The 144,179-nt window shown below is 38.6% G+C and overlaps 1 protein-coding gene and 1 long non-coding RNA gene across 3 annotated transcripts; one reads left to right on the top strand and one right to left on the bottom strand.

Annotated features, from left to right (window-relative positions):
• The first annotated feature begins 42,994 nt into the window (after positions 1 to 42,994).
• Positions 42,995 to 126,020, top strand: FBXL4 (F-box and leucine rich repeat protein 4). Of its 2 annotated transcripts, XM_040474226.1 has the most exons (10): positions 42,995 to 43,138; positions 49,253 to 49,344; positions 60,394 to 60,511; positions 61,166 to 61,748; positions 71,089 to 71,434; positions 79,267 to 79,511; positions 87,106 to 87,319; positions 108,236 to 108,307; positions 112,336 to 112,648; positions 125,470 to 126,020. In XM_040474226.1, the coding sequence occupies exons 4-10, from the start codon at positions 61,237 to 61,239 to the stop codon at positions 125,631 to 125,633; spliced, it is 1,866 nt and encodes a 621-aa protein (XP_040330160.1). In that variant the 5' UTR covers positions 42,995 to 43,138; positions 49,253 to 49,344; positions 60,394 to 60,511; positions 61,166 to 61,236; the 3' UTR covers positions 125,634 to 126,020. The 2 variants fall into 2 exon arrangements, with proteins under 2 accessions (XP_040330160.1, XP_040330159.1); XM_040474225.1 differs by lacking the exon at positions 49,253 to 49,344.
• On the bottom strand, positions 115,421 to 116,626 carry LOC121029815 (uncharacterized). Its single transcript, XR_005789921.1, has 2 exons — positions 116,165 to 116,626; positions 115,421 to 116,128 (listed from the first exon to the last, which is right to left on the bottom strand). It is a non-coding gene; the product is annotated as an uncharacterized LOC121029815 (long non-coding RNA).
• Positions 126,021 to 144,179: the final 18,159 nt, after the last annotated feature.

The raw sequence follows: 144,179 nt of genomic DNA, 5'->3' as shown, positions 1-144,179 counted from the left end.
GTGTCTCCTGTCGCTTTGCTCCCACAGCCCTTAGCTCTGCCTCCATTAGAGCATTTCCACACATGAGGGCAGTGACGAGGTCATTCCTCTTTGTAACTCTCTTCCCCTCACAGACACACACACCACCAACTGCACCACCACCGCCCATGCCACGGCTTCCAACACTACCATCTTGGTGCCTTGTACAAAGTAGGGATTCAACAGAAGTGGCTTCAGTTGCATTGTTTATCCATTAGCAATTAACCTTTTACAATGCCAGTGCAGTCTTTTAACAACTCTGGTCGGCAATATAAGGGTTCCTCCACTCCCAAGCTGGCAACAGGGACAATTCATCACAGATGATTCTACAGGAAGTGACTGACCCTTGCTGCCCAGCTGTCCATTAGCTGTGGCTATTGTAAGAATAACCAGAGGTCTTCGAATTCCATGTCCTCTCATGATCCATGAACTCCCAGAAAGATAGTTACATAAAGGAGAGGTCTGTTTCCCAAAGCTCTGCAGTGTTAGCCAGCCTTTAAAACCTTATTTATTGTGTTCATAATACGTCAATTTAGGACCCATGTTTGGTCAACTCTGCTGAAAAATGTTAGAATTGCGATCTGAGCTTTCTTTGTTGGTTTGAATTTTCCATAAAAGAATTTCTCCTATAATGAAAATAACCAAAAGGGCTTTCATTCATGAAAATATTTGAGGCATCCGAAAGCCTAGTACATGTAGGAGTACTTTTGTACTGGTCTTTTTGAAGAAAATTGCTTTTAACTCTTTTCAAACTGAATCAAAAATGTGATGACAAATCTCTCAGCAATTGCCTCTTCACAGACGACTGTAAAATAGACACTAATTTTTACAAAAGATATTTTCACTGGGAGTGGACAAAAGTGGAGGGTACATCAAGGTTAGTCTCAGTAAAAGAAAATAAAGATCAAAAAGCCTCCTGGGGTAATGGGCTGAAAAAAAAATAAACAATGAATTTTCCAAGGTCAACTTAGGGCAAATTTTCTATGGCGATTTATGATTAAACCAAAGAATAAATAGGGAAATTTACATGTCATTTTTTTCTCCATGTGACTTAGAGAAATTGTGAATCATGCTTTCCCTAATTTTATCCCGTGTTATTCTGAAATTCAGCAGAAGGCGTGGTCATGGAGTTAGAGCATTAGAAGCACATTTCCTTGACTCTTTAGCCACTCAGTAGTTTCTAGAAAGATGGTCTTTCAGGAGATCGTGGCAAGAAAAGAAGTAGAATTTATCATAACAGAGAAGAATGTAAAGGAGGATTGCATTGGGGATAGAAATAGGTTGATTATAATCATTAATTTAAAATGGTTTTGAATAGGTATCATTTGTTTCGGTTTAAAATGAGAACACAGTAGATGATTCCTCCATTATTCCATTCAATCATCTAGCAGATATTTATTTTGCATCTGCTATGTGCCATAATGAAGATTAAGAATGGATAATTAAGGCGTATAGAAAAAAATATCCAGGTAGTAAAATTAAAATGAACTATTTTGAAAATTCTATTGCCATATTACCAGCATATCATTTATGTTGAAGCATCCCATAATCTTCTGTATTAAGGATTCCTAGAAGTTTTTCTAAGGCTAATTCAGACTTAAATTCCAGCTTCCTTAAAACCTATAAAAATTCCATGTTTCTGGGGTCTTCTAAGAATCATGAAAAATAAAGCAGTGAAATTGTGTTAGAAGCTGCAGGATTGGTGAATACATCAAGTGTTCTCTGCACGTGGTAAAGTGTATGTCATAAAACAAATGTCATATTGAAAAATTAAGATTTTAGTAATAAAGTGTTAATAATTATATGTTAAGAAGGATATTCTTTCTTTTCTATCCTTAAAGAATAAACCCAAAAATAAACAGAATTCATTAATTTAGGAATTAAGAATACAAATTAAAATAGCAATGAGATACCTCTTTGCCTTCAGATCAACAAATACCATTTTATTTTTTTAAATATTTTTTATAGTTTATTTTTTTTTCTGAGAAAGAGAGAGAGAGAGAGAGAGCGTGCGCGCGTGAGTGGGGAGGGGCATAGAGAGAGGCAGAGAGAGAATTCCAAGCAGGTTCCACGCTGTCAGGATGGAGCCTGATGTGGGGCTCGAACTCATGAACCATGAGATCACGACCTGAGCCGAAGTCAGACACTTAAGTGACTGAGCCACCCAGGGGCCCCAACAAGTACCATTTTACAATGATAGTGCCTACTGTTGGTGGGAGTTCTTGATAATAGGCAACCTCAGATAACTGTCAGTAGAAGTATAAATTGATACAGTCTTTCTGGAGGACATTTTAATGCATACATCAAAAACTTTTAAAATATTCATTCTTTTTGATCCAGCAGTTCTACTTTGAGGAATGAGAGCTATGTAAAAAGATAAATATCCAAGGGTATTCATTACAACATTATTTATAATAACCAAAAATTGAAGATCGTCAAAATGTCCAATAGGGATTATTAAAAATTTAGGTTGCACCCACGTTTTATCATATTTTAAAGCCATTAAAAATCACACTGTAGAATAGTAACGCACAGAGAAATGTTCATCATCTACTGCTAAATGAAAAACACAAATGATATAGCAGTGTGTAATACACATGTTTTAGTCTGCTCAGGCTATTGTAACACAACACCATAGATGGGGGTTTCAACAGAAACTTATTTCCCACAGTTCTGGAGGCTGGAAGGCCAATTTGGTACCTGGTGAAAACCATTGCTTTCTTACTCTGTCCTCACATGGTTGATGGGGGAGGGAGGAGAGAGATTCTCTGGTGCGGCTTTTTATAAGGATACTCATCCTGTTGGATTGGGGACCCACCTTTATGACACCATTTAAGTTTTATTACTTCCTAGAGGCCCTATTGCCAAATACAGTCGCATTGGGAGTCAGGCTTCAACATAAGAGTGTAGAGAGGGGGAAAGTAACAAATATCTTCTCCATAACAACACGTATATTTCCAAATATACAACATGTATTATGTATACGTGGAAAGAGGCCTGAAGGCTGTATATGATATGTATCAAAACATTAACAATGCTTATATTTAGATAGTAAGATTGAAAGTAATTTATATTTTTTCTGTCAATTCAAAATGTTCTATTAAGAATGTGTAAATATCAGAATGCCTGAGTAACTCAGTTTGTTAAGCGTTTGACTGGATTAGGGGTCAGGTCCTTCTCTCACTTCCCTGGGATCAAGCCCTATGTCAGGGTGGAGCCTGCTTGGGATTCTCTCTTTCCATCTCTCCCTCCCTGCCTCTTCCCTATGCAAGCTCTTTCCCAAAATAAATAAATCAATAAACTTAAAAAACAAAAAAGGGTATGTAAAAATCTTCTATTCAGGAGCTTGTCTTTCTGTTTTGTTGATGGTTTCTTTTGCTGTGCAAGAGCTTTTTATCTGGGGGCACCTGAGTGGCTCAGTTAACCATCTGACTTCAGTTCCCGTCATGATCTCGTGGTTCTTGGGTTTGAGCCCCGCATCTGGCTCTGTGCTGACAGCTTAGAGCCTGGAGCCTGCTTTGGGTTCTGTGTCTCCCTTTCTCTCTGCCCCTCCCCCACTTGTGCTCTATCTGTCTTTCTCTCAAAAAATAAACATTAAAGAAAAATTTTTAAAGCTTTTTATTTTGATGTAGTCCCAATAGTTTATTTTTGCTTTTGTGTCCCTTGCCTTAGGAGACTTATCTAGAAAAACACTGCTACAGGTGCTGTCAGAGAAATTACTGCCTATATTCTGTCGTAGGATTTTTATGGCTTTAGGCCCCACATTTAGGTCTTTAATCCATTTCGAGGTTTTTTTTCTGTGTGTATGGTATTAGAAGGTGGATCAGTTTCATTCTTTTGCATGTCGCTGTCCAGTTTTCAGAACACCATTTGTTGAAGAGACTGTCTTTTCCCCATTGCATATTCTTGCCTTGTAGATTAATTGGCCGTATAAGTGTGTGCTTATTTCTGGGCTCTCTATTCTCTTCCATTTATCTATGTGTCTATTTTTGTGCCAGTACCATACTGTTTTGATCACTACAACTTTGTGGTATATTTTGAAATCTGGGATGGTGCCATCTCCAGTTTTGTTCTTCTTTCTCAAGACTGGTGCTACTTGCCCAAGCACATTTCTTGCAGAACCCCTGGGATATGTTAAAGTTGCAGAAAAATAAATCAGTGGTAGAACTCCCAGTGCTATCTCAAAAGTAAATTGACCTTGTATTCTTGATCCTGTTGCGGGACTGAGGACCGAACCCCCTCTGAGCCTTCCAAGACAGGACTAACTGGAGAGAGAGAACTGTTGGTAATAACCCTTGTTGGCCCTCCAGAGACTTCAATCAATTAGGACCTGAACTCTGCCAACTTAGGATGACTTTTGCCCCAATCCTATACTGAACGGTCCTTTGCCAAGCCCCGTCATGAATGTGTGCATCCTTCACTTAAGGCTTCCCCAATTTTGTTGTTCGAGGGGACATTGCCTTAGGCAAGTATCCCTAAATATCTGGTATCCTTAAATATTTTCCTTGCTGTTGCAAGTGAAACGCTTCCTCCCCCCCCCCCACGCCCACAATTACTTTTGTAATGGGAAAAACACAATAAATAGCGTATGTATTTTTCATGCCATCAGCACGACGCCAATCCTCACCAGCTGACCGTGCGCATGCGCGGAGCAGGGTGCCCATTGTGGAATCGCTTTGGGCAATGTATGCACAGCTCAGTAGGGAACAGCCAGACTTGCTGAACTTCCAAAGGAACCCGTAAGAGATAATACAAAGACAAAGCTTTCATGGGATTTCAAGAAACAGCTACTTCTCCAGGAGGGCCTTATTATAAATGGGGTTTCCGAAGAATATGAAAGCCAAATAAGAATAGCTAACGCTTGAGTGGCACTTTTAACTTTTCCAAAGCACTCTCCCATTTATTAATTCATTTGATCCTCATAACAACGATGCAGGCAGGGCAGCTATTAGTATTCCTATTTTAACAATGAAGACATAAAGGTAGAGAGCGATTAAGAGACAGACCCAAAGCACACAATTAGCAGAGAAGGCTTGCGCTTGGGACACAGGTCTCTGGCTTTCCCTCCAGAACCGGTGCACCCTCACTCACAGGGTTTTTTCCACCACAGAGCCTGGTGGAAACCCTAGGATCTTTTCAGCTCTTATTAAAAGAAAGAAGTTCCTTTAGCTTTCTCTTGAAAAAAATGAAGCCAAGTAGGGCTGTAAAAAATAATATAATTCAAAAGGCAAAATACAGCCTGCTTTCACCAAGACTGAAGGCTCTGTACCTCTGGTGTAGTACATGGTTGTTCTGGGCTTAAGAAGGTGTCACCTTCCGTGGATTATACACTGTTGCTCATTTGCCCTGAGACCTAGAGGGGTAACAGCTCTTTCAAAGTTAAGTGTAGCAAATACTACCACGGTGAAGTGCTTAGGGACCATGCTTATTTAATCCTGGGTTGAGCGACTAGATGTGTAATATAAAATTACATGGGCCTAACCTCCATCTTAATTAAGAAAGGATTTCCTAACTAAGGACATTATTTTGTATACTAGACAACTTCACAGTTCTACCCAAATGCAGTGTAAGAATATGATTTAATCATTTTGTTTTAAACACTCATATATGGCAGTTTGAGAGATAGTTTACAACTCTATTTTTAATGAACTGATTTAACTATAGATATTATAACTGCAAATAAAACACATTTACAAAAAGCTGTTGTCTTTAGAATTGTAAATCTGGCAAGGTTTTTAGCAGTAGAGACTCAGATAAATAAAAAGTTGCATCTTTTTAAGCGGCGGGTGTTAATTGGGCTTTTCTTATCATCAAGAGGAGTAAAAGCAGATGTTGATCTGAAACAACCACTTATCATGTGTAGTGGTCCTAAGAGATGCCATTTTCTTTGATGCCCTTATTTGTTCTGATTTATTGTCAGCCAGATTTACCTGCTGGTCACATACTTACTCTGACTTGGAAATACCGTCCCACGATAAGTAATTCAGGAGATAGCTATTACTAGAAAGGAAGTATCCAACAAGAATGTCACAAACGTGTTTTGTCAGTGGACTGTAGCTGTGTCAAGGTGAGATAAACTAATCGTTTCACCTTGACGTGCTAAATTAAGTAGTGTGAAGAAATCAGAAGACAATGGCGAATAAAATGAGCTGAGTGAATAACTTGCTATTTCCTTGCATAAATAAATTTTTTTTGTGATGATTAAAGCTTAGTGAATAAGTTCAGGGGTGGGGGTGGGAAAGGCAATTATTCCACGTAACAGGAGAAAGCATCTATAATTATTTCATAACTATTTAGAGTCAAATGGGAAAAGTTACTGGAACGGTTGTGGTGGTACATTTATCTAGTAAGTTAGGAAGGACAGAATCTGTCATTCCAACTCTGAAAACTTGGATTCATCCCTTTCTAAATGAAAAAAAAAATATATATATATATATTCAACATGGTCATTTAAGAGAGGTTCAAGTCAAAGAGAGTGAATAAATGCAAACACTGGAGGCTTTTGGGTTTGAGGGAAGTAGTTGGGGAAGGAGCCAGAGTAAGAAAGCTTACTCTCACTCTTGATTTTACTCTTTCTTTCTCTCTCACTCAGTTCATTCCACTTCAAGAACAATATTTATTGGGGACCTTGAGCTCCATGTCCTGTGCCCATGGGCACTGAGGGTGCCATGGAGACAGTCCCTGCTCTCAGGGAGCGTCAGGGTAGGGAGCTAGTTGCAGTAGGTGAATTTCTTGATTTAGTTAAGTGCCACCCAATCAGAAGACTTTCCACATCAGATCAGATATGAAAAGCTGTCTCAAAGCAGCTAACAAATGTTGAACAGGAAACATACACCTTATTCGGTACAGTGTTAATGAGTGACAGCGCCCTTCTGGGACTGTCCAGTTTACTTCTGCCTTAAATGCATGGGCGCGTGTATGTGTGCAGGTGTGTGGGTGGGAGCATGTGAGTGTGCATATGTGTGTATGTAGTAGACCAGCAGTCAGCACGGTGTGGCATTTTGCAAGTCTGAGGGCCTAAGTCCAGGACTTTAACAATCCCACTTTTACACCACTATTTATTCTAATTCTCAAGTTGGTAATTTTCCATTGCATATGCGTTCTAACAACAGAACTTCCCCACATTTCTCTCTAACTTATATTGTTCCCACTTACGGGATGACAGATGTCTTGCTTTACAAAACCCTTTGGTTGCAACTTTTCTTGCCCACCCTAACTCTTTTTGCTTTATACTTTTTTGACCAGTCTTAAGGAAATGTTTCACCAAAGCTGGTAGAGGGCACATGTACCTGGAACTTTCTTGCTTTCCTTACAGAGATGCAAGTCAACCATGCCACTAAGATTTGTAACATAATGCACTTTTTCATTAAAATTGAGCAAGGGAAGGTCCTTGGCTGTTACTTACAAGAGTTAACTCAGGTTTACTGCTTAGGGCCAGGTGACAAGTGTTGGGATAGCTACTGAGCCCAAAGGAGGAGCACTGGACCAGGGCAGCACAGTGAAGGAAGTCTTCCTGGAGGAGGTGTTGCCTAAGCCAAGGACTGAAGGATGAGTAAGGGTTTGGCAGGCAGAAGATGGGGAGGAAATTCGGCTCAGGTGGAGTGCTCCATAAGGGCTATTTTAGAGATAAGAGAAAGTTCTACAAAGAGCTGGTGTTCATTTGTTAGAGCTGCCATACCAAAATATCAAAGACCGGGTGGCTTAAACAACAGAAGCCTATCTTCTCACAGTTCTGGAGGCTGGTAGTCTAAGATCAAGGTGCTGGCAGGGCTGGTTCCCTCTGAAGCCTCTCTGTTTGACTTGCAGATGGCTGTTGCTCCCTCTACGAGTGGTCTTTTCTCTGTGTGAGTGCACCTCTGGTCTATTTTCATGTCCAAATTTCCTCTTCTTATAAAGACACCCGTCAAATTAGATTAGGGTCCATCCTAACCACCTCATTTTAACTTAATCACCTCTTTAAAGACCCTATGTCCAAATACGATCATATTCTGAGATACTGGGTATTAGCTTCAATGTATGCATTTTGTGGGGGACACAATTCAGCCTGTAACAGAGCTTAGAGGAAAAGTTAATATTATCAGTGCATTGATGAAGGAGAGAACACTTGCATAAATTCTACAACCAAACCACAATGTCAAGTACATCAGTAATTTGGGACAATCCAAGAGACTGCATTAATTGTTTCAAAAGGAATCATGGGGACTTCTCTTCTCCCCTCCAAACGGGGCTGAAAACAGTACTCTTCCCATGTGAGTTGAAGATCTGGGCTCAAATATCTCAAAGACATGATAGCAGCAGCCCCTGGAATATTTTCTTAAACAAACAAACAAGCAAACAAAAATCCCTGCCTTTAAAAAGAACAGACATAGTCCCTTACTCTAATGGCACAATACCAGACAACTTTCTTTCAGATCTTGTCCCCGCGACTAGAGCAACATCATTACGAAAAGACACCTTGACCAAGAGTAGCACTATGTGGAATCGTTTTTATTAAGATGAAAGAAACCTCATGTAGGTATCAGGCATGTGACTGTGTCAGCTTGTAATGAGAGAGGTCCTCACAAGTAAGGTTTGAGCCTCAGGGGCTTATCACTATGGCCTAACTCCCAGAATGACCTCCGCCTTCGCTGTCAAGAGACCTGGATTCAAGTACAAGTTCTGCAGTTTACTGTGATCTTGATGTCGCTCCTGGCGCTAACGTTCTGTGAGTCTATATCCCTCGTATATCAAGTCATGCCTCATATATCATGTCATGTCACAGCTAAAGAGTTAACGCTGCACTTCTTTGTTGCCCACATCTCCAATCACAAACAATGAGTCGATGTCAGAGAGCTGTCCTCACATGCCCTCAGCCCTAAGATCACGAGGATGGCACTATTAATGGTAGGATGCCCGCTTTTCTTTTCTGGGCCTCTGGGCACCAGGCAGTTGAAACCATGTAAAACTTGGAAGGCTCTTGCCTGCATGATTTATGGCTATAGCCGGTTCTTTATTCCCTCACTTTCATAAGCACCAAATTCCGTTAGAAAACTTAGGGGAAAATCTGCCAATCCTGGGCTATTTTGGGGTTTCTTCATCATCTCTTGACCTTTGATTTGACAAGCCAAATAACAAAATGAAAAATGGGCCCCGTGGTCTTGACCGTGATTACCAACTAGGGCAGGCAGCAAGAGGAATGGGAAACAAAAAAGCCACGCCATTCCGCGTCGAAGGTTCTGAGCTAGCGGCAAAGGAGAAACTTGAGGATTTGGACACAAAGTCCCGATAAAGTAAAGTAAATTATTTTAAGTATGACAAATTATGTTTCTAGTTTGCATCTATCTTTGTGGGATAGAAATGGAAGCTTAAGGAATTGTATGCCATTTTAAGTGGCCGCCTATATCAAGCACATCTTCAGGGGTAATTTTGATATCTTTGACTTCTAGGAGATAGTGGCTTATAGAGTCTATAAAATCTACTTGGTATTATTAATATCCTTAAGCTAGTCCTCAAAGTTAACACTTAAAAATTTTGCGTACCAATGATCACGATCTTCTTGCATCGTGTTGTAATTTTGTAGGAACATCAAGGTATTTCAGTATTGTTGACGGTTTTCCATTCTTGCTATATATAACATGTCTAAATTTGAAAGTGAAAGCAAAGTAATGAGGAAATTTGCAAAGCACAGAAATATATTCCATTCGTTCCCTCCCTGCATTTTTTCCTTGCAGGTAAGGAAGAAGGTGCAATGTGCAAGTTAATCTATTTAAATGAAACCATAGCTTTTTAAGCTTTGAGGGAAAATATTTTTCAGACATTTACATGCATAAACAATTGCACTATGAAAGCTAAACTTAGTCATACAATCTACCTAGATCTTTAGAACATGCGCATACATTAAACCAGCTCAAAATTAATAAAACTCTCTAAATTATGCATGGCGCAGAGGGTGAAAAAAGTTGATAACAGGAACTGTTGCCTGGCCTGGTGCTATGAATTTGGTAATGCAACCCTATGGCTATGCACTAGAGAAGATCGTAATAAGGTATAATTGTTGCTTGCTCATTTGTTTGAACTCCAAAACTATATCAAATAACACTTAATTATACACATAGAATACCATTACAGCGAAGAACTCGCACTTGAATAGCTTAGTATAAGTGAGGACATTTAATATTATTTGGCTCCAATAGGTGCAAAAAGATACAGAGTAGCAGCTGCTAATTAATCTGGAGTTCTAGGTTTGCAACCTCAAAAGAAAATCTAAAGAATATTTCCTGGAGTTTGAATATGTAAAGTTTTAACAGCTCCATCTGGTACATGCCCTCTGATTACCCAGAATGTTGGCTGGCAGTTTGAGGGACGCATTTGATAGCTCGCCAAGTTTAAAGGTCTATTGGAGGTAAAACAATGCCCACCCTTTAACAAGAGAGCCATTGTTCCTTAACAATGAAGCTCTCTGGCTTATTTGAATGTCAACAATTCAGAAAAGTTGATGTTTGGAGCCATCAAATAAAATGTTTTTGTGAAACAGTTTATTATTTCAGTGGTAATTATTTGAATCATTCATGGTAAAGGATGTTTGCTAATGAGAGCTTGGCTGCTGTAAATTCCAGAGAGACTGAATGCTCTTTGTGCTGACAAAAAGACCCAAATCACTGGAGAGCGACTGACTGGACAAATCATTCATCTATGCAAATGCCAGCCGAAATGGTCAGATGCATTTATTACCCTCCTCATTATAGTAAACAAGGCAGGAATCGTGACTGGCAGTTATCAACTTGCCCCGAAGTCTGATTTGGTCTCCTACCACTATTTAAATGAGAGGAAAAAAGGCATGCCGCTAGGGACTTTGTTGGTTTATAAAAGAGTAAATGTCACATAGCCCGGTGCTTAAAGACTCTTGATTGACAAATGTTTTATTTGACATATCAAACAATGATGGTTTTCATATCAAATAGTCCCTATTTGTTAGCAAAAATCTTAACCCCTTGAAGTTTGGCCAATGCTTTTAGCTCACTTCTGCCAATGCTGAGAAACTAGAACACAGATGGCAAGTTACATTAAAGGCAATACCAAATATCTCTACACATAATGTGCAAAGACCTAAAAATACTCTGCATTGGGTGACAGAAATGACACAGTGTTTTATCACAACACATATAGTGTAAAATGTTCTTCTGAACTGATAATGCAAATTAAAGTGATGTTGACCTACTTGCACTTACTAAGTATTCTTCTGCTGTTTAGTGCAAGATAAGCTAAACATTAAAGAATTTATACAGCATATGTCACAGTGAAATCTAAATTGTCTGGTGTAACTCTTCTTAAATGTCACAACAGTGTCACAACACGCTCAGGGTTTCAGGGCTCACAGTTAAAGCCACAGTACCCTCATATAACCTCTTGTTCTCATGTGCTCAAAACTTTTCCAGTCTTACTTCCTGGAGCTTAAGTTTTGTAGACTTCATTTCTGCCAGATTGCCATCTACAAGTGTACCTCCAAATACAGAAGTGTGCCAGGCAGATACGTGAGCTTAGGGAATTTGTAATCAAGGTATGACTTGCTAAATGCCACACAACTTGCCTTGGAGACGCTTAGGATGATGGGTTCCCACCCGTGCTTTCCTTTCCCGTATTTTGGGCTGTCGGCACTGCTGCACTTTCAAGCCTCTTCTTTCTTAGGACCAAGGTGGAACTGTTCGTTGGGAAAAACTGGAAAAGTAATCACTGGAAAAGGTTCTAAACAAACCCAAAGCTGTGGTATGTTTTCCCAGCACGGAATACAAGGTGGAATTTTCATAACCCTCAACTAAGGGCTATCAGTCAATTGTGTTTCGTTCAGTTCAGCTGTCATACTTTTAGGCATGTGTACTGTTACCCTCAACATAAAAATAAATGTTGTCAGGGCTGCTGGGTGGCTCAGTCGGTTAAGCAGCTGACTCTTGGTCGGGGCTCAGGTCATGAGCTCACGGTTCATGAGATCGAGCCCTTCATCGGGCTCTGCACTGACAGCACGGAGCCTGCTTGGGATTCTCTCTCTCTCCTTCTCTCTGCTCCTTCCCCTCTCATGCTCTCAAAATAGATAAATACACTTAAAAAAATAAATGTAGTCATTTTTTTTTATAGAATTTGAGCATCTGGAAGAGTGTTTTTATCAGAAGAAATAGTAGTATTCCTCCTTTAAGTGCATGATTGTGAAAGTGGTGGTTCTCAAGTAAAATCATATCATCTTGGATCTCAGCTTTCTCCACAGAAACATTTTCATTTTCACAAGCTGCAGTCACTGGAGAGAATGTGAGATTAGAGAACACTGATGCCAGTACTGCTGTTTCATTCTATGTGGAGGGTCATCCGTTAGGGAGCTCTTAGCCTCTGTCACTCAGTGGCTTCTTTGGCTGGTGCACTTGAAAAAAGGCTGAGCCCTTTCCTCTTCCTGTCACTTAGAGATGTGTCTTCCTGACTGCCTGGAGTAAGTGTGGGCTCAGATCTGTCCCTGGAGTGGGAAGGTTAGATCTCCAGCCCCCCCCCCACCCCCCCGCCCCAAGACTGAATGAGTAAATCTGCCTAACTCTGGGTACAGCATTAGAGAGCCCGTTGTTGTTACACACGAATGTCATAGTATGATAGGAGAAGATAGGATTCAGTAAGCAGAGAGGGAAAGATTAGGGCCTGAGATCTCCTGGGTGGGGAAAACACCTCATTTTGCATCCACCTATTCATCCTTCAAAGCGGCAAGCACATGAATCCTGGATATTGCGGTAAAAAATCCTGCAATGATAGTCTTCATAGTTTTTTCAGAAGTTTGATCACTTTCCTCTTGACTCCTTTATTTGTCAGTTGGTTCAAAACTTGGGTGAGCAGGAGAAGTATATTAATATTAACATACAGTGAAATTTGTTTCATTGATAAGATTTTGGGAATACATTTCTTCTGAACAAAATAGCACAAACACGTTAAGAAAGCCTGGACTCTGACCTCAGCCGCAGCAATTTCTTACTTGACACATCCCCAAAGGCAAGGGAATTAAAAGCAAAAATGAACTATTGGGACCTCATGAAGATAAAAAGCTTCTGCCCAGCAAAGGAAACAGTCAACAAAACTAAAAGGCAACCGATGGAATGGGAAAAGATATTTGCAAATGACATATCGGACAAAGGACTAGTATCCAAAATCTATAAAGAACTCACCAAACTCCACACCCGTAAAACAAATAATCCGGTGAAGAAATGGGCAGAAAACACTTCTGTCTCTAAAGAAGACATCCAGATGGCCAACAGGCACATGAAAAGATACTCAACGTCGCTCCTTATCAGGGAAATACAAATCAAAACCACACTCAGATATCACCTCACGCCAGTCAGAGTGGCCAAAATGAACAAATAAGGAGACTATAGATGCTGGTGAGGATGTGGAGAAACGGGAACCCTCTTGCACTGTTGGTGGGAATGCAAATTGGTGCAGCCACTCTGGAAAACAGTGTGGAGGTTCCTCAAAAAATTAAAAATAGACCTACCCTATGACCCAGCAATAGCACTGCTAGGAATTCACCCAAGGGATACAGGAGTGCTGATGCATAGGGGCACTTGTACCCCAATGTTCATAGCAGCACTCTCAACAATAGCCAAATTATGGAAAGAGCCTAAATGTCCATCAACTGATGAATGGATAAAGAAACTGTGGTTTATATACACAATGGAGTACTATGTGGCAATGAGAAAGAATGAAATATGGCCCTTTGTAGCAACATGGATGGAACTGGAGAGTGTAATGCTAAGTGAAATAAACCATACAGAGAAAGACAGATACCATATGTTTTCACTCTTATGTGGATCCTGAGAAACTTAACGGAAGACCATGGGGGAGGGGAAGGGGAAAGAAAAAGTTACAGAGAGGGAAGGAAGCAAACCATAAAAGACTCTTAAAAACTGAGAATAAACTAAGGGTTGATCGGGGGTGGGAGGGAGGGGAAAGTGGGTGATGGGCATTGAGGAGGACACCTGTTGGGAGGAGCACTGGGTGTTGTATGGAAACCAAGTTGACAATAAATTTCATATTAAAAGAAAAAAAAAAGAAAAAGGAAAGCCTGGACTCGGGGAAAAAAAAGCAAAATGTAAAGAGGTGCCTGGGTCGTGCAGTTGGTCAAGTGCAGCGCCCGACTTTGGCTCAGGTCATGATCTCACTGTTAGTGGGTTCAAGCCACATGTCAAGGTCTGTGCTGACAGCTCGGAGCTTGGAGCCTGCTTCGGATTCTGTGTCTCCCTCTCTCCCCGCCCCTCCCCTGCTCACGCTCTGTCTGTCTCTCAAAAATAAATAAATGTTAAAAAAATAAAAATAAAAATAAAGAAAGCCTGGACTGAGCTGGTCCTGGTGAGTACAGAGATGCCAAGGTTTAACAAAGCAGAGACAGGACCACAGTAACATACAACAAGCTTTACTGGGGAGTGCTTGGATAAGGGCTGCGGGATGGGGTAAGCCCTTCCCAGCAACAGACCTTCCAGAAACAGCAGCAGGAGGCCACCACCCAGGAGGGGAATAGGGCAGATGAAATCCTAGAGAAATAGGGGGAAATCAGAGTGAGGGCGATGTGCTTAGGTGACGTGGCTCAGCAGTAAGGTGGGGAGTTTCTGGGTCAGAGAGCTCTGAAGGGCAACAGGGGTTTGGCTTTATAGCTACAGGCTTTGTCTTATCTATGGTGAGCAGATATTGGGTGGCTTTCATGGGGTATGTAAAGTAGTTAGGCTCCAAATAGGCTAAAAATATGTTTATTTGGAGTCTATTTAAAGCAATTGGATGTGTGAAAATTTGAGTTTGGTGCTGACAGGCTTTGGGCTAAAGGTCTTAGCCTGCTGTGAAGAAGTAAATAGCATGGGGGCCATTTTAGGCTACCAGGGGCTGTCTCTGGCTCATTTACATAACTCTAGCTCTGTTGAATTTTGTTTCTTTTAGATGTAAAAAATGTTTCTTTAGGACTAATGTACCAAGGTTTGTTCTCTTCCAGCACAGAAAAGTCTCTGGGAGTAGAAGTTTTGCCTTGAGGAGTATGGCCTATAAAAGGCCTGCAGTGAAGGCACTTTTCTGATCAAATGAAGAGTTCATTCTGAAATCACTCTAAGCACATGGCTGCTCATTTCACTTCCCACAGGGGCTCTAAAGCCCCTTTTTTGATGGAAAGCTTCCTGAGGGCAGAGAAGCCTTAGGGACATCTGGAACGGGTCTTTCCCCTTCAAAGCAATGACTTTTGCCTCAGCTTCAGCTTGTGGCATGGCAGTTTTTCTTTGGCGCTGAGATTATATGTGTGAATTTGTCTAGTCAAACCTGGGGTGGGCCAGCCGTGTTTCTAACGCTGTCTGTGGCCAAACCCTGCCTGTTGGTCTGCGGTCATAGCTGCTCCTTGCAAGAAATAACCGTCTTTGTCCCGGGGCTTTTGCTGAAAAAATTGTTCCTTCTTGCATGACAATTGCAGTCTACTACTGACAATAAATATATGTTGCTGTTGCAGGATTTTTTTACCTCAATACCCAGGGTTCGTTGTCTCGCTGCTTCGAAGAATGAAGAGGTGAACACAAAATGAGCAGCAGGCAAAAGTTTATTAAGGTATAAGATGGGAAAGGAAGAATAGTATGAAAGCTCTCTTTACAGAGAGGGGACATTAGAAAGTGAATGCCCTCATTATAGGCAAAGGGCTTTGTTTTATAAGGTTCTGGTCAGCATGCTCTTCCCTTCTCCCCGAGTTCCTTCTTGGGTCCTACCCTTAAAGGCTTGATAGCTCTAGGTGCTGGGTGGTCCATTCCTGATTGGCTTGCTTCCATTGTATGAGGGGTAGCCTATGGCCATGTCATTCCTTGTGAGTCATACCTTTTATGATCCAATACTTATCTTTAGTCAGTCTTTTGTCAAATTCCTGAGGGAAACCTGAGGGGGAGTGGGTGGTGTCTGTTACATTCTTAAGAGGAACCTTACACCTGAGGGGCTTTGCTGTGGTCAGACACTGCCAGCATTGTTCCAAAATATGTGCCACCCAGGTCATGAGATCAAGACCTGAGCCTAAGTCAGACACTTAAAGGACTGAGCCACCCAGGCACCCTTAGGGTTACTTACTTCTTTAGCTTGTTTATGTTATCTTTTTGCTCTCCTTGTTTATTTTAAAATTAGGAAAAGATTATAAAGTTATAATTAGGAAAATAGATTCAAACAGTATCATCAGTTGCTCTCTGGTTTCTCTCTCTTTACTGCTTTGGGGTAATAGAAATAGATACATTGGTCTCTGCTTCTGGTTCCTGACACAGAGCCCTTAAAACTCTTATAAATTCCTAAGTGGTAAGATCACTAAGAACATCTTTTCTCCTAGTGAGATCACTGTGGGTGGGCTCCTGGATGAGGACAGGTTACTGGAAAGACAAAACCTTGATTAGAAGTTGGGAAAAGTAGTGATTTTCATCCTTGCTCCTCATTCCCTAGAGAGAAGAGAGAGTCAATGATTGATCATACCTACATGAGAAGCTTCCACCAATCCCAGTGGTAGTGGGTTCGAGAACTTCCAGGCTGGCAAACACACTCATATCAGAGAAGGTGATTCACCCCCATCTCCACAGGGATAGAAGCTCCTGTACTCAGGAGCCTCCCAGACCTGACCTCACTCCATGTATATCTCCATCTGGCTGTTTACTTGTATCCTCTATCATTATCTTTCAATAAACTGGTAGATGTAAGTAAGTGCTTCGCTGAGATTTGTGAACTGCTCTAGCAAATTAATTGCCCCCAAGGAGAGGGTTGTTGGAATCTGCAATCTGTTACCAGTTGGTCAGAAGCACAGGTGACATATGGACTTGCAATCAGTGTGTGAAGTTGGGGCAGGGAGGGAAGAGACTACAGTGTTGTGGGACTAAACTTTAACCTGTGGGATCTGGGATCTGATACTATCTCCAGGTAGATAGTGTTAGCACCGAGTAAAATTGTAGGATACCTGCTGGTGTCACGGAGGGTTCCTTGCTGTTGTGGGGAAAAACCTCTACACCTTTGATGACCAGAAGTGTCAGACGTGTTCTGAGTAGAAAAGGAGACTCACTAGGGAAGAAACTAGTAGTAGGGAGGAAGTAGATTTTTCCCCTACTTGAGGAGATGGAAACTGAGTTTTTCCTGTGCACTGCTGGACTGTGCTTTTTAACTCTGTTGATCTTATTCTTAGACTTGAACTCTTCTTGTGGTTGCGAGATGGCTGCCATTTGTCCTTGGGAAATAGCCTTCGTGGCTTATGCCCACTAGGGAAGCATGAGAATATTTTTTTCCAGTATTCTCATGAAAAGTCCTGACATTTAGTCTGATTGGACCAGGTGAAGTCATGAGCCCATCTTGGAACCAATCACTACAGTCATGAAATTTAACATATTGATTAGTGTAGGTCTGGGTTTACCTCCTTGGGCTAGCAGAGGTCTCATCTGACCTCTGATAATGAGAACTACTAGTGGAGGAGAGATGCATCACTAATCAAAATTATCCAAGCAGTGTACAAATGTCTACTCTTTCTGGCTATCTTCATTTGAAATGACCAAGAGAATATACACCAAAGCCACAATGTTGATAGTCTTATGACTCTTGCAACGTATGCCTGAATTACCTTTCCTGTGTTGGCCACGATTTTTGCCATGGAGAGTTTAAAATGTGATTTTATTTTCTAGAAATTTCATATTGCTTAGTGTGCAGCATCTCGAGTCCCAGTTGTGGTGTTTTTTTCTTAATTTTTTCCCCTAAAAGCCTGTGAAGAGTATGAATATGTGTATGGTCAATCTAACTTTTTTTTTGGAGGGCTAATTAACAATGGTAATCAATGATGATAATAAACTCTTTACAATACAACTATTTACTTTTCTATCCTACATATATCTTCTAATAAATCATGATGGGAATTTAGTCACATCTAGAATATTTAGATAAAAATTTTGACAAAAGATGAAAATGACCAAATTATTAATATATCAAATTTAATGAGGTTAATGCTTAGGAAAGTTAGCTCATGTCCTTTAGATGCTTGTAAAACTGCGTTTTAAAAAACAGCAACTCAAGATACCTAGGTGACTCAGTCAGTTAAGCATCTGACTCTTGGTTTCAATTCAGGTCATGATCTCATGGTTCATGAGATGGAGCTCTGTGTCAGGCTCTGCACTGACAGCACAGAGCCTTCTTGGGATTCTCTCTCTCCTTCTCTCTCTGTTCCTCCACTGCTCTCACGCATGCTCTCTCTCTCTCTCTAAGTACACATTAAAAAATATAAACAATATAAACAATAAAATATATATATAAATATATATATAAAATATAAACAATAAAAATATAAACAATAAAAACAATATAAACAATAAAAAACAGCAATTCATTAAAGTACGCATAGAGTCCTGTAAAACAGGTCTGCTAACTCAACTTTCGATAGATCTACAGTGAGGGACTGAATGTGCAAACAGACAATGGCCAAGCCATAGATAAAAATAGAACTCTGATATGAATGCTAGAACGCTAGAAAATAGAACGCTAGAACTGGATATGCTCATAACTTTATATCTCCACTCACGTATAAGCTTTATGAGTGAAACATCTTAGTCTTATTCACTGATGTATCCCAAATACCTGTGTATGTAGCAACCAGCCCAGGAAACAATACATTACCTACAGTAACTAGCCTAGGAAACCAAACTGCTATAAGTCAGACTTGTGGAAAGTCCGATCACTATCTCTAGCAACTAATCCCGGAAGCCAAACAATAACATCTGTAACAAAATGGTCAGGACTTGATTGATAACTGACAGCTTCCCTAATTCTTGTCTCTGCTCCCAACTAAGGACCAACCAGAGAAAATCAAATACACACCCTTAACCCCTCACTTAGGATGCCCCACTTCTTGCTAGTCTGTTGACAGCTTCCCCATGCCAACAACCTCCAATCAGAGCACCCCTAAAAGGTCTCCTTTTTCTACTATAAAATTTTCCCACTCCTCTGCTTGCCTTTGGTCTCTGCTACGATGCAAGTGATGGTGGCTGACTCCCTTGCTACAGCAAGTTCTGAATAAATAGCCTCTGTTTGTTCTCATTTAGACGGTCTGCATTTTTTCCCACAACAGTTACTTGAGAAGTCACCTAATTGTCTAGTGCATGTATTCTCTGATGTTTTCTATGCATGTGATGAAAACTGCAATTTTGTTCACTTAGCTGGTATTTTCAGTTGCGTAATATCAGTTGTTCTTAAAATATTAATTAACTCTGCCAGGGTCCTCATGTTGGTATCTCCATTTTATAAATGGAGCGACCTGAACCCACTAAATTGAATAACCTGTAATAAATGAAAGGCAGGGTTAGAATTCAAACTTGACATTTTCGTTTCACAACTGATCTTTAAACAAACATATAATAGGAACTGTAAGAGAAAAATACAGCTAGAACTGGATTTCATGTTTTCTTTAAATCAAAGTCTGAGGAGAGACAAGATTGAAGTTTATAAAATAAAGAGAAGTATGTTTACCATGGGCATCCTCTGATATTTGAAAGGCAACATAAGGGCAAATGAAAGAAATCGCTATTTTATTTGACTGATTTAAAACATATTTCTTAGTTGCTGTGTTCTTTGGACTGGTAAACGATAATAGGCAAGTGGAAAAATTGTGTAGTTAAATGAAAATCAAAGGCCTAAATCCTGCCCCAGGACTGATCAGATCTACCTGAGTAACCATGGTCAAGAAGCTCCACCTCTCTGGAGCTCAGTTTCCTCATCTTCTAAAGTGAAGTTTATAACCTCTATCTGCCGGACTCTTGTAGGAATTAAGCGAGATAACGTGTAGCATCTAATACATATTGGTTCTTCTTTTCTTTCTGTTTAGAGTGCTGTCATTCTCAGAATCCTAGCTGTGTATCCATCCTGGAGTATCACTGTTATTGATTTGCCAGTCATTTTCTCTCCAGGTTGAACTCCTCCAGGATAGGGAGAGAGTCTTATTTATCTCTGTATAACCAGTTATATTTAACTGTGAAGGCTAGTTAAATATAGATGAAGCAATTTCGGACTTTAGGAAGCATAAACTCTATAAGAAAAGAATTACATGTGTGATGTAATAAAGGAATGATACAAGACAGCAAATATTTGAGGGATAAAATGTGTGGCACTGAGTGAACGAAAAAAAAAATGGGTCAATACTTTTAAGGAAAACATCACCAAGGATGGATGAACCATGAGGCAGACCTTAGCAAAGGAGAAGATTTTGCTACCAAGATAAAGGTACAAAATATGGTGCCATGAGGAATGTACGAAGGCATACAGGTAGAAGTAGACGTGAATGGCTTGGAAGGGTGGTGAATACATGAGCTTAACAAGCAGAAAATTTGTTTGGGGAATGGAAGAGTGAAGAAAAGGTTGCATAGTTATGGACAGATAAAAAGCCAGTTATGGCCTTGAGGTTGTCAACAGGCATGTCAGAGCACCTGTCCATGCTTATGCTTATGTCTATGCCATGCCTATGTCCTCTGCGACCCCCCCCTCCACCCCCCGCCAAACCTCCCTACTTGCTGCTTCTGGAACATTCTATCTTTCTACTTCTATCTCACCTCCTCCACAAGGTCTACCTTGATCTCTATGTTTAATATAGCAGTTTCTCCACCCCACCTCCTCTCCTAATTCCTCCCTAGCCTACTCTACAGTTTTCCTGTTCTCAGAGAACTAATCACCTCCTCATATGCCACAGATAAACTTATTTATTATGCTCATAACTTTATATCTCCACTCAGGTATAAGCTTTATGGGTGAAACATCTTAGTTTTATTCACTGATGTATCCCAAATACCTGGTACACAGTATGCCTAAAAAGGAGTTATTGAATGAATAAATGGAGAAGAGGAAAATATTTGAAAACGAGACTGAGGTCTCAAATTTAAGTAAACCCTCTGCCAGCCGGTATTAGGATTATTGACATTTAAGACTCTGACCATTTTGGCAATACCTGCTAAAACCTAAACACAATCTGGACTTGTATTTATTCACCTGAAAGTCAGTTGAACTTTATAGAGGTCAGAGGAAAAAAGAGAAAGTAATGGATAAAGAGCGACAGATTTCACACTGACATTGGGTGAGGCTGAGGAGACAAATGGAGAACAGAAAGCTCTCAATCAATGAGTTTAGTTTCAAATGTGTATTAAGAAAGCCTGAAGTCTTAATTCCTCTTCTCAGAAATGTAGAAAGGTCAGGAACCTTTGTGACAGAATTGTGTTTGATCTCCCAGCTGAAGTTTCCAAATGTTTTGCAGGTATTTAAATGTGGATAAAAGGTCAAACATCTCCAACCAGAAGTTACAATCAGGCTTTAAAATTTGGTGCATTAAATGGTTACACAAACTAAATCTCCATTCATCAGGGAGCAAGAGTAACTTAGAAACAAAAGCAAATGGCACTTAAACATCATCAGCACAAACAGGAATTTGGCAATCAGCTTAATTCTGGGCAAGAAAACTTCTTTCCCAATGGGGATAATGGTTGTAAATATAATGAGACTTTTGTGCCAAATGGAAAGAAATAATTTAGCCAGACAGTCAAATTCAGATTGAAGTTTCTTATTAGAATGAATAATATTTATCCATGGGACTCCAGTCATGTGACTTTGGTACTTAGCCAGGAATTAAAAGTTTGAAGTTTGACTCATTTTTCCCCTTTCATACATTGTATTCTATTAATCGTCAGAATCTACGGACTTTCCTTTTGAAAGTTCACGAGTGTTTAGGCCTTTCCTATTCTGTCACATCCTACTTAGAGTACGTTGGGTTTTGGTTTCCCCTCTATCCAGGGCCTGTGACTTATTGCTTCCAGAATAATTTTCCTAAAATTCCTCCTCCAACATTCAACTTAATAAAGATTTATTAACCCCTCCTATGTGTAGTCTACCATGCACGTGTTAGGTCTTCCTATGCATTCCCTACTGGAAACCCGGGACTGATGCATTCTCTGCCTTTCTCTCATCTAACCCAGAATGTGGCCATCATGCCAGATCTTTTCCAGCATGTCAGTTTCACTCTCTGAATATCTTTTATCCAAATTCCTCTCCACTCCTACGGTTACTGTCTTTGTTCAGTAGTTAGTTTTTGCCTTAATTAATGCAGCAACCTCCCAAATTGGCATCCATTCTTGTTTCCCTCAGTCCTCATTGTGTTCAGAGCAATATTTTAAAAATATAAACCTTAGTCTGCAGTGGCCCATGTAAATTCCTTCAATAACTTCTCATTAACTCCAGGATAAATCCAACTTCTTTAAAATGGCATGCACTATTTTTCTTGGTCTGGCCTTGCCTAACCTGAAATGTTGAGAGTGGGCCTTTTGGTGTCATTAAGATTGGCATCATTTTCATCTCCACCCTTCGTGTCCCCAGACCAAAAATTCTGGTTATGAGGGAGATAGGGCATTGTCAATCCAGAGTACATGCTTTGTTTTGTAGGGTCAAAGCCCAGGCTTGCAAAAGATTGTGTCTAAAGTAGTCTAGTTAAAGGGGCACCTGGGTGGCTCAGTCTGTCCAGTGTCTGAGTCTTTTTTTTTTTTTTAATTTTTTTTAACGTTTATTTATTTTTGAGACAGGGAGAGACAGCATGAACGGGGGAGGGTCAGAGAGAGAGGGAGACACAGAATCTGAAACAGGCTCCAGGCTCTGAGCTGTCAGCACAGAGCCCGACGCGGGTCTCGAACTCACAGACCACGAGATCATGACCTGAGCCGAAGTCGGATGCTTAAGCGACTGAGCCACCCAGGTGCCCCCCAGTGTCTGAGTCTTGATCTCAGCTCAGGACATGATCTCGAGGGTCGTGGGATGAAGCCCTGTGTTGGGCTCTGTGCTGCCAGCTCAACGGGATTCTCTCTCTCCCTCTCTGCTCCTTCCCTTTGCACTCTTTCTCTCTCTCTCTTTCACTCTATCTCTCAAAATAAATTAATAAACTAAAAAATACTACCGTAGTCTAGTTAAAGATTAATTTCTGCTTAGTGCCAAAGAAGAAGTTGAAAGCAGTTTCTTTTTTTAACCAAATGGATCTTTTCACGAGAAATCCAACTCGCCAATTCCAAACCAAACCCAGGCAAGCTTCTTTCTAGCTTCCCCAGACCCTGTGAATGAGGAGGAGGGGCTGCGTTTCTAGCCCGGAGCACAGTAGAGGGCTTCACTTCTTATCTTTTTAGGCAGGCTACTTTGCGAGCTAGAAGTAATGGTGACAAGCGGGAGTCAGAGTGGCATCACCCCAGGAATGATGAAAATACCTAATCTGAGCAGAGAAGGGTCAGCCACTGGGTGTTTCCTGTTACTTCAGACTTCCTGGGAGAAAGTCATGGTGCTCTTCCTCTTCTCATACTAAGTGGGTGTAGACCAGGTACTTACTGATTGCAGCTGGGTTCTCAAGACTTGGGCTATAGGGGCAGAAAAGGGTTAACTCAGCAGACCGCCATAGCTCCAACTCAGTACATTCCAAAGACTTGTCTTCAGCCTGGCCCTTAGCTAACTGCTAGGAGAGAACTTCTGAAGCCTTGGAATATTCTGCCTAATCAGTGTTTTTGTGTGCCTCAGGCCTCTGGCCATGCCACACCTGTTTGACCAAGTAAGCTTGCTCTAAAGGTGTGATTTATAGGTGGAGGTACAGGAACTCTCATTCATTGCTGGTGGGAATACAAAATAAAACAGCCATTTTGGAAGACAGGCAGTTTCTTATAAAACTAAACATATTCTTATTGTGTTCTTACCAGCAACTGGGCTCCTTGGCATTTACGCAAAGGAGTGAAACACATTTCCACAGAAAAACCTATATGTGGCTGTTTATAATTGCTTTATTCATTGTTGACAAAACTTTGATAGTTTTTTTAATGTTTATTTATTTGGGGGTGGAGAGGGGCAGAGAGAGGGAGAGAGAGAATCCGAAGCAGGCTCTGTGCTGTCAGTGCAGGGCCCAATGTGGGGCTTGAACTCATAAACCGTGAGATCATGACCTAAGCTGAAACCAAGAGTCGGATGCTTAACTGACTGAGCCACCCTGGTGCCCCTATTGACAAAACTTTAAATTCACCAAGGTGTCCTTCCGTAAGTGAATGGATAAAATACTGTGGTAATCCAGACAATGGAATACTATTCAGTGCTAAAAGAGAAATGAACAAGCCATGAAAAGGTATAAAGGAAAGTTAAATGCCTATTACCAAGTGAAAGAAACCTATCTGGAAAGGATACATCCAAATGATTCTAACTATATGACATTCCGAAAAAGGCAGAACTATGGAGATGGTATAAAGATCAATGATTTCCAGGGGTTAGAGAGACAAAGGGATGAATAGGCTGGGCACAGAAAGTATTTAAGGCAATGAAATTATTCTGTATGATGCTATAATGGTGAACACTTGTTATTACAAATTTGTTCAAACCCATAGAATGTACAACACCAAGAATGCACCCTGATGTAAACTATGGACTTCTGGTGATAATGATGTGTCGACGTAGATTCATCAGTTGTAACAAATGTACCACTCTGGTAGGGGATACTGTGAATGTGTGGGGCAGGAAGTAGATGGGAAATATTTGTACCTTCTATTCAGTATTTCTGTGATTCTAAAATAGCTCAAAAAAAAAAGCCTATTTAAAAAAAATGTGATTTGGAATACCTGATTTTAGTCTGGGCAGGTAGTGGATACTGAGTAGCTGTGATCGTGCAGCCGTGCACGTCTACATGACTGACCTCCAGTAAAAATCCCTGGACACCAAAACTCGGTTGAGCTGTTTGTTTGGGAACACTTTATATGTGCTGTCAAATATTGGTGCTGGGAGGAGCGCCTGGGTGGCTCAGTCCGTTAAGCATCCGACTTCGGCTTATGTTGTGAGCTCACAGTTTGTGGGCTTGAGCCCCGTGTTGGGCTCTGTGCTGACAGCTCAGAGCCTGGAGCCTGCTTCAGGTTCTGTGTCTCCCTCTCTCTCCCTGCCCCTCCCCTGATTGTGCTGTCTCTCTCTCTCTCTCTCTCTCAAAAATAAATAATAAACACTTAAAAAGTTAAAGAAAACAAAACAAAACATTGTTGCTGAGAGTATGAAGTGCGTCCCTGTGCAGTCCCACTGGAAGGGGAGACTGGAAGCTTGTGCCTGGTATTTCTTGAACTTCACCCTGCATACCTTTACCCGTTGCTAATCTTCATCTGTATCTTCTCACTACAATAAATCACTACAATAAGTCCTGTGGGTCCTTTCAACAAATCATTCAGCTTGACAGTGGTCTTGGGACTCTTGAAACAGCTGTCTGTACACGTAAACCACCTAAGTATATTTTTATGCTTAGATTTCAAACGTCATGTTTTCACTTAAATTTAAATTTTTTAAAGTTTATTTATTTATTTTGAGGTGGGGGAGGGGCAGAGAGAGGCAAGAGAATCCCAAGCAGGCTCCGCACTGCCAGCGCAGAGCCCGATTCGGGGCTCGAACCTACGAATTGTGAGATCATGACCTGAGCCCAAATCCAGAGTCAGCCTCTTAACTGACGGAGCCACTTAGGCGCCCCTTAAGTGTAAATTTATCGCATCATAAACAATTGTCATCATCTACTATTAGTTTAATGCCTACAGGCTCCACTATAAGGCTGCCGTCGCTTCACATACCAATCTCTTCCCCAGTCAGGAGTGGCTAGAGCGGCCCGTGGTTTTCACCTGAAGCTGGGGACACATCTCATCCCAGCTTTTGAAGAAAGAAAAAACAAAACCAAAGAAAGCAGTTCAGGAGACTCCCCTTAGAAAGTGGCGGGCCCTTAGGTCTTCATGGTGTTGTGCCACAAGATCAGTACCTCGCTCTCTCTCTACCTTACACCTTGTATGATGAACTTAATTATAAATAAATATCAAAAACTATAGCACATACCCAGGATGGTTCCAGGTGTAGCTAAGGTAATGGTTTTTGTCCTGCCCTTGTTTGGATGCTTTTCTTGTATTGAGCTGGATCACTGGGTTTTTTCCGTTGCCCACTGTTTGGGTCCTCTATCACCTAAGTTAAAGCATCACCAGAGCTGTAGGGTCAGTTCCAGACAACGAACAGCGTTTGCAACGGCATTCGTTCCGTTAGTGGTATTTCTGCCTGACAACATGCTCATTACAATGCCTGCCATGGCTTTCTGCTTTCCTAGGCATGGGTTTTTTTATCCGTGGGCCACGTTCTCTGCTCCCTGCATTGTCTCCCTGACTCTATCTATGCCCACTCTGCCCCAGGGCAGTGATATGGGTGGTGCTTTGCATTTCAGTCTCCATTTCTGGGAGGAGGGAGAGATAGAATTGGGCTGAAGCAGGCTGGTCCACTTTCAGAGTATCTGGAGTTTATGATACCTTGTGACATCTTGGGGTGTACTGTCTAACTATTTCATACCCATTTTAAGAGCAAGTTATAGTTATGCCAACCATGGAGTGTTTGTGCATCTTCCTAGTTCAAGTTTATAAAAATAAAGGCCTTTGGGGGCACCTGGGTGGCTCAGTCAGTTAAGCATCCAACTTTGGCTCAGGTCATGGTCTCAGGGTTCATGGGTTTGAGCCCCATGTCTGTCCTGACAGCCCAGAGTTTGGAGCCTGCTTCTGATTCTATGTCTTTCTCTCTCTCTCCCCCTCTCCTGCTTGCACTTGGTTTCTCTCTCTCTCTCAAAAATAAATAAACATTAAAAAATTAAAAAAAAAAATGAAGGCCCTTTTTTTTCTTTGCAGGACAGGATAATAATATAACTTCCCTTTTTATCTCTTAATACGTTTTACACTATTGAACTATCCTTGCATTTTTGAAATTACCTTTGCTGGGTCATTCTTTAACATTTAAAAGTATTCAAAGTAAATGGGTTGATCTTTTCCTTGGGAGTTTTGTGTCAGTTCTTTCAAGGGTGATTGGTCTGAAGTTTGCACTCTTCTTGTTAAATGGATGCTAACTTCGTATAAGGAAGAGAAACAGTTTCTTTCTTTATCTGTGTTCTGGACCAGTTTATATAACATAGAAACAATTTGTTCCTGGAAAGTTTGAAATAATTCATCTGTAAAACCATCTGGGTCCTGCACATTTTTAAGTAGTAGTTCTGTGACAACTTTATTTTTTCCATGAAAATTGATTTATTTAGATTTACTACCTCTTCAAGGGCCAATTTTGGAAATTTATATTTTCTTAGACTACTGTTCATTTCTTTAGATTTTATTATTATAGAGCTGTGCAAAGTATTTTCTTGGTGTTCTTTTAATATCCTCTTTGTTCTCTTTTTCATTTCTAACTTTGTGTATAGGGCACTTCTGACAGCATAATTGGTTCTTAAAGGATTGTTAGAAGTCGAGTCATTCTTAGACAAATTCTTTTCATCTTATAGATATAGTGTTATAAATCAGAGTTCTGGTCCTATTCATACTATAAAAATAGTAATGTTAATCATTGAAGTAAATGCCAGGAAAATACAAAATATTGTTGTTAACTAGAAGCAAATATTTATAAATTTATGAAACAAATATTTAGAATAAAATATAGATTGCAAACACCTTTTTTGAGGATCCCCCCCGCCCCCCCCTGGGAATGATACTAGATAAGCTTTTTTAAAAAGAATTCAGAAAGTTTTGATTGGGATAGTCTTTTTCTATTCCTTGAAGCCTATAGAAATGGTCTTCGTTGATCACTTAAAATCTTCTGCCTTAAAAATTCCATTGTGCCAAGTTTTCGAATGGAACGTTCTGCAAGGTGGGATTATTTTTCATGATAAATCCATATGGCTGATCAGAGGGTCCAAGGGGTAGAGATGAATCTGGAGAAAGAAGTAGAGAGGAGATTACAATATGTCTCATATGCTATGTACCATCTGTAGAATTTGGGGCTAGGTCCTACAGACCATGAAGAGCCACTGAAGATACTTAACTATTCGTGCGGTAAATATAACTCTGGTAGCAATGGGTCAGAAGGGAGAAAGCATGAAGGCAGAGATACCAGTTATAAAGGCAGGGAAATGAGTTAGGAGGCAGGAGGACTGATTAAAATAATATTTACAGGGTAAAAATTCCTAGAAACCAATTAAATGTAAGGGGTAAGGTAAGGGGAGACATTTAGATTGCTTTCCAGATTACCCATGGCCTGAATGATTGGGTACATGATGATATCATTAGTTAAGGCAATTTGGAAAAGGAACAGGTGACAGTGGGAAGATGACAAATTGCTTGGCACACATTGAGTGTTCAATGAACGTTCTGTGGAACATTCAAGCTGTATCTGGGATCCAGCTGTGTGTCCTGAAGTTCAGCAGAGAGGTTTGAGCTGGATTATGAATTTCGGCACGATTAGAAAATGCTAACCTAAGCCATGAGATGAGTTTACACAGAGAGAGTGTTTGAGGGAAGAAATGTAGAGGCCCCAGGACCAAATCCTGGTAAGTACCAACATTTCAAAACAATTATATTTAAATAAAGCATTTTAATTATTCCCTTCCCAAATTGAATACTTTCTTCTGACTTTTTTTTTTCAAGTACTCAGGCTCAAAGTTGGGAGTTGGAGTCCTTGCTCTCCTTTTGTGTGCAATTTTCAGGTACCACGGAGTCTCCTTCTATCATGTCTCCCACTGCCCCTTACTTTCCATTCCCCCTGCCTCGCCATAGAACCCTAGCATCACCCACCTGGCAAGAGCCCTCCAGACAGTGAAGAAGCTCTTGTCTCTGATCATTGGGACCAATGGCTTGTCAGTGTTGTTTACAAGTATGTTTCAGCAAGGGATTATAAAAACAATACCTTGTGAACATATGAATGTTTCTTCACGCCCTTACGTTTTAGTGTAGCCATAGCTTCTTCCCTTTATTGGTGTTCTGCATTGTCCTTCTTTTAGAAGCCATATCTACAGTGCATAATAATGATTAATAATAATAATAGTAATAATAGCCTTCTTTAATACTGTCTAGCAGGTACTTTTTTATGCACTTTATTAATTTTAACTCTCTTAATCCTCACACAAACTGTGAGGTAGGCACTATTAGTAACTTTTTTATAAATAAGGAAACTGAGGCACATAAAGGTTAAGTAAATTACCCCAAGTCACATAGATAGAAAATGGTAGAATTGGAACTAGTTTCATTAAATTTAGCTCTATGGGTTCTTAACCACTGTGCAACACCATAATGTCTATTCTGAAAGTGCAAAACAAAAATCTTTCCAGATTTTCATTCCCCCGCCCCACTCCAATCTTTTACTTTTGCTCCACTCACCCTTAATCCTCCAGCAATTATTAAACCCCTTTTCAGTCTTTCCCAAGACAGTTTGATTTTCACAGAAACAACAACCCTCTTTCCTTTTACATCATCATTACTTTTGTCTTGAAATATTTAATTAAATTATGTAGTTGCCACTATGGCTCATAAACAGATTTGGGAACAAACATCCTGACTCTCCGTGAGCAAGCAACTTGTCTGGAAGGAATAGGAGTACAAGGGAGTATTAGGGTGCACCTCACTGGTCTCAACATCCAGGGTGTCCGGCACATCAGTCCATGAATTTTGGAGACAACATTGACAGCTGGGATTAATGAGGCATTTCTGTTCAAAGAATTTCTAGTGTAGTCCCCACAGTTTAATTTTGCTTTTGTTTCCCTTGCCAGAGGAGATATATCCAGAAAAGCGTTTCTATGGCCAATGTCAAACAAATAATTGCTTATGGTTTCTTCTAGGAATTTCATGGTTTCAGGCCTCACATTTAGGTCTTTAGTCCATTTTGAGGTATGTTTTGTGTATGGTGTGAGAAAGTGGTCCAATTTCATTCTTCTGCATGTAGCTGTCCAATTTTTCTAATGAAGACATACAGATACCCAAAGACACGTGAAAAGCTGCTCAATATCACTCATCATCAGGGAAATGCAAATCAAAACTGCAATGAAATATCACTTCACATCTCTCAGAATGGCTCAAATCAAATGCACAAGAAACAACAGGTGTTGGCAAAGGAGAAAAAGGAACCCTCACACACTGTTGGTAACAATGCAAACTGGTGCAGCCACTGTGGAACAGTATGGACTTTCCTCAAAAAATTAAAAATAGGATTACCATATGTTCTAGTAATTCTACTGCTGGGTATTTATCCAAAGGAAATGAAACACTAATTTGAAAAGATCTATGCACCCCACCCACCCTGTGTTTACCACAACATTATTTACAATAGTCAAGATATGGAAGCAAACCAATGTCCATCCATAGATGAAGGGATAAAAAAGATTTGGTGTGTGTAAAATGGAATATTGTCCAGCCACGAAAAAGAATGGAATCTTATCATTTGCAACAACGTGGATGGATCTAGAGAGCATAATACTAAGGGAAATAAGACAGAGAAAGACAACACAGAAAGATTTCATTCATATGTGGAATTTGAGAAATAAAATAAACAAAGAAAAAAAGAGACAAACAAAACACCAGACAAGTATAAAGAACAAACTACTGTTTGTCAGAGGGGAGGTGGGTGGAGGGATGAGTGAAATTGGTGAAGGGGATTAAGAGTACACTTATCATGATGAACACTGAGTAATGTATAGAATTGTTGAATCACTACGTTGTACACCTGAAAATGAATATAGCATTAATTATATTAACACATTAGTACATTAATTATACTTGAATTAAAAAGGAGAGAACTTCTGTTTTCTCTCAGTTACCAATTTCTTGCCATCTGGCCCAGGGCTTTATGGAACGTGTCATTTTCTGGGGTGCCTCCATGGCTCAGTTGGTTGAACATCCAACTCTGGTTCAGGCCATGATCTCACCATTCATGAGTTCGAGTCCTGCATCAGGCTCACTGCTGTCAGCATCGAGCTCCACTTTGGATCCTCTGTCTTCCTCTCTCTCTGCTCCTCCCCTGCTTCTGCTCTCTCTCTCTCTCAATAATAAATAAAACATTAAAAAAAAAAAGAATGTGTCACTTTCCAAAATGATTATGTCAGTCACCTGCTTAAAACTGTGCAGCCATTTGTCCATTGCCACAAAACAAAGTCCCAAGTCCAGCATAAAACCTAAATTCTCAGCATGGCATTTAAAGTCCTCCAATGATTTATCCCGTGCTACCTCTTCAAATACTTTTATCCTTCCCACGCTCTAGGAATATGAATCTATATTGAGTTTGAATTTTGAAAACCCATAATAAGCTTTATTAATAATTCCCCTAAGCAGAGTCCAGGCTTCTTGTTAATCCTCTGTCTCTCTCTTCATTTAAGAAACCACAACAGTTACAAAAGGTACAGGAGAGGGAGGGCGAGGGGCAGTAAGAGTTTGTTCTACGAACTCTTTCGGGCCCTCTGGCAGACCGTAGTTTCCAAATATGGTTATAGCAGTAATTCCGGTTCAGCCTGCCCTTCAGAACCTTGCCAATCCTCCTCCCAAGTGCTGGTGTCTCTGTTTTCTCACCTTCAGTTTGGGCAGGAGCTTTAACCCCTTCCACAGGCAATATATGACAGAAGTGATGCCATCTGACTTCCAAAGCTAGGGCACAGAAAGGACATGTGGCCACATGCGACTCTATCCCTTTGCACTCCACCGCCATATTGTGATGAGGTCAGACAAGCTTTTTTTTGCAGAGACACCACATGGAGAGGCCCGGGTGGAGAGGAACTCTGCAGCCAACAGCCAGGGTTGACTGCAAGATACGTGAGAGAATGAACCTTGAGATGATCCAGTCCCCACTTTCAAGTCTTCAGGTGAGGCCCAGGCAGCCTAGAACAGACACCAGCTGATGCCACTGTGACGTCAAAAACTTGGCCCACAGAATCTATGAGTGTGATAGTTATTTTTCTCGATGAGGTTGGAGAGTAATTTGTTAGGCAGTCACAGAAAATGGAACAGGCCCTTTGGGCAAATGAGTAAATAAATGGTATATCTGGGAGGTTCCCTTCCCAGAATTTTGAGTTAGAAATGGTGGAAGAAACCCGTCCATTTCAGGATTACTCGCTCGATGCCATCCCAAACTCCCAGTGTCCTTCGCCATGGGGTTGTAACTGTAATACGAAATGATACTTGGTGCCCGGACTCACAGCCTCAGCTGACAGACTCTCACCCCTGGGCCTCTTTGGCTTTGCCGGCCATCTTCTCTGTGCACTGGGCCTAACCAGATGATTTTTTTTTCCCCCTTTGGGTACTCCCTAGCCCTCCGTGAATGTTCACGGTGTTAGTTAATACCATCCTCAGTTGTCTTTGGCAGTTCACAGCAGTGAAATTATGGTGTAGGCTCTCCTTAGGAAATCACTCTCTGCTTTAGAATTTCTTCACATATCAATCTGTATTCAAAAACAATTTTTCACAGCACTGATGAGAAGGAGGTAAGATTATCACAAAGTGCTGAGGGTAGGAAAGAAGTAGGACACACTTTGCCAATCTTTGCAACTCTCTCTCATTACCGATCCCAAAACACTTTCTGCCTCTTTTTGCACCCCCCTGCAGGCTTTTTATCATGTTGTTGCCTTTGCCTGGAAATCCCTGAAATTGTTATCGTTTCAGCTCAGTGAAACATGCCAACTCCTTTAAGCGGCCATGCTTAGTGACAAGTTTGTCTAACTTTATGCTCACGCAGAATTTTGTTGAGAATGCTTTTAAACCCTCCTCTTGTGATTAAGATATTTGTACACATGGATATTTGTAGGCCTAGATGGTGAAGTCCTTGTTGGACCTTATTTCCTCTGCAACATTTAGCAGAGTGCCTTTCACATAATAGATCCTCAATATAAGATTGTGGAGTTAAATTTCTAAATGAAAGGGATGGTGAAATATTAGAATAAAGTTATATTATAATAAGGCATATATGTAGTGAAATGCTTTAGAAACTTAAAATTGATTAAAGGCCTCAACTTGAGTCCAGGGTGTGTGTGTGTGTGTGTGTACATTTATACATAAGTCTATATATATATATATATATATATATATATATGATGGAAATTGTGATATAAACTGGTATCTCATTTCCTTCAGCATTTCTATAAATTATTGTTGCCACTATGGGCTTACCTTTGTATATAAACCCAGAAAAGGCTCTGAGAGACCTACCTGAAGGAAGTCAGTTATGGCAAGTTATCACACATACCTAGTATTTTATCTGTATAGTTAGTGAAAATCCAGTTCTGATTAAGAGTTAAAAAACCCTACAGTGACTGTGAACATTTAGAGATTGAAATTAACAGAAAATATAAGAAAGGAGCAAGGAAGAAATCTCGATGTTTCAACATAGCTTTTACTTTAAGTTAAAAATGTGTTAGCGTATTTCCATTTCAAAATATTTCCTAAATACATTGAATAGCTTGCACTTTAGAAGTAAGATAAACCACATAAAATAATTGTTTAGAACAAGTACACATGAATGGATTATTTCTTACTAACAATATGATATACATCTTCCATTCAAAGGTATTAATATCAATCCTTTCATTATGCAAGACTTTTTTCCAGCTGCAGCATTCCAATTAACATACCCATCTATTTCCATATGAACAGGGATCTGCGCTAATTTTACACTAATTCCTAAGATGAATAATTGAGATATTGGACGCAACACCTCAAAAAACAAAGTCTTGTTTGGTATTTGAAGTGACAAGTCTTGAGCCATGAGTTAATCAAGAAACCTATACATAGGTCTTCATTAACATACTAAGAATCAGCCTACCAATAAAGAAATCACTGAACATGCACATTTAACGGTGTAAAATTCAATCGCACTTAACTCAGCCTGAAAATATCAGTATCTTAATAATTCTTTGTATTTATGTAGACCAGAACCTTTCCTGTGGAGAGAGCAAAGTTCTTTTGCATATCTTCTTTGATTAAGCACATTTAAGAGGAGATGCCATTATCCACACTTGACAAACTATCAAAAAAGGTGAAGTAGCTCAGCCAAGGTCACACTGCCAGAGAGAAATCTAACTCAGCTCTAGACGTCTTGGTTGCAATTAGCACTCTCCTGAATCCAGAAATAAACAGGACAAGATCTATTTCTATACTTGGACACTTCCAAGATATTATAAGATCTCAAATACTCTCACCAACCTCTGCCTGCCTCCTTGTGCTGGATGCAATGCATGAGGAAGTGTGAAGAGAGATAAAGGAAGCACCTGACAGCAGTTACTGATTCTGGAAAAGGAATTAAATGGAAACCAGAGATATATCGATGCGTCCAACTGTTGTGAGCTGTGGCTTGGTTATAAACATTTTATAGTGTGGTTCAAGGGTTACTGTAATATGACCATACAGGCACAAAGCACTCACAGTAATATGGACCCCTGTGGAAATGCTAGAGCACAAAGGCCATCATGGAAGTGGTTCTGGGGAGCCCCAGGTGCCCGTCAGTGATGGAATAAGTAGGAGAAGTTTGAAGGGGAGGTTAAATGGAGAGGGTTGTCCTACGCTCTTGGTATGACCCTAATGCTTCCTGAGATGTAATTTTGAGGTCAGGTTGGTACTTGTATTTAGCTGGGGAGTTGTATTTTAGGTGGAGAGAAGAAAGAAAGATAGAAAAGAAAAAGGAAACAAAGAACAAGAGAAGGAAAGCATGGACTAGAAGTTAGGTTTGATACTAGACCTGGATTAGAAAATGAAAGGTACATCTGCCCTCATCCCTCCATCCTGTGGCACTAGAAATGAAATTCATTTGTCATCCTGGACAAGATGCTCTTTAGAAATGCTTCTAGTTATATCATTATCTTACCCTGCTTAAGTAAAGAGCTTTTACAAATTATAGACCAATACAATTTATTCCCCATATGCCCTCCCTGCATGCACAGAAGTGTGTTTTTTTCCTTAAGAGATAGCTTAGGGCAAGTAAAGTACTACAAAGTCATCTCAACAGCAACAGGTAAAAGGGCAAGATGTCCTCTATTTAGATATGGCAACAGCAAAGCTCACAGAGAACGTGAACTGACTGATTCAACACGTTTCCAGAAGATGAAGGTATATTAGAATCCCGAAGAAAACAAGGCTAAGAAAACTTTGCCCATAAATCAGCAATTACTGGTAGTTAGTCAATATCACAGGTTTGATAGAGTGCCAGAGCCCACTAATGGTATGAGAACATTAAGTCTTTGGTCACAAAGTCACAGCGAGACCTTGCTCAGATTTACTTTGGAGCTGTCTGGGCCTGGAGCTGTTGCTGTGAATAACAAACCTGATGTTTTTCTTATGCCCTCGTTTCCTTGCTGCACTTGCGCTGGGTGAAAACAAAGGCGGGACGCAGCAGAACGGCGGCTGGAGACGTGACATTACTGGTGGAGAACTTTGACATATAGAAAGTTAAATTGGTCAAGCCCATGCGGTGTTGGCATAGGCCAGAATTTTATCCCCAGACTGTTCTAATATTGGCTGCCGGCTCTCCCGATTACCTTGCAAGATGGACCTGCCACAGTCTTCTGAGACTAAAGCGATGACCATTTGTGCCGTCACTTCACAGATTTTTCTCTTGTTCCTGCTTTTTCAGTAAAACAGAAAGAGACTATGGATTACCCGTCCCTGTTCCCAAGGAAATCTAACACTATTGAAAGGAGTCAATACAAATGTTTGACGAGACTCTATGCATTTACTTCATTCGAGTCTCCACTTGAAGTTGAGGTGTTGCTTTGTAATATTAGTACCTGTTCACTGTTAAGTCTTCACAATTCAGACATAATACTCTGCTGGTGAAATGGCCTAAAGCTTTCCACTGAAAGTGTAGTTCAGAGGTCAGTAGCACCTGGATCATCTGGGAGCTTGTTATAAGTTCAGAACTCAGGCTTTACCCACAATCAGAATCGTATTTTAACATGATTCCCAGGAGGTTCATATACACATTAAAGGTTGTTTTTTTTTTTTAATTGGATAAATTGGATAGGTGACATTGTGTGAGTTTAAAGTGCACAATGTATTGCCTTGACACATTCATATATTGTTTTTTAAAAAATGCTTATTTATTTATTTTGAGAGAAAGAGAGAGAAAGTGTGAGTGGGGAAGGGGCAGAGAGAGAGAGAGAGAGAGAGAGAGAATCCTATGCAGGCTCCATGCTGTTGGTGTAGAGTATGATGTGGGCTTGATCTCGTGAACTGTGAGATTATGACCTGAGCCAAAATCAAGTCGGACACTTGGCTGATTGAGCACCCAGGTGTCCCCTTTTTGGGGACACATATATATATTACATATAACATATAATATTACATATTGTAATATGATTGCCAATGTAGCAATATTTATCACATTACATAATTATGCTACAACATTATCAATCTGTATTCATGATACTGTGCATTAGATCTCTATGGTTTATTTACTACTTGTTATAAGTTTGTACCCTTAAACACCAGCATTTTAATCCTTCCCGCCCAAACCCCTAGTAACCGTCATTTTATTCTTTTTTTTTTTTTTTTATAGTTTTAACTTTTTAAAATTCCACATAAGTGAGGTCTGCCTTATCTCACTTAGCATAATGTGCCCAGGGTCCTTTCATGTTGTCACAAATGAAAGAATATCTTCCTTTCTCGTGGCTGAATAATATTCCATTGCACATTGAAGTTTTAGAAGTATTGACCTACAGGACTTTTACTATTTTTACCTAAATTGTATCCATCAATCATTCCATGTAAAAGAATGCCTGCTTAGATTCTTGTCTGTAGTTGGAAGCACAGACAAAACTGGAATAGAAAAGACATCAAACACAATTTGTATGTGAACTCTTTTAGTCTAAATGAACATGAATTATTATTAGTGGAAGAATAAAATACTAATATTGTCCCCTAGAAATATTATGGTGGCTCCTCCTATCCTCAATATGACCTTCAAAGAAAGTAGCTCAAAGACCCGCTCTTCTGAATTTCAAATACTTGCGTTGCTTCTGTAAAGAGGTACTTTTGACTGATTGCATTAAGCTTGTTTTCCAGCTGCACTAAAGGCTATGGGAAAATATTCATTATTAGGGAAATAGGACATACAAATATGAAATTAGCCCAAGACATCTTATCCTATAAAATAGTCCAACACGATATGAATAGCAATCTACTTAGGCAGCCCGCAGGCCATCCTGGCTTCTCACCCTCTTCTCTTACTGACTTGCTTTAGGAGTCATTTGATTTGGAGGAAAAGACCCCTACTCGAAAGCACTCCGATCTCTCACCATTAAAGGCTGAAATGATACACAAAACAAAAGAATAGCTATAGAACAGTATATAATAGGGAGCTTTGTCTTCAATAATGTTCTGAGGAACCTATTAAAGAAAAGCTAATTTCTCCTCAAAATTCTGGAACTTCTACCAATTTAAAACCAGGAGGGAAGAAAAGCAAGCCTATTTGTAAATTTGTTTTCTGTCTTTTCTTTTTAAATGACTTTGAAATAGAGGAATTTTTCCCAATAAGACATTGAGGAATCTAACCAAGAAACTCCAAACAGTTGGAGCATCTCAAAGATTGATATTTAAAAATGCACTTTTAGGGAGCTTTTGGTCAGATTACCACTGTCCTTTCACACACTATCAACGAGAGAGGCAGGGCTGCTGGACGAAAGAAACGCACTGGCAAAGAGTACTGGGTTTGAGGGAAGATTTATAATAAGGGTTCAACAATTGTGGTAAAGATTTCATTTTAAATTATGCTTAATAAGTTATTCTTGAGTCATTTGTATTTACTATATACATTTTATTACTCATATTAACCAGATGGGGAAAATATTTATGGCTCAATAACACAAATAGGATACACTCGTTTATTGTCCAAAGGATTTAGGTTACCCAGAAAATCATATTTTCATTTTTTTTTAATAAGAGGTTTTCTCTTTTAAAATTTTTTAACGTTTTTTATTTATTTTTGAGACAGAGAGAGACAGAGCATGAACGGGGGAGGGGCAGAGAGAGAGGGAGACACAGAAGCAGAAGCAGGCTCCAGGCTCTGAGCCATCAGCCCAGAGCCCGACGTGGGGCTCGAACCCACGGACCGGGAGATCGTGACCTGAGCTGAAGTCGGATGCTTAACCGACTGAGCCACCCAGGTGCCCCTCAATTTTTTTGTTTTAAATACACAGATTATATTACAGTGGGGAAGGGACAGCCACAGTTGTGCAAGGGCACAAATAAATAGGTGAATGATGAGTGTTTATCTGGGTAATCCAGTCCTCTCGAATCTTCCATTGAGGACAAAATAATACTGAGGGATTGCAGATTGAATTATGTGGAACATTAATATTGAAGCCCTCACGTATTTATTTTACCTGTATGGACAGAAAAACTTTGCTTTTTTCTATTGATTACCATATCACTCTATGAATAGACCACAGGGATCTTCCTCATGCAAACACACAGGAACTCTTTCAAAAACATATTCACTTAAAAAAAGAAAAAGGAGGAAGAAGAGGGATTGTAGCCTCACTTGGCCTTAGCTGATGCCCTGGCCATGAACATCAGTTTCATGGCTGTGTTTTCCGTCCTCACAGAACCCTCGGCAGGAAGTTACCTCAGGAAGAGATCCACTTCCAGTGTTTTGTCCACTGTTTCCAGGTGGTATTTCTCCTACATTATTCTCAACCATTGACAATGTTTTATTGTTAAGTTTTTAAGTAAATGATCCAAGCTATAGGAAAAGGAATAATACGAGTCAAAACAGCACAAACAGTATGAGTTAGATACGTTTTTATTTTTTAAATATATTTTTAAATACTTGTAAAAGCATTTCAAGATATCCCTTCTAAACTTGTATAAATTCAGTTTAAAGTTTAATCAGATTTGGGGCACCTGGATGGCTCATTCAGTTGAATGTCTGACTTTGGCTCAGGTCATGATCTCGCAGTTTGTGAGTTTGAGCCTTGCATCCGGCTTGCTGCTGTCCGCACAGAGCCCGCTTCAGATCCTCTGTCCTCCTCTCTCTTTGCCCCTCCCCTGCTTGCACACACACACACACACACACACACACACAGTCTCTCTCTCTCTCTCTCTCTCTCTCTCTCAAAAATAAACATTTAAAGTTTTATCAGATCATTTTAAACCATCTTACTGGTTTGTAGTTAGTGTTCACTTATCAAACATATTAGAAGTTCATTGAAGTTGCAAGTTAGGAGACTTAATTCAAGTCGTGGCTTGCCAGCAACTTGCTATAAGTCTTTGGATAATTTATCCTGTCTTTTGAGGCTTTTCTCTCCTCTGGTGACAATTCAAAGGATTAGAGGAGAATGAACATGAAGGTTCTATTCTGACATTTTGTGCTGGAAAGATTCAGCTTCTTATCTTCAACATGTTTTAATAAATATTAATAATATTCATACATTTGCATACTACTTCATAGCTTGCAAAGTGCTTTCACATATATGATCTCTTTAAATCTTTCCAGTGTGTGTGAGTTAGGCACATTTCATAGAAGTGAGAGCAAGCTCAGAGAAGTTGTAACTTATCCAAGATCACAGAGTTCTTATACAGCAGAGCTGGATAGACAGGTCTTCCTACTCCCAAGTTCAATTTTCTTCTACTGTATTCAGGGTACTTGAAGGTGATGGTAATATGGATAGTTAAGTTTCTGTTAAATCATAAAGTAATGTGGTATTATTTTACAGAGGGTATTCTACCCTCTGGATGTAGAGTCAGAGAACTAGGTTTCTTTGACAGACAGTATGATTTGGGGAAGTCAACATCTCTGAGCTTCAGTTTCCTCATTTGTAATAAAGGGATTTGGACTACGTGACTTTTGGGCTTACTTCTTGCTTAAAATTCTTTTTTCTTAAGGCTGTCACTATGCCTAGATTAAAATTGTGGTAGACTAACATTAAAATAAAACTTTTTATAGACTATAAGAGGTTGAAAAAAGTTCACCACAAGATCATTCCTACTAGCTATTATTCATGCTCTCTGGCCATTGGCCTATTAAAAACCTTGGACTGACTGATATTACTGACCAAATAATAGTTTTCAGTAGACTAGTTAACTGAAGATTTCATAAAGAGGTAAATTATTCTGCCTGAGTTACATACTCCAATGCACGGAGTTGCATTTTCAGAGAGATCTTGACTCGACAGAAGACCTTACTTGGTAACCAGTGACAGAAAACCTCAGGGAGCACACTGTGAAGACATTTTTGGCCCTCCCTGCAGTGTGCTGAATATATGCTATCTCTGCCTCTCTGATATAGTGTCTTGTCGTCATGCATATGCCTCACCCTGAAAGGTTATAGTTGGTAGGCATTTCGTTTTAAGATACAGACGAATCACTTGAAAACAGTCGAGGGTATGATGGTGAGTGTTTTAAGAGTTAGAGACAAAGAAGAGTTTTGAACCTGCTGCTTCTTTGCCCGCCTCCCCATCTGAGTCGAACATTGTAACTTTTGAAGCGAACATAGAATGGATCATAACTAGCTTGCTGAGCTGGTTCTTTATGCACAATTAAGCTTTGTTGGGACTTTCTTTATTTGTAATAGCGCTGTTACGGCGTGGGATGCTATTCAGCTCCAAACAACATTCCATTTAATAACTAGGCATTAGTTCACCCATTAAATCAGCGCCATCACTAACTGATAAGTATCGCCCTTTTCCTTGGCCCCACTTGGCTCTTCCGCTTAGAGAATGAAGCATGGCAATGTTATGGCACTTGAGAGGAGAAGGTTGGAGGGAGGACAGACTGAGCCATGATGACCCAAATTCCTCTAGTCACAGAAATGGAACTTTGCCCCAGTCTTTCCCTTTCCTTAAACATAAACTTATATACTTCCCAAGCAGCACTCTAAGTGCCTTTAAAAACAAAACTAAACCAAAGCACTAAGCAAAACAAATAATAGCACCAACTACTATATCTCTTATACACCAAAGAGACAAAACTGTATTGGGGGGGTGTGCAAAAGATTTGCAACAAAAGATGTGAATGAAAATGTTCATAACAGCATCGTTTGAACATTGTTTGTCAAACCCAAAAAATAGCTCAATGTCCATTATGGTATATTTATACAGTGGAAACTCAAGAAACTACCACTATACTCAACATACTCAAAAACATGAATAGCTCTCACAAACCTAATGTTGAGAGAAAGAAGCCACACTGAAAAGAGTGTATAATGTATGAATCCAACTACATAAAGGCAAGAACCACTCTGCTATTAGAAGTCAGGAAAATGGCTACCTTTGGGGGGGAGTGAAGGATAGAGATTTAAGAAAACAAGGGGGTCTTCTGAATGCTAGTAATGACCTATTTTTTTTTTTTATCTGAGTGAATACATGAGTGTGTTCATTTTTCATGAAACTCTCCATTGGTATTTTGTGTCCTTTTCTGAATATATATTTTATACCTCGATGAAAAATTGATTTCAAAATAATGTTAGAAATGAGAAACTGTTTTAGTTAGACTGGGGCTGAGTGCCCTAAAGGTATCAACTCAATGAAGTCTCACGGGCAATCATAAAAGGGCAGGTTTTATTTACTCATTAGTGAATTTATTTGCACTCTACTTTTGATTTTATTTTATTTTATTTATTTTTTTTAATTTTTTTTCAACATTTTTTATTTATTTTTGGGACAGAGAGAGACAGAGCATGAACGGGGGAGGGGCAGAGAGAGAGGGAGACACAGAATTGGAAACAGGCTCCAGGTTCTGAGCCATCAGCCCAGAGCCCGACGCGGGGCTCGAACTCACGGAGCGCGAGATCGTGACCTGGCTGAAGTCGGACGCTTAACCGACTGCGCCACCCAGGCACCCCATACTTTTGATTTTAGAATGGACTTGAGATTTGCAGAAAAGTTGCAAAGTTGCAATGGTGGTACAGAAGATTCTGCATACCATTCATATATTCCCCCCTTATTTGTTAACATGTATTATAATAGTACATTTGTTACGACTAAGAAACCAACATTGGTACATAACTGTTAACTAAATTCCATCACTATTTTGCTAGTTTTCCCACTAACATCCTTTGCATGTTCTAGGATCCCATTCAAAATACCATGTTATGTGTAGTCAACCAAGTGTCCATCTGGTCTGTGACAACTTCTCAGTTTTTCCTTGTTATGTTTTTTTCCCATTAACTTGACAGTTTGTTCAGGTGTTTTGTAGGTTTTCCTGGTTTTTCTGATGTTTCAAGGTCAGACTGGGTTTATGACTTTTGAGGAAGAATATCATGGAGATGAAGTACCCCTTTCTCATCACAGCATATCAGGGTGCATGCTATAACTTGATTTATCACTGATGCTAATTTTCATCTGGCCAAGATAGTGTTTACCAGGTTTCTCCACAATAAAGCTTTTTTCTCCCTTCCATATTCTTTGGAAGCAAGTCACTAAGCTGCCCACACTCAAAAGAGACTGAAAATTAAACTTCAATTCTTTTTTAAAATGTCCAGTTTTGCATACAATTTTTACCACATATATCAGCTCAGTTCATATACTTTATAAATAAATATCTTTATTTTTCCTCTTTAGGAGCAATTAAATAGTAACGAGTAAGCATCTCTTCATTATTCAAGGTTTTTCCATCTTAATAAAACCTTGTAACGAGATCAATATAATGCAAACTTTAAAATAGTGGTATTGTATCTACTGAAAATAAAAGTAACCGAGTAAGGGAGATGTGAGAGCATCTCGTTCATGAGAGGTAATGGTCACAGTTTCCAAATGTTGTGAGGGAAATGAGTTTGCAGGACGGATTTGTATCTCGGGCAGAAGAGGTTTGCAGATTTGGTGAATTATGCCTCTAGAGCGCCTGTAATTTATTTTCCGCTTTTGCTCTGAGGACCTTACCACCCCTAGGCATCACCTGACCCACCAACTCTGGACTGCAAAAGCCCTAGCAGGAGTATACTACAGATGGCAGGCTGGCGCGAGGAAGGGATTACTCCTGCAGCGAATTTAAACCGCTGCCTGCTGGGGAGTAACTGGGCGATTTATAGGGCAAGACTGAGTCTGGGAAGTCTGTAGGAAGCTCCTCCCCTCAGCCTAGGACAGGGCGGTCCAGACTCAGCGCAGCGTCTCAGGCCAGAGCGGCGCCCCACCTCTCCCCTAGCTCCGCCCCTTCCCCGTCTCGGCCCCGCCCCTCCTCGTGGCCTTCGCGTCTTCCTTCCGGGTCGCGCTGGGCCGCGCTCGCCGCCGCCGCGCCGCAGCGCGGGACTCTGGGAGCCGCCCCCGCGCCGGCGTCTCCCGGTGCCGCCTGGGTCGCTGGTGAAGCCCACGGCGCGCACCTCTCCCGGACCCTACAGGGTACGGCCCTTCCTTTACTTCTTCCTCCTGCGGGTCTCCGTCTTCCTCCTTCGGCGCTGGGGCGGGGCCGGGCCAGGGCGGAGCGCCGCGCTTCGGGGAGCCTGGGCGCAGGGCAGAGGTCCCCACCGATCGCCCCTCCCCCGAAGCCCGCGTCGCGCTGCGGAGCTTGCTGGGCACCTGTGAATGGCTTACGTGCCTTGGGTGCTGCTTCTCTGTCCCGCTCTGTCTGCAAGGCGTGAGGCGTGCCGGCGTTCACCCTGCCTAGGGTTGTTTACACCACGGTGTCCCTGGGCAGTGCTGACCCAGCAGCCACCCCGTCGGCCACCTGCCCGGCTGTGTACTTGTTGCTCTTGTGCGTGTTGCCTTGATTTCCCTCTGGCATCGATGGTTTTTTACTAATCAGGCCCATGTCTTCAGGGCTGCCACAAGATACCGGCAGTTTCTATGTTTAGGGGTATCCTTAGAGTGTCGTGTTGACTTTAACCACCCACTGGGCTTCCTTGTCAACCTGTTTACAATGGGAGTGATTTTGGATTGCCTTGATGGTTCCCAAATGCTTATTGTCACATAGCCTCAAGAGGCCATCACTGATTGAAATATATACGGATAAATTGAAAGTTAAGGTGATATAAACCTGTGGTCAGGTAGTGGCGTTGACAGGATACCGTGTTTGGCGTTATGCCGTGGAGGACTGACTCTACGCCAGGGGCTGTGATCTTGCTTGTTCCAATTTGGTTGAGGACACAAGCTGCCTTTACTGCTGCCTGGCCTGTACTCCTCGGTATCAGGCACATTTTATCCTTAAAAAGCTCACCTAATGGGTCTGTAGATCTATACTGCATATTGTAGCTGTTGGTTAAGTAAAGGGACATTTTCCTAATACATCGTCAACTATCCCATAGTCCTTTATTAGATACTAAGTTATTGGCAGAAAGAGACGGTGTACTGGTCTTCCTAGTGGCAGTGTGCATCACCCTATGGTAGGAACTCTCTAATTTCTCATTGAATTGGATTCTTCTTTTCATGCTTCTTTTCTGAGTACCAACTTCTTACACTGTCTCAAATTTTGGCTTTTCTAAATCTTCAATTTCCTGCGCTTCTCTTCTGTTACTGACTTGAAAAGCAGAGAGGTCAACTCAATGTAAAATGGTTAATTTCTTCTCTATAATGCTGTGATCTAGTGATGCAATTATAGTACTCTGTACGTGGCATCTTAAAATATTGCTAACTGCTTATCTTTTACTTTGAACATGGTCAGTTAGCAAAAACTGCCCCTTTGTTCTTTGCTCTCTTAGTCTCTGCCTTAATTTTCCTAGGATCAACATTCTGTCTTAACTTAAGGAGCTAACTTTGCTGTCCTCTTAGACCTTTTGCCACATGAGGTGTGTGTGTGTGTGTGTGTGTGTGTGTGTGTGTGTGTGTGTATGTATTCACCTCTGTTTTTTTCTAGTACTTTTTTAATGTTTGTTTATTTTTGAGAGAGCACCTACAGGTTCTTGTGTAGGAGGGATAGAGAGAGGGAGAGAGAGAATCCCAAGCAGGCTCCTGTGTTATCGGCACAGAGCCAAAGGCCAGGCTTTATCTTACAAATTGTGAGATCACAACCTGAGCTGAAATGAAGAGCAGGCGCTTGACTGAGCCAAGCAGGTGCCTCTCTTTAAGTGCCTTTAATGATCTTATTCTTCCCATCTATAAATCTTTAACCTACCTCAAGAATATTTTCACGTGAGAAAGGAAGTAGGGCGCTTCCCCCCACCCAAAATGGTTAGGCAGTGATCCCATCTTTATTTGTTGGATTCTGTTTTTTCCTACTGATAACAAATACTCCATTTATCCAAGGCCTTAATTCTTGTGTATTCTTAGGATGTTTTCTGAACTGTTGTTCAGTGATCTCTGGCTTCTTGTGCTGATACCGTGCTGCTTTTCTTATTCTAGCTTTATAATGTGTTTAATATCTAGTGATTAAAATAGTGTCTGGTATGTTGTAGGCCACTAAATATTTTTGGAATGATGACACTTGGTAGGGGTAACTTGATTTCCTTGTTACTCCTCCCTGCTCCCCCCCCCCCCTTAAAGTCTCTTGTCTATTCTTGAAATTATTTTTTAGCTAGACTCTTTCATGGTGAGTTGAATCATTAACCATTGTCAGATAATAAATCCCTTTTCTTGGTACCTCAGAACTCGCCATGTAGAGTTGCTCCTCAGAGTTGTAGGTAGAAAAGCAGCTGTTCAAAATCCTCCTGTCTCTAGACTTTGCATTATGTTATTTACCAGTAAGTGTAGTGTGTCTTGTCAGCTATGACTCAGGACTTTCTCTACGTGGTTTCAGCAGCTCTGAGGGATAAGTGCCAATAAAAGTGATACCCAGGACAGCCCCATGTCCATTTGTATTTTACCATCCCAACTGGACATCTTAAATGTAATGAATTTTCAAGTGCTGCTGTAATAGATCCTTAGAAACTTTATTAGATTATAAAATAAATATATACATTCTTCAAAAAAAGTCAAGTAATACAGAAGTAGCCAGAGGAGAAAGTGAAAGTGTTGTGTGCCCACCTACCCCATAACTCCATTTCCCAGAGATCATTACTTAATCATTTGTTCTCTCTCCTTCCAGACATTAAAAATACATATGTATAAGTCTACATTTATTTCATAAATGGCACTGTACTATATATATTATATATATATATAATATATATATAATTTTCTATAATTTCCAGCTAGTAATAATTGATGAGCCTCTTTCTATGTCACTGCATTTAACATTATCTTTTTAAAGTCTTTTTGGTATTTCAGTGTAGGAATAACCTAAAATTTATTTAACTGATCCCCCTGTTGATATTTAAGCTATTGCAAATTTATTTCTATCAGAGACAAACTGCAGGGATCATTTTTGTATGTATATATTTATTTGCACTTTTGTTTATTTCCTTCATGTAAATGCTTAGATAAGCAACTGCTGGGTCAAAGGCTGTATACATTTTAAATTATGATAGATTGTCATATTGCTCTTCAAAAGGTATTGGAAGAGTAAATTTATATACTTTATAAGAATGATGCTGCTACCATATCATTGCCAAGATTTGTCACAGATCTGAGATTTTACCCTACTTGCAAGCCAACAGTTTCATGGATACTGGCAGAAGACATGAGACTCCTGGGCCAGAGACAAAGCACAGCAACAGCAGTAACCAGAGTATCATCGTTTTCTTGTGCTTCTTCCTTGAACCCCAGTTTCTGTGGGGTGATGTGATAAGGACTAGGTGACTGTAGCACACACAGTAGATTGCATTATAGGACAGGAAGCCTGAGTGTAGGAAACCTGAATCTTTCATTATGGGCTGCAAGTAAACTTGCTTAACCTTTGCCCTACAGAGAGGCATTATATTTATTTTGCTGGTTAATAAACAAACCTGCCCTCTGCTCCAAAGGGAAACCTCTCTTTACCATGGACGTTTGCTATGTAGACATCCTTGAAAAAATAATCTGGAACAGAGGCCATCAGTGCCTCTGCTTATAAGGCCTACAGAAACATGAGAGACCTGTCAAGAATTGTCTCAAAACATAGGTGTTAAGATGATACCATCATTTTTACTTTTTTTTTTTACATTTTAGTAATTTTATGGATGAAAAATGCTATTTTTTTTACTCTTAATTTTTATATTTCTTTGCTTATTGGTGGAGTTAAATATCTATAAATGTTTACTGGTCATTTGTACTCTTTGGAACTTACATGTTCTTCCTCTTTGCTTAGTTTTCTGTTGAAGTATTTCTGTTTTTCTTAGTGGTTTGTAATAGTTCTTTACATGTTGTGGCTCTTAGTGACTTGGTATACCATTTGATAATATTTTTTTTTCATAGTCTGTATTCTTTTAATGTTTCTGGGAACTTTTGCTATATATACATTTTTATAGTATTTATGTTGTCAGTTCTATTATTCTCTTCATGACCTCTGAATTTCTACCCCAAGATTATTAAGATACTTTGTACATATTCTCTTAATTGGATATTTTGTATCATAAATTTAGATTAAGAAATAGTTGCTATGTTAATATCCTAAATTTACTTTTCTAAATATCTGGATATTTTTCTAAAACATTTATTTTCATAAGCCATCCTTTCCCTGTTGTTTTCATTTGACACATTTATTATGCTATATTATTTTTTCTTCAAAATTGACAAATTAGTAAGTAAAATATGTTGGTTTCCTACTGTGACTACGAATGTGGTTGAATTCATCCTATGTGTAATCGCTTGGATTTTAATCTTACAAAATACAAAATATCCTTTTTTCCTTGTTTAATGATTTTTTTTGCCTTGAAGTCTATACTGTCTGATATTACTGTTGGCATCTCTGTCAGTTTTGTGTGTGCCAGATCTATATTGCCCATGTTTAATTTTAATCAGCCTACATCATTTTGCTTTACTTGCCTCTCTTGTAAACCTCAGACATCATATAGCTGGACGTTTCTTTCTCCAGTCTTTCCCCTGTCTTAAACTGAAAGTCTGTAAGAGAATAATTACAGATTCACATGCAATGATAAGAAACAATATAGAGAAATGCCTATGTACACTTCACCTAGTTTCCTCCTGTGGTGCATCTTGCATAACTAAAGTATAATATTACACCTAGGAAATTGACATTGGTACAATCTACAGACCTCATCTAGATTTCATAACTTTCACGTGCTCTCTTGGGTGTGTTTGCATTTAATTCTCTGTAGTTTCATATAGATCTTGTGACCACCACCATAGTCAAAATACAGAACTGTTCCATTACAGAGATTCCTTGTGCAAAAGGCTTTATCTTTTCATAGGAAAATTTAACCTATTCATATTTATCTTTTTTCTTCTCCCTTGCAAGTTTGGAAATTATAAAACCATCTGTATAATTGTTTCCCTTATACTTCCTTTTAATAATATGAGACTGTGACTCCTTGCCTTCCCTACATTCTTAGTTTTATTGACTTCATTTCTTTTTTATATTACTTGTTTTTCCCCAACCATCCTTTTCACCTTCACCAGTACTGTGTCTGTAATGATTCAAATTTGACTGTAAAGTCACTAGTGACTTGAATATTATGTCTTTCCCTTTTAAAAATATTTATTTTGGGGCGCCTGGGTAGCTCAGTCAGTTAAGCGTCCGACTTCGGCTCAGGTCATGATCTCACAGTTTGTGAGTTCGAGCCCCGCGTCGGGCTCTGTGCTGACAGCTCAGAGCCTGGAGCCTGCTTCACATTCTGTGTCTCCCTCTCTCTCTTCCCCTTCCCTGCTCATGCTTTGTCTCTCTCTGTCTCAAAAATAAATAAACATTAAAAAAAATAAAAAATAAATAAAAATATTTATTTTAACTCTTTTGTTTTTTGATTGGAATACTTTTTAAAGACTGTTTTTAAGGAGAGTTATGGGAAGTATGTTTGCATGTCAAGAAATATTTTTCATTTTGTTGTTTGTTTTTCTTTTTTTTTTTTTTTAATTTTTTTTTTCAACGTTTATTTATTTTTGGGACAGAGAGAGACAGAGCATGAACGGGGGAGGGGCAGAGAGAGAGGGAGACACAGAATCAGAAACAGGCTCCAGGCTGCGAGCCATCAGCCCAGAGCCTGATGCGGGGCTCGAACTCAGGACCGCGAGATCGTGACCTGGCTGAAGTCGGACGCTTAACCGACTGCGCCACCCAGGCGCCCCTGTTGTATGTTTTTCTGTGTGAATAAGAGTTTACGTACATTTTTTCTTCTGTAGAATTTCTGAAATATTACATTATATTCTAGCATGTACTTGAATTTTCATCAGCTTCAGTCTCTTGAATCCATTTTATATAGGCATTAGGTTTCTTGCATTTGTATTCCAAGTCACTTACCATTTTTTCATTTAAATTTTTAACTTTAGCCACCATGTTTTTAATTTCAAAGACCTTAACATTTTTAAAAAATTAGTTCTACTTGTTTTATGAATCCCATACTCTATTAATCCACACGAAAGATAACAACTGTTATTTGACAGTGCTCTTCTATCATTTATTAACTTTTTATTGGAGACCATTTGTTCTAATTGCCCAACTTGTTTCCTGGTCTTTAAGATGGCTAATTCTACTCATATCTATAAATGCAGATCTATGTTGACTGATTTGTACCTGGTTGGGAATCTCTGTGGTCATGAAGGTCACTGTTCACTCTTCTGGACAGGTAATTTCCTAAAGCCAGGTGAGTGGTAGGGGCTCTGTGATGCTGCTTTGTGCTAGACATAATGAATGGGCAGGACATGCCAACTAATAGGTATCTTTCAGGGTATGCTGGTCAAGAAGAGGCCAATAAAGTAGGGCTCCCATAAACAAGCCGGTATGGGGATACTAAATCTCCAGTTTGACTTTGTTTTGGTCCAAAACAAAGACTGAAATCGAAAGCACACAGAACAGTTCCATTACCCTACGAATTCCTTTGTGAGGGCCGTTTGTAATCATTGGAGTCAACCCCTGTCTTTTCCCCTAACTCTCTGGCAACCACTGACCTGTTTGTCTTCCCTATGGTTTTGCTTTTCCCTAGAGTCTTATAAATGAGGTTATACAATATGTAGCCTTTCAGTGTGGCTTCTTTCACTTACAAAATCATTTTAAGATTCATCTGTGCTGTTGGCTGAATCAATGGTTCATTCCTTTTTATTGCTGAGTAATATTTCATTGTATGGATAGTTGTTTAATCTTTCATCTGTTGAGGGATATCTTGGAGTGATTATGAATAAATATATAAACATTTGTGTACAGATTTTTGTCTGAAAATAGGTTTTATACACTTGAATAAATAAAGTAGGAGTGAGCTTGCTAGATGTTTTGGTGAGGGTATGTTGAACTGTATTATAAACTGCCAAAGTTTTCCAAAGTGGCTATACCACTTTGCATTCCCACCGGCAATGTTTGCAGCATCCAATTTGGTATCATCTTAAAATTTCATTAATCTATAATTAACTGTTCCCAGGTTTAAGATATTAAATACTATCTGTCCCAGGGTTTACCTTTTTGAAATTATGCTTGACATTGCTCTTAAGTAAAATGTTTGCTAGGATACACAAAAATATGCAATAAAAGAAGAAAATGATAAATTGGACTTAATAAAAATGGAAAACTTTTCTCTTTAAAAGATATTATCAAATAGATGAAAAGCCAGGCACAGACTGGGAGAAAGTGTTTGCAAAACATATCTGATAAAAAAAACTTGTATCTAGAATGTATAAAGAACTCTTACAACTCAATAATATGAAACCAAGAAAACCTGATTTTAAAAATGGACAAATTAGACATCTCACTAAAGAAGATACAAACGGCAAATAAAGATATAAAAAAATGTTCTACGTCATTAAAACAAGATATTTCCACCCACCCACTGGAATGGCTACAGACTGACAGCATTAACTACTGATGAAGGTGTGGAACAACTAGAATTGTCATACACTGCTGGTGGAAATGTAAACTGCCGCAGCCATTTTAGAACCATTTTGGCACAACAAAACGAAATGTTTATCAGCAGGTGACAGGATATGTCCACATAATAGGTATGATTCAGCAGTAAAAGGGAACAAACTGCTGATACACATAATAACAGGGATAAATCTTAAAGATAGGCTGTGCAAGATAAACTAAACAGAATACAGATATATTATTTCACTTATGTAATTCTAGAATAAAGGACAATCTGACTTACAGTGATAGGAAGCAGATTATTTTTTATCTGGTGCAGGAAGTGGATGGGACGGGACACCTGAGTGGCTCACTCAGTTAAGCATCCGACTCTTGATTTTGGCTCAGGTCATGATCTCGCGGTTTGTTAGTTCAAGCCCTGCATCGGGCTCTGTGCTGGCAGTGCACAACCTGCTTGGGATTCTGTCTCCCTCTCTCTCTGCTCCTCTCCTACTCGTGTGCGTGTACATGTACTTGCACCCTCTCGCACTCTCTCTCAAAATAAATAAGTAAATTTAAAAAAAAAAAAAAAGGAAGTGGATGGATGATTGGAAGGGAGCACCAAGGAAACTTTTGTGCTGAATGGAAACATTCTATATTTCAGTTCTGGAAATGATTACATTGGTATGTGTCTTTGTCAGTGAAGACAGAAAAGGGCAGGCCACTTCTACACCCCCAGTCCCACCTTTAAGCCCTACCGGGCAGGGTCTCAGGCACTACTTACTCAGAATCTGTTGAGAGAGAGGAGGGGCAGTCAGCACTATGCAGGGCCAGGCAGAGGCATCCAGCGCCTAAGAGCAGATTCCCACACAACCCCGGGTTCCTCTTCCTCTCTGCTCTTTGTGACCCTAGGAAGGGGACATGTTGGGGCCTGGGCCTGCAGCCGGGAGCAAGAACTCCTGACTCTGATTTGCAAATTGGGAGTTTGGCTAATGTTTTAAGGCCTAGGGCCCTGGCACCCTAAAGAAAGCCCTGGTGGTGGGAGTGAACTTCACTGCCCCTGTTTAAAATGTATTGATAACATTGATCAGATTAAGCCGGCTTAACCAAATGCCAGAATAACCCTAAACTGTAAAGAAGGAGGCGATCAGACCTGGTTTCTCCAGGCCAGACACAAAACTTTTGTTTTGTTTCCTTTTTTTGTGTGTGTTTTTAAACAAAACAAAACATTGACTCCTTAATTCCTTTCTCTTGCTACTAAAGAATGGTCATCAAGTGTTTCATAAATTGAGATTTGGTTGTTAAAGTATAGGAAAGAAAGAGAAAACATTCTGCAAAACTAACCATGATCAATTTCTTTTTTTTTTTTTAATTTTTTTTTCAACGTTTATTTATTTTTGGGACAGAGAGAGACAGAGCATGAACGGGGGAGGGGCAGAGAGAGAGGGAGACACAGAATCGGAAACAGGCTCCAGGCTCCGAGCCATCAGCCCAGAGCCCCACGCGGGGCTCGAACTCACGGAGCGCGAGATCGTGACCTGGCTGAAGTCGGACGCTTAACCGACTGCGCCACCCAGGCGCCCCTTTTTTTTTTTTTTAATTTTTTTTTGATCAATTTTTTTTTTTAATTGATTCCAAATTTTAATCCGTGTTTTCTGACGAGTTTATTTGTAATTTGACTTCCTCTGTACTTCCTGCTTAGTCCTCACCGATCATTCATCACCTCAGCAGAAGTTTTGAAATGCTACTTTTTGTAGTTTTGAGTGCTACTTTGATTCCCAGAAGAGAAAGAAGTACTGTTTGTCTTTGGTTTTCAGGATTTTTCCTCCACCTTTAGATTTTTCTTTCTCAGTGGTTCCCCTGCCTTCTTTTGCTCTAGATTTTCAAGAATCTTTGAAGCTGGATAGGAGGCTCTATTTTCCCAGTTCCTACGCTTGGTTCAGTTAAGAACTCTACACATTTACGGGGCGCCTGGGTGGCGCAGTCGGTTAATCCGACTTCAGCCAGGTCACGATCTCGCGGTCCGTGAGTTCGAGCCCCGCGTTGGGCTCTGGGGTGATGGCTCAGAGCCTGGAGCCTATTTCCGATTCTGTGTCTCCCTCTCTCTCTGCCCCTCCCCCGTTCATGCTCTGTCTCTCTCTGTCCCAAAAAAAAAATAAATAAACGTTGAAAAAAAAAAACATTAAAAAAAAAAAGAACTCTACACATTTATTCTATATTGGGGCCTTGTTGGATAAAAACTAATCAGAGTAAAAGTGTTTTAACTGGAGGAAGATTTACTTAGAGGAAGAGAGAGGCACATCAAGTAGTAATATTCCGTCTCCGGTAGTCTCCTTACTGACAGTGTTACATTATTTTAATATAGTACATTGTAATGTAAATAATTATGGTGAAGACAGAGGGCTGCTTTGCCTCCGTCTGTGCTCCTTTGTAGCTCATCTAATACCAGAACTGTATCAACTTGTCTTTTTACCCTTGCTCTTTTTTATTACTGCCTTTCTCAGCTTGTCTGTGCCCTCTTGCTCCTAGGTTATCACTTTTTCTAAGAATTTACTTTTCATTCATAATTTTTCCAGTTCTTAATCATCCTCCGGTCTTTAACATAGATTTGGAGTGCTAAAAAAAAAAAAAAAACTTCATTGTATTTGAGAAAATAGTTTCCTTTTACCTTTCCAATCATCTCTTTCATGAATCTTTCTTTAATTTCAATCAGTTTCTTTGTAGCCAAGGTCAAGTCTCTTTTATGGGTTCTGGGGCTGCTTTTGTACTAACAGAGGTTACTACTTTTTTACATTCTCTTTGAAAAGTAAAATTTCAATATGTATACTATTCCTTATTGGATGGCTTCAAAGAAGGTCCTACATTTGATTCTTACCTATTGTGTTTCGGTTTTTATTATCCATTTTTTCCCCTCTTTTGCTCTGTATCAAGGTATGGAGCTCCTTTTGCTTCATTTTTCCATCTACGTAAGGTTCTTACCTTGAAGAGTCTCTGGCTTCATTTCTGTGTTTATTTTAATTCTGTCCAGCCATCTCCTCTGCCGGTCTTCAAAAAACAGAACAAGTGCTTCTTGAGCATATATTGGCATGTGCTAGGCCCTAACAGTGTAGTTACCATTCAGTGACATCTCAGAACTTGAGGAATTCATTGTCTGGGAGGGCAGAAAAAATGTCTCACCATGTAAGAAATGACCCAGAAAATGTAAGAGCAGAGAAACAGTGAGTGAGCTGACGGACCCTAACAGATGAATAAGGGGGTGCCAAGTGGGGGAAGAACAGGGGCATTCCAGAGCAGCCCAGCCTCAGTGGAAGACTTGAAGACGCTGAGGTGTGCAAGCCCAGGTGTGGTGAGGGCCAGGCGGATGTTCTACGGCAAGAGTGGTGAGTGTGTAGAAGTGGAAGGGAAGGGGAGAAGACTGGTGCCCAGGTAGGTGGAGCATTCTGGAGTATTTTATCAGAAAGTCAGCCTTCGTTCAGTGGTACCTCTGTATATTTGAGGATGAAGAGGAAGAAGCCCCGGGGAGAAGTGCTCCAACAAGAGGAGGAGATATAAGAGCATGTGATGGCAGAGAAGCCTGGAGGGGGCAGGCCAGGAAAGGGGGCTGCTTCGGAGGGGCAGCTGCTGCCCTGAATTCAAATCTGATTCCATCCACTCTTCTTGACCGCTGTGTTCCTGCATGCGCCCGTGTCTTGATTGCAAGACACCTCTCCTCAAAAGCGTGTCTCTTGGTCCGTTTCAGCAGGATTCAGAAATGATACCATTTCACGTTTGGCCTTTCTTCTTGACACCTTACCACATTATGCACTCTTACATTTTGGTATGATGCTGCGGAGCGGCCCCGACCCCCGTTTTCCCCCAGCTCTTCTCGGGCACGTCTCCGCGGGCCGCTCTGCGGAGGTACCGTGATGGGGATTGCCTTCGGTGTCTGGCCGTGCCTTGTTGCCCGTCCTCTTTCCTTTTCCCGGATCTTCTCACTGGACGCGGAGAATCCTCCTTGAGTTTTCAACTTGTCTCTAGCTTCTTGCCTCCCACTGTGAACCTAGCCTTGGCGTGGTCCTGGCTGCGGTTCCTTCTGATTGCCTCCTTTTGTTTATTGTATGAAAAGCCCTTTCCATCCCTCCTCTTCCCCGTGCCGGGGCTCTAGCCGCCTTCTCTGCAGCGCCTGCCATCCTGCTTCTCTCCGCCTCATCGACTCCCCATCTCACTTCAAATCTCAGTAGAAAACATATGTTCTCCCTTGTCTACACCTCTTAATTTCTCTTCTCCGCTGTTACTGCTTTCTCTGCAATTGTATTATTTAACTTTGTTAAGCATTTTAGAATATGAAAGATGTAGTTGAAAATAAAGTTGTATTATAATAAAATCATGTCGTGTAAAGCACGTTGTTTCCCAAGGAGTATGAGAGTCTCAGGATAGAAGTTCAAATGGCTGTCGTTCTGTATTCCTTGATTGTGCTAGTAGAAAAGTTCCATGTGTTGTGGAGAATTTCTCACCTCCTAGCCATTGTTGGCGAGTAATTGGATTAAATGACTAACAAGATAACAATCACCCTATTTCTAATTCTGACTTGTTAAGTGGAAAATAATATTTGTATATGTTAGAGTTTTCGAAATTAAAGGTGCATTTTGAATGAACCAGAAAAGAAAATGCCTCTCAAAAGGTATATTTTGTAATCATCCTTTTGGACCAGTTTAGTGTAACAGACTAATATTTATTTATTTGAACCAGGTGGGAAAAGTCATTTTGCCTTTGAATCCCATTCTCCCCATAAAATAGAGTTATTGTATCTTTTACATTTGGTTCATTGCCCATTGGGATATTCATTGGTTATCACAAATTGCCTCCATGCCTTGGCTAAAGTCCAGACAGTACGTAGACGATTTGGACTTAAGCATTGGCCATTGCCGCCCACATGAGTCCTGAGACTATGGCTCCAATCCCCTTTTCAGCTTCATTTGCCAGGGAAAAGTAGAGTGAGCTAGCCTTTCTTCTCCATATGTTCTTCCCCAGCCGCCCCAAACATTTTGATGTGTCATCTGAGTGATTGGAAAGGAGTTTAGAATCAATGAAGGGTGTTAACAATGGGTTTGCACATTTCCTTTTTTATTTCTATGCCTTGTTTATTTTCAAAAAGCAGGTTTTAACTTTATTACATTTTTCTGAATAGTACTGCTGGAAAAGAATAAATGTATTTGCTTTTTCAGTGTACTATACACTGCTTTTCCTTCTTTCAAAAATTTCTTTTGTCATTTTTAGCTTTATCTTAAAAAATAACAATTATTGTTATTCGTGGTTGGAAAAAATAAAGCATCCATTTACATTTCTCTTCTACTCTGCAGAAGTTTGAATACATAATACATATATTTACAGTTTATAACTCACTTTTACATATGTTGCTTCAATGTAAAATTTTACTGTAACACAGCTTTAAAATGATATTGCTCATATGGCACTCTTGCTGCTTTTGATATTATCCCATATTCTGTAGTAGTAAAAGCTAGCTGGGAAACAGAAAGTTTGTGGCTTAGTATGTCAAATAGAATTTGGCTATCCCAATTTGTCTCCATCGTTTTGCCCAGAATGATTGTGAAAGTTCACATGAATGATGATATCTTATTTTGCAGATGTATCTTTGGTTTTATGAAAATTTTACTTTCTGATAAATGCAGTTTTATAAAGAAAGTGAAAGAAGCTTATTCAAAGCAGTTTACAGACTGTGGAGTGAGAAGTGATGTCCAAAGATTATAAAGCCAGACCCATCCGTCCACCTTGCAGGTGGTCTATCTGTCACGCTCATGAAGATTTCCAGGAATAAAACTTGCAGTCTTCCAGTTGTCTGTCACTTGAGTTGGATACTTATAAATTGTTCTTTATTTCCTAAATTTCATTTTGCAGTTTATTTTATTCTTTTTCTTTTAAGAGACAGAAGGACCAAATAAATTCTTTGGGAAATTACCCCTGTTGATTTACCTGGGAGCCTATTTTGGAATGAAGTGTATATGATCAAAGAGTTGTATCATTTTAAATTTTGGCATTAAATATTTGAGATTTGTGCATTTGTAAATTTTTTCTTTGCAACAGATTTATACTTGTGGTAGGTGAAATATTTGAATAAAGAAGTGCATACTAGATAATTATTTTTTCCCACACTGATAACATGACCTATACTTTAGCACTTGGTGTTACATTTTCTGAGGTGAATCCAAATTGTCGATTCCTGGTACATCAACTCTAGGAACATGTGCTGCAGACCCACCTTATTTATTTTAATACATGTTTTGTTACTCTTCTCCAGAAATTGTCTTGTTCAGATTGTTCTATTATTTCTTGTTCTTGGAGTGCAAGTTCCTCCACTTAGTGAGTCTGCCTACTGACTGTCCTTCATCGTGGTTCATTTTCTCTTGTAGTCTGTGAGTTTTTACTGTGCCCTATCTTTTGTAAGGGTTTAGTCTGTCCTGTGTCATGGAAGCATCCCCGCAGAGAGGTTTCCCATCTACCCCTATCAGCTTCTAAAGTTTTACCAGCTCAGGACTACTTTTTTGGGGTTTTTTTGGGGGCCTTAGGGATGGGGTAGCGTGAATTTAGGCCCATGCTTTTTGGCTTAGGGATGAAGGTAGTATGAATTTAGGCCCATGCTCTTTATGAGGCATGATATATGCCTAATAGGGTCTGATTTCCCTCTAGCAACTTTTCTCCATTGCCTAAATTGGTGTCCTGTCTTCTTAGGCTTCTTGGCCATTGAGCTAAGTTTTTATATACCTGGTTTCACAGATAGGATGATCTTTCCTAATGTTTGGCTTTATGAAGATCTTCCAGAGGTCACCTCTGGCTTGAAATAACCTTTCTGCATGGGTGTTAGAAGGTCCCCTAATAACCATTAAAGCCTGTAACTGGTTCCGAGAGTTGTATTAGCTTCAGCTCCTGCTCTGTGCTGTTTGTTTCTCACAGCTGTGGATTTTCCTCACTTGTTTTAAGCTCAGTTCTTTCATTACTGTTTTACTGGTTATATTTCAGTGTGTTTGCATCTGGCTGGGATTAAGAGGCACAAGAATTCTGTTATATAATTTTAAATTATTTTAGACTTTTATAGTGTTTTTTGTTTGCCCATCACCTTGCTGTCAACATGACAATATTTTGTACCTACCATGTTCTTCGTACTTTGAGAAATGAAGATCTTTGGCTGGATTCCCTCCTTCAAGAAACTTAGTTTTAGTGTAAACGCTTGTGGAGCTAAGGTATATATCTGATACCAAGGTGGTGTCAGAGACTAAACATAGTAAAGTGGCTGGAAAAGGAATGATAGAGGCAGACAGACCTAGAGTAATACAGTGTTTAGAGGTTGACTGAGTTGACTGGGTTAGACAAATAGATGTGGGTCTAGCTTGAGGAGAACCTTGGAAGGTCAAACTCAAGAACTTAGATTATGTCTTATAGGTAAGAAAAAAATTATTGAAGGCTTTTGAGTGGCAGGGACATTTAAGGTATTAGTCTTAGTGTTAAAGTTTTGAAAGGCTCACCCATCACTCTACTAAAGAAAAGTTACATTTTCTTAGGAGAAGTTAAACTTCTGTTAAACTTCTAAACCTTAGGCACAGGCATGAGTATATTTGAATTCCTTGTTTGTGTAGACCAGAGGTACCTACTCAACATGGACAGAGGTTAAGCCTGTGTTACAAACTAATAATGTTGGCTGGGAATAATGGCTGCCTGGAGAGTATAGAGCTCTTCTAACAGGGGGTCCTTTGATTTTTTAAGGGTTGCAACCTAGTCAGACTTTTAAAAAATACTATTTGAGTATGGTATTGGTACAAATATAGACATATAGATCAATGGAAACAGAAAAGAGATCCCAGAATAGACAGCCCATGCTTATATGATCAATTAATCTATGACAAAAGAGACAAGACTCTACAATGGGGAGTAAACAGTCTCTTCAATAAATGCTGCTGGGAAAACTGGACATCTACATATAAAGGAATGAAACTGGACCACTTTCTAACAGCATACACAAAATGGATTAAAGACCTAAATGTGAGACCTGAAACCATAAAAATCCTAGAAGTGAACCTAGATAGTAGTTTCTTTGACATTGGTTTGAGCAACATTTTTCTACATGTGTCTCGAAAAGCAAAAATAAACCATTGGAGCTACATCAAAATAAAAAGCTTTTGCACAGCAAAGGAAATAGTCCACAAGACAAAAAGGCATCCTACTGAATGGAAGAAAATATTTCAAATCATATATCCAGTAAGGGGTTAATATCCGAAATATATAAAGAACTCATGCAACTCAGTACCAAAAAAAAACCAAAAAAACAAACAAAAAAAAAAACCCAAAAAACCAGTCTGATTAAAAAATGGGCAGAGGACCTGAATAGTCATTTTTTCAAAGAAGACATACAGATGGCCAACAGACACATGAAAAGATGCTCAGCATCACTAATCATGAGGGAAATGCAAATCAAAACCACAATGAGATATCACCTTACACCTGTCAGAATGGCTAAAATCAAAAAGACAAGAAATAACAAGTGTTGGTGAGGATAGGAGAAAAAGGAACCCTCATGCACTGTTGGTGGGAATCTAATTGGTATAGCCGCTGTGGAAAACAGTATGGAGTTTCCTCATAAAATAAAAAATAGAAATACTGTGTGATCCAATAATTCTACTACTGGCTATTTACCTAATGAAAACAGAAACACTAACACAAAAAGATACATTCACCTCTATGTTCTTTGCAGCATTATTTATAATAGCCAAGATATGGAAGCAACTTAAGTGTCCATTGATAGGTGAATAGATAAAGGTGATGTGTGTGTGTATGCACACACACAGGAATATTATATGGCCATAAAAAAGGATGAGATCTTGTCATATGTGACAACACGGATGGACCTAGATGGTATTACACTAATTGAAATAAGTGAGACAGAGAAAGACAAATACCATGTGACTTCACTTATATGTGGAACCTAAAAACACAAATGAATAAACAGAATCAGACCTATAAATACAGAGAACACTGTAAGTTGTCAGAGGGAAGGGGGTTGATGGATGGGCTAAATAGGTGAAGGGGAGTGGGAGATACAGGCTTGCAGTTATGGTATGAATAATTGATGGGAATAAAAAGCACAGCATAGGGAATATAGTCAGTGATATTGTTATAGCATGATATGGTGACAGATGGTAGCTACACTTGGGGTGAGCACAGTATAAGTGTATATAGTATAGTGTAGAGATGCTGAATCACTATGTTTTACATATGAGCCTAATGTAACATTGCATATCAATTATAATCAGAATTTTTAAAAAACAAAAATAAACAATGAGATAAAAAGTACTGTTTGGTCCCCATAACATATGTCTGCCCACATACTTTGACCCGTAAGCTATAGGTTTGTAGCGTTTATATAGAAAGGGGTCATTATATTTTTACTACATTCTGTCATGAAATTTTGTTTTTTCATTAAAATTTTTTTTAACGTTTATTTATTTTTGAGAGGCAGAGCATGAGCAGGGAAGACTAGAGGGAGGGAAACCAAGAATTCGAAGCAGGCTCCAGGCTCTGAACTGTCAGCACAGAGCCTGTCTTGGGGCTCAAACCCATGAACCACAAGATCATGACCTGAACCGAAGTCGGACACCTAACCGACTGAGCCACCCAGGTGCTCTTGTCGTGAAATTTTAAATAAATTATTCAGAATTGTCCACAAGATTCAGAAACATGTAACCTGTTCAGTTAGAAAGTTCTATATCAAATAAATAGCTGTTTATGTTTATCTGTCTAAAAGATGATCTATAATCTTTTTGGGTTATTTAACTTCCTAAATTGGAAATAAAAGTATCTTCTGAAACTCTTATAGGTAAAAGAATGTGACATTTCAACATTTGAACCTGAAATCAGCATGCAATTTTCAAGGCACATGGATGAATGCCAACTTTTACATTTCCTGTGTGTATCCTGTGACCATTCTCTCTGGGGTGAGTGATTTCTAAGAGTATCTGGCAGCTAACCAGATGCCAGCCAGCCATGGACTGCCCTAACAAATACTGCTAAGAGTTATAAATTAAACACTGTCTGGTGATCTGTGATGTGTAAGGCAGTTAATTTAGTTGGTCTGGATTAACTGTCAGCTCCAGAAAACTATATTCCCATAATGTGAAATCTGTACTTAGCATGTTTGGAGGTAAGTAATAATTAACAATAGGGAATCATTTGTTAAAATGTAAAATTAAAAATGCCTTAAGATTCTTTCAGATTCACAGCAGTGTTTTAGTGGTTCACCATATATTTTAAATAATTTTAATTCTAAAAGTTCAAGGATTTTAGTATTTTTTGAAAGATAGAACTTTGTATGAAATAGTTTTTTGGATCATATATGCCTTCCATTGCCTTATAATATCAGTTTTGCTTCCCACATAGCATAGAATTATATACATTTTCAATATTTAGGTTTCTTAAAAAATATATTTGATAAGTTATGCCAGAGATTTCACATTTACAGTGAGTTTGCTTTTTCAGTTTCATTCTGGGAAATTATATTGGGGGGAAAACCTAATTATTACCTTATCCATGCATTTTTCTGCTTATTTAAATTATTTTACTTTACCAAGCCATTCATTTTTTTTTTTTAGAACATCCTTCAAGAGTTCATGCGTCTTACTGAGGACACCTGACCTTTTGAAGCTTCATAATTCACACCTAGATGTCACCAGTCTTTCCCATGTTAACCGTTCTGACTATGTTTTATTATATATGCCTTCGGCGCCGAGCCAGGACAGCCACAAGAGGAGAAATGATGAACAGCCATAGAACTATAGAATCAAACAGCCGGACTTCCCCTCTCCACGCAGAGGTGGTCCAGTATGCCAAAGAAGTAGTGGATTTCAGTTCCCATTATGGAAGTGAGAACAGTATGTCCTATACCATGTGGAACTTGGCAGGTGTACCAAATGTATTTCCAAGTTCTGGTGACTTCACTCAGACAGCCGTATTTCGAACTTATGGAACATGGTGGGATCAGTGTCCTAGTGCTTCCTTGCCATTCAAGAGGACGCCACCTAATTTTCAAAGCCAAGACTATGTGGAACTTACTTTTGAACAACAGGTGTATCCTACAGCCGTTCATGTTCTGGAAACCTATCATCCTGGAGCAGTCATTAGAATTCTGGCTTGTTCTGCAAATCCCTATTCCCCAATTCCACCGGCCGAAGTAAGGTAAGTCTCAGTTTTTAATGACCAGATTTTATGGCTGGAAGGTTTTGGATGTTTTCATATTGGAGGTCTTTTTTTATTCTCAACTAATTTAGACAAATTGGATTAAAAAAAATTTTTTTAATGTTTATTTATTTTTGAGAGAGAGACAGAGCTTGAGAGGGGAAGGGCCAGAGAGAGAGGGAGACACAGAATCTGAAGCAGGTTCCAGGCTCTGAGCTGTCAGCACAAAGCCCGATGCGGGGCTCAAACTCACGAACCACGAGATCATGACCTGAGCCGAATTCTGACGCTTAACAGACTGAGCCACCCAGGAGCCCCTAAACAAATTGGATTTTTAAAATTTTCCTTAGTTTTCTAATAGGGAAAGAAAGATCACACATTTTAAGATATGATGAATTCTTTGTACCTATAACACCTTACACTATAGCATTCATATGTCATGAGATTTGTGTGTCAATTTACTATAAACAAAAAAAGCATGATTTGAACTAATTGGGATGTGGGCCAATCTGAGAAGTTAGTAGGATATATGACCTGTAACATATTTAAGAAAACTATCATATGATTTTTTTTACATATAGTGAGTAACTCAAAGTAGGCCTATAGAGTAATACTTAAGGTGGGGTATTTGGGGGATTAGCTTTAATATTAGGGGGATGTTTTTGTAACAAGCATATTCATTAAAAACATGTTGCTTTGAGAAATTCATGCATTCTTTCTAAAAGCTTATTTATATCAGTTTGCATACCAGTGCCTCTCTTTTGTAGTTCAGCCTCCTGTGTTCTAAAAATATAATTATTTGGGGCGCCTGGGTGGCTCAGTCTGTTAAGCATCCGACTTCAGCTCAGGTCATGATCTCATGGATCATGAGTTCCAGCCCTGCATCAGGCTCTGCGCTGATAGCAGGGAGCCTGGAGCCTGGTTCGGATTCGGTGTCTTCCTCTGTCTCTCTTCTCTTCCTCAGCTTGCACTCTATCTCTCTCTCTCCCCTCTCTCTTACTCTCTCAAAAATAAACATTAAAAATTTTTTTAAATAAAAAATAAAATAAAAATATAATTATTTGACTAGGTAATATATTCGTATGGTTCAAGAATCTAAAAAGTACATAATGCAGTCTTGCATGTATCCTGTTCTCCATGTGCCTAAGACCCATCCCTCCTCAAAGAAACCACTTTTATCCACTTACTTTTTTCCAGAGTTTATGTGGATATAAGCAAAAACAAATATTTTACTTTCTTTATACACAAAATAAGCATACTATTCACATTGTCCTACACCATGTTTCATTTAATACTACATATTGTGTCTTTTCATATAAGTACGAAGAGAGAGAAGTTCCTTATTCTTTTCTATAGTTGCAAGTAATGCACAATGTATATGTATCCCAACTTATTAACCAAATGCCCATTGATGGGAACTTAATTTTTCCATGCTTTTGCTATTTTGAGAATTAATGCAATGAATAACCTTGTCATGAATCACCTCACGTGTGCAAGTATGTCTGTGGGTTAAGTTCCCAAAAGAATTGCTGAGCCAAAGGTCTGTGTATTTGTAATTTTGATATATAGTGCCAAAATCTCTTCAAAGACTCTGTTTATTTATATTCGTATTAGCAGTGTATGTGCATACATGTTTGGCCAAAGCCTCACCTACAGAGTATGTTAATTTTAATATTTTTGCTAGTTTGGTAGGTGAAAATGTTATATAAACCTTAAGTTGGAATACTTTTATTATCTTCAAGCTTGAATACGTTTTCATGTTTAAAAGCCATTTAAAGTTCCTTCTCCTTGAACCGTCTGATCATCTTATTTGCTCATTTTTCTATTACTTGTTATCAGTTTTAAGATCTTTATATCACTTTATTAATTTGTTCATTAAACATTTGTGTGTGTCTACCATGTGCTAAGCATTGTTTTGGGTATCGGGGATACCTCAGTGAACAATGAGGAAAATAGACAAAAAGCCCTGCCCTTTTGAGTGTATTCTAACTCCAGAGCAGTTTGTGGGCACCTGTTAAACAGTAAGACTCTAGCTGCCAGTGGAGGAGGAGTGGGGACAAGGATCAGTTACCACCTGACACATTGCTTCCTTGAAGACCCTTGCTCCCTCAACTCTAAGGGAGTACCTCCCCAGTGTCAGGAAATAAATACAGCTCGAGCTGGAAACTGCTGGAATAATCTCTAGTTGTTCTTTTCAGAATGAACTCGAAAATTCATTGTGAATAATACTACTGATGAATCTATTTTTTTTTTTTAAACACAAAACCAGCGTCATTTAATATACAGGTTTGATTTTTTTTTTTCCCCCTGAGAGAGAAGTCCTTTGGGAAGGATCCTTTCTTACATGAGAATTGTTTAATTGGACTCTATCATTCTTTGTCTTTTTCCTACAAAGTTATCCCCTTTTTTCCTAAAAAGCTAAACAAATTTGGGAATGAGATCTATGAAACATGCAGTATCTTTAATCTAAAACATAATGTCTGCATAACTGATTTTGAGTGTAAATCATGCTCTTGGATTCCTAGCTGAGAGTTGGAGTGCGTGGTTGAGATTAAAGTGACGACTTTATTTATAGATATATCTCTAATTTGTTTAACTGAATTTTATCTCTATTCCACAGACAATACCCTTACATTTTAAGAGAAAAATAATTTAGCCAATATATATTATTGCAGAATAAAAAAGGACCTTTAAAATTTTACTGATTATGAAATCACTAGTTGTTTCATTGTTTAAAAAAACTTGTTATAAAATATCAAGAAAGAAAATATATAGGAAACAAGACCTCCACAATTCTCCCCAGACTCAGTAACTGTTAACATTTTGGTGAATTTCTTTAAACAGTCAGAAACATTGAACACCTTCTCTGCCAGTTCGCTGCTGCAAACAAAATAAAGAACCAGACACACATGACTCTTGTTCTTTGAGTTGTTGTAGGTCGGTCTGCAAGAAGGCCATAAGATCACAGGGAGCGTGTGTTGGTGGTGGGAAGACCTAAGCTGTGGGGCTCAGAGAAGTCTTCCCTGAGGAAGTAACTTAACCGAGAGCCGAAGGTCGATTGAGGCTTTAGTTTGGATGGGAGAGGTATAGAGAGAACCACACATGCAAAGGTGAAATCATGACATGAGATCTGGGTGTTTGAAGAACTTTCTGACAAAGGTTCAAGAGTGCAGAGAATAAGCTAGTGAGGGGCCACAAGCGTGTAAGTGCCATTCTTAAGATCTAGCCTAGTGGTTTCCGCACTTTGGGAATCACAGGGCTCTTGGATCCAGTTTTCCAGAAGCAGACCTTCAAGACTGTTGTTATGCAAATGATTTGCTCTGGAAGTGCTCCTGGAGAAGCCAGGAGAACTAGGGAGAGGAAGAAGTCAGGCAAGGAGGCGCTTTCACGTGAAGTCCCAGTCTGCCTGGAGGAAAAGTTATTAGGGAGGTGGGCTCTTATACTCCCGCACCTGTCTTGGGCTGTGGCCAGGGGAGTGGGAAGGGGAATGGAAGTCTCTTAGGCACATGCTACCCTCTGGATGGAGAGACTGTACTTTGAAGAAGGATGCAGGTGGAGGCCCTTAGGAGCAAAGCAGGGAGATGTGGAAAGTCGGCACACAGAACTGACCAGGAGGTCTAAGTGGAATACAGGGAGAGAAAGCTGGCGGTCTTAAACTAGTAAATACAATAAAAATGATCATAAAAACTGATACAGGTTGTCACATTATTTACTTTGCTAAGTAAGTATGCGTTAAAAACACAAACAAATGGAATACATCATTTGTCATCACCATCATGTCATAAAAGAAACCTCAGTTTATACTGAGAAATTAGCATGATCAGAATCTTAAAGAATGGTTGGCATTTTACATGTATATTTGTGCATATTTTTTAAATATGAAATTTATTGTCAAATTGGTTTCCATACAACACCCAGTGCTCATCCCAACAGGTGCCCTTAATGCTCACCACCCACTTTCCCCTCCCTCCCACCCCCCATCAACCCTCAGTTTATTCTCAGTTTTTAAGAGTCTCTTATGGTTTGACTCCTTCCCTGTCTAACTTTTTACCAATACATTCCTTATTTTTCACATTTATTCATGGAAATCTCCATCATGCGCTGTTATTTGGGAACCGCTGGACTCTACTACCTAATATTTTAATTGAGTACATGGTTTTATGCCTATCTTAAGAGTTAGCAAACAAGGGAGTGTGTTGGAGTCGTTCAGGAATTTGTTTGCAGGAAATGGACTTGTAGTCCCGGAACATTCAAAATTCAAAAGCGGTCTTTCCCCATTTCGTCTGGTTGATTTCTTTGTTCAGTGAATGAAGTAGATAAGTTACAGGTGGTTCTGTAAGATCTCAGACTCTTCTGACTTCTTGCCTACTGCCCTATTAAGAGAAAAGAAAATAGGTACTACACGGTGTCCTGGTCCTGGGGATAAGATCTTACTGGATGCTTGTGTAAGAGCCAGAAAAAGGCTAGTACAAGGTTACACATTGGAAGAGAGAGACAGAAAAAGGGGAGAAAGAAAAGGACAAATTGAGGTCCTGTTAAAGAAACTGACTGGAATAAAGTTATTTGGGGATAAAATTTAGTGGTGTGGATTTTTTTTTTTTTGAGCGTTAAAAGAAAGCATTTAATTATATAATACTGAAGTTAAGAAAGGAGAGGAAAAGAAAGTGGCTGTCACATAGAGAATTTGCTGCCAAAGGAAGTTGCTTAAGTAACGGTTTCCCAAATTGGTCATAGTCTAGTCCTGATTTTGTAGGCCAAGAAGCATGATTTTGTCATGGAAGTCGCCAGGCCCTAAAGTGGTTGGTTCTTAAAGCAGATGCTAGTTAGTTCCAATTAGAGATAGGCTGGGAGGCAGGGAATGAGTAGGTATACTATCGGAATCCTTTCCTTTTATTCTTGTTGGTTTTCCTCTTCTATCCGTTTACTTTCAGCTGGTGAAATGGAGCAGTGTTGCCAAGAGAACTGTCTTTGTGCTGACTACTACATATGCTTACTAACCAGGAGAAATTTTGGTTATAGGAAAGCTTTTTGCATCTGTGTGCTTGACTTCCAACCTAAATATGTTGGAAAACTTGCTTTCTCTGGTTTCCATTGGTGAACATCTCTCTCTCTCTTTTGGTTTACCTGTTGCTTCCTGGGAGCCTTGGAGAGCCTTTCTCAATGGGGAAACGGATCAACAGCATAGAAGGAGTGGTTTGTTTCTTTGTTTCTAAGAACTGGACACATAGTAGGCGTTCAGTACCATCAACAGAGAGGGAAATAGGTGGGCTGGTGAAGTGAATGTTATTGGTTACCATCCCAGAATTAAGTGTTCTAAAGTGCAGCCAGAATGGGATTCAGAGCTGAATCCTGCATACGCGATAGTCTAGATTTAAAATACTTACATAGGGCATTTAGAGTTGGTCAGACTTGTCTGGTAGATATATACAGTGTGTGAGCATATATAGTAAACACTTAAATGTGTGGACTATGGAGCACAATTTAAAGCGGTTTAATCTTGTTAATGCTGTCCTAAGTCTAGAGGATTAAAGGAGTTGGGGCTATCTCACAGAATAGTGTGTGTGTGTGTGTGTGTGTGTGTGTGTGCGCGTGCGCGCGCATACACCCACACGTGTGCACATGTACATTTGTTTGTATTTGCTTGTTTTCATGGACTAGGTTTTAAGATTCTGGTTTTAGTTTTCCAGAATAAAATAATACTGGCATATTTTCTTGTTGGATAAAATAGATACCTTTCTCTTGCTAACTCTGAAATAATACATTCTAGTTCTATTAAGAAATTTTAAATAAAAATTCACTTTAATACACACACCTCAGGATCAATTTGATTGATCTCATAGTTAATGTTAACTTAATTCAGATGGCCACAGACCTATAAAATAATTTTTCTTTTCATAATTTTTTGTTACTTTTTAGGTTATCAAGACAAAAGTGAAATATAAATAACTAATTTAGATACTTGGAAGTTTTTATATTTAGACATATTTTTAAATATTTCTAAACACTGATAAGATGATGAAGATGTTCTCCTTTAAGTATACTGTCACATTTACAACTTAAGTTATATGTATAGGTAAATATATAATATTCAAAAGCAAAAGTGATGCTAAAATAGCATTAATCCTGATATACCACAAAAGTTAAGGAAGTCCATTTGAAGCATCATCTAGCCTTGTCCATTCTGCAGAGTAGGTAAGGAAGACTTTAGTAGATTAATACCTTATTAACATAGAATATTGCTGCTCTAGTCAATGCTTTTCTTTAAGCTTATATTTGTACATTTATAATGTAATTTACATCATAGCGCAGTTCAAACGGCACATGAAGAGCATGTATTAGCTGTATTTACTTATTGCAAAGGATCTGGCACAGATGATTTCTATGTCACATTTTCAGTGTTTCCTGTTAAGCTTCATAAAAACTCCTCATTGAAGCTAAATAATAAAACAGACTGGGTTTAAGATCACATGTGTTGTGAACCAGTGCAGGCAGTTATTTCAAAGGGTCCTGACTGGTCCTTCTTTCCTAGACATGAGACATTTCTCTAACATCATCTGATGTCATTTTGCCATAGCAACAAAAGAATGAATAAAACCGTTTACCTCCTGATTTGTGGAAATATACTGTTCAAAATTAGGAATGCATTTTCCTACCAGCATGGTTTTAAATGATTCATACGTCAGTTCCTTTACATGCATTTATGTAAATGCATAAGTTTATGTGAGATCGTTCAAATCAGAACTGTTAGGAACCCTCAAGAGTTTTGCGATTAATCTGTAGGGGTGCCCAGGTCTAGGCTGGCATTCCAAGTGTGCTTGACTGCCATGTCACAGGAAGAGGAAGATGCCCAGCCTGCCTGCTTTCCTTTCCTTCTTATACCCGCCACAACCTGCTCTACTCCTTAGAATAGAACTCTTCCCCAGTTTGTCAAGGTGGGTCATAGAGTGGGACCTGTCTCTCCACTCTTAACTCTCATGTTGTCTCCAGATACGGGACTCACAGGCTCTTTGTGTTTGATAGTTTTATTTCTAATTTTCAGGAAAGAACCAGCAAAAGTAGCAACTATGAGGTGATTATAAAGCTTCTAGTAAGTGCGAAAGTTCCTACTATAGTGGGTAGTGATCCGTTTCCTATGATCCCTGTGAGCTTCTGCTGTGTGCTTTTATTCCCACAGGTAGATATGATCATGCTTCCTTTCTCCATTCCCCGTATGCCCTTCTTGCTGCCATCTTGGCTTAAAGACCATGCGGGTGGGGCGCCTGGGTGGCGCAGTCGGTTAAGCGTCTGACTTCAGCCAGGTCACGATCTCGCGGTCCCTGAGTTCGAGCCCCGCGTCGGGCTCTGGGCTGATGGCTCAGAGCCTGGAGCCTGTTTCCAATTCTGTGTCTCCCTCTCTCTCTGCCCCTCCCCCGTTCATGCTCTGTCTCTCTCTGTTCCAAAAATAAATAAACATTGAAAAAAAAAATTTTAAAGACCATGCAGGTACCTACATGTTGATGACTCACACTTTTTTGTCTATTTCGGTTTCCTAAATGTCTTACCGTAGTCAGTTTTTACTTAAATCTTAATAGGTCACTGGGCCAAGGAAATGAACTGGCAATATATTAGAGGAAAAAAACCCTCATATGATTAATAAGTTTATGAAAATATTTTAAATATTGTTAGTAATCAGGGAATTATAAATTGTCATGTGGAGATATGGCTTACCATGAAATTAGAGATTGTTTTTAAAAATAAATAATACTGGGCGCCTGGGTGGCTCAGTCGGTTAAGCGGCCAACTTCAGCTCGGGTCATGATCTCGTGGTCTGTGAGTTCGAGCCCTGCATCGGGCTCTGTGCTGACAGCTCAGAGCCTGGAGCCTGTTTCGGATTCTGTGTCTCCCTCTCTCTGACCCTCCCCTGTTCATGCTCTGTCTCAAAAATAAATAAAACGTTTAAAAAAAAAAAAAGAAAAAAAAATACTTTCAGTAGTCATTCTTGTATACTATTAGCATAAGCTTCTTTGAAAGCAGTTTGTAGAATGTATTCAGATTTTAAAATATTCTTAGTCTTGACATAAAATCTGTATTAAAAAAATTCTGTAGGGGCGCCTGGGTGGCTCAGTCGGTTGAGTGTCCGACTTTGGCTCAGGTCATGATCTCGCGGTCCATGAGTTCAAGCCCCACATCGGGCTCTGTGCTGACAGCTCAGAGCCTAGAGCCTATTTCAGATTCTGTGTCTCCCTCTCTTTCTCTGACCCTCCCCCGTTCATGCTCTGTCTCTCTATGTCTCAAAAAAAAAAAAAATTATTAAAAAAAATTCTGTAGCTAAAGTCAATAATTAGAAATGGAAAGATTTTTATTGAAGTATTTTTTTTTCTCTGTTTCTAATTGTTTTCTGATGTATTTGGAAAGAGTATTAGAGAAATGGTTACTTGTGACACATGTGGAAGAATATTACATATCTGATGATCCTAGGTTATGAAGAATCTTTACATAATTTGGGAGATTAGTTTTATTAGGAGACTTCTATGAAGAGATGGAATCTGAGTTGGGCCTTGAAGAAGAGATGGGCAGATAATTGCAAACTGGGCATTTCTTCGTGGGGAGATAACATGAGCAAAGACACAAAAGCAGAAATAAGTTTATTATCTGGAAGGTAATGATTAATCTGGCTGGAAAGTAGAGTTCGTTTTGGAGGAGTAGAGAAGATATTATTTATCTGTTATGTGTTAGGTACTTGCCAGATAGAGACCACACTCAGGTGACTAAAAGAGGAGAACAATGAGAATTTAGAAGAAGAGCATAGAAAAAGGATGATTTCATGAAAAATTTGACAAAACTTAATGACTCGATAAGAGAAAATCAAAGATAATGGAAGTGTTGAGTTTGTGTGACGCCAGTAACAGAAATGGAGAAGCTGGAAAAGGAGAGCTTGGGGTGACAAGATGATCATTTTGGTTTCCACTGTTGGTTTTAGGACATGTACACAACAGAGCTTAATTCCTCCTGTGTGCCTCATTCTGACTTCAGGTTTCCTTTTCCTTTAAAACTGAGTGGTGTTCTTCATGTAACGCTAGCTCTTCCAGTTTCTGACTGACTGGTATGGAATTTGCAAAAAAGTACTTTCTAGGACGTTAGGAAAATAATTCAAGTAGTACAAATATTTCAAGGAAGGTCTATGACATTTAGTTTATAAATTTGTTTACATCCGGGAAACAACACTTGTGTTTGATTCTGTTCACCTTATTTAATACCTTTGTGTGTCACACTATAACGTTTTGGGCGTGGGGCCATAACCTTAAGGTAACAGTAAATCTCATTCTAAAGTGTATTATAGGTAAGTTTCTTTCTTTGGCAGATGGGAGATTCTTTGGTCAGAGAGACCGACGAAGGTGAATGCTTCCCAGGCTCGCCAATTTAAACCTTGTATTAAGCAGATAAATTTTCCCACAAACCTTATACGGCTGGAAGTAAATAGTTCTCTTCTGGATTATTACACCGAATTAGATGCAGTCGTGTTACATGGTACGAAGGACAAGCCAGTGCTTTCTCTCAAGACTTCACTTATTGACATGAATGATCTAGAAGATGATGACTATGAAGAAAAGGATGGTTGTGGAATGGACAGTCTTAACAAAAAGTTTAGCAGTACTGCCCTCAGGGAAGGGCCAAATAATGGATATTTTGATAAACTGCCTTATGAGGTAAGCCAAAGATAATCAGTAGCAATATTGGACATAACACTACAATTTTTAAATGTTTAGGTATTAATGTTTATTTTGCTAGATATCGGAGAAATAGAAACATTGGTATGGTGTACATAATCTCATGTATCATATACAGTCAACCTGTGAACAACACAGGTTTGGACTATGTGGGTACACTTAGATATAGATTTTTTTATAGTATAGTATGATACATGTGTTTTTCTCAGGATTTTCTTAACAATTTCTTTTCTCTAGCTTACGTCACTTTAAGAATATAGTACATACTATGTTTAACATACAGAATGTGTTGCTTGACTGTTTTTGTTATCTGTAAGGCTTCAAGTCAACAGTAGGCTATTCGTAGTTGACTTTTGGGGAAGTCAGAAGTATATATGGATTTTCGACTGGTGGAGGGGAGGTTGACACTCTTAACCCTTGCTGTAGTTCAAGGGTCACCTGTATTTTGACTTTGAAAAAGCTGGACAAAATTGTGTTAAGTAATTTTACTGCTGTTGTTTTGCATTAGAGTATTAATAAGACCATGAGGAGGATGCCTATTCTCTTTGATAGTCCACAGTTTCTCCAAGTCTCCTTTATGCTTCTATACCAATTCTCTTTTATATCCTTCTGGCTAGCTGAAATTTTCGGTCTAGGCAGGTGCAGAGTGCCTTTACTTAAAGTCTTATTTTCAATGTGTCTTTGCAGGCACCTTTCTGCAGTATGTTTAGCGTCCCTGGCCCCGAGGCATCATATGCGAGAAGCACACCCCCTGGTGGTGGGGGATCCTGCCAGGCATTTCTGTCCCCTGCTAACAAACTGCTGTGTGTGGCTAAAAATAGTGTAACCAAAACTCTTTAAGAAAAATGGTGTTTTTTGTGTTTATTGTGTTTATAACGCAAATTTTAGCCAATTTAAACTGGCCGCCTTCCAAATTGGTGGGTATTTCAGCTTTCACTGTAGTAACACAAGTAGCTTAACTTGCATAGAACAGCAAGATAGTCTCTTTAAAGCCTAATGGTTACTACAATGCCTGTGCACCATTCTGCGGTTAAAATGCTGTCGTGTCCTGCGAAGTAGCTAGAGTTGCCACATAAAGATGAAGCGAAGGATCCAAGGTAGTTGAGTCAGTAAGCCACGAACAGGACCCCACCCAGGCCGTCTAGGTCAAGTCTTGTGTTACAGAAAGAAAGCTTCACGGATCGGACAAGACGCTCTGGCCCTTAATGGGAGGACTGGGGAAAGGTGAAGGAAGAGTTGAGCTGGGGAAAGAGAGGAGGGTAGGGTGCTGACAGTGTTGTTGCCCAGGGCTTCAAGGAGCAGCTGTCCTCACAGCAGTGGGAACAGTTCATCAGGAAGAAACAAAAGCACTTATTTGATTCTCACCCCTTTCCTAAAACGACAAAACAGAAACTTAAATTTGGCCAATACATTTGAACAGTGTTTGTTTGAATTTTATCCAGACCTGATAAAATGCTGACACGTAGCATTCAAATGAACACCTGAGGGGAACTTCCAGCAGAGGGAAGAGAACGTACAGAGGGGAGAGGAAGTATAACTTTGTAACCCGTTTGGGAACAAGATGGCTGCAGAGGATGAAATTGGATGGAGGCTTAGGACTGCCTCCGTGCCTGACTCCCCAGGACACCATTCGTGTAGATGACAGTGATTGGGACAGTCTAGCATTGGCAGTATGCGGCCTGCATCACTGCTGCATCAGTTTACTTTTGATGAAAAATTAGAGCAGATCCAAGATTATACCTGTAATAGTTTCACACTCACTTTCTTGTGTTGTCTTGTATTCATAATGCTTTTCTGAATGGGAGAGAATGGTGTGGAATAGCTAACATTCCAGGAATCATCCACAATATGTAGGCATTTTTGCACACTTCTTGGCCCACAATTAGAATAATTGCCCAGGTGTTTGGCCTTCGTGTAAATTTCGTCTTTCATATGTGTCATGGTATAAACAAGAGAGTGAACCTTTTCTGTGGTCATTAGGGAAACATTGAAGGTTTTATTTTATTTATTTTAAAAATGAGAATGACAAAATGAGATTTCTGTCTTAGATAACTGTGTTGGTAAATGAAGAATAGGGCAAGAGGAGGTCAGGGTGGGGAAGCAGGGGCACCAGTTAGGAATCTACTGCTGTAATTTTGGCAAAAAATGATGAAGCCTGGACATTGGAAGATTTGGAAGGGAGATGAGTAGGAGAAATATTCCGGAGATCAGGAGGTAGGAGTTGAAAGTAGTAAACGTTTATCTACAGACAAAGCAGAACATCAGAGACCCTTTTAGGTTTCTGGTTGAAATGACTAAGTGGATGGACATGCCATTAATCATAAAACAGTGGGTGAAGGTGGGAAGGATATACTGACTTTGAGGTGCCTGTGATTCATCAAAGCATCTCCACTGTCTGGTTGAGGACAGTAGGCAGTTAGTGTTTCAGTTTGAAATGCAGGAGGGAGGTCTGAGTTTACATTTGAGTGAGTCCACTTGAAAGAGGAGAGGGGCATCATGGTAGATAAAATTAACTGGTGACACTCTGTAGAGTGGGAATAAAGGGCCAAGGGCAGAATTCTGGGAATACTAACATCTAAGAGTCTCATAGAGAAGACCTGTCAGAAAAGGCGCTTGGGATAACAATGAGTTTTTAAGAGTCTTAAAAGTTTTTAAGAGTCTTAAGCTTTTAAGAGTCTTAAAAGCAAAGCAAGAGGAGGCCTAGAAAACACAAAAAGGACCTAGTCAGCCACATGGCTGCAGAGAGCTAAGTTACAAGTGCCCACAGGTTTTGGTTATTGGGACATCTTTGATAATCCTTTACTGTTATCGGTTCAGTGGAGCCATGAACATAAGGTGAGGGATGAGAAAACCTTGCCATATTTGGTTAAGGCATAAAGGAGGGAGAAAGAAGCAGAGACAAAAACTGTTTACTTTGAGTGTAAGCAGAAAAATACTTCTGTTAATATACTTTGGGGGCTGTAACATGGATAAGACTGTCCACCAATCATGAATAATATTGTCATCTTGACTAACACTCCACCCCTTTGTATGGCACTCAAAAAAGGCATATCAAAATGAAGGAAAGTATGAATTAGAGGTATTATCTGTTCTCACTTGCCTTCTAAAAGGAGAAAAGACAAATGGTGGAGGAAGCAGCAGATTAGGAAGTTTTCTGTTTGTGATGCAGTTTGGGAGAGGTTTCAGCATGTTTCTAGGCTGAAGGGAAGGAGGCAGTAGAGAGGGAAAGCTTCCAATACAGGCAAGCTTCCAATACAACAAGGGCACGTGGGAGAAGGTGAGGGACAGAATCTGTAGTCCTGAGAACATTAACCAGCCATGATGAAAGCAGAGTACATTGCATAGAGACTTAATGCTGCAGAACACTGAACGATCTCACGGTGACTAAAAGGAGAAATTAAAAAAAAAAAATTTACCCAAATTATTTTTAAGATAATCTAAATTATTTAAAGTGAAAAAACCCCCAACATTTAAATATATCAAGTGAGTGTTTCCACAGTTGAAAATAAGGGCACAATTGAGCCCTTGCCAACATCACATCCTGCACTCACTGTGGTAGCAAATGGTACTTCATGCTGGGATACCCCTGTATGAAAACATGTTTTTATAGACACTAGACAAATAATGATTAATGGGTATTCTCCTGTAGGCCTGAAACCAGTTATCTCTCATTTATTCAAAATCCCAAAGTGCATTTTCACATGTCAGTGTCATGGTCTCAGTGACTTTTCATTATTCTTTTTCTATTTGGATATTTGCTTAAAATGTAATATTAAGTTACCATAGAATGTTTTCACACAAAATCTACATATTTTCATATTGGTGACTTTTGTTTGGAACAATGCCAGAAATTGCTGGGTATTATTTAAATTACAAATCATCTGGAAAAAGTAAATTATTGATCCTCTGATACAGAGATATACTTAATTTTTAATGCCTTTTTGCGCTAACTGCCTTTACAAATTCTCTTGAAATAACTTTTAATATTATAGTTAAACCAATGGATTTTTAATTCATTCTACAAATATTTAAGGTCCTACTATTGCCAAGTCCAGGTGGCTCATAGGTTCTTTCAAACATTTAAGAAACAGATAAATCCTATATTATTTAAATTATTTCATGGCATAAAGAAAAAGAAAAGTTTTCACCTTTTTAATGAAGCCAGTATAACATATAGTACCTAAAAATACCACAGACCAATTGTACTTCAGCAAACAAATAAAATGAATAGACTTATTTTGAAAGATAATACAATAAAATCATTCAGCATGTATTCCTGGAATTCGAGAGTGTTTTGGTATCAGAGAATTATATAATAAAACCATAGTACTAGGTCAAAGGAGAAAAATCCTATATCATCTTAGTGGTTATACAAAATTGGTTGACAAATGACAGCTGGACAGATATCCAAATTTTTAATCCATCTCTGTTAAAAAAATAAATACCTTGTTAAGCTATATGATAGTAATTGTCTACTACCAAATATCATTAACCAAAAGCTAACATACTTAATTATCGAACACTAGAAATGCATTATCCAATATGGTAGCCACTAGCCACATGTACTATTGAGCACTTGAAATATGGCTGGTCTGAATTGAGATGTGCTGAAAATGTAAAATACAAGATTTCAAAGACTTCATACAAAAAAAAAAGAATAAAATATCTCAGTAATTTTATATTGATTTACATGTTGAAATGATCATTTTTAATATGTTATTAAATATATTTAATGTTACCTGTTCCTTTGCCTTTATTCTTAACTTCATTAAGGAATAATTGGCTAATATAATTATATATATGTAAAGTGTACAACATGATTTCATATATATATACATTGTAGAACGATTACCAAGATCGAGATAAGTAACACATATATCACCTCACATCGTTATTTCTCGTTTTTTGTTTGTGTTGAAAATGCTTAAGATCTACTCTCAGCAACCTTCAAGTATACAATAGAGTATTATTAACTATAGTCTTTTGACTTAAAAAAAATATTTACTAAAAGTTTGAAATTATATATGTGTATCACATTTGTGGCTCACATTTAAATTAAAGCCAGGAACAAGACAACAATGTTACTTAACATTGTTCTGGAAGTACTAGCCAATGCTGGAAGATGTGAGAAAGAAAAGGCATAATTTTTGGAAAGGAGGCTTTAAAATCATCATCATTTTTTAGATGATGGGATTCTGTACTAGAATACTTCAGAGACTAGACTAAAAACTATTAAGAACAATAAGTAAAGTTGGCAGGTTACAAAGTTAATAGACAAAAGTCAGTAGCTTTAGAAACTCAAGGAACATAAAAGATCATTAAATGATAAATCATCCCATGCCCTTGAATAAGAAGATACAATGAAGTAAAGATGTCAGTTTTCCTTCATGTATTCAATGAAGTCCCAATTAAAACACAAACAGAATTTTTGTTCTTTAATTGAAAAGTTCACCTGAAAAAAACATGAAAATACTCAGGAAAATTCTGGAAGAGAGGAGTGCTAGAGGGGGGCACTAGTCCCACCAGATAACAGAGCATATTATGAAGCTATAGGACTGATATTTGTGGGTCAACAAAGAAGAAGATAGAGTCTCATTTGCAACCAAACAATCCAATGCACTCCCACAGATAAACTTAAAAAATTAGAACAAAACTCATTTGACTCACAGGGCTATTGATAAGAGAGAAATAATGAATAAATAAATGGAACGATAGAATCCAGAAACAGATCAGAAGAAAAGAAAGAAACTTTGGCAACTCCCTTGGCAAAGGGTTACATTTCTGTAGTAAAAACAAAAAAAGAACAGCAATAAAAAACAACAGTGTCACACTATTTTGTTCTTGTTTCTTCCTTTTTTGCTTTCAGAATGGCAAGATTTAAAGCATTGACACCAGTACTGTCTAGGACATCCGTGAATGGGTACTTTTTTACACTGTTTGTAGTAAATTGATGCTCTGAAGGGCAATTACCCTGAGGTATATTTGCAAATTTTGCCAAATATGCACACACACAATGATATTGCAGTATCATTTGCGATGGGGAAAAACCCAGGAACTCCGTAAGTGAGAAATTAGTTGAATAGTATGCCACATCTTTAAAAAGGAATGGGGTGGATTTCTATGTGCAGATAAAAAGATGCCTACAAGATAAATTATTAAATGAAAAAAGCAAGGTATAGCTTTTAGTGCAAATCCAAAATAGGATTTCATACATATTTTATACATATTCATACATAGGATTTTATACATATTCATGCATATTTGTCTGGAAGAGATCAGAAAAATGAACAGTGCTTACCAATGGGGAGAGGGTTTGTTAGATTTGAGGATAGATAGGGAGAAACGTCTCATATACTACGCTTCTTCAGTGTTTGGTTTTTCTAATGTTTTACCCGAATTTTCTTTTTGTTTGTATAATATTTTACATGTCAGCAGTTTACCTGTTATCGGCGTGATGAGATTTTAGACTAATTTTTAATTTCCTTATACTTCCCTGTTGTTTTTTTTTTTATAACACATACTCTTAATATTTTTAAAGTCTAATTCAGTCTTAAAAATAAATAGTAAAAACCCTCCAAGCCTCACGGAGCACAATATTTATGTTAGTTAGCAGTGTTCATACTTTATGCACTCTTTATGCTTATTTTAAATATCATGTTGTCACTATTTTGTTAATCTTTTGGCCTAAAACAGTGAAATTATGACCTGAAACTAGTATTGGGTTTACGTAGTCAAATAAATAGAAGAACAGCATTTGGGTTAAGGGGCATATTTGCAAAACAAAAATGTAGCTAGATAAACATACTGCGTTAAGCAAGAAACTCAATATTCTCTCTCATCTAAAGATTTTTACCATTTAGCAAATATTTGGTCTTTTTTTCCTTTGTGTTTCTTGGTTCAGAATAGGCTATTCAACAGTATTAGTTTAGAAACCCCAAATTGTGCACCGTCAAGGAAAAACAAATCTTGAACTAGTTCGAGGAAAACGATTTTAATTAGAGGTAAAAATCCCTTGGATTTCTCCCCTTTAATACTTTTTGTACCTGTGTGCTACTCCATCATCACTGCTAGCGGGCCCGTGGTTTCTCTTTCCTCTGGGAATTCTGTAATCGCTCCTTGACCGGTTTCTCTGCCTCCCTGCCTCCCTGCCTCCCTGCCTCCGTGCCTCCAGTAGTACTCTCTGCGATGGGCTTTCCAAACACAAATCTGACCCTGTCACTCTGCAGTGTGTATCCCTTCAAGACTCCTTCTTGCTTTCAGAATAAATTAAAGTTCTTAGTAACCCAGACCCTACCACTAACTAGTCTCTCACCTCGTTTGCCTCTCGCCCTTTAAAGCTGAGCCTTCCTTGTGCAAATACACTCTTCCTTCGAGGTTAGGCCTTATCTTCCATAGCAGCCTATGCTCCTCTTTTTCGAAGCTATTAAAACATCTTATTGCACTAACCAGTTCCCACTGGGCCCTGCAAAACTCTGGAAGTCGGAGCTCTCTTCCGTAACCATGCTTGCTGGGCTGTAGATGTTCAGTAAATGTTGAATCCATGAAAAATTGATTACCAAATTGTTTATACTGGAAAAAAATGAGTAGTCAATCTGAACTTGAAGTACCTTATAAACAATTTTGAAATGTAATATAGTCTTATGCATGAATGCTTTCTTCTAATTTGGATAATTCGGATGAATCTTGGTTTATCTAGTATGTGAAGACACTGTCATCAAATTTGATACGATTGTTCTTTATTAGACCATGTGATGTACTTACGTGATACTGTTTCTCCGTCCTGATGGTCTTGGTTTCTCTGTTTGATGTAGCTCATTCAACTGATTCTGAACCATCTTACACTGCCAGACCTGTGTAGACTAGCACAGACTTGCAAACTACTGAACCAGCACTGCTGTGATCCTCTACAGTACATCCACCTCAATCTGCAGCCGTACTGGGCAAAACTAAATGACACCTCTCTGGAATTTCTGCAGGCTCGCTGCACCCTTGTTCAGTGGCTCAATTTGTCTTGGACTGGGAACAGGGGCTTCATCTCTGTTGCAGGATTCAGCAGGTTAGTGCCAAGCCTTGTTGCGGTCGTTACTACGTGGTCTTTTCCGTAACCAAAGTTCGAAAGTATGTACCATATACCATACGTATATACGAAATAAAAAGGAGATCCATTCTGTGTATCATCGTGTTCTGCTTATAAACGTAAGTTTCTTCATCCCCTTCAGCGAAACTTTATAATGAGATAAAAGGAAAGTCTTCCCTTTACCTCATATGTTTTAAATCCCAAGTAACTTTGAACAGAGCCCCCCCCTTTTTTTTCTTTCTCATATTTTTGGCATAGATGATTAACACATTTTAAAAACTATTTCCAAATCAAAATCCACCTCTCTAATGTGATTTGTCAGAAATGGAAAACAATTTATTATAGAACATTTTTAATTAAATCTTAATTACATGTGCAATACATCACCCAAATTTAGAAGCTCATTTAAACTAATTATGTTGAAAATGCAATTGCATGCTAAGTAGGCGACCACACTTGCAGACCTGCCCAGGTGTTTCTGCTCCTTTCTATTGAAGCATTTCGTTTCCTTACTATTAAATGTCACCTGTTAAACATTTGAAAGCTTGCACAAGTGCATATTCATTTAGTAATGCCATATTAATTTTTCTTATGATACAAACAGGTGTTTTTCTCTTAACCTTGCTGAGAGTTATTCTCATTGTATGTTACACTCTAATCCCATCATTTCATTAAGTTAAATAATGAAGGAGTAGAAACTTTGGGGAAATTACCTGTGATTTTTGATTAATGAATAATTTTCTGTCCCGTTTTTAGAATTTAAAAATGAACAACAGCTCTCCCTTCACACATCCTCAGTGGATACATTCTTAAACAGAGGTTTATGAATTAGAAATTTGTATATTGAGCCTTGTTTTCCCTTGACTAGACTATAAAAATAAAGATGCAGTTCCAAAAATAAATATTTGATAGCATAAGATTCAGATGAGATAACTAATGTCACAATGTGTTCAAAGTGCTAATATTGATAGTTTATGCATCAAAGTAAAAAAATAAACACAAGCAGTGATGGCTTATGGCACATGTTGAAACCATGGATGCACCGAGTTCCTTTCTTTTCCTCCAAAAATAGAGCCAGGGAAAGGAGTTCTTCGATAAAACATTATGGTGTGGTGGGTCAGAGGGTATAACGGTTTTATAACATGCTATGTATACAAAATGGTTTCCATTATGTGAATTTTCTTAAGAGGAGATGTCTGTGGTAGAAAAATGGGCATTTCTTTTTTGGCAGTGTGATTCTGGTGAATTTTTGTAGAATCCACATTTTAAAAATTGCTAGATATTTGACAGCAATCCAGTGGAACACAGCTTAATCCTTTCTACTCCCCCTTGGCCCAGATACATACGCTTCATTTGAAAATTGTGCTCTCTGCTAATAGGACCAAAAAGAACTGAGCTTAATGATAACTGTGGGTATTTAGAGCAGGCCCTAAGGTCAGAAATCAAGGCTAACTGACTCTTAGAATAAATGTGTCAGTAAGCATTATTTTACATTCTTAGGACCTTTCAGGTATTTTCATTCCTCTTGTAGCTCTTTCCTTAATGTTTCCCACTACTGGGAATTTATTGTTTGTTTTCACCCTTTGTGTATAAGGAATTATAGTGAGTGTTGTTGGCCACAACAAGAGATGTTGAACACAGTCCTACATCAGGCTACAGAAATGATAAAGATATAAAGATAAACATGTAAACATCCTATATTTTTATTAATAAAATTAATAAAATAACAGTATGACAACTAATGAGTGTAGACGTTAAAGAAAACATTGATGGCGAGCAGCTGAAGCCCAGCTTCTTTGGGAAAATGTTGCATATGACCGTGATATACTGAGTAAAATGTAACAGTAATATTAAACCATTGTTTTAAAACTCCCTTTATGTAGCTCATTCTGATGCATGAGCAGAGACATAAGTTGTAAGAAGAAAGTTTAGTAATGCTACTTTTTAATTTTAGACTCATAAGGGATAAAGATCTGCAAGACTAAATCTCCAATCTACTCTCTCTCTAGCAATTTCTCTTCCATTTTCAATTCAGCCATGTTAGTTGCTGCGGGGCTGTTTAAATAATCACGAAGGTACATACATACATTTAAGTTTTCCATATTTTACTGTAGTATTTCAGATAGTAAAACTATAAATCTTGATAGCATTCCTTTAAGCATAGTCCTTGTTCCCATTAAGAAAGTAAAAAGTTTAAATACCAGGGAGAGAAGAGAGAATTCTTTTTCTGGGTGGGAGATATTGGAGTTTTGCCTACTGATTGCTGTTGGCCCCCTTGACTTGACTGCCGAATTGATAGTCATTATGCCTTGTAGGCAGCATTCCCAGAATAAACAATAAATATTCATGGCTTGATTATTAATGAATAATCTATGAATAAGTACGGTCTATTTATGCTCATTACTGTGAAGAAGACTTACTTATAATACTTTAAAGAAAAAAAAGTACATTTTTAAACCAGAGACCAGTGATGATGAGTAAGTCTTTGGGAAAAGTTTGATACCATTTATCTTTGTTGCCAAAAAACCTTATCCTCACAAGTTGGAACTGTTTAACTGGATTTCAAAGAACTTTTTAGGAATTTATATTATTCAGAAGAGCAGGAAAATAGGTTGAATCGGAATAACAAGAACTTAAAAGTTTTAATCAGTTATTAAAATCCTATTCTATCCCCAGATTTGTGATTTGCAACTTCAAGTACTGCTCATGCATATCATTACTCATTAAAATCACATCTTTTATAATTCCACTTTTCTTTTATAATACAGTTCCCTAAAGTCTTGGATATTTCTTTGCCCCCCTGCCTGTTTGTGCTCTGAGGCTTAATCATATCACTCTGACGCTCAAAAAGCCTTAGGTTTATTTTTCCACTACTATTTTTCTTCGGAGAGTTGCCCAAATTAATCACCTTGATCTCCACCTCAGCTATGCAGAGATTTTTACCCCTGACTCCTCTCATTGTTTCCTTTAGAAAACATTCTTGGATACTTTTTAGTTTCTAGAACTTTATTAGGTGTTTTGACACAGAGCTACAATTTTATGGGATAAAGAGCTCATTGCCTGTTTATTTGTTTACTCAGTTGCCTACCTGTGCTTTATACAGTTGTCTTTTAGAATGTCCAATTCCCAGAGATTGGAGACAACTTTAAGGCTTTTTTTCCCCTGCCAACAAGTTTTGTTTTTAACGGCTTTATTTTGGATCAGATGTATTAAATAATGTTCCAAATTACATGGGATTAAAGATTATCTTAAATATGCTATTTTATAAAACTCAGTGAGAGTCAGCTAACAAAATGTACAGTTAGGAATCAGAAGCCGTAGATATTTGTGTTTAATTCTCCCCTTACCTGTATACATCAGGCAAGTGTGAGGATTAGTGTCTTTTATTTTGATGAGTAAACTCAACTCATTCATTCATATGATTTTATTATTTTAGGCTGCAAGTTACCATTTAGTAAGTTACTTCTTATGTACTTACATTACTCTGGACAAATTAATTCACCACATAAGGATAAGCCATTTATTTCGTTTCTTATAGCAGGAGACCTAGTTTGGGATTGTTCGTGTGAAATTAAGTCTTCTCATAATACCCCCAATATCAAGAAATACTTTATGAGAATTCACACCATGGAATGAATAGGCTGTAGGAAATAAAGAAGCTTAGTTCTCATTTTGAGTGACCAGTGTCACGATTGAGATGAATGAATACATGACCAAGACAAAAACATACATGTAATTATGCATTAAAATAAAATTTAAATGAGCATTAAGGAAAGAAACGAGAGTTGTGTTCAGCTAATTAATTGACTCTGCTGCTACTTCTCCCTTCTTGAACTGGAGAGATCATGAAAAATTAGGTAGTGTAGATCCTGTAAGTTCAGGAAAACAGAGTATAGGGATATTGACTAATCTGCTCACACTGAAAATATGTAATATAAAAGAGAGAGGGAAAGTCAGAAAGGTAGTACAGGCATGATCATTATCTTCATTGTGCTTTCAGATTCTACCATTCATTAAATCAATTTGGGAAGTTTTCTAGTCTGTTAACCGGTTGGTTTTCTGCTGATTGGCCTGTAAATTCTTTAGAGGAGAAAAGTTCAATAGTGGGAGTAAGGAGAAAAGGGATGCCCAACTATTCCAAGTCCAATTTGGGAAAGAATTATAGAACAAAGTACTTTGCCAAATAATGAAGACCTTCAAGAGATAAGATGCCAAAAGATTTTAAGAGTTAATATGCTCATTTAACTTTTATAATCTTCAAATATTTGTAGAAGTATCAAATCAAAATAGGTTCTCTGAAACCCTACATCCATTTCTAGGTTGCTAGTTTATAAAAATACGAAGAACCACCTATAACTGTTATTTATACCCAAAGCTAGGTAAAACTGTTAATTTTGTCCCATTTCTTAGGAATAGTTTAACCTACAGGAAAAATACCCTGAGTCCATAGAATTTAGTCTGTTTAAGAATAGAGGAAACATAAATTCTTCAAGTAAATTTTCATAAGTGGAATTTGAGGCAGCTTATAAAGCTCAATATAAATAAGTTAGTAAGGGAGGAAATTGTGGTTAAGAGGAAAAAAAAAGGGGGCGCCTGGGTGGCTTAGTCGGTTGAGCATCCGACTTCAGCTCAGGTCATGATCTCATGGTTTGAGGGTTCGAGCCCCACATCGGGCTCTGTGCTGACAGCTCGGAGCCTGGAGCCTGCTTCGGATTTTGTGTCTCCCTCTCTCTCTGCTCCTTCCCTGCTCACATTCTGTCTCTCTCTCAAAAATAAACAAAGATTAAAAAAAAAAAAAGCGAGAGAGAAAAAAAAAGTAGTAGTTGAGGAATAGATGAGCCTGAGTTCAATTCAGTGTATAGAGGTATGTCATTATTTATTTATTTCAAAAAAATGTTTTAATGTTTATTCGTTTTTGAGGGAGAGAGAGAGACAGTGAGAGAGAGGGGTGGGGGAGGGAGGGGCAGAGAGCGAGGGAGACACAGAATCCGAAGCAGGCTCCAGGCTCCGAGCTGTCAGCACAGAGCCCGACGCGAGGCTGGAACTCACAAGCCGTGAGATCATGACCTGAGCCGAAGACAGATACTTAACCTCCTGAGCCACCCAGTCTCCCCTGTCATAATTAGTATACATTGCCTACCTTTGAGGTAGATCCAGAACCTGAATATTGAGCACCACATTCACTGCTACCACCTGGATCTCTTGCACCATCTTCTCTTTCCTGAATATTGTGACCTGACTGCCCCCATTTTCACTCCTCTTCCCCTTGAGTCTCTCCTCTACCTAGAAGCGAGAGTGATCCTGCTAAAACACAAGGAGTTTGTGTCACTCCTCTGCTCAAGACCCTCTGATGATTGAGAAGGCCATCCCCCTCAAAGTAAAACGTAGACACTATATGAACTGCCTCTTATCTCTCTGACCTGCGCCTCATCTCCCCCTCACTTTGTACCTCCCGCATTAGTCTCTTCACATTTCCTCAGTCTGTGTGGTATCCTGCCCCCGAGCCATTGTGCTTGCCTTTCCCTCGGCCTGGAAAGTTCTTTCCCAGATACCTGCTTTGCTTATACTGCTACTTCCTTTGGGTCTTGATTCATCTCAGTGAGGTGTCTCCAACCACCCTATCTATCCTTGATACTTCCTGTTGCCCTTCCTTGCTTTTATTTCCTCCTTGACACTTTTCATTTTTTTTTTTTAAAGTTTATTTACTTATTTTGAGAGAGAGAGAGGGAGAGAGAGAATCCCAAGCACTGTCAGTGCAGAGCCCAGTGCGGGGCTCGAACTCACGAACCGTGAGATCATGACCTGAGCTGAAGTTGGATGCTTAACCTACTGAGCCACCTAGGCGCCCCGACACATTTTTCACTTATTATTTGTTTTACTCATTTACTTGTTTATAGCCTGCCTCCTACCAAAATGTAGTAAGCCGCCTGAGAGCAGGGACTTTGTTTTGTCCACTGCTAACTCCCCAGTGCCCAGAGAAATGCCTAGATCATACTAGGAGCTCAATAAATATTTGTTTAATGAATTAATGAACGTGATTGATGCAAATTGCAGTTTACCCAATTCAACTTAGCAAAGGTAACAGTAGTGGGATGGGTTTGAAGAAATCTGGGAGAGGGAGTAGCTTGAGGAGTGTCAAGGAATCTTAAGGAAGGGATGGGCAGTTGTGCAAAATGCCACAATAAGTCAAGTAATTCAAGCACTGAAAAGAAAGGGCACTGAATTTGGCATTTAAAAGGAAAGGGCGAATTTAGGGAGAACAGAACATATATTGCATTGGATTGAGAATAAATGGCGTTCAGGTGTAAATAAGATACGTGGGCAATAGTTATTTTCAACATTTAAAATAAATTGGTAGCAACTGAATTTTTTTATTGTTGTTTGAATGTGAGTTGGCCACGATTTAACTTTTATTTTAATGTTTGTGGGGTGCTTTGACCTTTACCAACTGCTTTCACATATTGTTTGATGTTCAAAACCATGAGGCAGTGTGGTGAGTGCTGTTATGTAATTCTCGTCTGCCTTTTACAGCTGAGAAAATGCTAAGACTTGGGTAAATGCCTTTTCCAAGGTCACATGCTTGGAAGTAGTGGAACAGGGCCAAAAATTAATCCTTTAGTGTTATTTCTTTTATTTTCGTGATTGATTTAGTCAGTTTTATTTTATATGTGTATTTGAAAGCTAATGAGGAAAAAAGATGTGACATAAATAAACTAACAGTATGTCACTGATGTGACATTGTCATAGGCAAGAAAATGTCGAGAGACCTGGACAGGGATGATTTGGTACACTTAAGGGTTCAATTTGCTTAGGTGATAAAGTTTCATGGCTTCAGATACTCTTAGACTCACATCTCCTTTTATTTTTTTTTCAAATTTTTTTTTTGGGACGGGACTGTCCCCCCCCCCCCATCTGTAATGCAACTAAGATAAATATTGTTATTACCAATCTGATACGGAATTTTATGTCCACCGTGTTGAATAATTTCTGTGTACTTTGCGCGAAGCTGTAATTGAATATCTTGTAATAATTTCAGCATCAGTATGGTAAATAGTAACAAACATAAGGAACATTACAATAGTATGGTTAAACCAATTCCACATTTCCTTAGTTAAGAGGAGGTTAGTCTGATGTATTTTGAAGTCATTTAATTAAAGCTTTCACTTTGTGTGTCATATTCAAAGTAAATTATCCAGCACTGAATGGATATTGTTTAGGGGGAAATATCTTCTAAGAGTTTTGTTATGTTTTTGGATTTGGGCTCTACAAACTCAGGTGTGAATTTTAGATAGATAGGAGAAATGCATTCTTTGCTTTCTTAATTTTTCACTTAGCATTGGCTGACTTTTTCTATGATGTGAATACATCTTATCATATCAGGTTGATTTATTTTAGCCTAATCATGCCTATTTCGGTAAGCAGTAAATGAGAATTTAAGTGAAACGAGCTTTACATTTTCCCTAGTAGAAATCCATTCTTCTGAAGGTGCCTGTTAAGAGTTGAGGTAATTCCAGTGTACTTGTAAAAGTATCATTTAGTTTTACAAAATTCACATGGAACATTGTTTTTACAGGTTTCTAAAGGTTTGTGGATCTGAATTAGTGCGCCTGGAATTATCCTGTAGCCACTTTCTTAATGAAACTTGCTTGGAGATTATTTCTGAGATGTGTCCAAATTTACAGGACTTAAATCTCTCATCCTGTGATAAATTACCACCTCAAGCTTTCAACCACATTGCCAAATTATGCGGTCTTAGACGACTTGTTCTCTATAGAACAAAAATAGAGGTAAGAATAACCATCCTTTATGTCTTTGCTACTGTGATAGCCAACCGAATACTTAGTTGCCTGTAATTGCTCATGATAATGTGCTTTCTGATTTTTAAATAGATTATGATGCCACCTGACTATTCTAAAATCAATAGAACTGATTCAGTCATTTCAAAATTATTTCAAGTGTATTGTGTTGTTTTTATAATTATAGGAAGAGGTTCTTCTCTGTGTTCTTAAAATTTTTGTAATACTGTTCATGTAATAAGCAATGGGCTGACATGAGCTGAAATGCTGGCAGGGAATGAATTAGAAAAAGAGGCAGAATGATAGTATGCAGGAGGGCTAAGGAGCAAAGTGGAATTTAGCCAGGGCCAGACTTAGGAGTTAAAATTCTTGATACCATATTTTAGGAGGCTCATTAATGAAAAATGGAATCTTGTCATGTATATTGACCTACTTTCTTTTTTCATGTAACATCTCTAGGACTTTTTTTCCAGATCTCTACATATACCACCTGACACTTGCCACTAACTGTGTAGCGTAGGTTATACCATAATCTGTCTATTCAGCCATTTCCCAGGTGATCAACATTCAGGTTTTTCCAGTTGTTTTCCTTTTATAAACTATCTAGCAATAACATTGTTTTGTGCAGAAATTTGCATATACATACTGTTATTGCTGTAGGGTAGAATCCTGTAAGTGGTACTACTGGATCAAAGAATATGTGGCTGGGACCTACTAGGGGCCACTTACTGTCATATACTTGGTTACTTTTCTTCAGTCATGTTGGCCTTCTTTCTGTTACTTGAACATTCTGATCTGGTCCCAGCCCTTCTGCCTGTCTAGAATGTTTTCTAGCTTATTACATGGCTGCCCTTTTCTTAGCTCAGTGTTCAACTCAAGTATTTTTTTTTTTTTTTCAGAGATCACTTCTTGGACATTGATAAAAAGGTAGCCCCTTTCTGGCTCATTCCTTTCATTTTATCCAGTATTATTTCCTTTCTAGCATCTGTATCACTCTGAAATGATTTTGTTTTCTTGCTATTATCTGTCTCCTTACACTGGGATATAAATTTTACGAAAGTAGGAGCCTTGTCTGTCTTTTTCATTGCCGTGTTTCCAACATCTAGAATAGTACTTGGTAAAGATTGGCTCTTTGATAAGTATTTATTAAATGAATGAATAAAATAACCAAATTACTTTTCCAAAATGGGATACCGGTAGTTTTCCCACGATAGCGAACTCTTGCCTGTCTTGAGTGTTACCTTGGTCAGCCTCTGGTATTTAACCTCTGGTATTTCCGTTTCCTTTTCTCTAAAATGGAGAGACTAAAAATACAGATATTAGGGTCATTGTAAGAATTAAATTACGTGTAAAGCGCTTAAAGGGTGCCTAGAACATAGTAAACTCTCAATAAACATTAGCTGCACGTAACAGTAGTAGTGATAATAGTACCATCATGGTAGTTTTGTAGCGTGTTTTACTCTATGGTGGGGGAAGTCTCATTTCTAAGCTTTTAAACCTTTTTTTTTTAATCCTTGTATATTCTTCTGCCACTTACAGCTTTTGGCAAGGGATTTTATCAGAAGTGTATTCGTTTTATTTCATTTTGCTTTTTAATAAGGCTTCCTGTCTGTCGCGTAAGCCTTGCTTTATGTCCAAGAAAGAGCGTATTGTTGTTTTCTTCACTTAGGTTTTGTATCTTTCTAGTTAAAAGGTTTATCTTTTGCATTTTGTAGTCTCAGGTACTGTTTTCTATTTAATTTTAATAGGTTATTGTTAAAGTTCATTGTTTTTGTATCATTATCTTGTATCTGCTCACTTTCCTGAATGCTTATAATTGTTCTAATTTTTATTTATGTCTTTGGATTTTCTAATGATACGATTACATAATCTCAAAATTACTATACCTTGTCTTTTTTAGTATTTAAAGTGTTGCTTTATTAGATAGAAATTAATAAATAATGTGCAGCAAGAGAGTCATAACAGGTGTACCGGTGTTATTTTTAATGTAGTGAGAATGTCATTAATGTTTCATTTTAAAAACATCTATACAACAAACGTTTGACTATTATGTGCTAGGTACTGTTCTAGGCACTGGAACTTTAGTATCGAACTAAATAGACAACTCCTCATGCAGCTTACTGAGTTTATATGTTGTTTGATATTGCTTTCTGATAAATAGTCTTTATAATTTTTGTTTGCTTAAGAATATTTTATCAAAAATGTATATTAAGCCTCCATTGATACATTCATCTTTTTTCTTTCATCTCAATATAATGACTTATGTCGAATAGTCCTTGCCTCCCTACATGTTTTTAATTTAATACAAAGCTGGGTTAATTTCCTAATATTTTGGAGCCAAATTAACCTGAATTTGAATTCTAGCTTTATCACTTATGAATTGTTACCTTGAGGAAGTTTCTTGACCTCCTGTACTTCAGCTTTCCCTCCTGTAAAATGGAGATAATAATAGTATGCACCACAGAGAGTTTTTAAATGATTTACTATACATGAAGTTCTATAGCAGTGCCTGGTTCATAGTTAGTATCTTTTAAGGATTTATACTTATAAATAATTTTTACATCTGCTCTATTAAGTGAGATTGAGCCGTAGTTCTCCTTTTCCTGCTGTTTTATCAGGTTTGAGGCCAGAATTATGACAATGCAGCAAAATGATATGGGAAACTCCCATTTTTTTTCTTTGATCTGGAATAGCTTTGATAGATGGGAATTATCTGTTCTAGAATTGACCTATACGACCATCTGGGTATAGAGCCTTTTTTATTGGTAGATCAGAGTATATACCCTTGCATAGACATGGCGTTTTTTCTAATCTATGGAAGCCTGAAAGTATGTGAGTATAAGAGCGTCTGTTTAATACAGTACTTTCAGTTTGGGGCACAATGTTTAGCCAGAGTTTAACCGATAACCTGGTATAGTGGGAAGAAGACTTATTCTGGTTCTGGCCCAGTGACAAGCTTCATGATCTAGGTTGAGTCACACAGTTTCTCATATTCCCAGATTCTTCTTTTGTGAAATAAAAGGACCGTTATCCCCGAATGCATGTTAAAGTATAGTGTTAGCCCATGTTTTAATTGGTCTGTCGTGAAATGACTTACCATTTGTGAGTGTAAAATTGTCAGCTATCTTTTCTTGGGTAGGTCTGTCCGTTCTTAAATTATGCCATACCTTATTTTTATTGATATATTAACTCTTCTATTGGCCTATGTACTATAAAGTCTGAGGTCCTCTGAGCAAGATAATGCCTCATTTAAAAATTTTCCGGTGAAATTTAACTTTAAGAAGAAATATAGCACAGTTAATTATTCAGTGAATCTTCAGGAAGAAAAATAGGATAAAAACAAGAAATTATACTAACTTGCTAGGCACCTTACATCTATGGTGATTTTTAAGAATCACTGGGTTCTACTCCTGAAGCCAAGACTACACTGTGTGTTAACTAACTTGAGAATAAAAATTAATTAATTGGTTGATTTAAAAAATAAATTAGATACCTTAAAAAATGTATAGCCTGTGGGATGCTTTTGGAATGTTCTATATCAACAACATCTAAGTGTCGGGAAATCATGAAGTAATCCCGTTTTTTTTAATTTACCTCAAGAAACTGATAGAATATGACTATATATTGTTAAAATCATTTTCTTTTCTTAGTTTCAGGGATGCAATATAATGATTCAACAATTCTGTACATTAGTGCTCATTGTGTTAAGTGTACTTTTGATCCCCTTTTGCTGTTTTACCCATCCTCCCGTCTACCGTTCCTCTGGCCAACCACCAGTTTGTTCTTTGTATTTAAGAGTGTGGTTTTTTTGTTTGTCTCTTTTTTCTTTTGTTCCTTTGTTTCATTTCTTAAATTCCACATACGAGTATATTTTTTAAGAAGTGTGATTTGTAAAAGCCCGAGAAGATTTCCTATCTCCAGAGCGGAGATCTATACATATCTAACTCTCGATGGCAAGCATCATCTCCAGCTTCCCTCGCTTACTTAAACACAGATGTAAAATCATTGTAGGAATGCATTAAATAAAATTTGTGTTGTAGGTCCATCTGCTAAAATATTATAAAAATAATTTATACATTTATTTTATACAATTTATACAATTTCTCAATTACATTGAGTGTATAAAAAATTTATAAAGTTACATTTTAATGATTTACAATTAACTTACGGTAAAATAAAATAATGCCATTTGAGTGCTGTAAATGGGAAAATTCAAAATTGGGAAAAATTTACCCAGGCAGTGTTTACTTTTATTGCTTCTCGAGTCTATATTCAGTGCTCTCTACCTATACTTAGTATTCACTTCTAGTGTCTTCTCATCCTTGGGATCTGTATCAGATGCTGACGTGGGCACTCAGTAGGTCACAGGAATAAAGGGAGAAGGCAGCACAGTCCTCTGGTCTCTTAAAACAAGCAGAAGCTACAACACTGGCATTCATACCAATCTGCAAACACCTCCCTTGTCACTTAGGCACGGCGTTATGTCACCCCCTTCTTTCTTCCATGAATGTACACTTCTGTCCTACACTCAGTGATGTTGGTGGATGGAGAACAAACAGGGAATAAGACAAGATTTAGGGGCTTGGCTTCTCTCTGAACCTCCCATGTAATCATTGGCAGTACATTCAGATGTTATGAACTGTTTTGAAAAAAAGGAACAGCAATTAATTTTAAATGCCTCTGTCTGCTCCGAGGAAATATATGAGAAGAAAAAAAATAAACAAAACAAATTTGAACTTCCTGGGAGAGGTTTTTTTTTTTTTTTCTTAACAAGCAATACAAATTATCCAGTGCCACTTTTGCCTGTTTTTCTAAATTCTACAAATTTTTTAAATAAGCAAAAATTAGTAGTATTAAATGTTGAGTCTGTTATAGCATTTAACTTCAGAGAGATCAGATTGACGGTGTCGTAGAGTTATACTTTACAGGCCTATATATAATTTACACTAATAAACATAATACATCTGTGCCATTTTATAAGACTTAAGTCTGTGTGCCTAGTGAGCAAAGCTTTAGAGGATGTTGGAGACCTGGGTTTTAGCCCCAATGTTTGGGAAAGCTTACTGAATGTACTCTGTTTGCTGTCCTAGACATTTTGCGTATTATTTAATTCTTTGCACTAGTCCAGTGAAAGTAGGTGTCATTCTCATCTTACAGATGATCAAATGAAGGTTCCAAAAGATTAGTAACCTTCCCAGTGACACAGAGCAATATGTTAGAGTCAGGATTTGAACCCAAGTTTGGTGGTCTCAGTGTCATAGTTAAAATTGCATGCTATGTAAAAGCACAGAATGGTGGTTATTCTAAGAACTTGACTGCCTCTATTTAAACTAGAGATTTTTCCTTACTACCTATTATAAAAGATTTGCAATTGGTAAGGAAATATAACATTGTAACTAACATACACAACATTGTGATCCAGTGTAAAATGCAAACTAGTAAGTTATATTCTATAAATATTTTGTAGTTAAAACTTCTACAAGGAAGTGGAATTCTTGTCTTTTATTTTTATTATAAACAAACTTTGAAGTCTCAATTGCTCTGCATTTATAAATAACAATTATTTAAATTACATTTAGAAAATTTAAGTAATAGTTTGTGGAATCAATACATAATAATGCTTTAAGCAAATGGGTTACATAGGCCACTTCTCAATGTTATACCCTAGTGGACAGTAGCATTGGGACACATAATCCCCCAAATAATTTTAGCAGGTAAAACTATGTGTTGTTGATGTCTAGGTGGTATGTTCCTAAGTTGTTAGGCATAGCCAGGCATGTTGCAGTTCTGATTACTCAATAAGACTGAGAACCCCGGAGAATGAAAGTGTAATCGGGTCAGAATTGCCTGATATGCTGGTGGATAGATCCTGACATGCTGACGTGGCCCCTTGTGAGCCAGTGGTGAAACAGGTCGTGAGCCCAGGGTAGTGGGCTTCTCTCTCCCTGACATATTTCACCATCAAGGCTGCTTGAGCCTCATGAACCTCATGGGTAACTTTGTCAGGAGCTGGGGTTGTATTGTGGTTCATATACTTCATATTGCTTGATTGCTGCTTTGGTAGTAAACTGAGAGCAACCTTAAAATAAGTCCCAGTGCCATTGTCACCAATTTTTGAGCCCAACCTTTACCTGGCCTAGTTCATTAAAAAAGTCAAACCCATAAATAGATGAAACAGAATAAAATGGTAGTTACCAGGGGATAGAGGGTGGGGGGAGGGTAAGATTGACGGTGTTTAAGAGATCTAATGCACAGTATAATGAGTATAGACAATAATACTGTAATGATACAATACAAATATTGTTTCAATTGTAATTGTATTTCAATATATAAAAGTATTAAAGTAACTCACTGTACACCTTAGATTTACAAATTACAATGAATCAAGTTTATCAAATTAAAAAAAAAAAAAAAAGATTTTCTGCCCAGTTCCACTGCTTTGGCTGACTATGGCCAGTACCCTGCAGTGAGAGAAGGCAGCAGTAGGATCTTGTTGAGACTTTAGCTATGATTAAAACTTTTGCTTAGCAGTAGGATTCAAGTATCTGATTCACACACTATTTGATAATTTAAAAACTGAAAAGATATTTGTTATTTAGTCTGTATCATAGACCCAAGTCATACAACTCAGTCCTTATCTTGGCTTTTCCACTTAAAAGATTTATGTGTTTGGGTAAGCCACTTGTACTAAGCTAAAAGTTTATTTATCTATTAAAAAAAAAGCCAAACTTACCCTATCACATAAACTATTGAAAAGACCAAATTAGGTCCTACGTATTTCAAAAAAAAAACAAACAAACAAACCCACACTTTATAAATTAGATGGACCTGTATAGTTGTGGAAATGATACTATAGATTTACCCAGCATAGTCCTGCACAAATATTCCCACCTTCGTCAAGTATTCTTGTATATCTTCCTAAATAGAAGTATCTTTTCCATCATGTGTGAAGGGAGATTGAGGCTGAATTATCTCTTTTACCCTTTTGATTTATTTCTGGTGAAAGGAATGTTCATTCCTAAATTAAAATCTCCTTGACGGGAAGGACCATGTTTTTGACTGTTTACTTTTTTTCACGACTAGTGCATAGAACAGCGTTCATTATAGTGAATGTACATAGTAGGTATTTAGTAAACTTCTGTTGAATGAATGAGTGATAGCTATCCCTTATCAATTCATTTTTTCATTAGTAGATAAGCATATCTATTGAACAGATGGACAGTTAGGCCTGCAACTTGAAAAACGTAGAAGAAAATATTTGAACAGATCTGTATTTGTTCAGAAGTTTTAGCCCTAAAAGATAATGCAGTATAGTTCAACCTGTTTTGTTCATTTGTTTCATGAGATCTTTTTCATTTTTTAGATGTGTTTAGGGTTGAGATGGGAACTGGTTTCATCAGAGAAATAACAAATGTCTTCTTAAAACATCAACCAAAAAGCATCACTAAATAAGCTATTTGCAGAGTCCGTGGTATACACTTGTTGGAATTCAGTAGATGCAAAGAGCAGTAAACATATGCCTAGTAAAGAACAAGCTAATACTACGATAAAGAGAGACAAAGCAGGCTGGTGTGCAGTAAGCCTACATGCATCCAAGAACGTCACAGGTGTGTGCTTGGTTGGAGAGTGGTCTGTTGTGCAACCTTATTGGGAGAAATGACCCTCCAGCCAAGACTTAGGCCTTGTTTACTGTATGATCCCAGAATGACTAGTGAAGTGGGTTGGTAAATAGGGTAATTTTCTTTGTAATGAATTTGGTGGATCTTTTAGGTGGATCTTTTAGACAAAAGGTGGGAACTTAGAACAGACAGGAAGGAAGCTTTGTTGTACTTAAGATCTTCTGCTATCCATGATGAAAGGGTAGCTATAATGTATAATGATGTATATACTATAGCTATATTATAGTATATATTTAGTATATTATATATACTAAAGCTATAGATGTATAAAGATGGGACGTACTTTGTTTCAGTCCCTTTGGTCCTTTTCTTCTCTGTTCACTAGATTCTTTTTATGTTTGATAAACACTGATTGCAAGCATTTCTCCTGCCGTATACGATGATGTCTTTTCGTGAGAGGAGGGCTGTAAAAATTTAACTCATTAAATAGACCTTGGAATACTTAAAAGGAAACCTTTAATTTCAAACTAATTTTAGACTTAAAGAAATGTAGCATAAAAAGTAGATTCCCTTACCATATGCATAATTTTTTTCCTGAACCATTTGAAAATAAATAGAAGATACAATTCTTTACTTCTAAAGGGACATGTATCTGTAACCTACTGTTAAATACTTGTGTTATGAGCTGAATTGTATCTCCCTAAAATTCATATGTTGCAGTCCTACTCCCAGTACCTCATAATGTGAGTGTGTTGGGAGCAAGGGTTTTTCAAGAGGTAATTAAGGTTATATGAGGTCATCAGGGTGGGGCCTAATCCAATATGACAGGTGTCCTTATAAGAAGAGGAGATTAGGATACAAAGAAGCACAGAGGGAAGAGCATGTGAAAACAAGGGAAGAAGAGAGGCTTGAGAAGAAGCTAACCCTTCTGACACCTCAGTTTCAGACTTCTAGCCTTCGGAATTGTGCAAAAATAAATCTCTGTTGTTAAAACTACCTAGGGCATGGTACGTTGTTGTAGCAGCCTTAATAAACTAATGCAGTTTGTAAAGGATGGCATAACAACAACTTTTTCACATATCGCATAAAAAGTGTCTTGGAGAGAGGTCATGTGCATTTACTAAAACAATGTGGATTAGCGGTGGAAGTTTGGACCTGTTTACCTTTTCTTTGTTTGTAGAAAAAAAAAATCTGGAATGGGTGTGAGATGGGGCATGATAGTAGCTCAGTAAGAATGTCATTCTGTTGCTTAGCAGCAGACAAGAAAACCAAGTGTGTTTTTTAAAAGTTGGAGTTATAAATGGAACACCTGCATCCAGTTTTGATTGCCTCACTTCAAGAATGATAGAGCATAAATTGAAAGAATCTGAAGAAGTGAAAAAACTGATTATAGGTATTGTGGGGGACTAGTGTATGACAGTAATCCGAAAGTATGGTTCAGCGACTGTTTACTTGGCCTACTAGGCAGGGACGACAGTTTCAAGGACCCCACTGGCTTCACCTTCATCAACTAGAAGACGACAAAAGTAGTTGATCTTTACTTCTCTTGGATATCAGCACTCTCCTTGTATTTTCTGCTTTCTGTACCAGTTCATTTGGCAGAGTAGATATGTAGGTAAAAATGCATCCGACCCCGTCTATTGATGAAAGCGCCTGGGCTTTCCCACTAAAGATATATAAACTGTCTTTTGAAAACAGTTTGGCTTGATTTAATGACATGGATTTGCTTTTTGACACAGAGATAATGGTGGCCTCCTTACTGCATTCTTACTTGACTTAAAGAGCACATTTTTTATACTGGGAAGTAGAAGCAGGGATGGCCTTTCCTTTAATGGAACCAGTGCAGCTAATAAACTCAAATGAAAGGGGTGGCCTCTCACTTAACGGAGTCAGTGTAGACAACCAAGACCAAGAGGAGAAACTGAAATAGAAAAAACCTATGCTGGTCATGTAAATTGACTAATGCAGGGCACCATTAGCTAACTGCCACCTAAAATGCAGTCCACTTCAGACAGATTAATTTGGCTAGATAACACATAAAACAAAAAGATTAATAATTACTTTGTTCTTAAATAGCTTAAAAGTTAAGATTTTTGATAACTTCTATATAACTGAACTATCATATACTAAAGTTAACAATTTTTAAAGCCTTTAATATATGTCTCCAGGCAAGAATATATCTATACTTTTCTTTATCCTGATAGGCTTTCTAGAAGTTCCAGTGGGAATATGAGGCTTTTGGTGGGGTTGAGTATATGTGGCCTGAGAGAATAGGCTGCGGTTCATTCAGGGTCAAGAAGCCTAACTTGTCCGTGCAGTGAGGTGGGATATAGAGAGAGTGTCATCTCTTGGGGGTCAGACTTGTTATCATCCACCAGTAAATGGGGTAGAAGAAATCTACCTGGAAAGGACATCATTCATTAGAGATAGCTGATCAGCATATTCTCTCACTGTTGGCATGCCACTAGGGAAACTATAGTTACAAGACTTACTTGGTGAGTTTAGAATGAGAACACTGAGAATTAGTTATGTGACTTAAATGATTAAAGGCATCAGCACAGAACAGGTTGACACTTTCATCTCAACAGGAAGGAAAGAAGATAAATAAAGTCTTTGCACTAGTACACTCTCTTTAGACGAACAGTGTCAACCAGCATATGCCTCAGACTCCTCTTACATGCTTCTTTGACAGTCCAGCCCTTCTACCCCGCTGATTGAAACATTCTTTTTTTATATACTCAGTAAGGTTACTGTCAAGTCCAGCTGGTGTGGAAACTGCCCTGACTTTGTGACTGTAGATATCTGCCATCACCCATTATGGATTGATATGGAAATTGATCAGCCTAGTCATCTGTGAGCAAAGATGCATTCAACTGTATGATTATAGGAGAGATCCACTACAATAGTAAAATGGTTCTGAAATGAGACTACAGAGCAAGGCAAACGTGTGTGGTTTAGTCTTAGATTTTGTTCTGTCACACAGATGGGTTTTTGGAATTTAAATTATTTGAACCTTATTTTGAAACTTGTACCATATAGCCAAATTTCTGAGTCTTTGGTCTAGGGTAGCTTTAACTCTAGTTAGTTTTAGAAAGCTTTCCTTTTTTTCCTCGAAGGTAGGTGTAAGAGCTTTATTAATTTATGTCATTTATGGTCTTTAGCCTTTTCTTTTTAGAAATCAATGAGAAGTCTAACTTTTCCACCACAATGTTGATCTTAAAGTTTAAGGTATAAAAGACAAAATTATTTTCAAGTTGTGATTATGTATCATTGTATAACCTATACTGTATTGTATATTTGGACTGTATAAAAGAGAACAATTTGCAGTAGATGGTTTATAGCAAATCTCTATAAAGTAATTGAACTGAAATACTCTGGAACAATGATTGTTTCTGCATATAGTTAGTTTCAAGTGCTTTAAATAGTTCTCAAAATGCTTCAACTTTGATTCCATATTTCCCTTCCTCAAATTTATTAAGATTGGGATACTGGGGCAAAAAAAAAATTAAATTGAAGAAAGATTCATATATACAGTGTATACTTTTTTTTTTAAAGTAACGTCCGTGCCCAATGTGGGGCTTGAACTCATGACCCAGAGTTCAAGGGTCACATGCTCTACTGAGTCAGCCAGTCAGTCACCCATACATACATGTGTATTTTAAATTCTACTAATTGATTGTGTTCTTTGGATTTCTTTGGTGATACTTGTTATGCAAATTTATGAATACTCATTCAGGGAATATACTTGTATAAAATCCCATCTCATTACTCTGTTGTGTTTGAAATATATCACGGTCAGTGAATGTACATTTGTTTGTGATCAGGTGATGTCACTAGTCTCTATATTTTAGCTAATATATATCTGTAATACATAAACTTATTTTAATGTTGCTTCAATTTTTTTTTTTTAAATGTTCATTCACTTTTGAGATAGAGCACGAGTAGGGGAGAGGCAGAGAGGGAGACGGAGACACAGAATCCGAAGCAGGCTCCAGGCTCTGAGCTGTCAGCACAGAGCCTGATGCAGGGCTTGATCCCACAGACCACAAGATCATGTCCTGAGAGGAAGTCAGATGCTTAATCGACTGAGCCACCCAAGTGTCCCTATAATGTTCCTTTAGAATGCTTTCTAGGAGTCATTTTCTTAGAGTTAGAGAATACTGATTTGGAATCCCATCTTCCTATAGTAAGAGTGTTATAATTAAGGGTTAAATTCTTTACTGAAGATAAGCAACAGTTAATTTTAACTGAGCAACAAAGGTCATAAACTAGTTATAACAACTATAAACCTGTATTAATGTAAAATGGTAAACACAGTACTACAAACATTGATTAACCAATGTCTCATTGTATTATGAAATGTACACGGTATGCATAAGTAGAACTCTACTAAGCCATAAACCTGGACTGTCTAAAACTTATATGTGAGTATAATAAACATCAGTTACCATCTTACTAAGTATTTTTGCTTAGTACTTTCAAAGTCTGGAGGATAGAAGGTTATGTAGTGTATGGGTAGCATTTCTTAAAAAAAATGTGAATGAAAATTTGAGTTTCCTTCTTTTACCTCTTACTAAATTTCCTTATAGCAAGGAGAGGCATTAATAATAATTCTCTGTGACTAATAGTTACCTGTTGGATTTTGGAGCTTTTGAACAGGGTTAGTAGGTAGATTATAGGGATTCTTTTTTTAGGAACATGTATTCTACTACTAGATGCCAGCATTCACTTAGGGTATGTTTTGATAATTCTGTAGGAAAAATTAACATGGATCCAGTCACTCTTTAGTGGACTCCTTTCCATGGCAATTTAAATAAGGTTGGCCTTTGTTTAAAAATGACAAACTCATTTGAAAACGCATCTCCTGCCTTGCATTATTAAAGCTGATAACTATTTAAATAAATTGTATTTTGATTTTATAGAGCTACTCTTGTGTTCCTATTGAATTTTACTGAACTAACCAGCAGAATTTGTGGACTTCAGGACCTAATAGATATCTTAAGTCTTAAATCAGAGGTTCATACGATTTTTTCACTTTTTTATTTCTGAATGCCTTTTTCACGGCATACTTGCTAATGTAGCCTTAATCCATCCACTTGTGTGTTCTAGAAGCGCAAGTACTCAGTGTGATAGAATTGTTCTCTTAAGTAGGGGTGGGCAAACTTTTTCTGTGAAGGCCCAGATAGTAAATGTGTTAGGCCTTGCAGGTCGTATGTGTAAGTGTCGATGCATTCAACCTGCTGTTGTAGTGTAAAAATAGCCATAGACAATACATAAATGATAGGGTGTGTCATTGTTCCAGTAAAACTTTATTTACAGAAGCAGGCAGTGGGCTGGATTTGGCGTTGGGGCAGTAGTTTGTCAACTCCTGCTCTAAGTCATTGAGTTTGTGGTCTCTCCCAAATCAGACCCTTTTATATTTGGAAACAAAGAATTTCTTCTCTTTGCTTCATCATCAATAGCAGAACTTTAATTCTGAATACTAACAGCATAGAGAGAGAATATCCTAAACCTTTTCTAGGAGGAAATTGGTTAAATGGATTTAGAGAGACTGCAAACTATTGTTGTGTTTTCTAAACCTGGGTACTCCCACAGTCTCGGGCTTCTCATGAGCTCTGCTGGAGAAAGTCATGGAACTGTAAACCTGTGCTTGTTCACCTCAGTGCTTCCTGTCGGCCCTTTTCTTGATCTCTGTTGACTCCTTGTTATATTCCTCACAGCATCTCTTCCTAGGCCATCCTTGTTCCCCCTAGCCATCACCTCCATCCCCTCGTGTGGTGGTCTCAGCATGTCTCACAGCTCTTACTTAGCAAAGATGTGTGATGTCATTCAGCATGAATCTTTTATCCTATATTAGCTCCTTCTTTAAGGTGGGAATGAAAATAATAGTTCTGTCTACCATTAAATGAATTTTTAATTCCCAATTTAATGTGCAGACTATAAGTTATTGTACAATACTTGCATGAGTAAGTATAGTATGCCATGAATTCCTCTTCCACGGCTTGTAATTCCTCTAGAATGCATCTACCTTTACACAAGATGTTTCGTAGTTACGTAATTATGAGAATTTGAATTCAGAAGTGTATTGTCTGTGCCTCAAAATTATAATTGGTAAGCTAGGCAGTAAGGAATACGCGTGGCTCCTCAAAGGAATAGTCAAGACAGATTAATACGGCGTTTTTGGCAATACATTTTTTTGTCTTACTCTTACCTTTAATTAGAAGAACTGATTTAACAGGAGTTCATCTCTTGATAAAAGAGAATCTTACTGTCCCAACACAGGGGTAGTCAGAGTCAGGGGACTGTGTTACATGACTGTCCAAGCCACCCCAGGGGTTGGATGGAAATCTTAGAGAAAGGAGGGATTTGGGCCTGGGCACATACAACAAAAAGTATATAGTGACCTGGCATTGGCTGCACCTCATTGTCAGAACTGAGCCGAGCCTCTCCTGGTTCTACAGTATCTCCGGTACCACTGCAGAGCAGGACCACTGCACTTTCAGTAGAAGTCCTGGTTCTGGGGACACCTGGGTGGCTCAGTGGGATGAGTATCTGACTCTTGATTTCAGCTCAGGTCATGATCCTAGGGTCATGGGATCGAGCCCTGCGTCAGGCTCTGCTCTGAGCATGGAGCAGCCCCTCTCTCCTGCTTATGCTCACTCACTGTCTCTCTCTCCCTCTAAAAAAAGAAAAAAAAGGAAAAGTCCTGGTTCCAGACAGAGGCAGTCTGCAAGACCATTAGACAGGGAAGAATACAAAGAGTGAAGTCAGGGGATGGGAGTTCAAAGAAGCAAATGAAAGCATCCTTTAAAATGGAACAAGAAATTACGGAACATAGAGTGAAACAGCAAGAGCAAGTAGTTGTGGTAAAGAGCTAGTTAGAAATCTAGGAAATAAATGATAGTCATTATAATAAAAAATTGATTAAGTTCTAAATTGGACACAAAGATATTGCTAAATTAGAAAGGTTTGAGGAATGCACTTAAACTTGTAAAAGCTTTGAATGTCAAGCACTATTATATGTAGTTTGTATGCATTAAATATATATATGTATATACACACACACGCATATACACACACATACACATACATACGTACATGCACACATACACCTCACTTAATCCTCATAGTAATCCTGTTCATTGCCGTAATAAATATATACTGTGTCTACTCTATGTGCTAGTCACTGTATTATTTATTTATTGTTATCTATAGGCTACCCCAAAACTGAGTGGCTTGGAAAGGCTGACATTCATCATCTGACATAACTTCTCAGGAATCTGGGAGCTGTTTGGCTGGATAGTTTGGGTTCAGGGTGTCCAACAAGGTTGCACTCATCTCAGAGCTTAACTGCAGCTGGAAGACCAGCTTCCAAACTCACACCCATGGCTATTAGCAGACTTCCTCTTTAGCTGTTGGCCAGAGACCTCTGTTTCTCTCTACACGAGCCTCTCCACAGGCCTCATGAGTGTCCTTCTGACATGGCAGCTGGCTTTTCCTGACTGAGAGATGGGAACCAAGAGGAGCAATAGCCTTTTATAACAGTATTAGTCAGGGTTCTCCAAAGACATAGAAATAAGAGGGTGTGTGTGTGGGTGTGTGTGTGTGTGTGTGTGTGTGTGTATAGCTTTATTCTAAGGAACTGGCCTACATGATTATGGAGGCTGGCAAGTCAAAAAGCCCACAGGATAAGTCAGCAAGCTGGAGACTCAGAGAGCCAATGGTGTAGTTCAGTCCAAGTTCAATGGCCTGAAAACCAGGAGAGCCAGTGTTTCTGGTCTGAAGGCTGGCAGACTTGAGACCCAGGAAGAGTCGATGTTTCAGTTTCAGTCTGAAGTCAGGAATAAGCTGATGTCCCAGGTTGAAGGATACCAGGCAGGAAGAATTCTCTCAACTTGGAGGAGAGTCAGCTTTTTGTTCTATTCTGATCTTTGACGGCTAGATGAGGCCCATCCACATTAGGGAGTAATCTGCTTTCAGTCTGCTGATTTATCTGTAGATGAATGTTCATCTCATTCAAGAACTCCCTCTCAGAAACACCCAGAATAATGTTTGACCAAATATCTGGGCACCCTGTGGCCCAGGCACATTGACACATAAATTAATCATCACAATAACCTAACATACCATCACTCTGCTATGTTCTTTTTGTTAGAAACAAATCACTAGATCCAGCCCCCACTCAAAGGGAGAGGAACTAAGTAAGCTCCATCTCTGAAAGGAAGGAGTATAGAATAAACTGTGAACATACTTTTTAAGCTACTCTGGGCACTGGTTCTTGGGAGACTCCAATGTTTATGTAATAGGAGTTCCAGAAGAAAAGAAACTGGACCAAATGATAGAGAAGCAATATTTGAAAAAAAGGATTGTTAAGGATCTTCATCTTTCTTTCTTTCTTTCTTTTTAATATTTATTTATTTTTGAGAGACAGAGCATGAGTGGGGGAGGGGCAGAGAGAGAGAAGGAGACACAGAATCTGAAGCAGGCTGCACTGCAGTCTCTGAGCAAGCTGTCAGCACAGAGCCTGATGCGGGGCTCGAACCCACAAACTGTGAGATCATGACCTGAGCCAGAGTCGGATGCTCAACCGACTGAGCTACCCAAGCGCCCCAAGAATCTTCATCTCTCATGATGACAGTTGGAGGTCTTCCAGTCAAATGTTCACTCAGGATACCAAACAGAATAAGTGAAAATAAATCTTTGGACACATTGTGATGAAATTGCAGAATATGAGATAAATGGATAAGAGCCCCCAGAGAGAAAAAATATATTACTTACAGAGGAAGACAATTAGACTGCCTAAAATTTTAAGCCTGGCTAAATTTTCACTCAGGACAGAGCGAAAATTAAAGACTAACTATGGTATTTAACTTTTTGTGACTCAGATTCCTAATTTATAAATGAGAATAACAGTATCTACCTTATAGGTTATTATCTGCTGTGTTTACTGATATATCCCAAGTGTAAACAGTGCCTAACACAGAGTAGACATTCAATAAATATTTATTAAACAAGTGTGTAGGGTTGTTGTGAGGACTAAACAATGTATATAATTTACAGCAGTACCTGACATGTTGGTAACTACTCTATAAATATGTGTTGTTAAGGTTTTACCACTCACAGACACTCGCTAAAAGAACTCTTAAAAATATTCTTCAACAAGAAGAAAAATTCAGTGAGAAGGTATCAGATATAATAGACAGTTAATGACACAGAAATTGATAAAATGCCAGTAAAGTAAATACAGTTGACCCTTGAAGAACTTGGGTTTAAACTGCATGGGTCTACTTATGTGCAGATTTTTTTTTTCCAATAAATGTAGTTCAGTACTGTACGTGTATTTTCTCGTCCTTATGATTTTCTTAAATTTTTTTTAATGTTCATTTTTGAGAGAGACAGAGACAGAGCTTGAGTGGGGGAGGGGCAGAGAGAGAGGGAGACACAGAATCTGAAGCAGGCTCCAGGCTGAGCTGTCAGCACAGATCCCAACACAGGGCTCGTGAGATCATGATCTGAGCCGAAGTCGGACGCCCAACTGACTGAGCCACCCAGACGCCCCGACATCCTTATGATTTTCTTAATGACACTTTACTATCTCTAGCTTTACTGTAAAAATACAGTATATAATACACACAGCATACAAAATATGTGTTAATTAACTATTTATGTTACTGGTAAGGCATCCCGTCAACAGTAGGCTAGTAGTAGTTAGGATATAGGGGGTCAAAAATTATACCTGCAGAGTTTTCACTGTGCAGAGGTCGGCATCCCTAACCCTGATGTTGTTCAGGGACCAACTGTATTGACCATGGGGTAAGAAAGAAAGAAAAACTGATCTTTTTGTATTACTTTTAAAAAGGTAAACTAAAATCCTCAAGGTGTTTCTAAAATTCATATCAAAGAGCAAAGGATCAAGAACAGCTAAGAGTTTTGAAGAATGAGGAAAAGGTGTTTGCCTTACCACATATATAGACTCATTCCAGATTATAATAGGAAAGACTGAAGTGTTGGTACAGGGGAAGGGCAAATAGACAAGTGAAACAAAATACCTAGAAATAGACTCATACACATATGGAAACTTGAAATATAACAGAAGACACCGCAAATAAGTGGATAAGGTGGAATCTTCAATAAATTGAACCAGGACAACTGGTTATTCTTAAGGAAAAAATGAAATTTGATATGCTCCCATGTATAAAAATCAGTTACCACCGGGTTAAAAACCCGTGTAAAAAAGAAAAACTTTAATGGTGTCATTTAAAAAAAAAAAGAAGTGGGGCGCCTGGGTGGTGCAGTCGGTTAAGCATCCGACTTCAGCCAGGTCACGATCTCGCGGTCCGTGAGTTCGAGCCCCGCGTCAGGCTCTGGGCTGATGGCTCGGAGCCTGGAGCCTGTTTCCGATGCTGTGTCTCCCTCTCTCTCTGCCCCTCCCCCGTTCATGCTCTGTTTCTCTCTGTCCCAAAAATAAATAAAAAACGTTGAAAAAAAAATTAAAAAAAAAAAAAGAAGAAAAAAAGAATATTCTCCCTTGGGTAAAGAGGGACCTTTTGGAGAAGACAACAGAATACAAACATAAAGGAAAGATTGATGTGACTATATTAAAATTTGAAGTTTCATGTTGCAGAAGATTCTATAAATAAAGCAAAAGACAAGTGTTGGATTTAGAGAATATTTGTAATGGATAAAACTGACAATGATTGGTATCCAGCATGGTAAAGAATTCCTACAAGTCAGGAAGGAAGAAACAATCTAATGGAAATAATCAGTAAAGGATATGATTAAGCAGTGTATGGAGCAGGAGATATGAGTGGCCCATAAACATATGAGAAGATCTTCAATCTCACTAGTAATCATACTAATAAATATTCTAACATTCCATGCTCATCAGATAGGCAGACATTAAAAAGGATGAAAAGATTATATGTTGGCAAAGATGTGGGGACCCAGCGCTCTTGCATTGCTAGTGGGCACGTCAATTGACGCAGGCACTCAGGAGAGCTGTTTTGCAAAATCTGATAAAGTTTAAGCATACCTAAACACCTAGAAATTCTTCCTCTGGCATGTGCTCTAGAGAAATACTCTTCTATAAAATGCACAAGGTAGCACATATAAGAATGGTTATTTTAACATTCTTTATTATGGTAAAAGTTATAAACAAACTAAATATTCACCAAATGGGAATATATGTTGCATAATGTAATAATATATACTACAGTTAACAGGTCAGTGAGCTAAAGCTGTGAGTGTCAACACAGACAAATTTCTCACAAACATTGTGGAGGAAGATGCAAAAGTATGTGCACATTTATATAAAACCCCTGTTTTTATATAAAACCTCCCTGCAGAGGGAAAGAGAGAGAGAGAGAGACAGACAGACAGACAGACAGACTGAGAATCTTAAGCAAGCTCAGTGCCCAGAGCAGAGCCTGACATGGGCTCAGTCTCATGACCATGAGATTATGACCTGAGCCGAAAGCAAGAGTCAAACCCTCAACCAACTGAGCCACCCAAGTGCCCCAAATTATATAATTTTTAAGCATGTTTTTAAGCACTGAGTGATGATAAAGGTTACCTCTAAGGAAATATATAAATGGATGGAGGGATTCACAAATAAGGATAAGCAAAGCAGTATGCTAAGATTTGATAAATCTGAGTTGCAGCTACCTGGGTATTCATTTCATTGGATTCTGTACTTGTTTGTATACCTGAGGTTTGCCATTGTAAATAGTTTAAAAATAAATTATCACCAAGTTCTTGAATGGAGTGTGCGTATAGGGGTGGGGGAAGGGGAGCCATTTATAATTTCGAATTGGCAAGAATATATGGAATTCTCTATAAAAGTTCTCTAATATGTCCTGGATCTTGCTCATGGGAAAGTCTTATCAAGCAACCTTGTCATAAGGATCTGGTATTTTAATAAAAACAAACCTGATGTCATTTTCCTATCTGTTAGTAAGTTAAAATAGCTAAGTATTATGGAGAAGCAGAAAATTAATTTATCTTGATAGATCTCTTCTAATGTCAACATTCTGAGAGCTAGATGGGATTGTCTTATAAATGTGATAAGTTGTGTTGAAACTTAGGTATAAAGTCATAAAATGAATATAAACTTTTTTTTTTAATTTTGCTTAAAGAAATGCCCAACAGTGAAACAATTAGTCTTAAGTCTAGTTTTGTTCTAGGACCTCTTGCAACTATTATTTTATTTTTGCCTTAACTAAGTTTATTTTATCTGATATAGTTCATTATTTTCTCTGGGAAAATCTTACCTGGGTTCGAACTAATGTTTTGTATCGTCATCGACACATTCTTTGTCCTTTCTCCAGCTAATACTGTTCAGGTTTTGAACACTTGGAGCAGATTAAACAGAAGTTGTACAGTGTCATCGTCATTTTTTTTAGATACGATTTAGTTGAAATGTTTAGAAAGAAATTTTTCCATATTAGTTTGAGTAGTTTTTTGTCCTAATAGAAAAAAGAAAACTAGAAATGTGAATATGTTTTGCTGCTTTTTTTTTTTTGGTAATTTTTCATGGCAGGCATTTCATCAAATGAAGTTATGACTAGAGATATTTTAGGTACCATGATTATGTAGCAGTCTAGCATATCTTTGGGTTTCTTCAGTGGTGAGACCGTTTTCATTGCACAGAGTAGATGGGCTTAAATGGCAGGAACATGACTAGAAAGTGCACGTTATATATGTTTCAGTCAGCATGTTGCTAGTGACAGGTGCTCAATGGTTGTTGGTATCCTTGTCAGCAAAGAGAATCCTTTGACATTAACGTCACCAGCTCAATCCTGATTTGGGGTGACTCTATTGGCAGCTCCATCAGGCGGCAGCTGATCAGTGAATGTCAGAGCTGCCGCTGTTCTTCAGTGTGTCACCAGGCCTCTCTGGGTTTTTGTTTTCTTACTTTTTTTTTTCTATTTTTTGAGGGAGGGGTTGTTAAGCTTGTCTTGCCGTTCAGTCTTAACCAGACTTTCAAATTGCTTTCCTTTGGGAGATGAGCTGAGAGGTCACAGGGAATATAGGTGTCTGTGGGGCCCACGAAACCATCTACGAAGTGGCGACTTACATGGAAACTAGTAATGATTACCTTGACTTCAAGCCAATCAATGGTGGGAGCACCTGGGGACTCATTAAATGGCATTTGTGGTGTCTGTAACCTCGGGTTTGAGCTCTGTTTCAAGAAAAGCGGTGACAGCCTTTAATGTCTAATTGACCTCTCCTCTTTGTTTCACTTTCTTTCGCTTTCCATATTTGCCGCCAATGTGGTCCCCGATGGCAGCAAACAGCACTGCTCAGCATTTTGAACTTCTGTTCAGAGCTTCAGCACCTTAGTTTGGGCAGTTGTGTAATGGTAAGTATTTGAAAATTCTTTACCTATACTCCATCGCTTGTTCTCTTTTTCTTCCCATGGGTGAATTTTATCCTGACCCAGCCACTCCACACTCACCCACGGCTTTTCAGATTTACGGCGAACTACCGTGTACCCTACTTTCAAACATTTTTCTTAAATTCGAGAGGATGTCTTTGAAACATCAACATGATTTATCCAGGAGAGCAAGGAAAGTAATGCGTTGTGGTAAAAAGAGTTTGGTTCTGCCTCGAGCCAAATAAGCTTCAGACAAGCTATGTACCTCTCTGGATTTTTTTTTTTTTTTTTTTTTTTTTTTACAAAATAAGATATCAGTCATACCCAAATGCTGGTAGTTCAGTACGTTTGTCACAAAGCTAATTTTAGTTTTTAAGTTCTGAAATTATTTCCTGGAAATGTTGCTGATAGTAGGTAGGTTTATCTTTGTTTGTTTGTTTTGTTGTTGTTGTTTTCGGTGTGCGTTTGTTTTACTGTCCTTACTGGTTAAGGTAAATGGACACCCTATGTTAGAACTCAAATTTTTTTTGAAATGTTACTGGTCCATTAAATCCAAATGCCTAAGGACTGTTGAACTAGATAATCTTTAAAGTCCTTCCAGATTTAAAATTTTAGCTTTATGGTGCCATTGAAAGAGTTCATGGGATGAGTTAAATTCTTTTCATCTAAATTATGTGGCTTATAAGTAATACTGAGACTCCAGGGACAGGAGAACTCTTGGTATTTGTATGTGCCTGCGTGTGTGCATACATGTACGCACACTCAGAGGAAATGCATCTCCCAATATAACTGACTATAGGGCAATCCATCCCTCTTTTCTTTCTTACCTTCCCCTCGCAAAACAGATTCAGGAGATCCCAAACCATTCCGATTTTGTTTTGTTTTGTTTTTAATTTTTTTTAATGTTTATTTATTTTTGAGGGAGAGACAGACAGAGCACGAGCGGGGGAGGAGCAGAGAGAGGGAGACACAGAATCCAAAACAGGCTCCAGGCTCTGAGCAGTCAGCACAGAGCCTGACGTGGGGCTTGAACTCACAAACCATGAGATCATGACCTGAGCCGAAGCTGGACGCTTAACCAACTGAGCCACCCGGGTGCCCCCCCAAACCATTCCAATTTTGTATCCACTTACTAGGAAGACCTGAATAAGCAGGATGGTTGCAAGATCAGAGAAGTTCTCCTGGCGTCCTAAGCTTGGATTCAACCTAAAAGAAATTCCATGTGAACACCTTTTAGAGTTCAATGATGGCTTCTGAGATGCTCCAAGATTTGGCAATGTAAGCTAGAGAGAACTGTTACGACCACTTGTTTATCTCCATATCCCCATATAAAAACCATCCTGGTGGTTAGGCCTGATTAAACCACCAGGTGTGGGCTCAGACCAACCCCGGTCTTTAGAAACAATCTTGGGAGCCCATTAACTCAGCATTAGACTTTCCTTACTTTTGATCAAATTCTTATCTTCGTAAGCCATTTCATGGGCTTCTGTTGGGTCCCTCTGATGACTTTTCTGGATGGGCCCAGTTATATTTGATGGGACTTTCTGTGATGACAGACCAGCCAGTTACTGCCGCTTGGTAATTGCTAGCTCACCCTCTTTAGATTGGTAAGGCCGCTGTTTAACCTTGGCCAGAGGTACCTTTTTCTGCCTGTTACTTACCTCCCTTTAAACTGGAACAACATCTTCTAGAAAAGCAGGGCTCTGGTCACACATACTTGAGATTTGGAATCACATATATGTTTGTAGTTGGAATTAGTATGTTTTAAGTCAACATTTTCAAGTTGACTCATGCAACATTAGTCCTAAAAGATATTCAATTAAGAAAAAATGTGTATTGGGGGGCAGTGAGGTAGGGATTCCTGATTAAGATTAGGAAATTATGCTACCCTGCCTTCCTCCTAGAGTTTTCAGTGGTATATCCTACAACAAAGAAATTGTGTGCCTTTGTGTATGCCAGTGTTTTGCAGCTTTACCTGACTCCTGAACCCATTTTCTCCTTGTACTTCTGTTAATATATGATGTACTGTAAGAAATGCTACTTAAGATAAGTAGGCTATTTTTAAATTAAAGTGTGTAGTTGCCAGTAAAATATTGTTGCTTTTGATATTTGTTTGTCAGGAAATTAAGTTTTAAGGACTTGACATTGAAGTTCAGAAATATTCGTGATATTGCTGGTACTATTATTTACGTGGTGGAAACGTTCCACGCTTGTCATAGAAATATGTTCCCATTTCACAGCAGGTCCAGGGTGCACCAGAACAGTAACACAGACAGATCTTTGTTGATATTTTAATACCATGTTTATTTCAGCTTCTTTTCTATCAGTTGACCAAAAGGCAGGATGATTCATTTGATTTTATTTTTGACTATCAAAACAAGAGCAAGTAAGCATCAGGAGTGTTGGAAAGCTTGACAATTCTTTGTAAAGGAGTTGATTGGCTGCACTAATTTTCAGAGTTAAAGTGTATTTGGGTACACTCACTTAAGTAGTTGTATTCCCCTCAAATCGTTTCTCATGGTCTTCTGCTTGATTCTACCATAACAGTTCCTGAAGACCGTAGAAATCCCCATGACTTCATCTAAGCCATCAGCCCTTAGTTCTGACTCAAAATATAGCTCTATAGCTCCAAATGTGTCCATTTCTCGTTTCACTGCTTGCAAACTCATTGCAAGCCCCTGCCTCTCTCCACTAAGCTAATGCAGGCCTCTTTTCTGGGCTTCCTCCCTCCAGTCTTACCGACCATAGACCATCCTCCACACAGAAACCAGAGGGGGGTTTTGTTTTTGTTTTAGTGTAAGTTGTATTTGTTTCAAACCCTCCATTGATTTCCTTGGTACTTAAAATAAAAATCCAAACTCTTTCATGGCATAACAGCCTGGCCCCTGCATATCTCTCTGCCCTCATGGCCTCTCTCCTCACTCCCCTTGGGCCATACCTGATCCTACTTCTGTTCCCTGAATACACCAGGTTCATTCCTGGAAATCCCAACAATCACCCCTCTCTCCTCTGCTCCCTTCCTCCACCGCATGTGACCCTCTGCACACCTGGCTGTCTGATCACCCTATTTCATTATTCTAACACCACTTACCACTCACTGGATTTATTTTGCTCGTTTGTCTTTCCCAGAAATGTGAACAAAGTCTTTGTTTTGGGGTTCACTGTTGTTCCTGGCCTCTGGAGCGGTCCTGGCACATGGTAGTTGAAGATATGAATAAACAAATGAACACAAGGAAATGATACCTGGAAGTGTTAGCTATTTTGTTTCCTTTTGACTTCTGGTGATAATTTTGATACCTGTTTAAAAAATAATCAAATCAAACTCTGAAGAAACGTGTTCAGAAAAACATTATTAAAGCATATAAAGCCCATGAACTGAAATGTTGAATCCCTGTTTAGTAGAGAATTATCTTGTGATCATGAAGTAAATCGTCGGACACTTCCAGTAACTGAGACAACATATCACAGTCTAAATTATTTTTGTGTTGTATGTTCAGTCCCTAAAGGCCTCATTTAACCCCAAACTAGTATCATTATTAGGACTCTCAACATATTCACATACCATTTTAGAGTGTGGTGAAGTGCCCACCTCTATCAGGGGGCTCTTACATACCTACCACAGTTGATGAATTATATATAAAACAGTAGAAACGAGGCCCCGTGAACCGAACGAGTAGCAGCAGCAAGGTCAAAATGGAAGGCGTGCAAGAACAACACAAAATCCTCAAATTCTTTGTGAGGGACTGAAGATTTCATACTGCTCTGGGATTTAATTCACGAAGCCCTCTGTCTAGAGTTCTGTTAGGTGGATTTTTAAGTAAGCGATTATTCTTGCTGTTTTAGGAAACAGTGGCAGATCTGTGAGATGAGTGGGTAGATCTATATTAACAAGAATGTGGGTCTGTTTACATGGAAGCAAACAATAGGAGATGATTATGAATGTTTTAACTTGCTCTATGCAGTCTGTATTTCTGAGCATAATATGTAAGAGACTGGAATGATTTGATTTCCAGATTGAAGACTATGATGTGATAGCCAGCATGATAGGAGCCAAGTGTAAAAAACTCCGAACTCTGGATCTGTGGAGGTGTAAGAATGTTACTGAGAACGGGATAGCAGAACTGGCTTCTGGGTGTCCACTTCTGGAGGAACTCGACCTTGGCTGGTGCCCTACACTGCAGAGCAGCACCGGGTGTTTCGCCAGACTGGCACGCCAGCTCCCAAACTTGCAAAAACTCTTTCTTACAGCTAACAGATCTGTGTGTGACACAGACATTGAAGAACTGGCATGTAATTGCACCCGATTACGGCAACTGGACATACTAGGTAAGGATACGGTATATATATTTGTTTTATTTTTTATTTTTGCTTTTTTTTTTTTAAGATTTTTTTTTTATTTCTGGGAGAGCGCAAGTGGGGGAGGGGCAAAGAGAGGGAGACAGAGGATCCAAACCAGGTTCTGTGCCGACAGGCTGACCGCAGTCAGCCCGATGCAGGGCTCAAACTCATGAACCGCAATATCATGACTTGAGCCGAAGTTGGATGCTCAACTGGCAGAGCCACCAAGGTGCCCCATGTATAAGCTCATTTTAACGCCTTGATGTGAAAGCCAATCTCAGACTTTTTGCAAGGGGGGAAAAAAAACTTAGGTACAGTAAAATTTTGTCCTGATAAGCCTGCTTGGTTTGAAGAAGTGCAAAATAGGCCAGTTGATACAGAGAGTAATTATATCTGTACTTAAGTAAAAGAGTGAGGACAATAACAGAATTTTATAGTTGAGCCTATCAGAAAGCTCTAAATAAACATTAATTCTTGGTCTAGTAAGAAGAGTGAGAATTTATATAAGCTGTGTTCTCCATTTTAAAGACAGAGAAGAAATTAATCCATTTGTATAATGAGTTATACATATATGTGTGTGTGTGTGTGTGTGTGTGTGCGTGTGTGTGTGTGTATATATATATATATATATATGTATATATATGAATGCTTCTTGATGTTAAACTCGTGATTAAGGAATATTGTCAAATCTTCATTTCCAATCATTCTATATTTTAGGAGTAGTTCTACCCCAGGGCAGATGTATTGAAAATCCTTTCCAGTTCTGGGATTCCTTGTGTCCTTCTTGCAGTTTATCAGCTGAGAGCCCTGTGAGGCTTCGTTACTTCTTACTTTAGCCGGAAGTGCTGGCAGCACCATAGTTAAAATTGCCCACACAGTTGGTACTTTGTGAATTCATATAGCACTTGTACTGTGTTCTCTGGTAATCTGTTAGTGTTGATAGGTTAGTCCATGGAGTGGACTCTATCCTTTCCTGTCTATTAAACATTCAACCACAGGGAAATGTGAAGATTTTCAGCATCTGAATTTGTGGTTTCCTTGAAAATCTCTGCACAGTCCAGGTTTATGATACATTTGTGGATGTTTCTCATATGGTTGCGTATTACTTATTCAAGCTACTTTTATCAGAAACTCTTGCCTAAACATCTAGGGAGAAATTCTTGCCCGTTACAGGTACACTTTTGGCTAGATACCTCATCTGTGTTACATTTTCTTTATTCTTCATAGCTCAGGGAATTGGATATCATTGTGTTTTCATAGCAGATGGACTAGAGCCCAGCAATTAATATATGGCAGAGCCAAGGGTTCAAATGCAAGGTTTTGGGCCCCAACGTAGTCAGTACTGATTTTTTATAACACCACGACTGCTTTCCTTGCTTATTTCTTTTCCTTTCTGCCTACCTACCACTTTGAATTAGTGTAGACCTTTTATAGGAGAAATATTTTGGAAAGTTTAAGAAAATGAGAGAGAATGAGGAAAGGTAGCTGAGGCCTTTAAAATTGGATCACTGATTACATTAGGCTTCACTTCAGAGGATAGGGGCTGGCGTTGGTTAATATCTGTTTTACAGTCACCGCACTCCCCCCCCCCCTGCCGCCCGAACCTCATACAGTAGAGATGAGGAGTAGCCAGTGTCTTTTTTTTTTTTTCTTTAATTTTTTTTTTCAACGTTTATTTATTTTTGGGACAGAGAGAGACAGAGCATGAACAGGGGAGGGGCAGAGACAGAGGGAGACACAGAATCGGGAACAGGCTCCAGGCTCCGAGCCATCAGCCCAGCGCCCGACGCGGGGCTCGAACTCAGGGACCGCGAGATCGTGACCTGGCTGAAGTCGGACGCTTAACCGACTGCGCCACCCAGGCGCCCCAAGTAGCCAGTGTCTTAAAGAGATGCTACAGAACTACAAAGAAGTTGGTAACGCTGATTCTCAGACAAAAGCACATTTGTGAGCACTGGGGTTGGTTTTCAGGTGGCCTAACGGCCTACAAACATATGAATTACTTGACAGAGACATGAAAGACAAATAGGTAAGAAGTATAATGGCTTCTTTTTGAAAACATTTGTAACTTTCCCAAGCAAGAGCAAGGAAATATGGAGAGTTCCAGTCCGAAATGGCAACATAGGAAGACTCTGAACTCAGCTCCATGGAACACAGCAGTTTATACCTGCTTATAGAGCAGTTCCTCCTGAAAGAACTGAGGGCTGACTAAACAGCTTCTGCAAAACCATAGAATGGCAAGAGAACAGCAAGAAAAACTGAGACACAGTAACAAAGGGAACCTCCACCTCTGACAAGGCCAACAGCAGTTGGGGGGGGGACGAGGGGGGGATAGTACTGAGGGACGAGGAACAGATCTCTGTCCTTGGGCACAGGATAAAAGCCTCAGTGGAGAAGAGCAACTAACACATAAAAGAGACAACAGTAGAACTCTACCAAATTGCAGAGGGACTGCGGGTTCACTCTCCAGGTCAGAGAGACTGGAGGACAACACGGTTTGTGTTCCCACCCCACCTTAAAAGCCTAGACCCCACCAGGATCTAGACACCAGCAGGTCTGGTCATCAGAGTGTACCTGTAACCTCAGCAAGACCAGAGTCCACAGCCCATGCCAGCCTTGGGGGCAGTGGCACTGGGGCATAGAAAATAAACTGGATTTTTTTGTGCGTGTGGTTTTGGTTTTGTCTTGTTTCGTTTTTGTTTTCCTTTTTTTCCCTTTTTATCCCTTTTTTTCTTTTATTTGCCTATTATCATCATCATCATCATCATCATCATCATCATCATCATCACCTTTCTCTAAAAGCCATGGTTTAAAAGAGCAACTAGCATATAAAGGAGTCAACTCTAGAACTCCACCAAACAGTGGGGAGAGCTGCTAGAATGCTCTCTGGGTGGGAGGAGCTTATGTACATGGTCTGCACTCTCCCTCCACCTTGAAAGCACAGACCAGTGCACATCTGGCACCCTAACTGGCCTCCTGCCTCAGTGAACCCTGAGCCCTTAGCCCACACCAGCCCCAGCTGTCCTACCTAGGCAGCCACAAAGTCGTACACACCAGGACACCCCTGGTTAGTGCTCACTCCAGCCCCAGTCTTCACATCAAGGTGACACAGGTGCAGACATCCCAGAACACTCCAGGCGCACACCACTTGTGCTTCCAGTGACTTGCTAGGGCACCCACAGTGCAGAGTGCTTCACCATTTTTGGCTGACATCTGCTTCAGCTACTGCCAAGGCACACCTGTGTAGAGCACCCCAGAACACTTACACCCATGCCAACCTCAGCTCCAGCCACCCAGCCAGGGTGTCTCCATTGGACAACCTGACTTGCTCCCAATTCAGTTTCAGCGGTCCTGCCAGGGCATGTTGTGTGTGGAGAGCCCAGGGACCACATCTTTGCTTTAGTTGTCCTGCCAAGACGACCCCTGCATGGAACACCCCAGGACCTCCCAACCTATACCCCACACCAACTACCATTATTCAGGGCACCCTCTGTGTGGAACTACCAACTGCCATTATTCAGGGCACCCTCTGTGTGGAAATTCCAGAAACACCCAAGTTTATATCCATTTCTGCTTCAGCTGTCTTTCCAAGGTGCCTCTGTGTGGAGAGCCCCTTGTCCCCCCAGCTTGGACCCACTTTAGTTTCAACTCTCCTGCTAGGGTACCTTCTGCCTAGAGAGCTCAGGGATCTCCTGGCCTGTACACTGCATCAGCTCCAGCCATTCTGCCAAGGTACCCCCTGCACAGAGCACCCTGGGACACTCTGACTTGCACCCATTTCAGATTCAGCTGTCCTGCTAGTGTGCTCTCCACACACAGAACCCTGGGACATCCTGACCTTAATCTGCTTCAGTTTTAGCTGTCCTGACAAGGGACTCACTATGTGGAAAGTACCAGGTTCCCCTAACCCATGCCAGCCACAGGTCCAGCTTGCCAGCCAGCAAAAGTCACCAAGCATATAGTCTACATAGGGGATGACCAAACACAAGATCATTCCTTCAAATTCAGGAGAATTAGCTGCACCTCCTAATCCACAGAAATAAACGCAGAAAGTCAAGCAAAATGAGGAGACAGAGGAATATGCTTCAAAAGGAAGAACAAGAGAAGGACCAAGTGAAATAAAAATAAACAGCATGCCTGAGAAGGAATCTAAAGTAGTGATCATTAAAATACCAGGCTGGAGAGAACAGTGGAAGAACCCAGTGACACCTTCAGTAAAGAGATAGAAAATATAAGCAAGAACCGATCAGAGTTGAAGAATACAATAACTGAAGTAAAAAACGCACTAGAGGGAATCAACAGATTAGCAGATGCAGAAGAGATCTGGAAGACAGGGTAATGGAAAGCACCCAAGATGAACATCAAAAAGAGAAAAGACTTTTTAAAAATGAAGATAGATTAAGAGAACCCTTGGACAACATCAAGCAAACAAACATTCACATTCGGGAGTCCCATAAGAAGAAGAGAAAGGGGTGAAAAACTTATTTAAAGAAACAGTAGCTGAAAACTTCCCTAATGTAGGGAAAGAATCAGACATCCACATCAGAGAAGAGAATCCCAAACAAGATGAACCCGAGGAGGTCCACACTACAACATGTAATAAGTAAAGTTTTAAAGGTTAAAGATAGAATCTTAAAAGCAAGAGAGAAACAAAAAGTTACCTACAAGGAAAAACCTGTAAGATTATCAGCTGATTCTTCAGCAGAAACTTTGCAGGCCAGAAGGGAATGACACGATACATTCAAAATGCTGCAAGGAAAACACTTACAACCAAGAATAATCTACTCATCAAGGGTGTCATTCAGACTTGAAGGAGAGTTTCCCAAACAAAAACTAAAGGAGTTTATCACCACTAAGCCAGACTTAGAAGAAATGTTAAAGAGACTTCTGTAAGTCCTAAAGGAAATGGCCATAATTAGACATAAAAAAATTATAAGTAAAAAGATGTAAAATAGGACCACATATTCATAAAACATGAAGGGGAAAAAGAAAAAGAAGGTTTTCTTTTTTCTTTTTTGTTTTTAGAATGCCTTTGAAGTTCATCAAATTAATATAGACTGCTGTATACTTAGGATGCTATATTTGAACCTCATGAGGTACACAAAAAATAAGGGGAAAGAAAGCCAAACATAACACTATAGAAACTCATCACTCATAAGGAAAGAGAGCAAGAGAAGGAAGGAAGGAACGGGAGAGAACTACAAAAACAACTAGAAAACAAATAATAAAATGGCAGTAAGTACATACCTATCAACAATTACTTAAATGTAAATGGCCAAAATGCTCCAATCAAAAGACATAGGGTGGCAGAATGGATTAAAAAAAAAAAAACAAAACAAAACAAAAAGCAAGACTCATCTTTATACTGACTATAGGAGACTCACCTCAGACCTAAAGATATATACACTGAAAGTGAATGGATGGAGAAATACTCACCATGCAAATGGAAATGGAAAAACAAAAAAACAAAAACAAAGTAGCAATACTTAGACAAAATAGATTTTAAAACAAAGACTATAACAAGAGACAAAGCATTGCATAATGATAAAGGGATCAATCCAATAAGAGGGTGTAACAGTTGTAAGTATCTGTGCACTGGAGCATATACCTACAAAGAGCAAATATTAATGGACATAAAGAGAGAAATTGATGATAATACAGTAATAGTAGTGGACTTTAACATTTTACTTAACATCAGTGGATAGATCATCCAGGTAGAAAATCAACAAGGAAATAATGTCTTTGAATGACATATTGGACTAGAGGGAAATAACATATAGAGAACATTCCATCTGAAAACAACAGAATACACATTCTTTTTTATTGTGCATGGAACATTCTCCTGAATAGATCATGTATTAGGCCACAAAACAAGCCTCAATAAATTTGAGAAGATTGAAGTCATACCATGTGTCTTTTCGGATTACAACGGCATGAAACTAGAAATAAATCACAAGAAAAAAATAGAAAAGACACAAAAACCTGGAGACTAAACAACATGATACTGAACAAGCAATGAAGGGGTCAATGAAGAAATCAAACAAATGAACAAAATTAATGGAGACAAATGGAAATGAAAACATAATGGTCCAAAATCTTTGGGACACAGCAAAACCAGTTCTAAGGGAAATATGCAGTGATATAGGTCTACATCAAGAAACAATAAAAAGCTCAAATAAACAGTCTACACCTAAAGGAACTAGAAAAAGAACAAACAAAATCCAAGGTGAATAGAAGAAAGGAAATAATAAAGATCAGAGCAGAAATAAATGATATAGAGACTAAAGCAAAAAGCAATAGAAAAAAAAATCAACGAAACTGAAAGCTGATTCTTTGAAAAGATAAATAAATCAATAAACCCATAGCTGGAGTCATCAAAAATAAAAGAGAAAGGACTCAAACCAGAAATAAGAGAGAAGTAACAAACTGACACAACAAAATACAAAGAATTGTAAGAGAATAATGTGAAAATTTACATGCCAACAAACTGGACAACCTAGGAGAAATGGATAAATTACTAGAAACATTCAATCTTCCAAAACTGACCTAGGAAAAAATAGAAAATCTGAATACGCTGATTACAAATAATGAATTGGTAATCAAAAAAGTACCAAAAATGAAAGTTCAGAACCAGATGATTTACAGATGAATACTACAAACATTTAAAGAAGAGAGCACTGGTTTCCCTGGATGGCTCAGTTGGTTAAGCATCCAACTTTAGCTCAGGTCATGATCTTGCGGTTTGTGAGTTCGAGCCCCACATCAGGCTCTGCGCTGACAGCTCAGAGCCTGGAGCCTGCTTCAGATTCTGTGTCTCCCTCTCTCTCTGCCCCTCCCCTGCTCATGTGCTCTCTCTCTCTCTCTTTCTCAAAAATAAGTGTTAAATAAATAAATAAATAAATAAATAGAGTTAGTACCTATTCACCTTTATCTATTCCAAAAATAGAGGAGGTAGGAAGGTTTCCAAATATATTCTATGAGGCCAGCATTACCCTGATACCAAAACCAGACAGACAGACCACCAAAAATGGAAACTATGGGCCAAAATATTACAAAACCTCATACAACAATACATTAAAAAGATCATTCACCATGACCAAGTGGAATTTATTCCAGGGGTGCAAGGATGGTTCAGTATTTGCAAACCAATCAGTGTGATACACCATATCAACAAAATGAAGGATAAAAATCATATCATCTCAGTAGATGCAGAAAAAGCATTTGATAAAATTCAGCATCCATTCGTGATAAAAAAAAAACTCAACAAAGTAGAATGAACTTACCTCAACATAATAGTAATAATAAAGTGGACAACATACCTCAATGTAATAAAGGCCATATATGAACAACCCACAGTTAACATCACACTCAGCGGTGAAAAACTGAGAGCTTTTCCTCTAAGATGTCCACTCTCACTGTGTTTATTCAAGATAGTACTGGAAGTCCTAGGCATAGCAGTCAGACAAGAAAAAGAAATAACAGTCATCCATATTGATAAAGAAGTCAAACTCTCACTATTTGCAGATGACTGGTTACGATACATGGAAAGTCCTAAAGATTCCACACAAAAAAACTGCTAGAAGACATGAATTCAGTAAAGCTCCAGGATATAAGATTAGTGTCCAGAAATCAGTAGCATTTCTATACACCAATAATGAAGTAGCAAAAAAAAAAAAAAAAAAAAAAAAAAAAACAACACCATTTACAGTTGCACGAAAAAGAATAAAACACCTATGAATAAACTTAACCAAAATGGGGAAAGAACTGTTCTTGAAAACTATAAAGCACTGATGAAAGAAATTGAAGATGATTCAAACAAATGGAAAGATATTCCATGCTCATGAATTGGAAGAATTAGGATTCTTAAAATGTCCCAAATATTTCCCCAATCAATCTTCAGATTCAGTGCAATCCCTATCAAAATACAAACAGCATTTTTCACAAAACTAGAACCAATAGTACTAAAATTTTCATGGAATCACAAAAAACCTCAAATAGCTAAAGCAGTCTTGAGAAAGAACAAAGTCTTGAGGTATCACAATCCCAGATTTCAAGATATACTACAAAGCTGTAGTAATCAAAATAATATGGTACTGGTATAAAAATAGACACATAGATCAATGGATCAGAATAGAGAGCCCAGAAATAAAGGAGGCAAGATTATATAATGGGGAAAAGACAATCTCTTCAGTAGATGGTGCTAGGAAAACTGGATAGCTATGTGTAGAAGAATAAAACTGGACTACCTTTTAACACCCTACCGCAAAATAAACTTAAATGGATTAAACACCTACATGTGAAACCTGAAATCACAAAAATTTTAGAAGAGACCACAGGCAGTAATTACTCTAACATCAGCTGTAGCAACATTTTTCTAGATATGTCTCCTAAGTCAAGGGAAACAAAAGCAAAAAGAAACTACTGGGACTACATCAAAAAAAAAAAAAATGCACCATGAACAAAGCAAAAACACAACCTACTGAAGGGGAGAAGATATTTGCAAATGATATATCTGATAAGGGGTTAACATCCTAAATATATAAAGAACTTAAAAACTCAATATGAAAAAACAATGCGATAAAAGAATGGGTAGAGGATCTGAATAGATATTTCTCCAGAGATGACACACAGATGGTGAACAGACACATGAAAAGATGTTCAACATCACTATTCATCAGGGAACTGCAAATCAAAACCACAGTGAGATATCACCCTTACACTTATTAGAATGGCTAAAATCAAAAACACAAGAAATAAATGTTGGTGAGGATGTGGAGATAAAGGAACCCTTGTGCACTGTAGATGGGCATGTAACCGGTACAGCCACTATGGAGAACAGAATGGAGGTACCTCAAAAAATTAAAAATAGAATTACCGTATGTTCTAGTAATTCCACTATTGGGTATTTACTCAAAACAAACAACACAAATTCAAAAAGGTATATGCACCCTTATGTTTGTTGGAGTATTATTTACAGTAGCCAAGATATGAAGTCAGCCTAAGTGTCTATCAATAAAAAATGGATAAGGAAAATGTGGTATATACGTATGCAGTGAAATATTACATGGCCATAAAAAAGGATGAGATTGTGATAACATGGAGGGTATTTTGTTAAGTGAAATAAGTCACACTGAGAAAGATAAATAATACATGATTTCACTTGTAAGTGGAATCTTTAGGAAAAAAAGCAACAAATGAATAAACAAAAAGAATCAAATCTATAAATATAGAGAACAAACTGATGATTGCCAGAGGAAAGGGGGGTGGAGGGATGGGCAAGATGTGTGAGGAGGAGTGGGAGATACAGGCTTCCAGTTATGGAATGAATAAGTCCTGGGAAAAGAAGACACAGCATATGGAATATAGCCAGTGATATTGTAGTAGCATTGCATGGTAACAGATGGTAGCTACACTTGTGAACATAGCATAATGTATAAACCTGTTGAATCACTACCTTGTATATCTAAAACTAATATAACATTGTGTGTCAACTATACTAAAAAAAAATAGAAGAGAGAGCAAGGAAGTATTATTATGGCAAAATAAATTATAGGAAGAGGACCATCATGCAAATATATTAGAACATCTTATTTCAAATATAAAGAACAAAGTAAAATAATGTTAACAGCAATGTGACTGTATGCTTTATATTGTTCCGAGCATATACTAACCGATTTAACCCTCACAGTGTTTGAGATAGCTGTTATTATAGCCACAGAAGTGGAAACAGGCTGAAAGAAGTTACGTGATTTGCCAGAGTCTCATGTCTAATGAGGAATCTGAATTTTTTTTTTTTACAATTTTTTTAAAGTTTATTTGTTTATTTGAAAGAGAGGCAGCGTGAATGGGGGAGGGGCAGAGAGAGAAGGGGAAAGAGAGAATCCCAATCAAGCTCCTGCTGGCAGCACAGAGCCCAATGTGGGGCTCGAACTCATGAAACCACAAGACCATGAGCTGAGCCGAAACCAAGAGGTTGATGCTTAACCAACTGAGCCACCCAGGTGCCACAGGAATCTGAATTTGAATCAGAATCTATGCTCCTAAACCACTATGCTAAATTTTCATTTTTATTGTTGTTTATGGTTTCCTTAAGTGTTTGAATCCATTTTGAAAAAAAGATTCTTAGTTAAACCAAGCTTATAGTCATTATTTTGTCATTTTGTGATTGGTGCATATTAATGTTAAGTGGCATTCCTTCTTCATACTGAAAATGCTTACTGACCAGTACAAAGCTGAGTAAGATACAGTCCCTGCCTTCAGAGAGTTTATGACCTGGCCAAAAAAACAAGCAAACAAACAAAAAAAAACGCAGTAAAACAATTATAAGTAACTTTAATGCAAGCCAGAAGCAAGTTCATTTGGGGGCTCAAAGAAAAGAGAGTATATATGATTAAAGAAATATGAAAAAGTTTACTTGAAAAGGTTAATAGGGGGCACCTGGGTGGCTCAGTCAGTTGAGCATCCGGCTCTTGATTTCAGTTCAGGTCATGATCCCAGGGTGGTGGGATTGAGCCCTGTGTTTGTGTCTGTGCTGAGCCTGAAGCCTGCTTAGGATTCTCTCTCTGTGTGTCTCTCTCTCCCTCTGCCCCTCTCCCCTGCTCGTGCATGCTCTCTCTCTAAAATTAAAAAAAAAAAAAATTTAAGGTTAATACGTATTTGAAAGGTATCCTTGAAAAGGGAATAGAAAGTAGGAGGAGGAGAGCATTTTAAGCAGAATGAGGAGCATGAAACATGGCATAGGAGTTAAAAATACAGAATACCTTCAGAGAATTGGCAATCTAATTTGACTTAGAACATTAGTATAATGCAGGCTTTCGTGGAGAGTTTTGAACACAAGGATGAGGAATCTGCACAAAATTAAACAAGGAAGAGCTATTACTGGGTTTTAATTTGGAGCATGAGTGATATATTTAGAGCTGTGTTAGGGATATTAATCTAGAAACAAGTGGTAGGTGAATTGGGAGAACAAGGAAATCAAAATCGGGGAGATTAGCCATGGTAATCCATCTAATACGGGTCCAAACCAGGGTAATGGTATTGTGAAATTAAACACCATCCCTTCATTCTTTCATTTATTACACACTTACTGAGCATACACTGTGTCAGGCATTGTTTCCAACACTGGAGATAGGTCAGATAGACAGATGTGGCCCCTGCCCTGAGGGAGCAAACTGACTGAGAACACAGTTGTGTTCTAGGTGGATAAGAAAACAAAAGCACACAGTCCTCTGGAAGCATAAGACAGGACACCTTAGCCTTGTTAAATTTTCAGTCTTCCAACTTCCTTCCCTGACATTCTATTCTCTTAGGCTTTTAGGAATTTCTAACTTACTAGGAAACTCAGATGCTAATGACCAAGTCTGGCAAATAGAAAACAGTCACAACCCTAGGTGAAGAACACCGACCACATAGCCAAGTGTCCCAGCTGAGGTTCTCTGATCTTGTACAACAGAAGCCCACTCACACTAACTTCCACATAAGAGAAGGAACGTTATTGTGAAGGTACAGGTGTCTCTCTGGGATCCATAGGTAGGAGTTATGGTCAGACCTCAGCAGAGACTGGAAAACTATCAAAAGGCAAGAACGTTGTTTTCTCTTTTTTCTGCCTTTTCCTTGTCCTTCATGCTCAGGCGCCTGCCCCACCTCCACTGCCCTTGTATACTCACCAATAACTTTTACATCTGCTTTTCCCTTTGTTTTTGCCTTACTCTTTTCTTGTCATGCTGGCCATCTCTGTCTTCCTGTGTACATGTGGCTATATGATACAACAGTCCCAACCCAGTTTTTCGTGTCTTTAGTTCAAGGGATCTATGGACACTGAAGGCTTTAGTGAGTTCCAGTTCTCCTGATTCCCAGGAGAATCTGTATGGGTTTGGCACGGGGCTAGCCGCAGTCAAGGTAGCAGTATACTGCTTCTGGAGCCCATGGCAAGGAGGGGAGCAGAAAGGATTTCTCAGGGGAAAAGGCATAGGTTAACGTCTCAGAAACTCCAGTTCCATCACATTAGATGTGTTTATGTGATATGATAGTGATTTTTTTTCCTCCCTAGAAAACCCACAGTTAAAGCATGCGTGCGTGTTTTACAATAGATGATATCTTCAAGCCTAATGATATTTGTTATTTATTGAGTGCTGACTTTAGGCAGGTGCTTTTCATAACGTATATAATGTGGCTTCTATCTGAATAGCCAGTAGTCTCTTCAGATTTAACGTGGGCTAAATGGAGTACTGCTCAGCCATTATCTATCTGACTTCTGATAATGCCATTTTATACCCACCACTTATCGAGTTGTATTGTAACTATTTGTTTTCAACTCTGGTCAAGGAGTTCCTTAGGGCAGACACATGTCTTATTCATCTTTGTATCTCGAGTGCCTGAAACAGAAGTTTCTGCAGTGGTAGTTGCTCAGTGATTGCACTGCATGGAATATGAGGTTGAATCACTGTAAGCATTGCTGTATGATTTGACCCATGGGTTGAGGAAAACGAGATGTGTAGACAGTTTTGAACTTGGGTGACAGAAATAGGAAAAGTCTGGAGGAGCTGATTGGAATGGCCAGGAGGTAGGAATGAAGATAGTGAGTAGACTATTGACAAAATCCAGGTCCTAGATGCCAAATTGGATGGAACAATTCAGTTTGTATTTTTTTTTACAAGACTATTTCAATATGTCTTTTGTTTAAAGAAATGCTTTTAATTTTTAAAAGGCAGTTTATCTTAAATGCATTTTAAATAATAAATAATAAAGGGGTTCTTTATCCGGACATTATATAAATATGATACTTAAGGTGTTTTGTTTTATTTTAACAGGAACAAGAATGGTAAGTCCAGCATCTTTAAGAAAACTTCTGGAATCTTGTAAAGATCTTTGCTTGCTTGATGTGTCCTTCTGTTCACAGATTGATAACAGAGCTGTGCTGGAACTCAATGTGAGCTTTCCAAATGTATTCATAAAAAAGAGCTTTACGCAGTGACTTCGTATATGTTCTATAATAAAATCCATGTGCTTTCATAGGGTTTTATTTTGGCGTTGGTTTTGTTTAGTTTTATAATGGTGGGAATGTCTTACTCCTCCATTAAGGCATTTGTAGATTTTAAAGAAAGATATGAAATTATCCATTAAATCAAGTAAAAATGTAAACAAGTGTTTTCATAAAATATTGTAAGCACTTTTCTTCAAGAATATGTGAGTGGGTCACATTATTTTTACCTTATGTTCATCAGTAATATTATTCTTTAGTCAATATTTACATGGGTAATAAAAGAGTAATATGGAAACCTTTTAACTTATTTTTAAAGGAACACGTTGAGCCAGAAAGTATCATGATGTTTAAAAATAAAATTAATTTTTCACACCCTCATGTAAAGATGTCTTATTATAATCAGCCTTATGACCTGGCCAGTGTTTTGTTTGATGTATACAGAATTTTCAGAGTTAGTTGGAGGAAGAGTCTTATTTTTTCATGTTATAATTATTTTTTAAGCTGATACATTAACTCTTCAATTTGACGGTTTTAGTTTTTCCATTTTTCTTCTGACTTATTTATTTTACTACTGGATAATACCAGTGTAGAAATGTGGGCATAATCAAGAACAAGAGGTAAACTACTAAACAAAATAACTTTCCAACTATTAGCAGATGCCTTAAAAATTTGCCTGGAGGGAGAGGCTTAAGACTTCTGAAATATACATGGATTATATCTATTTTTTTCTGTGTCCCAGCACCTTAAATCATTAGAAATCAGTTACAGTGGAGGAAAAACAAACACTGTTTTGTTAAAATAGTGAATCGATTTAGTTCTGTTGCTAAGAAAGTAAACAAAATATTTTGTGGCATATGAAAAGACAGGGCTGTTTTGAGTAGCAAACTAATATTAAGTGTATAGTATAACCAAATTTACTTTCCCACATAGGACAAACTGCTAATTTCCAACATCTGCACATCCCAGAATACTCCTGTAGAACTCTACTGTCCTATCTGGCAGCCACTAGCCATATATGGCTGTTTTATTTAATTGTAGTTAAGTGTAATTAAAAATTCCATACCTCAGTTGTGCTAGCCACATTTCAGGTGTTCAGTAGTCACCTGAGGCTAGTGGTTATCATATTGGACATCATTACTCTAGAATTTCTTGTAGCCATTTAAGAAGAAGCACACTTAGTTAAAAAATTAGCATGCTTGGGGCGTCTGGGTGGCGCAGTCAGTTAAGCGTCGGACTTCAGCCAGGTCACGATCTCGTGGTCCGTGAGTTCGAGCCCCGCGTCGGGCTCTGGGCTGATGGCTCGGAGCCTGGAGCCTGTTTCTGATTCTGTGTCTCCCTCTCTCTCTGCCCCTCCCCCGTTCATGCTCTGTCTCTCTCTGTCCCAAAAATAAATAAACGTTGAAAAAAAAATTACAAAAAAATATTAGCATGCTTAATATATATCTCTGGGCAGTTTTTGAGGGCATTCTCAAAAGTACATATATGAAAGCATTTTTCCCCCAAAGTGCATAAGCTAGTGAATTTATGTATATGACAAATATTAGGCAGTCAATAAATATTTATTGAATGAGTAAGAATATATTATTGAGCTAAGCCATATAATATGTCAAACCTTAAAAACGTAAAGGCTATAGGGGCTCCTGAGTGGCTCAGTCAGTTGAGCATCAGACTTTGGCTCAGGTTGTGATCTCGTGGTTTGTGAGTTCGAGCCCCACATCGAGCTCGCTGCTGTCAGCATGGAGTCTGCTTTGGACCCTCTGTTCCCTCTCTCTTTGTCCCATCCCCCACTTAGGCTCCCCCAAAATAAATAAAACATTAAGAACAATTTTTAATGTAAATATTATAAACTAGTACTATGCTTACTCTTTTCTAGAATATAAAGAATGCAACACGGTGACATTTGAAATATTAAAATAGCAGTACAGTCTCTTCCATATAAGAAACCATCTATATGAAGATTGCTGTCATGGGGCAGGACCGACCCTATCTTCTGTTTTCATGGCAGAACCTAGGGCCAGTTGGGAGAGGGCTGGGTTATCCTACACGTTACCTTCATGCACTTGTATTTTCTTTCCACTCACAAATGTATATGAACATTTTAGATGTTTTATCTGGTGGAACTTTTAGGAGGATGAGATTTATAATTTGACTACCAACTGGGTGAAGTGGTACTTTTATCGTAAATTAGCAACCGACATTGAGTTGATGCTTACTTTGGCCAGACCCTCTTTGGTAGGCTTTGTATTCCCTTTGTATTCACTTAATCTTCACAACAACCCTGTAAGATAGATACTATTGCTTGCTTCCGGTTACAGTTGAGGAAACTGAGGCAAAGAAAGATTGAAGAGCTTCCTCCTGTCCACATACCTGCTGGTGGCAGAGCCATTTTACACACCTTGGACATCTTGCTTTTACACACCTAGGCAGTGCGTTTAACCTATGTTTTAAGTGTGCAGGGTGACTTCTGATTCCGGAGCAGAGGTCAGCAAACATTTTCTGTAATGGACTAAGAGGCAAAATTGAGATTATTATGTAGGTATTATATAATGAGAGAGAGAATGAATTTCCACAAAATTTTTATTGACAGAATTCAAAACATAGTAATTGAAAACAATTTTTTTTGTGATACGGTTCTAAAGAAGAATGGAATACTCATGGGGAGGATAATATTTCACTCGATTGGGATTCAAAGTTACTATTTCCTATCATCAGAATTGATTGTAAGTATTCATCTGTTAATGTTGATCTCTAGTAAGATTTTACATATTTTGTCTTTGAAAATATCTTCTCAGACAGATAAGAATTGCCAAGTACATATGTTAATCCATGAGAGTATTTTCCGGAGCATATTTATCACTTGGAAGGCATTGGTAGAATTCTATTAGATTCTTTCTTCCCTTGGTCTTTTCCTTTTAGCCTGCTAGAGCCTTGCAGATTAATCCCTTCCAATTGAAGGTTACGTGGAAGCTCCTGAATTGTACAATTGAATGGATTTTGAAAAATGGAAATTTCCTTTACATTTGCATCAGGGTCCGAAAAACACTGCCGGACCTGTGGTTTGAGCAGAAAATGTATCTGCTGCAGATTTGTGCGACAATGGAAATACTGCTTCTTGTCTTCCCTCTTGAGAGCACAGGAATATACAAAGCTCCTGGGTGTTACTTTGTGATTCAAATCATGTTAGTTGTCATCAAAATTACTCTAGTGTATGTTTCCTGCGTGAACATTGTTTTGCTGTCTCCACCTCCAGAGCTTCTGATTCAGTAGAATTTGCATTTTAATGAGTAATCAGTCGATGCTGATGCTGCTGGTCTGAGGGCACTCTTTGAAAAGCACTACTCTAGAACACTCTGAATCTGGAGGAGCCTTTTCCTGAATCCTACAGACAGTGGGGATAACTGTTCCCATTGTTTTGCACTGTCTCAATTTTTGGCTGAATTCATTACAAAACATCAAGTCTGCAACCAAAGCTAGATTCCAAAGCCATTCAGTGTTCTGTAGCAGTAGTTGAGGGTATTTTCTTCTGGTCCAGAAAAATTGCAGTGTCAGTTCTGAACTCAAAAACTCACAATAAAACTACTGCTGCTAAGCCAACTGGTAGGACAAATCGGTATGTCACCTTCCATAGCTGACAAAAGATAACAACTGATGCCGGTTACATGAAGTTCAATGTCGAGAGCACTAGCTCATTAACACAAGATGAAAGTCAACCATCTTCCACAAAAACCTGCTGTAAATAGTACAGTGAATAACCATAGGGTTTTAATACTTTGCATCTTCACAAGTTTTGTAAATTTGACCACCTAAGCCTTTTTTGGCTCCACACGTTCTTACCACCAGATGTAACACATCTTAGCAGATTCTACTTCAGCTTGTACCAAAGTCACGTTTTCTTAACTTCTTAGAAAATACTCTTGCCTATAGTTGTTACACACAGACTATTCATAGAAACTAACTCTTCAATCACTTCAGCCTCAGCATTGACTTATCAAATAAACCACAATAACCAGGCAGTAGCAGTAACATCTGTTGACTCATCAAGAGCCAAGGAAAACTACTCAGAATCATTTGCCTTGTTTTTTTGTTTTGTTTTGTTTTGCTTTGTTTTGTTTTTTATTGACTGTTGATGTTGTTCCCAATGTTCTCCACTCTTTGAGCGACTGTTGTTGCCAAAAGGCTAATTAAATAGTCTAAGCAAGTTTACTTTGGACACTTTACTTTAGTTGATGAATCAAAAACATTTTAATTAACTCACCGTTGGTAAATGGCTCTCCTTGCTTGGCTAACAAATGAACCGCTCAGAAGCTTATTTTGGCCGCGGCTTTATTTTCATGTTTTTATTTTTATAAAGAAATTCTGTAGTGAAATGAGATACCTTGCTTTAAGTTTTCTAATTTTTCTGGCCACTGTGATGAGTACTTCACTTGATAATTCCAATGTATGTCTAGTATTCTTCCAGAACAGCCGCAGTGTCGCTGCATGTTGAACACAGTGCTTTGCCATCTAATTTGATAACAGAATTATCCAGACTGCACCGTGCCTTCAGCACATGAAACTTGGAGTCCACGTTTCTTTTTTTTCCTTTCCCTTTCTTTGTTCTGGCATTAGGAGTATCCACTGGTAATAAATAACTATTGTGGAAGGACCAGATGGGTGGTATTCAGAAGGCGAAGATTATAACTGCATCGCTGCGATTTGTAATGAGCCAAGCAGAAGAGCAGAGCAAGGAGACCACCGTAGGTCTCTGTTGTAGCCACTTCACCTCTTCCCCTGTGGTGTGGTAGCCACTATAGACGATGTACAAATGAATGTGGCCGCATTGCTTATGGACACCGAAGGTTTAATTTCATGTAATTTTCATGTGTCACAAAATACTGTTCTTCCTTTTATATTCTTTTCTTTTTTGCCAATAGAAAATGGAAAAACCGTTTTAAGTGGCAGGCTTGGTGGAGCAAATTTGTAACCCGGGTTCTAGGATATTCTCAAATCAGTGACTAAGCTCAGGTTCGCACACTCCTAATTTTATACACCGCTCTCAAACCTCTTCTCAGCTTTTATCTTTCTCGCTTTACCATTTAGATTTTAACATGAAGAACCATATTTTATTGACTTAGAAAAAAAAACAAAAATTTTTACCATAACAAAAGAGAATTTTGAACTTTTCTTTTTTATTGAGGTATATTTGGCAACTAAGAATCGTATATGTTGAAAGTATACAATTTGATGATTTGATACACATTATATATACATTGTGAAGTCATTGCCACATTCAAGCTAAATAATGTATCTTTTTAGATAGTTACACCTTTTTTTTTTTATTTTGGTAGTGACAAGCACATTTCAAGCATACAGTAAGTACTATTTACTGTAGTCACATTGTACATTAGATATCCAGAAGCTATTCATCATGCATAACTGAAACTTTCTTTTAACCAACATCTCCCCATTTCTCCCTCCCCTAGTCCCTGGTAACCCTTACACTCCTGTGAATTTGACTGTTAGATTCCGCATAAAAATGAGATCATGCAGCATTTGTCTTTCTGTGTCTGGTTTGTTTCAGCAAAGTGTTCTCCAGGTTCATCCATGTTATTGAAAATGGCAGTATTTCCTTCTTTTCAAGGCTGAATACCATTCATTCCATTATTATATGCGTACACAGTATAAACGATATGTGTGTGTTGTGTGAGAGTGTGTGTGTGTGTGTGTGTGTGTGTGTGTGTAAACACACATCACCTATTTTTGTTATCCATTCATCTGTTGACAGATGCTGAAAATAATGTGGGAATGCAGATATCTCTTTGAGATCCTGATTTTATTTTCTTTGGATATATACCCAGAAGTGGGATTGCTGGATCATATGGTAGTTCTATTTTTAATTTTTTGAGAAACCTCCGTACTGTTTTTCATAATGGCTGTACCAATTTACATTCCCACCAACAGTGTACAAGGATTCCGTTAACAAGAGAAAATATGTAGACTATCCATTAAAATTTGAAGACAACTGACCCATTATTATTAGTATTGTCAACTAACTTAATTGTTTTAATATTTGTTAGCATTTTGGTAAGATAAAATATCTTTCCAGTGACTAGTAATAGATAAAGCTATGTCCCTGACTCTGAGCATAATTAAAGGAGCCTCTCAATTTAAACTGCCCTAAAATAAGACCCTAAAAATATACAATATATAGAAAAACATTCACATAGTTAATATTCTTCTTTTTTGTTGGGGTGATTAATTTTGAGCCAGTATGTAGCAAAGAAAAAGTGATTTTTTTTTTTGCAGAAGTGTTTTTATTTTTGGTGTTTCCCAGGAATTAACTAAAGACTGGAAACTCATATTTACAAGTATAGTAATGCTAACCAAAGAACTATAAAACCAAATGAAAATTTCATTTGGTTACCACGTAAATCAAAAATGATTGTTTGATTTTTCATTGTTTTACTTTACAGTATTAAAGGATACCTATTCTTGACACAGTAATTTTCATTTTGAAAGCCATTTATCACACATTTTTTTCAGTGCTGCATCTGGTTTTCCTCCTGTTTAGCACATTTAATACTAAATTAATACTTCAGAAGAACTTTTCATGTTTAGCCATTCTGAAAATGTCAGTGACCCTTACCAGAATGTTAGCTATTGCTAAAACACTATTCTAGCAGCTGTGATTTTTTTCCTTGTAACCTGGTTCTCTAGCAGTTACGTTAATGTCAATAAGCAAATGAGGTGATGATAGACAGCAATAGCCACAAGTCAAAAGGGAAAAGATAAATTACTTTAGTCAGATATCATGATTTATTATATATATTTTATAACCGTGGACAGAGGCCAAGATTTTTCCTTTGACACAGCAGAAAGTATATAAAGATTTTTGCCTATAAGTCTAAATTTTGTGCTTAAATTTGTGTACATATGAATACCATTAATGGTTTGTTTGATTACGTTTTGAAAGGAAAAATGTAATTATGTTGCAATTAACATTTTCAGAGGAAAGAAGATTTTTTTTCGGTGTATTTGGCAAGTAAATTAGTGCAGTCTTAGCTATAAAATTTCAATGAAAAATTTAAAAGCAAAGCAGTCATGTGATCAGATATATTGAGTAGATTACACTAAAGATAAAACAGCTCTTTCTGTTACAAATGAGAATCTGTACAGACAACTGAGATGTTTTAAATTTTATTTGTATAAAAATGCTGTTCAATATCTAATGATTTTTATTGTTTGTATTATTCTGTACTTCAGAATAATAAGATAAGCTTGAGTATCTCATTAGCTCACTTTCAAAATTGATCATTTCAAGACACTGCTGAATATAATGGAAGGTTTGGGTAAATAGGTTTGTGTCACAGCCTCTAGGAAATTAGACGAGGCTAAGCCTAGAAGATGAGCGATCATCTGTGTGCTAAACACTCACAATCCGTCCTCATGTTACGAAATGACATCCGCTCATTTTAAACTCAAAAATTACACGAGTCTGCAACTAAACTGCAGACTGCATGCACACTATTATTTACTCCTCTTTCCTTTCTCAGTAATTCCCCCATATAAGATTTATTTACTTAAAGTTTGGTTGGCTTGTTACTTAAACCAGAGTTTGATACAGTGTTTAACTGATTTTACTTAGAGGGTATCGTGTACCGTGGCATTTGCTTTTTGTGGAAGCCAGTCCCTTTCTTACGAATTAGCTCCTAAGTACTGCAGTTCTTGTCGGGCCCAAATTACTTTGGTGAACTAGGACGGAATGAAGTACACAAGATAAGACACATTCATCTATCCACTTAGTCGACAGTATATATATGGACAACAAAGACATGTTGAGATCTCTTGTGCTAGCACATAATTAGGTGGGCAGATCAGGTTTACAGAATGCATAGAAATCACCAAAGAGCACATTTCAAAAGGGGTATATGTGCCAAGAAAAAATTCTATGGTGAAATAAGCACGGGATACCAAGGATTCAGCACAGTTAGGCAGGTTTCCTTACTGCTGAATTTCAGAACCTTGATATTTAATGGACACTGTGAAGGTGAGATGAGGTAAGGTTTGTGGCGTTTCCCAATTTTCTGTGGAATGCTTGTCAACATTTCTTGGAAACTAGTCTCTCAGAGCACTTTGGCAAGTGTTACTAAGCAGTACACGGTGTCTTATAAAAAATATTGACTACAGGGGCACCTGGGTGGCTCAGTCGATTAAGCGTCCGACTTTGGCTCAGGTCACGATCTCACAGTTTGTGGGTTTGAGCCCCGCATCGGGCGCTGTTCTCAGCACAGAACCTGCTCCAGATCCCTTGTCTCCCTGTCTCTCTCTGCCCCTCTCCAGCTTGAGTTTGCTCGCGTGCTGTCTCTCTCCACAAATAAACATTAAAAAAAAAGTATTCACTACGGTTACTTTTAAATGCTTCCTCAAGATCCTGCATTGTAATTTCTTAACAATAAAAATATTTAAAATGTATTTATTTAAGAGGAAGATTAGGAAGTTGACTAGTGCTCTGGCGATAGGATGAAAAAAATATTTCTGGGCATGATTTCTTTTTATTTGGGCCCATAATTTCTAAGTCCATTTTTTTTTTCCTGTATTAGATTTCTAGAATATGTATTTACTTTAGGTATCCTAAAATTTGGGGAACATGAATGACAGTCTAGTCATTGGGAATGGCTAAAGGAATTGCCATCATATGATGATTTTTCATATTTGTATGTAGAGTTTCACGGTCAAGTTGCTGTATTTACTCTTTATATCTTGTGCTAGTCCATAAACTATTCTACAATTGTGTAGCCATAGAAAGAGTAGAAATTTTTAGATTAACTTCTGAGCAGTGACTACTTAAAAATGTGTAATATGTAGTATGTGTTTTTTAAAGTTACAGTAACAACAGTTCGGAGCTAGCACCTGTTTTGCTGAAGTCTATGAATCAAAGAAGTTGGTAATTTATTACAAGACCATTTCTTCCCAATTAGATACTTTTACATTACGTGAACCCTGTTATATGTGTAGTCATACATACATTCATATATTCTTTTCAGTCTTTTAGGTAAATATGTGTTTAATTTTGTTAATTTTTTTAGTGGAAAGTTATATTTCTGCAGTGCTTTCCGTAGAATATTTGTAAGTTGCTGCTAAGATTACAACCATAAAAGCTAGAGAATTATTAATACTAATACAGATTCTGTCACACCATTATTTCATTTGAGATGTTTTTGCTCACAGATACCACAAATAAAGAATTGATCGTGTTGATTCCTTTGTTGAAAAGCCCTAAAAATAATTCCACCCAGTAAAACCTAAAATAAATATCCATAAGTATTTATAACCAGAAATATTTGTAAAATCGAAAGACCTTCACATGTGTGTTCCTAGCATATGTTACCTTAACGTTTGTCAGCGCTGTGTCTGACCATGCGTAGCTACACAGAAAAGAGAGAAAATATTAAGACTATTGAACGACTATTCTGCTTCTTTCAAAGCATCTTCTGATCGCCCATGTATATACGCTCCTTGCCAAAGCCAAGGGTCTCATTTCCTACTCTCGGCTCTGTCTTGTTTACCGGAGCCTGGAGTCTGAGCAGAGTGGTGTCCTGGGGCCTCCGCCTTACCCCTCAGCACCTTCGGTCCTTAACCTCTGTAACAAGCCACTCGCTTCGGTTTTAACTCGGTAGCCTTCAGTCCTCCCTCATAAATCAAATTAGGCCATCTATTTTTTGTAGTGTTTTGAACATTAAAGTACCAAATGTTAAAGAAGGTGACTTTTTAAGCCTTTTGATAAATGTTCAACCACCAACTCTCTGGTGGGGGAAAAGCCCTGATTTGGAGTGCCTCCCAATTTTTGTCATGCAAATGTTCCCTGATTTGGAGCTTTCAGTGTGAAGTGACTCAATGCTGATTTGGGATGAGATGCACACACTTTGTTCTTTTGAGCTGATGCGATCTAGCTCCCGCTCACCAACGCCAGATGAAAATAGGCAAAAGAAGCTATAGCTAGTTTTCCCGCCAAGGTGGTATTATCTGTACTCAAGTGATCCTTCAAAATCTATGAAATTCTTCCTTGCCACCAAATACATTGAAAAGAATAAAATTAAAAAAGTTTCCTACACTATTATCAAATCATCACCGGTAGGAGGATTAAGAATACTAAGAAGAAAAATACTTTGAAAAAACTTACAAGGAGAAGCAAAATATTTTTGCTGACGTAAATCTGACATCGGTCATGTAAATTGAAAGAGCATTGTGTGTTTGTGGGATTATAATTAAAAAAAACATTTCCCTGTATTTCCACGGACTTTGAAAATTGTATCCCCAGATAAATTGTGACATTTCCTTTCTGCATGTTGGTGCCATTTTACATTATGAAATTGTCATGGAGATTCATTACATCTATTTTCCAAACACAAATGACCATAATTCAAACATGTACCTATCATATACCAAACTCTAAACCGCATAAAAACATTCTATCACTAACGTATGTGTAGGCGCATTGATGAGATGTGCACACAATTTTGTAACAAAGATTCTGAGCTTGGGAACCTCAGAATTTTTACTTTTGATATCCTTCTGCCTCAGGTACCAGATTTTTGGTCCAGATTTGGAAGCATTTATGTATTAGCTTTTATCAGGCTACAGTGAATAACAACATAAGAAATACGAGTGGCTTCCAAGAACATCTAATTCTCGCTCATGTGGCATGTTAGCTACTGTGGGTTGATTTCTGTAGCTACCTCCAGGATGTGGTTCAGGTTCAGGTCTGCTCCATCCAGGATCCAGGCTGAAGAAGGCCCGAACTGGGATATGCCCTTCCAGTGGCAAAAGGCACGATGGAGGAGGCAATGTGAAATGCATCTATAGTGTCGAAGTGGATACGCTGCTCGTTAGGTCCGCTCACACTCTGTTGGCCCAAGCCAGGCATGTGGCCAAGCCCAGTCATCAGGCAACAGGACTGCTCTCCTTCAGGGAGCCATTAGAGGTCATAGCCAAAGGTGTTGGGAACAAATAATTCTGAACAACAATACTCCAGACACCGCAATTTTCCACCAATGTTTGAGCTCACTGTAAGCAGCCAAAGTATGTCAAGATAACATGAGAGGAAATAACATCTCCATTCTTTACAAAGAAATGTATTACTGATAACGTTGGTTGACGTTCAGAATTTTTAGGAGGATCCCCCACTCTTTCTATTTCGCCCCTGGGAAAATAAAAAGCTTGTCTCAAATACCACTATCACCTAATTCTCTAGGAAATAAAAAATAGGATAAACTAATTGAAATGGCCCTACAGAACTGATGGTGTAGGAATGGAGACAACAGAAGGGGAACAGGAGTCCGGAGGAATCCACAGTCTGGACTGTGCTACATCGTAGTTGTTATTTAACTTTTCTGTGTCTCGAGTTCCTCATGTGTAAAATAAGAAAGTTGTTCCACAAGCTTCCTAAGGTCATTCTTACTATAAAGCTCTCATTCTAATGCTTTTTTATTGTCGTCTCATTAACAAAGCATATCCTTCTTCAATTTTTATTATAGTTTAACTCGTTGTTTTTCTTAGAATTATGGCAGAGCAATGGGAATTTAATTTTCTTTTATTCATATCCTACCCAATTAAAAAAGGGAGTCAAGATAAAGTAATAGAATACAATCCTCCTTGTTTTTAATCTTAATATTCAAACTAATACTTCCTTTACTCTGAGGTTGCTGATTTAAACATCACTATATGTAAGAATCATCTGGGAGCTTGTTTAAAATGTAAATTTGTAGCCCCCAAACCCCCGGAGATTCCAAGCCTAGACAGAACCCAGAAAACTACATTTCTAACGAGCATCCCCAGGATCCACACTAGTCTAAGCAGTACAAACTCTATATACTGATGATAATAATGACAATAATAATAACAACCCCAAACACTGAGATACTAAATACCTAGCCTAATAATCTGAAATCAGTTACTGCCATGCCTCTCAACTATACATTCCTTATTTGGTGGCTGTATTTTGTCTTCATTAATTTAACTTTTTCTTTTCTGCATTTAGCTTATTGGACCTCTGTAAGGTATGGAATTATGTTCATACATACATTTTAGAAACGCGGCAACCAAAATATCTTAATACTCCTTTGAAGTGAAAGTGCTTCGGTTAGTATTGGCTTCTTCCAATCCATAAGGGTAGATCCACCTGAGACTGAAATACTACAAAATTAGCACTACTGTTAGATTATTACCCCCAGTCCCCCGCTTCTTCCCTTGTTCCTCCAATCTAATCTCCACATCCACATACTCCTTTTAAAACATGCTTACATCATGTCATTTCTCTGCTTAAAATCCTCCAGAATAGAAACCAAAACCCTCATCTTCTAGGATCTTATCTCTCCAACTAGCCCCCACCCCCACCTCTGCACCTGCTCCTTGCTGTAATGCTCTTCCTCCTGTATCTCCACCATCCCAGCTCTCACTTTCCTCAGGGCTCGGTTCAAATATTGCCTCTACAGAGAGGCCCTTATTGACAGCTGATAGAGTAGGGTATTCTCTCCCACCTATCAATCACTACCCTTTGTACCCTGTATTTTTATTTATAGCGCTTAGGACTCTCTGACATACTATGTGTTGATTTATATCCATCCCTCTATAAGTTTTACCTCTAGAAGTATAAGGGCTTTGTTTTGTTCACTGCTCTGTCTTCCAGGAATTAGAATAATACCTGGCACAGAGTAGGTACTCAATAAATATTTGTTGAGCAAATTTTGGAGATTGTACACAGCTTGGCCTGTCTCCAGTATAAGGTAAGACTATTAAGATCCAAGTTTTATAAGATAGGCGATGTTTTTAAAGGCAGTTTTATTTTCTCTTAATGCCCCATCTATTTTGAAAGTCGTTTTAATTTATTACTTTTAGATTTATCATCCCTTTTTGCAAACTCTCTTCTTTCCATCTTTTTCTAGTCTATTTTTTAATTATGTGTGATACTTTATTTTGAATTATGGCAATTTAAAGATGATATTTCATTTCAACAAGTTTTAATTACTTAATTGAAACACGAAACTCCCAACTATGAATTCAACGTTGGTGAAAGGCACCAGATTTACATTCCCATAAAACTGAGCACTTATCTTCATGTGATACATATATGGGATAGGTATATGAATGTGTAATAGCATTCAGGATTTCCTCTGAAAACTAGAAATCTTCTTGATTAAAAAACAAACTAAGAGGATAATTTATTTTTCAGTACCGTCTGATACATGCCCTCTAAAGCCAACATATGTACTGGTAGATATTTTTATGCCATAAAAATATGCCCGATTGGGGGCGCCTGGCTGGCTCACTATGTAGAGCATGTGACTCTGGATCTCAGAGTCATGAGTTCAAGCCCCACGTTGGACATAGAGCTTACTTAAAAAATAAAATAAAAATAGATGCTTGACTGAAACAGAGCTGAAGTTACAGAGGTAACAGGTCCAAAGCCCTTTGAAAACTGAAGGAAAAAAATAGCTGCTGTAATGTTTACAACATTTCTAGTAGAATAAGATTAGACCACATTAAAACAACCCACTTATTTGGGCATTTTCCCCTCCCCGGCCTAGATTTCCCTAATTGTTCCTTACTGCCTGGTCTGGTCCTAGACATGTTCCAGTACACGGTCAGGAATGAAGGTCTGGGTCACCTCCCCATGTAAATAACCAAGACCAGCAGAGGTGCTTGCTAAAGGCAAAGGGAATACCAAATGGCTAGCGGAAGGAGGTAGTCGTGAATACCAGCTATGACCTCATGACCAGTTACAAAAACGAGGGCTTGTTGTCATGAGTACTTACTCTTATTTCATTATGAAGATGTTTGGGTATTTAGATAGCACACAACTTTGTTTTAGTCTCCCTTTTATCCCCTTATCATGTAATAAGATGTGTTGACTATATCATAGTATTTAAGTATTATTAATTTTACATCATAGTATTTACATTACAGGATATCAAGAAGACTAAACATCATCTAAGGACCGTGCATTTTCTTCCGGCGAAAGTGTTAGTGGCTTTTTCATCGTATGCAGGGCACTTGTATCATGCTGGGTGGAAATCTGACCTTATTTTCTTCATTTGGAGATTAAGTACAGTTTCAGAAGCTGTGTAGGGATGCCAGGTTTATAAGGGGTACACGTGTGATGGTTGATTTTATGTGTCAATTTGGCACCACTAGGTGCCAGGATATTTGATCAGACATTATTCTGGGTGTATTCTTTGTTGACATTAACATTTAAATCAGTGGATTTTGAGTAAAGCAAAAATGCCCCCATAGTGTAGGTGGGCCTTATCCAACCAGTTGAAGGCCTGACTCGGACAAAAAGCTCGGCCTCCTTCAAGCAAGAGAGAATTTCTCTAGCATGCTGTCTTTGGCCTTTTTTTTTTTTTTTTAAGTTCATTTATTTATTTGGAGAGAGAGAGAGAAAAGATGGGAAGGGGCAGAGAGAGAGAGAGAGAGAGAGAGAGAGAGAGAATCTCAAGCAGGCTCTGCACCAGCAGCGCAGAGCCCTATGCGGGGTTCAAACTCCTAAACTTTGAGATCATGACCTGAGCCGAAATCAAGAATCGGATGCCTACCTGACTGAGCCACCCAAGTGCCCGTGCCTTTGGGCTTTATCTGCAACATTGACTCTTCCTGGTTCTATAGCAAACTGCCATTGGACTCAAACTGGAACACTGGGTTTCCTGGGTCTCCACACTGTCAGACCACCCTGCAGATTTTGGATATGCCAGCCTCCATAATCCCATGAGCCAACTCCTTTTGATATTGTATGGATATTTATACATACATACATACATACATATAGACATAGCCTCTTGGTTTCATTTTTCTGGAGAACCCTGGTTGACTAATACACTTCCCAACAAGGCCAAAAAAGCTTGTGACCTAAAATTATATATGAGAAAATAAAGACATTTTATTAACTAGATTCAAAACATTGTGTATGTACTAATGACCATGATCCCCTAAAGCTAGCAGCAGTTTGCATAATGCAGCTTTATTGACGAGATCTAGTCATTCACTGGGCCTTCCACATGTCACCTTTTCTTTAAAAACAAATTTTTTTTTAACGTTCATTTATTTTTGAGACAGAGAGAGACAGAGCATGAACGGGGGAGGGTCAGAGAGAGAGGGAGACACAGAATCCGAAACAGGCTCCAGGCTCTGAGCTGTCAGCACAGAGCCTGACGTGGGGCTCGAACTCACGGACTGAGAGATCATGACCTGAGCTGAAGTCGCACGCTTTACCGACTAAGCCACCCAGACGCCCCTCGTGTAGCTTTTTCTATCACCATGCACTCGCTTACCTTACAAACATCTTTATTTTTCAATAAACATGATTTTTGTAGGACTTTTTGCTTTTTTACAAACTGGAGACCCAGAATATTTAGGTTACTTTGTCACTGCCAACATTTTTTGTAAATCCTGTAAGTTAACATAACACTGGTGCACAATGAAATCTATTTTTAACCTTCTATATTGCCAATAATGGTAACTTAATTTTTTTCTTATAAAATAGTAGAAAATGTTTTTGTTGTTTCTGTCCTACCTAATAGCTGAATACAAGCTCGGACAAAAAATAAAAATCAGATGTATATGTTGGCTACTAGATTCATTAAATCAATTACATCTGAAATTGAGCCATAGAAAAAAGTAAAGAATTATGGGATATTGTTTCTGAATCATTTGAGAAACTTCTGTGAGATATTGAGGCTCTGTAGGACAGTTTACAAAACAACGTACAAGAAATTAGAGTATAACATTAGTCGGCTTCCTACAAGAAAAAAAAAAAGAACAATTTTTGAAGTTCCTTCAAGGACAAAAGATAATGGATGTTTTTATAGTTTGCATCTGGACTAACTCTATTAGCATCATTAGTGGTAATGTATTCCAGAAGCCATTTAATGTAATTATGCAGATAATATTTTTTCGTTAAGAATGTTGTGGAATTTCAAATAAGTACATTTTTAGATGAAATCTTTTAATCTTCTAAGAGTAGTTTCCTAGAAAAGTGTATTACCTCTGCAGTAAGAACTAGGGAAACTGTAGGTTAAGAGACCAATAACATTCATTTTTGTAACTCACTTAAATAATGATATAACCTTTTTTTTAAATTTTTTTTTAACATTTATTTATTTTTGAGACAGAGAGAGACAGAGCATGAGCAGGTGAGGGTCAGAGAGAGAGGGAGACACAGAATCCGAAACAGGCTCCAGGCTCTGAGCTGTCAGCCCAGAGCCCGATGCGGGGCTCGAACTCACGGACCGCGAGATCATGACCTGAGCCGAAGTTGGACGCCCAACCCACTGAGCCACCCAGGCGCCCCTAACCTTTTTTTTTTTTTAAGTTGCTAAGTCAAGCCAGAGTTCTGCAAACATCCTTTCTTTTAGGTCGTAGTCTAGAAATGTCTTTTTTTTTAATTAAAAAAAGTTTTTAATGTTTATTTTTGGGAGAAAGAGGCACACAGAGCATGATAGGGGGAGGGATGGAGAGAGAGGGAGACACAGAATCCCAAGTAGGCCCCTGGCTCTGAGCCGTCAGTACAGAGCCTGATGAGGGGCAAGATCATGACCTGAGCAGACATCTGACACTTAACCGACTGAGCCACCCAGGCTCCCCTAGAGACTTTTTTTTTAATGTTTACTTATTTTTGAGATAGAAAGAGGGCAAGCAAGCAGGGGAGGACAGAGGCTCTGAAGCAGGCTCTGGTGCTGACAGCAGATAGTCCAAAGCGGGGCTCGAACTCATGAACCGTGAGATCGTGACCTAAGCCAAAGTTGGACACTTAACTGACTGAGCCACCCAGGCGCCCCTAGCCTAGGGACATTTAAAAAATATAAGCATTACTGTACATTGATTATAGTAGACATTATTTTTCTTTATTCCTTCCCTCCCCCCCCCCCATTCATGCTACCTTTTAAACCTTCTTGCACCACCCCCCTGACTTCCTTTGGGAAAACCCCTCTTGGACTCTAGGGACAAATGGTTTAGATAGAGCTGATTCCTTGTATTTAGAAGTTGGCACGTGAACTCAGGCTGGCCAGTCAGAGCACTGCAGCTCTTACACACGCAAGCACACACACATACACACCACACACTGACTGTTTAAAAAGAATGAGCAGTGAGACTAATTCTTGGCCTCAGGTGCAACTCTTCAAGATGAGGCTCTTTGTAGTACAGAATACAGACCTAACTTTTATCACGAAGCCAGCAGTTCTCGTCACCAGAAGGAGTTCACCTGTCAGGAGATGAAGAGAACCTGACTCAGTCCTGATGATGCAATTTGTCTCCCTGGGCGAAGTCATTTCAAAAGTTCTATGTTTCATGATCCCATGATCCAATAAATTCCTTGCTGTGTGTGTGTTGGGGGGGGGGGCAGTGGTTAGGCCCGCTTAATTTAGTTTCAGTGACATGCAAATGGGAGAGTTCTAATAGTCAAATACTAGAATTCAAAGGAAGAAAATATTCTTATAAGCAGCTATTCCTCCCACCCATTTCCTATGAAGGGAAAGTTTCCTTTGCCTTTTCCAGTTGTTGCCTCCGTAAAGCATCAGCCCTTTTCTGCTGGATCACATCTCCTCATCTTACTGAACATTGCTAAATCGTTTTCTTATGTTACTCTTCTGAGCTTCGAATTCTTCTCCAACCAAGAATTCTGAGTCAGCTTACCCATAATATTCATATGCTTTTTAAAAAAAATTTTTAATGTTTATTTTTATTATTGAAAGAGAGAGAGAGAGTGCGCTTGCGCACGTGAGCGGGGGGGGGGGGGGGCGAGACAGAGAGGGAGACACAGAATCCAAAGCAAACTCCAGGCTCTGAGCCCTGCACAGAGCCCGATGTGGGGCTTGAACTCAGAACCTAGGAGATCATGACCTGAGCCGAAGTTGGACACCGAACCAACTGAGCCACCCCCGCGCCCCTTCATATGCTTTTGTGGTCCTGGAAACTGGTACGGATTTGTGTACTCAGGTTATAAACTCCTTGTGGTAATTGTAAACACTATCAATATCAGAATAGTTCAGGATTCCCGCACACTTAGCTGTAAGTGCAGTGTCATTTGACCTGGTTGTTTGAAAGTTTTCATCTCGTGTAAAGGCTCACTCCTAATTGACATACCTCAGAGGACGGTGAACGGGCAGGAATGGCACCCTACGAATTTTTGAATATTTAGTTTTACTAAGATGCAGAACTGCTAAGACTCTTTCGTGAGCGTTTTTTTTTTATGACTTCACCTCACAGTGCAACTATGCCAGACCTACGGCGCAAACCCATTCTCATATTACTCTTTCTTTCAGTTACTTATTGCTGCATGGTAATTACCTCAATACGTATGGCTTAAAACAATGATTTATTATTTCTCATGACTCTGTTGTTTGGCCGGTTCTCCTGTTCTTGCCTGCAGGCACTCTAGCGCTTTCGGCCAGCTCATTGGCTACACTTGGGTTCAGCCAGGTTGTTGGCGGATGCACCTCATCTCTTCTTTCCCTCCGGGGGTTCCAAGAGTTCAAAAATAGAAGTCACACGGACTCTTAAACCTTA

Source organism: Herpailurus yagouaroundi, unplaced genomic scaffold (genome assembly GCF_014898765.1).
Source record: "Herpailurus yagouaroundi ecotype Mexico unplaced genomic scaffold, PumYag 139, whole genome shotgun sequence".
In the NCBI taxonomy this organism is placed as follows: Eukaryota; Metazoa; Chordata; class Mammalia; order Carnivora; family Felidae; genus Herpailurus; species Herpailurus yagouaroundi.
Note: the sequence above shows the minus strand (reverse complement) of the source record. Positions and strands in the feature narration are given on the sequence as shown.

Excerpts from the sequence above, each read along its gene's own strand:
- FBXL4 (XM_040474225.1), top strand. The coding sequence starts at position 61,237 with ATGTCACCAGTCTTTCCCATGTTAACCGTTCTGACTATGTTTTATTAT. Across the intron at positions 61,749-71,088 it reads ATTCCACCGGCCGAAGTAAG|ATGGGAGATTCTTTGGTCAG; the intron begins GTAAGTCTCAGT and ends TTTCTTTGGCAG. Across the intron at positions 108,308-112,335 it reads GTTTGGGCAGTTGTGTAATG|ATTGAAGACTATGATGTGAT; the intron begins GTAAGTATTTGA and ends TTTGATTTCCAG.